Source organism: Pholcus phalangioides, unplaced genomic scaffold (genome assembly GCF_987345545.1).
Source record: "Pholcus phalangioides strain wild (caught in Gottingen) unplaced genomic scaffold, Ppha-v1.0 ptg000014l_1, whole genome shotgun sequence".
In the NCBI taxonomy this organism is placed as follows: domain Eukaryota; kingdom Metazoa; phylum Arthropoda; class Arachnida; order Araneae; family Pholcidae; genus Pholcus; species Pholcus phalangioides.
Genome location: NW_028301607.1, coordinates 24542212 through 24664107, shown reverse-complemented (window position 1 = coordinate 24664107; position 121896 = coordinate 24542212). Strand labels below are relative to the sequence as shown.

The 121896-nt window shown below is 38.0% G+C and overlaps 4 protein-coding genes and 1 long non-coding RNA gene across 6 annotated transcripts in view; 2 read left to right on the top strand and 3 right to left on the bottom strand.

Moving 5' to 3' along the window:
* Positions 1–6901: 6901 nt before the first annotated feature.
* Positions 6902–16571, bottom strand: LOC149078318 (eIF-2-alpha kinase GCN2-like). Of its 2 annotated transcripts, none has more exons than XM_089241964.1 (3): positions 16367–16571; positions 15951–16084; positions 6902–12063 (listed from the first exon to the last, which is right to left on the bottom strand). In XM_089241964.1, exon 3 carries the CDS (start codon positions 12016–12018, stop codon positions 7264–7266), a length of 4755 nt encoding a protein of 1584 aa, XP_089098090.1. In that variant the 5' UTR covers positions 12019–12063; positions 15951–16084; positions 16367–16571; the 3' UTR covers positions 6902–7263. The 2 variants fall into 2 exon arrangements, with proteins under 2 accessions (XP_089098090.1, XP_089098089.1); XM_089241963.1 differs by having other exon boundaries at positions 16351–16567.
* Positions 16572–21873: 5302 nt separating this feature from the next.
* LOC149078317 (uncharacterized) lies at positions 21874–49598 on the top strand. Its single transcript, XM_089241962.1, has 3 exons — positions 21874–22049; positions 28640–28704; positions 47576–49598. The coding sequence occupies exons 1-3, from the start codon at positions 22004–22006 to the stop codon at positions 48968–48970; spliced, it is 1506 nt and encodes a 501-aa protein (XP_089098088.1). The 5' UTR covers positions 21874–22003; the 3' UTR covers positions 48971–49598.
* Positions 49599–54583: 4985 nt separating this feature from the next.
* Positions 54584–75943, bottom strand: LOC149078316 (uncharacterized). Its single transcript, XM_089241961.1, has 3 exons — positions 74995–75943; positions 63884–63984; positions 54584–57938 (listed from the first exon to the last, which is right to left on the bottom strand). The coding sequence occupies exons 1-3, from the start codon at positions 75263–75265 to the stop codon at positions 56436–56438; spliced, it is 1875 nt and encodes a 624-aa protein (XP_089098087.1). The 5' UTR covers positions 75266–75943; the 3' UTR covers positions 54584–56435.
* Positions 75944–99415: 23472 nt separating this feature from the next.
* Positions 99416–108579, top strand: LOC149078315 (uncharacterized). Its single transcript, XR_016193924.1, has 5 exons — positions 99416–99698; positions 102874–102974; positions 103324–103377; positions 106654–106710; positions 107929–108579. It is a non-coding gene; the product is annotated as an uncharacterized LOC149078315 (long non-coding RNA).
* A 12634-nt stretch (positions 108580–121213) lies between these two features.
* The window catches only part of LOC149078313 (uncharacterized), a 23014-nt gene continuing 22331 nt past the window's right edge, over positions 121214–121896 (bottom strand). The window contains exon 5 of the mRNA XM_089241960.1: positions 121214–121896. This exon is cut by the window's right edge and continues 2446 nt beyond it. The gene's annotated coding sequence lies outside the window, so the exon portion shown is untranslated.

The following is a 121896-nucleotide window of genomic DNA, read 5'->3' as shown; positions in this document are numbered from 1 at the left end:
ATGTAGGAAATTTCAATGTCTGAATTAATTCAGTGGCTGCTCAGACCCATGCCATAGATTATGATAGCTCAATCACTGCTTCTAACGCCACTGCTTTTGGTGAACATGTCATGCAAAACACTAATAAATTTTGTTGAGTGGAATGGTACTCCTTATTGCAATAGTTATTACTCGGTTTTTCAAAACTACCTATTAAAATTTCAGAGGGGGGAGTGAAATTATTCTTCAAAAATTTTTTTTGGATAACTCTGCCTTGGAACAACAAAAGTGATAAAAAAAAAAGTGATCGAAATAAAAAAAATCATTGTAGCCATCTTAAAGATAGAGGGATTTATTGTAAAGGATATTATTATATCCAAAGAAGTTAACATTATACTATGGGTAATTCCAAATAAGATCTGAAAAAAATATTGTAGACAAATTTATTGTTGTATCGAGGTTTCACTGCATTATTTTCGGTTGCTGCTCTCTCCCTCCATTCATTCGAATCAAGCACAACTCTGGTCTATCGCCATAGGCAATTTACTACTGGTTGAGTTGTGCCGGAAGTAGGATTGTTTTCCCCTAGGCCACGGAAAAGATTATATACAAAGTATACATTACACATAATACATAAAGCTGCCTCGCGACATTTGGCCAGTCATGGCCCAGCCGCCTTGCGACCAGTTGTCTAATTGGCACTGTTTTCAGTACGCTGCCTCACGAAAGTTGCCTATATGGCACGGCCTTGACCTCACTCTTAATGTTCTTGGAGTGTAGACAGGGCCTTTGAGTCATGGGCTCCCAAGTGAGAGATCAGTACTCAGTGGAGCCCTTGCTGACTTGCCATTGTTGCCCTGCAGACTCTCTCTCTCCCTCCAAGAGGCACTTGAGGAATGTCACCTAAAAATATTTTGGATCATTCTCTCAAAAAAATTTGGCTTCTAAGAGAAATTTGGCGGGCATCTAAGTTTTTCTTTTTTAAAAATTTGTCACGTCTTGCAATAAGTAAATGCTGAAAACCTGTAACCGAAATATCAAACTTGTTATGTCGTTCATGCAGCTTTCAAGGATGAGGATTTACACATAAAAATGAACGTGATGCAATAACTCTATAGCAAGGGGACTCTTAACCTTCGGTGCTCCATGGACCCTTTATGACAATGAGATGAAACAAACCCATTCAGGGGGGACAAAAAAAACAATAAGTTGATTGTTTTCACATTATTATGTAGGGGGTATAGACCTGTTGGGAGTTCTTGCTGAGATTTCAGGGTGTTAGCGAATTTCAACAAGAAAACAGTAAACTTATTGTTTTTATTATCCTTCACTAACTCCCCTGAAATCCCTCCAAAACACACAACAGGCCTTGTGAAATCTCTCCACCACCACCACCCCCTCCTGCATTGAGTCTTATTCAAGCTCATGAACTCCCTAAAATTTCAAGAATACCAAGTCAACTGACCCTCTGAAATCTGTTGAAGACCCCACATGTGGTCTTATCCAAGCTCACTGACCCCCCCCCCTGAAATTCTTCCAAGAACCACCCCAATGAGCTTTATTTAAGCTCACCAAACCTCTGAAAGCTTTCGAACAAGTCTGTGGACCTCTGGTTAAGAACCCCTGTCCTGTAGAGGTAGTTTTTTTACATGATAGACGTAAAAAATGCATAAGAGGTTCAAACCAACAATTCTCATGAGGTAGAATCGCATCTCCTTTCTGAAAAAAATTATCGAGACCTTTTCGAACAACTTTATTGATTAATGCAACTATGCTTCAAAAAATTGTCTTTAATTTGCAAATTTTGTGGCTACCGTTAATGATTGTGATGAGTTTATAGAAGTTTTGACCAACAAACGCATATTTCTTTACTATGTGAAGATTATTTTACCTTTTTTTTGCCGGCTTAGAAAAACTTAGTCATTGATTTGTTACCTCGTTTGTTCATTATGATTATGTATATAGATTATTATATAGCCTGTTGAATCCCTCGTAAAAAAAAAATGTTACTTGTAAATAGGTTGAGCTTGTATAAAAAAAAAACAAATAAAAAAAAAGCAGAGCCTAACGTAGATTTAGCCGTCGTAGTTGAATGTTGCATCGTGATCACTGCTTGAAAAAAATTGTTTCTTTTTTTTTATTTGTAGTTTAATTTATTTCTGGATTGTTTTTATCGTTGAAAAAAAAGGGTTGTTTCGATTCCTTTTCTTTCATTTGGCGAATTGTTGTTGAAAAGAGAAAAAAAAAGTTATAATTTTGAATAATTAGTTTTTTTTGCCTTTATTCGATGTGTAATGAATTTTGTGAGCCAATTAAATATTTTATTTTGTATGTGGTGCCTCTGTGATTGTTCATCTTTTAATGATCATCAGTGTTAGTTTTGAGGTCCTTCGTTGAGTCCAACTCAACATAGAACATATGGAAACAATGGTACTTCATTGTTATAACAGCGCTTCACAAGGAAAGGGTCGTGGATAGACAAGGCTCCAGCCCTGAAGCATGGGATGATTTTCATCATTTTTTGTTTGTTTTGTCACGCTACAAATTCATCATAAAGGGGTCCCGTAAAAGATCCCAGCCTAGGGCCCTGCTTCAGGATGTGGGGCCATGGAAAGGGTTCCAAGGTGACATCTTCAAAAAGTTTTGAAAAAATTATCACTGATTCTACTCACTTATGAAAACATCTTGCAGAATTATCACAGGCCACTCAAAAAAAAAATTATTAATAGTTTGAACGTTAATGGAGGCTAAAAATGAATTTAAAAACTCCAGAGCAGGCATCTTTAACCTGTTACTCGAAAGCACCACAGTACTCCTTGATGCGCCCAGAGAGCTCGATGTTAATGTCAGATTTCATGCTCACGAGCACTTCACCCATCCCAATTAAACACTTACTAAAAATTGCATTTAAGGATTAAAATCATCCCAATTTCATGCATATGTATGTCAAACTTGCCATAAGGGTGTGCTTCTGTTGATGATGGGTACAGGCAGTGCTCGCACACTTCCTGGACTGGAACCCCCTGGTGTTCATTCAGGCAGTGCTCGCAACTAAGAAAAGGTTGAAGACCTCTGCCCTAGATTCATTCAGACATCATTCAAGCAACACATGATCAGGTACAGCAAAAAGAGAAAAGCTGTTCAAGGTTAGATAAGAGAAGGATCCAGAAAAAAAAGACTGAGTGTTTCCCCCCCCCCCTCTTTCTTTCACCAGTGTAAAGAAATGTGTGTGCTCAGTATAAATGATACAAAAAGGTTTTTTTTTTTTCCAAAAAATAAGTATTTCTCTTCCTAGAAAGCCACACATATCATGTCAGGTGTTTTTGCATCATAGTGAGGGAAATAAAAGCGATGGGCGGGGTAAACATTCTTATTTGGGGAGGGGGGGGGGAGGAAAGCAGTTATCAGCTCGCAATCAGGAGAAAATAGGTGGCAATTTGTGAAGGTTTCGCAATTTCAAACATGGCAGTTATAATGTGGATCAGGAAAATTTTAAAAACTGCTCAAAGGAAATTAAAACCTCGCTTTTCTCGACATACCAAGAATGAACTCGAACATTCAAAAAGATGAATTCCCTCGATTTTCACGAGTGGCCCAGCACCTGGGCTGGCAACACCAGAGACACCTGCGCTGACTAAACTACGCCCGAAAGTACGTGTCACGTGGTAGCACCATAAACTGTTTCAAAACCACGCCCAACAGAGGCAACTGCCGCGCCGCACAGCGGTAATAAGTATGATAAGGTGCTTACTAATTATAAAATCCTGTGAACTTATTCGATATTGATAAAACATCCAGGGGAATGGCGTCTGCTTGGGTTTGTGGGCCCCCTCTTAGGCTTGCCCCTGGGTGAGGGGGGCTACAAGTTACTTCGGATGATGGAGGTAGGATGCCCCAATCATGGGGGGGGGGGTCTCGGCATCCAGGCCTTCTGGCCCGGCGCACTCAACTCTCTCCAGCGTGGCCCAACCCAGGGTTTAAGCTACGGTTGCATTTTTCGCAAAAATGCGTACAGGAGGTACGAAACGAGAAGACATCCAACCATAAATCATTAGCATTGTAGCATTTCGCTAAAGCTCCCCCCCCCCATTTTCGCTTTTTTGCTAAAGGAATTTTTTATCTAGTGTAAACCCTGCCCCAACCCCTCGTGGTAAAGGGCTTATATCTCTCATGGGGCAGAGCCTGGGCCACGTCTGGTCTTAGGCCCTCCTCACACGGGGAAACTAAAATCGAGCTCGAGTTGCTTCAACTTGAGAGTTGAGTTGACTAGAACGAGTCGAGTTGCTCGTTCTCCCTCACACGGCGCTACTAAAAAAATATCCAAAGCCCGGGAAACTGAGTAAAAACAGCAGTCTATTAGTTTTCCTTCTTATCTTCCGGTACTATCTTGTTAACCGGGTTAGGAAAAATCGAAGCAAATAAATAAGAAAAATAATTTCTATTATATGTGAAATTGCTACAGAATTTCACAGCTCACAGGTAAATACAAAATTTCATTATTTAAATTGATATCATTTTGAAATGACAATAAAATGGTAAAAATTAGATAATTTTTTAGTATAATTTCATTTCGAAAAAAAATCGTCTGTTTTTCCCTCTATAAATGTGCCTTTCAGAACCCAGATATGTTGGATTTAATATATTTTTATTGTTTATTAGTTAAAATATTGTCACGCAGAATTTTAAGTAGTTTCATGAGATGAAACGACGAAAACTGGTTCCCAGAGGCAAAAAATAAACTATAGGCAAAACTAGAGACAAACAGCACATGAATTGTTGTTTATGTTTAAGGGAATGATTATCCCCGAATACTCCCACACACACACATGTGCGTGTACGTGACCTAGATTACAGACATTCCAAGCAAGGGGGAAAATCAGGAACCATCCCTATGGAACACGTGCTTGTTTAGGTACATGTAAAAGTAGACAGTATTTTGAAATTTTCTGCAGGTTCTTATCCAGGGCCGTCTTAAGAGCAACATGGGGGCTCCCAGCCATGTATTTTTTCTTTCTGAGATCCTACTTGGCAAATTCATTTCGTTATTCCTGAAATTTTTTACCAGATATAATTTTTGTGATGCTCCATCTTCTTTCGAAATGGCCCCCGCGGGGGAGTGCCCGGGTGGACCCATGTGTTTACCACGGACCCGTCATCTAGGGGATCAGGGGGCTATTGCCCCCGGCTTTCAAAAATACACTATAAATAGTATATATACGTACTTACAGTGAGTATATGTTCTTTGCCCCCCCCCCTCCGGAAAAAGTTGAAATGGGTTTACCATTTCATTCAGTGGCGTCAGAGCCAGGGGTGCAAGCTCAAGCACCCACGGTAATTTGTGGCATGGATCCGAGCACCCCAGAATTGATTAAGAAATTAAACTTTCCTATATAAAACTAAAGACGAGCACCCACAGTTTCGAAACAATTCCGACGCCCCTGATTTCATTATAATTTCAAAATAATATCAGTTTAAATAAAGAAATCGTGCATTTACCTGTGAACTGAAATTCTGAAGAAATTTCATTATATCCTTTCAACTGATAATTTATTATATATATACTCTGGATTGTTTTTCAATGAGTCCAAACTCGCATGACGAAAATATGAAGGAATGCTAAAGGCAGTTTCTCTAGTTTCTTCAACAAAAGTTGGCGGCGACTAGCATGTCAGTCGCCAAGTGACCGAGTCGCGTTCGATATTTTGTCGCCAAGACGCTAATTTCCTCGTGTGAGGGCGTCTAGAGCGATATACGTACTGGTCTTCGGGAGACGGTTTCTCTTATCAGTTGCCGAACTTGAGTTTCCCCGTGTGAGGAGGGCCTTACAGTTGCTTCCGGGCGTGATGCCAGTCGTATAAGGACTGCCAGAACAACAGGTTGGAAGACAAGATTTCCCCAGGTTACATTTGCATGCAGTAGTCAATGCTTTGCAAGTCTGTGCTTTGCAGTAGTCAAACTATTTTCCAACAAGGATCTTTACTTTTTATGGTCACGAAACAGTGTGACTATGGAAGACGAGCGGAGGGGAAGTGGTGCTGAAGTACGGAGGAATTAAACGCTCTCGTTTCACGGCACGCCGGAACAAAATTTTTTGGCGTCCTTTTCCGGACTTCCGCGCACACTGGGACAAAATTGCCTATTTTGGCTATTTGGAGACGTAAAATACAAAAACACACCATTGGAGCAAGATGGTCCAAGATTAGGCTGACCATATTTCCTCGAGAAAAATACGGGAAATTGGGATTCCAAATACGGGAAAATACAGGACATTGAAAATTATGACGCCAAAAGTGCACAAAGTTGCCAAATATTGCTGAAATTACGGGAAACGAAGCGTTACTGCAAATTCAGTGGATTAAAATGGATTCCACGAAATAAAACGTTCAACAAGACAAATGTGGGAGATTAATGTTCTTATTTATAGTTGTAATTATATAATTTATGAGTTCAAAAATAATTTCAATCTTTGACTTCAATGAAGAATAAAAATCCAAGCAGGCGTCATGTAAAAAACGGGAAAAACTGGGACACTTGCCAAAAAGTCGGGACGGCCAGAAAAAGAAATACGGGACGCATGATCACCATATCCAGGATGCTAATTTTGGCGTATAGTTCCCATCCCTGTATTATTGAACGTGACTTTGAAGGGCTAGCTCATGAACAGGAGCCACCATTTGTCATAGGGATTGAGTCCTTGGGCATGACATAGGACTGGAGGTGAATGAGAACGACATTCAAGGACCAGTGGAGGAACATTGCTAAAAGAGTGTTGCACAATTTCGGAAAAATTCTAAAAAGGAGGCAAAAGCAAGTGTCATTGGGGAATCGTATTATTTATTTTATTATTATTACGTTGTATTATTGATTGAAGACGTTTCTTTTCCAGTCATTTTTACGTGAATGAATAATCGTGGAACGAATTATACGAGTTTTTATTATTTCCCATAGTGAAGTTTGATTCGAATAGCGAGTGATTTGGATAACGAGCACGTTCGCGGAACGAATTAAGCTCGTTAACTGAGAAGCTCCACTGTATTCCAATTCCAGTATCCGCTTCCTCAGAACGATCGTAACGTAGATCTGTATTCGGCTGCACTCATCAATAAATGGAGACAACAATATTCAAAATCATGCTGACGACACATAAGAAAAATTCGGAAAAGATTAAGATTGGCAGTGTCTAACGACTAAATCAAAATTTGTACAAAATATTGGGAACATTTTGGTGAAGGAAAAAGTTTGCAAATCACACAAAATCGCTAAAACACAAACCGTTCCCCATAATCACAGAATTACCCTGAAATTACTGTCCGGCAGGCTGTAGAGAACAACTGACGAAGGCTGTTTTCTGGCTTTGATATCACATATCTCCTCCTGCAGTTGCAGCAAGTACTTCTTGCTCTTGGAATGCAAGTCACAAACAATGGAGAACGCCTGCTGTACAGAGTACTCACTACCACTAATATCACAGAAAGAAACGATGGAGCTGATCACGTTCAGCTTCAGATCTAGCGCTATAATGTCATACGTACGAGTAGCAGAGGGTTGCAAGATGGACATGACGTGGCTCCTTATGTTCGGCTCCCGCTTCCTGTTGTTGTGGATCTTATCCTGGGACAGGAACCTCACGCTCATGATCGGCGCCGACCCGCTGCAGTTGTACGCGGAGAAACTCCTCTGTATCTCCGAGGATTTGACGGGCTGCGGGAATTCGATAGACGACTTGAACGAGTTCCCGTACTTACACAGATGCTCTTTCAACTCTGAATAGCATATTTTCTTCTCGCTGACCCTCTCCTTTTCGAAAGAACGTATTTTGATGATGCCCGGTTCTGCCGCGTGCAATATTAACAGGTGTGCGATAGAATTGTTCCTACAGTAGTCAACGGCATCGTCGAGATTCAATTGCTTATCGTAAAACACGGAAGCTGCAAAGCCGAGAGACCAGAGTTCTTTTAGCAGGGCGCTTCTTTCCACAGACATTTCGGAATCGATCGAATAGATGAGGAAATCAATGGTTCCACTGGTCTGGTGCTCTGGATTGTAATCCATCTCTGCTGCTACGATTTTTTCGACCGCTATGCTTACTCCAACAGCGGCCTGACTGATGCCTCTTCCTTCCGACAATGACTTTAGTTTGAAGGATTGTATCAGCTTATCGTATCTTCCGCCAGCAGCCAGGACGTCGAGAACGGGCCTTTTTTTCTTTAGCTTCAGATTACAGACAAATTGGAAGAAGATCCCGGAATAAAACTTGATTTCATGGGCAAGACATGGGCATACATACAATGGCAGTTTGATTCCGAAAGATTCAGCAAGCGCGACGACGCTCTTGAGTTCCTTCAACGCCTTCTTGGCTAACGTTCCGACTTCCCCTTTAGTTTGCGTCAGGATTTGGAACGAGCTGGCGAATTTGCTGATTGGATCAGACACATCTATGAACTGCGACAGCTTATTTACAACCTTCTCTGGAATTTTACTCTCGAGCAACAGATGCTGCAGTTGAAGTTTCGAAAAATTCCGATTCTTCTGATCTCCCAGAATTTCACAGACCATATTTTCGGTCGATTCTTGCACTCCGCAAAAGAGCAATACCGATCTCAGAAGACAGGTGTGGTTTAAGCAGATGAAATAATTCCTCTCTTCCAATGAGGGAAATTCGGCGATAATTTCACACACGGCAGATAGAACTTCGGCATCCGGCATGTGGAAGTACGAGTTAGGCGTGACAATATCAAACGCATACTCGAACTGCTCCCTCGGATGGCAGCCGAAAACCTTCTGCTCTCGGTACACTTTCTCCAGAGTGAACCTTTTCAGCTGATTGATCTCCTTTCTGGCTATATGGCGAGCGAACGGGACTCTGAGATCATAAGGCAGGCTTATCATCCCACCTCCGTGGTCCATAACGGTAACGCACATATCATTCTGATACAGCAACGATTTGGGCATCAGGGTCGGCACGGAGTAACTCACTGCGCCGTGTTTGCGCAAAACTCGGTTCAGAGTATCGATGATGTCTGTGAAGAGTTGGGTAGGCTTATTTCTTATCGATAACCCTTTGTAAATATCCATGTCGTACGTGAAGTCGAATTCGGTACTGACGTCTTGATTAAACAGGCAATTGATCATGTATTTGTAGGTCCTGCTCTGAGGGTTCGAGACAGTGTTACGCAGTATGTTGTTAAGTTCAGTCTCCTCAATCAGAAGCGGAGGTATGTAATCGGAGGAGATGAGCTGATTGGATGTGGGTCTTTTATTGACGTCGTGCTGCAGCAGCCAATTGAGAATACTTATCATGTCGGGGGTCAGATGCTCGTCCACGTCGGATGGCAGCAATATGTCAGATTCCCTCAAATTCATGATAAGTTTGACCCTTTCCATGGCGGTGGTGGGAGGTGGGTAGCACATCTCGAAAAAGATGATGCCCAGACTGTAAATGTCGACCTTTTGATTGTAGGTTACCTTAGACGTCGGAATCGCGATCTCGGGAGCAACGTATAAAGCTGTGCCGACGTTTCCCGTGCGGAAACCATCTTCGGCTGCGTCGGACAGAGACTGCTGGAAGTGATCGTCTCTGCCTCCTCCAGTGGCTACGACGTCGAAAGAAATAGTTTTGGATATCACGTCGGTAGCGAGACCGAAATCTCCGATCTTCACATGATCTTTCGAATCTATAAATATGTTCACAGGTTTGAGATCTCTATGGATGACGCCCTGCTGGTGTATATGATTCAACCCTTCGATTATCTCGCGAAAAAGTCGCCAAACGAGAGAGATGTCTTTATGCAAACTGTGGTCGATAGCAGTGCGCAGCGTACTCTTTTCGCAGAATTCCATCTGGATGTACATGTACCTTTGGATTTTTTGTTTGACTAGGGCAACGCATTCCATCTCGTCGAAAGAACTATCATCATAATTTTCGTCATTGTAGTTGGTCTTGGTCACGCCGTTTTCCTCTTCGAAACAGATATAGTCAGACGAGCTGTTATCGGGCCGGAAAACCAGAGACGTATCGTAATCTTCGCCGTCATCTTCATCGGAGGAGAATCCGTCTTCTTTGTTATTGTTGCACATTTCCCACTGTATCGAAGAACTGGTGGCCGCAACAGTTCCATCGGTTCCCTTGACGGGTTGCGTTTCAGATTTCGTCATGTTCTTCTGATCGACTGGAACTAGCGTTTCTTCGATCCATGAATTGTAATACCGGACGATATTTTCGTGATTCAGACGAGATAAGAGTTTCACCTCGCGCTTGATTTTCCTATCCAGCTGCTTATTTGATGGATTCAAGGGAATTTTTTTGATGGCATAAACTCTGGAGTCTAATTTATTTTTCACCTTGAGTACATGACCGAATCCTCCTTTACCAAGACAGTCAATTATTTCGAATTCGCTTATCAGTCTCGATCCGTATTTGGATTCATCTGTTTTGTCAGGGACGTTCACAGATTCGTTCTCTTTCCCGGGGATTTTCAATTCTAGTTCTTTCGGCAAAATGCTCTGCAGCGACGAGAACGCGATGAAAGGATGGATGAGTAATTTCTCTGCGGTCCACCGCTCCTGCTCGTCGTGCGTCAGACACTTCTTCAAGAAATCCTGAAAACTTGGATTGAGAGTCTGCGGTATTTCCACCTGCAGGTCCTCCTTCGATAGGTGTCCCGTACTGAGAGCGAGCAGGACTAAACCAAACCGATAAATGTCAGATTTCTTCCCTCCTCTGCCTATACTCGGCGGGTAGAAATCAATTTCCGAGTCGCCGGTGAATGTCCTATACATATCGTACATCCTCTTGTCCAAGCTGTAATCGGCGAGCTTCACGACGCCGTCGCTGCATATGAAGACGCTGGTGTCCCTGATATTTCTGTGAACGACAGAATTTTCGTGTAGGTAGTGTATCGCTTGGAGGATACCCCTGGCATAAAACTGAAGTTGCTGGATGCTGAACGGCATACCCCTGGACATGTGGGCCAAGGAACAGCCGGTCACATACTCCTGCAACAGGAAAATCATTATCTTGTCTTTCTTCTGGACGTAGGACATTCCGAGATATTTAACTATGCTCTCGTGTTGGAGCTGGCGTAAAGTCTTGAATTCCTGCTCTATACTGGCCAACTGTTTTATATACGTCATCTGCTCACTCTTCAGAGTTTCATAATCGTCTGTTTTGCATTTATTCGGAAGTTTCCACTGCAGCGTCCACTTTATAACGATGACAGGATCCCCGGAAACAGTATCCATGCCATAATATATGACGCAACCTTTCTTATTGTGATTCAAGCACTGCCCGCAGAAAACACTGAGCTCTTTCCTTCCGCTGAACTTCAGTGTCGTACGGACAGTGCCGACGCAAATTTCTCTACAATTTGATTCGCTGTGACTTCTCGGTCTTGTGCGTTCCAGTGACTGTTCGTCGACCAATTCACTGCAAGAAGTGGTTTTCAGTCTGGGTTTTCTGTGTGCGTCTCGCAAAGCCATTAGCTTACGGTTTTTCTCCTGCTCGATGGCCAGAAGTTTCTTCTCTTCCTCGATTTCTTGCGCCAACTTCATCTTCTCTCGTTCTTCTTCCATTTCCATTTGTTGTTTCAATTTGTTGTGAACCATTTCTTCGTAGAACGACTTATAATGGGGCTTTTTATTGTCCTCCAAAAACGTCACGGTGTAGTGGATGAGTTCGAGAAGCATCTCTTGTCCTATGCTTTGCTCCGCGAGCGACCGAAGACCTCTCTTCAATTCCGACGTGTCGTTTAAAGACAGACCTTTGCTGTTCCGTACATCTATGAAAGGCACAGAATTAGGATAATCATCGGAGCACCTGACGTACAAATCAGCCTGGGTCGTGATTTCTTCTTTTGATTTTGCGTCGTTGTCCGGAGTGAGGGTGATGACGACTTCCAGAGGTTTCCATGTTTTCCACGGCTTATTCTTTCTCAAGTCCTTCACTTCTTTAGGGTAGATGGCGGTGATCGCGGACAGTTCGTCATCTTGACGTTGTTGAAACGAATCTTCATGATTCGAGAAAGATTGGTTGCAACTCATTATTCATATCTTCCGGTAGAGCAGCAATGCTGCTTTTTATTAAGTCTGGAAGAGTGAAAGAAAAAAACAAATATAAATTTAGAAAACACTATTTGTCGTCAGATTCAAATGAATGAGCTAATTAAAAAAATACAAATAGTAACATATAAGAGCATTAACAAATTGAATGGTATCACGGTTGGAAGATTTTGGGACGAAATAGCTATGGTCCAGGTGAGTTACTACCAAACCACTTATCTCCTACCTTCCGCTAGCACTGTCTTTAGAGTATCATGGGCACCTCAGCAAAGTGGTATTCTGAGGCCCCTATCTGGATGGAATTACCCCCTACAAATTCATACTCTCAAAAATCATAGTGCTAGATCATTACAGAGCACTATAATACACAGGCACTGTGATTACCATTGCACGATTCAGGGGGTCCTTCTCCGCCCGAGTCATGCAGTAGTAAGATGCTTTTCTTCCGCCATGTCAGGGTCCACGGGTTCGACCCGGGGGAAGAAAATTGAATATAAGTTCTTTACCCACCGAGCCTAGGGCAACCACCAATATATATAGATGACGCCTTCATTCCCCACCCAACTTCATTGGTTGGAAATTGCTGTATGGAGATTTGACTGGAGTTGGTGTGCGATAAAGTTGATTATTACAGAGGCTCTTTATGCAATATCGTGATTGAGGTCCCTCTCCTTCAGGTGAACAGATGAATTAAGATGGTCCCAACGTTTTCTAGGGCTCAATCAAAGCTACCATACTTTCCATTGCAGGTTTTCTGTGGTTCCCAACTTTGAGGAGCGAATGGGAGCTGATCTCACTGTTAAAAAGTCTCACCACAGAGAGTAACAAGCCTACAAAAGGTATAAATATTCAATCATTATACTTCACCCACTTAACTTCTGAAATATAGATGGCAGCACTGAAAAATCAGACACAACACTAAATATGCACTCAGACTGTTAGGCACTCACTCACTGTTTACTCACTCAGTAGTAAATTGCTTATGACGATAGACCAGAGTTGTGCTCGTTTTGAAAAGAAGAAAGACAGACAAGAGCACAATACACCTAAAACAAAGGCAGCTTTTCCTCAAATGCAAGCACAACTCCTGTAGCACCCAGACAGTTGAGAAGATCTCAACTCCATGCCTCCACTATTGTGGCAGTTAGTCACATCCATTTGGATGATGACTTTTTCCCTTCTGGAATCTTCTAATACATTAAAATAAACATAGCAAAAATAAAAAACAAAATTGAAAATATGGCTACACACACATGGACTGTAGTACAAATAGTAACCAACAACAGTATTCAACTGACCCAGGGAGTTTCAATTACACGTGACTTGTAAAATCGCTCACTAGATGAGCGATTATTCTTGACCTCCCAAAATATCTTCCTGCTTAGATATGTGTATTGATATAAACCATATGCCCCCCTGTACCCTTTATAAAAGTTCATTTACACCATATATGTAAACAAGATTTCTGTTATCAAATTATCTAGATAATCACTGATACTTAAAACAATACCCTTATTGTGCATAAAATTGAAATATATCTGGCAAGAAAAATACCAAATCATAGGGCTAAATGTCTTTTAATTTGGTAGTGCTGATTGTATATGATGGTTAAGAAATTCCTGAAACTTATTCAAAATTACTTCGTTAAGAGGTGTTTAATAATTCATCCTCGTTTCATTTCCTCAGTAGGCTAATCAATTTGAATAGGCATTGGATGTTTTCTGTTACATGTGTACCTGAAATTCCATTATCGTTAAATATATGAATGCATATAAAGACTGGAAAGAGCTATAGCATAAGTTCTCATAGACAGGGCCGTCTTAACACATGGGCCCACCCAGACACGGCCCGTGGGCCTCAAGAGAAGAAGGGCCTCAGAAAAACGAGAAGTAGTTGAATTTTTCGAAAATTTTCTAGGTAAGGCCTCAGAAAAATCACTTGGCCCGGGGGCCCATGATGTTCTTAAGACAGCCCTGCTTATAGAGTCAGAGTTTTTATTATTTTCAATCTTGTATCGGGTCTAGGATGTTACACATTTAAAATTTCTATCCCTTATTCAGTCTAAGAATGTTTTGTTATTGCTTTTGTCATTAGATTTTTATCATCATTTTTCATTTTGACAGCCATAATATTATCTCCCTTTCGACGATTTTTTCCTTTGGAAAGAAAGACATCAGAAAGAATGACTCCATTTCACTCTTGGCAACTTCTTGCTTGTCATGCTTTTGGTCGTTTTTCTCATCAAAATTTGTAGAAAGAGATCTGATAGTGAAAGTCACACATCTAACTTCATGATTGCGTCATTATGCTGGACAGATGTAACATAGTCTTACATCATGAGGACCTGGGTTCAAGCGCCATACCAAGCACTGCACAGAAAAAAACTTCAACAACACGGATTCACAACACGTACATGCACATTCCAACATGCACCAATTTGTTATAAGTTCCACAGAGGAATAAGGACGAGGTGCATGTGCGGTTTAGTAGTAGATGCAAGATGGTAAGATATGCATTACCTACTGTCATTATACTTAAAGGTTTCGCAACTCTCCTGAACTCACACAATTATCAATTAAAACGATTCATACATTAAACTTCATATGATATTGATTATCAAGATTCTTAAACGTGGACTGAGTGCAACATGCAATATCATTGCATCATTTCTCAGCTATTTTGTACTGGTGAATTCAACAGTAGAAATCAAAACAATAAACAGCTTACTGCTATGTCTGAGCGATAAAACAAAATTTAAATAATCTTTCTGTGTCATATTTAACCAATAAGTATGGATAATTTAGTTGGTGGGAAGATTAATGCAATTATAAGGTAGCCACAAATAGCAATACTGAATTTTCAAGACATGATGAAAAATGTGAACCCGCTTTGTTCTGGTTCTGTTTCACTGGCCACCATATAGTTTCTTTCAGAATAAAATCATAGAGATACAAAATTTTGAGGTTTTGAAACTCCATGAACCCAATAACAGCGGAAAAGTGACCCATAAACACAAGCACGTGTAAACTAGCCGATTTTCTTCTATTGGTAGCTTGTGAGCTTGGAAAAAAACAATCTTTCCACCCTGTCTTGTTCAATTTATCGGTTACTACTGGATAAAGAAAAATGCTCATCAGACTCATTTTTTACAAATAAAATCAACATTCCGCTGATAACTTCTTGTTGTGCTTTCAGACATTTTTCTCGCCAAAGAAAAAAATATCGCCAAGACATTGCCAAAAAGAGACAATGCTACTCAGCTGTTCCCATTATTATTACATAGAACAACTTTAGTAGCAGCGAGTAAAACCAAGACTGAGTAGCTTTTGACCTTTGAAGACCGGACACACCCCGCTTCCCATCTCATAGAGATATCGAAGCGTTCCCGAAGGGTGGGTGTATCCGGAAAGTTTTATTATAAAAAGACTGAGTAGCTACTTAACTTGCCCAATGTAGCTGAGAATTTAAAATGGGACTATACTACAGTTGTTCCTTGGGGTGAACGGCAGTGCCATTCTAACTATTCTAATACTACGGTTACCAGATTCGAAAAATGAGAAAGAAGGTTGCCTGTGCACGCACCCTTGATGACGTAACTTATCCGAATTTTCAGAAAAGATGGCGCCACTATTCAGATCAATAAAACCGGTCACAACAATAATTTTTCCCATCTCTAAAACAGAAAAAATTCTGGGAATTTCGACAGCTATTGGTGAATGGGAAGAAAATACACAAAAATACTCATATCTATGAAGAAATACATCTGGTATAAAGTGAAGAAAAAAATAATTCTGGAAACCTGAAAAAGGAGGACAAAAGGATGAATTTTCCAAAACGTAGGAAGACGTTTGAAATTACGTAAAAAAAGGAGGACATATCCTCCCAAACGAGGTACTAATACTGAAGATACTCACATATTGAACCAGGAGAAACTTGACGCCTGGGTACAAAAGTACTTCGCTAGGAGGCGTTCAATGATTCATCCTCGTTCATCTCCCAAGTACATTCAATCAGAATAGTCATTGGATGTTTTCTGTCACATGGGCACCTGAAATTCCATTATAATGAAACATATAAATGCTTATAAAGATTACCATATAAAATTGAGTTTCTCATGAAAAATTGTTGACCTACACGGGGAAGGGAACGAAATATTTCATACTCATGAGAAGAAAAATAAAATCACATATATTTATTTATCATGCTATGTATAAGAATACTGAAATACCACTGAATATTTATAATACTGTGATGCAATCAATGAATTCTCATGAAATAAAATATTGGAAATAATTAACATTAAAAGATCTATACCTTGTAAATTTAATACCGAGTTCAATTTCCAATTATTTTGAAACAATTTCCAAGGAAATTTTTCAATCGAGAGCCCATTTTCAACCACGTGCTCACGGAAATTTCGCAAAGCACAGGCTGTCAGTTAAATATTATATCATTAAATAGCAATTCAGTTTTAAAAAAATTTGTAACGTGTTATGTTTACACATCTATAAACAAAATACGAGCTTCAATTAATTGGTTGGTAGTGATGATGATGGGTCAACATTGCTGCTGATTATGTAGGTGAAAGCCCCAGTAGATGACGCTAAAATGAAGTTGATCCTAAGCTCTGAGGATTTTTTAAATAAGTAGCGTGACCATATTACCCGTATTAACAGGGACATCCAGAAGGCGTTTCCAACGAAAATTTTCTCGCGGAACTCTTGATTGTCGTTGGGCTGTTCTGCGGAACCCTTGATGATGATGAGACTGTTTTATAGAACCCAAACAAATTTTTGAATATTTATCCAAAAAAGAAGTGTATGTTTACTCAGGGCCGTCTTAAGAGCATCATGGTGCCCCCGGCTCAAGAGATTTTTCAAGGCACTACTTGAGAAATTCTAACTACTTCTTATTTTTTGTGAGCCTCCTTTTTTCTTGAGGCGTCCAAGCCGTGCCTGAGTAAACCCATGAATTAAGACGGCACTGTCCCCCATAGGCGGAGATAGACTTGGAAGTCTGGGGGGGGGGGCACGATGATGATGTCAATTCATATATACGTATATACATTAGATCAGTTGACTCCACCTTTGACGCTGGGGGAGGGGGCATCCACGCCCCCCCCCGTATCTCCGAACATGCTGTCCCCACTGCCTTCTCAACTGCATCATAATAGCCCTAGGGCAAAATGGTAGAGGACTTCATCAAGGCGAGATAGACATGAATGACAGGAAGGGGGGGGGTGTGATGATGATGATGATGCCGGAAATTCATATACATCAGATCAGTCGGCTCCGTCATTGACGATGGGGTGGGGTGCCCTCCCCCCATGCCCTCCCGTACCTCCGCCCATGGCTCCATCACCACTTCTTAATCATTGTATCATTGTGCTTGATCTTATCTGGAAGCCCCTATTCAATTGTGAGTTCCCAGCATGACACCCACAAGGGCCTGGGGCTGGCAGGACTCGAGATGAAAAATCGAGATGAAAAATCATTTCGATGATGAAAAATCTCTTTGATGATCTCATCATTTTTTGTTTTTCACACAAAAAAATTCACAATAGTAAATTTGAGTTGCCCGTGAAGAGTCTGATCTGGGGTACACCAAACATCTTAAACTAGGAGCCCTACTGCGGGATGTGAATCCTTGGGTCTCCGTGCCATGGTCGGTTGAACTCACGGTTGGGACCTAGAGGCGCAACTAGATGTTTAGTCGGTTGGGGCAAGAATGCATTTTACCATCTCTTTATAACGTTGAAGGAGAGGTTAAAAGGTAAAATTTGCGCCCACTCTGGTAAAGCGCCCGGGGCACTCATATCATATTGTTTTTTTTTCATGAACCCATAAATTAAAAATCGGTCACCAATTTCAATCGTGTATTTGATTGGTAAAAATAAATAAGGCTTATTTTTGATGATAAAATTTTATTTTTCCCGCTTATTGGTTACGGGAGAAAAGTAATTAAGGCACCATTTGTTTCATGGTGAATAAGTTTACGAAATATGGAAGTTTAGAGTTTGAGAATGTTTCCGTGTGTACAGAGTTTTTTGCTGCGCAGAAAAAAATTCTCCATATTGTGTGTATAAGGTAGCATGATATTTTGCATCCCATACGCATCGAAATTCTGTGCGCAGAGAAACAACAGGCCTGTCTCTCTCTCACCCTTAAGGTAATTATTTTCGTCCCTAGCTCACCAGGTCAATCTTTTGGTTGGTCAGTCACATACTTGCATACTATTTTGGTCACTCACATGCTTGCACACTCTGTAGGTCAGGTGTTGCCACCTTAAATCTTTTCGCGAAACCCTTGATGATAATGACGTTGTTCCACAGAATCGAAACAAATTTTATAATATTTATCAAAAAAAAATTGCGTCCTTATACTGCCATTTTATAGCCCCGTGCCAAAATAAAAGGTTTATAGGTGGCACCTAATTCACATATACATATTGTCATAAATCATTGTGCCAGATCGTATTGTGGAAGCTCCTATGCAAATGAGGTTGCCGTGCCTGGGTGGGACTCATACGTTAAGATGGCCCTGGGTGTCTCGAAAAGTACAGGTGATCCTCAATCCCAAGAATATCACTAGTGAATAAAAAATTTCCCGAAAAAGCAGTTTTTTTTGCAACTTGTAATTTTCTGATGAAACGGAAAACGACATTCGTGAACTCCTGGGGGTTCTGGTTCGAAAATTCTAAGTGAAAAAAACTGTAATGTTATTGTTTCCTAGGTTGTTGAGTTAACCGAGAGTGGTCTGATTTTTTTTTTAAAAACGCTATGTCGTTAAAATTCAAAATAAAGAACAGCTTTGCGAGTATTAGTAACAAGGAAGTTTCCTTCTTTGACAGCTCTACGGATTCCGGGATTTTTGAGTGTTCCGTGTCGTTTTATCATACGAAACCCCCTCCTCCCCAAAAAAAAGCTTTTACGGAACCCGGAAGTTCCGCGGAAAACCGCGGATGCTGATGTCAAACCTATGCTCTAGGTCACTACGTTCCTCGTTTACATCCATCGCTCACCAGTTTATTCTTTCGGTCTCTCACATACTTGCACACTGTTTGGGGTCATTCAAGTATTACGTCAGCATCGAGGGAGGGGGGCGAGGGGGTTTCGGATTTGCTGACTTTTGATGACAAGGGGGGAGAGGGGAGAGGGGGGGGTTTGAAGGTTGCTTACGTCATCAACCACCCCTTTTTGAAGATATGAAATATTCTAAGCTGCTGACGAAATTTTGCTGACAAGTGGAGGGGGGAAGGTCAAAAATGGCTGAAAATGTGCTTACGTAATACTTGAATGGCCCCTTTTGGTCATTCACATTGCTTGCACGCTGATTTTTTCACTTACATGCATTGCTTGCACACTTTCTAAATTAGTCCTCCAAGTGGTCTGGATTTTTTTTAAACGACACATCATCTCGTTAAAATTCGAAACAGGGAACAGCTTTGCGAGTATTAGTAACAAGAAAGTTTTCATCTTTGAGAAGCTCTCCGGGTTCCGGGGTTTTCAAGGGTTCCGTTAATCATTCAGAACCGCAGAAAAGCTGTCACTGAACCCCAGTTGGAAACCCGTGATCGGGGAAAGGGGATTAATTATTTTTAATTTTTTTCCCGTTTATACTGTTTGTATTCATGTACGTCTATATTCGTAAGCGGACAAACGAATGTTGGGACTTGCAGCCACTTCCTCGTGGTGAGTCCTGAGAATCCTGAGAAATTTTGAGCAAAAACTTGCAGAGAGCTGCAAAAATAGTCCATCTAACTCTGTGGTTCCAAACCTTTTTTTTGCCTTGATTTCGTAAAATCCCGATGCTCTTCCTTCCTCCTTCAAGAAACAAACGGGGGGGGGGGCGACAAGATAGAAAATGGAAAAAACCTTGTGAAACTAAAATATTGAAAAAAAAATTTCTTTAAATGCTGTTTCTAATCAATTCCTGTGAGTTTTGAAACGCTTTTGAAGGTTAAAATCTGAGAATTTCGCTGGAGAGATTCTCTTCTCTGTGATCCCCTCAAATCTCAAAATAGCATATATGCTTCCCTCCCAAAAAAAGTAGGTCCTACTCATACCCCCCTATCCCACTTTCCATGACGTTGTGTACACCTCTCGATAACGGACATCCTTTGGGACAGAAAATTTTGCCCGCTGACAAAGACTGTCTGTTGGATAGATAGCAAAATACATGGAAGCCCCATCGACGTAAATTGCAAAAAAAAAGAAAAAAAAGAAGAAAAATTGTCCGTTATTTGGAGAATTCCCGCTAAAGAGGAGTGCCCGTTATAGGAGGTCTAAAAAGTAGGGGTTCCAACTTTTCAGACAGTGCGTGGGCCAAAAAACAAAATTTTCATGAAGCCCAATGTCCGGAGCAAGTCATACTGTGATATCTCTATTCACACGGTTCAACGGGTGGATGCAACAGGGCCACAGGGCTTCGAGATAAATAGGGAGCCGTACATTATTAGGGAATTTTATTTATTTTGAGATAATTTTTTTTTTCATTATACATGAGTTTTCATTAATTCTTAAATTATTTCTTTATCAAATATGAATTTCATTAATTCTGAAAAATTATTTTTTCATTAAATATAGATTTTTATAAATCTTGCCCACCCTCGAGTAAAAATCAAATTACCCCCCTTTAAAAATCATATTGCTCCCCCCCCCCCTGTGGGGCCGGATCCTAGGTTGGAAAACAGGAATCTAACTTTAAAAATTGCAAGTGGGGGGGAAATAAAGGCAAATCGCGGTAAATAAGAGATGTCTAAAATTATTTCTTTCTCATTAATTCTGAAATTATTTTTCTCATTATTTCTGAAATGCTTTCTAATTTCTTTTTTCGGCATTTCTATGAATTCTATAACTATGTAAGCCCTTTCGTCGGCGGGCCACACAGAAAACCTCTGCTACAAATAATTGGAGTAACAAAATCTTGCGATGGCAGATCTTCTTTTTATAGAAAATCTATTTATTACCGAAAATAATAATATATCATTGTCCACATAATATTTAGGAAGTGTTTCCAGATAAACATCTTTCAATCAGCCAATTTAAATTTTTCGAGACAATAAACAGAAAACCCAATTGACCATTTTTCAGCTCCGGTAACCTTTGCACCACGGACACAACAACTGAATGGTACGAAACCGGAAGAATTTTTCAACATACAGAACGTTCCATTTCGACGAATCTCACCCATCATTGAATCAGCTGGTGGTACATGCTTATTCTACTTCTCTCTTTTTTTTTTTGAGTTGATCGGAGGACCAAAATGGAAGCACGAAGAATACATCAATTGAAAAGAATAATAATAAAAAAAGGAAAGCACGTAGCACCTCATTATATTCAGTTCATTAAATAACTTTCACTACAGCAACAAAAAAAAAATAAAGATTCATTTCCCATCTTCTTCCAGGATGTGTCTTTTTGGACAACCATTTTCTTTTTGACGTTGGTAGAGCAGCAGCTTTTTCTTTTCTTCCACCAGCCGGACAAAAGCTGTTATGGTAAAATACTTGCACAAAAACATATTGCTATGTTAGTTATTTTTAGCAAAAACACTCGCAGGAACAGGCTTTTTTCCTTCACTGGTAGAAAAAACAACATATAGAAGGCGGAGAATAATAATAAATGTAATACACGAAGTCGAGTTTCTTTCTCAAAAAAGAAAAAAAAGGCAACTGCAAGAAGCTGCTGGTGCTGCTGCTCCTCTGCCAAACTTGACATACTTCTCGAATGTACCACGTTGGGTTTCTTTTTCGAATATGGGACAGAGCCTCGGGGGGTTTTTCACTATAAGGGGGCCGATGTACTTACACACTTATGGGACCCGATCTCAGTCACTCACTCGAATCTAAAAGATGCAACCGGTATGAAGTTGATGACTCTTGCTGTCTCGTCTTAATCTTCGAGAGTAAAAAAACATAAGTTTCGATCGCTTTTGCTTTCTTTAGATATTTTTCCAAGTGATTAGACATGACTTTTTACGTTCGCTGGATTTTATTGTTAGCCGTTGTTGCGGGTGAGTTAATTAATTAATTAATTTTTTGTTGTTTGTCACTCAGATTGGAATTTCAAAATGGGACATTTATGATTTTTCGGTATGGGATTGCTATGTGCAAAAAGCCCGAGCCGCACACAGTGGTGGCGACAGGTGCAGTCACACCGGGCCCCGCACTCCCATTAGTAGAACGAATTTTTTTTTTTGTGTGTAACAATTAGGTCTGGGAATCAATTAAAATTTTTCACTGACTAATCAAAATTTTTAATCGATTAATTGACTGATTAATTGAATTTTAATCGTGTATTTTTCGTAAATATATCTGTGGTGTTTGGTCAGAACATATCTCCAAAAAATGGCTTTTTGATCTAGTAGTAAGTCTTACTAATTATAACTAATTAGAAATGAGATAAATGCACAGATACGTGCGTACAGCTAAAGAACATGCTAATGTATGATATTTTCATTTGTAATTTGTTTTGTGTATGCTTTTATTTTTGATTTTTTAATGACAATGAAATGCTTATACGTATCTCAAAAATGTGATTTTAGAGTTATCATGTTCTGACCAAACACCACAGATATAATAGTAACTGATGCTATAAAAATATGTTTCATTCATTTCATGCACCTATTCGTCAGTTGTAAACAAATATAAGAATAATTAAGAGAGAAATTAAGACTGCCCACTTGAAGTAATTCAATATGCTGAACATATTTTGTTAAAATCTGGAATTTCTTCACTTGGAGATCTTGTCATTTAAAAAAAAAAAAAAAATCTTGGTTATTTTAGGCTAAGCACTGACTTCGAAACTACTTCCGATCATACTGTTGCTTGTTTTCATACATAGAAACTCCTCCCAAATAGTACATGTGAGGGGAGAGGAACTGATTCTTCCAAGAACACCGAGAACCCACTGTACATGGTGGAAACAATAAATTTTGGTCTTGTTTTCTAAAACTCCCATCAAACTCAATGAAACTAAAATCACTAATTTTCGTTGAATCGACGTGCATTTTCCCATGCCGAAAAATTTGATGAAAATATTGATTCAAACAATTTTAAATATGATCCCTTATCCAGAATTTAATATATAGGCACGTAACAATTATTAACTGATCGATTAACCAACCCGAATAATCGATTAATCGGACCAGCCCTAGTAACAATAATAAAAAGAAGTTCCACGGTGGGGCTGCATTTTCGACAATGAAAATGCTTATGAAAAGTTAAATGATAGCTCGAGTTATTCGTATTATATTCGAGTTATTCGAGGGGTATTGACGATTTCGGTGTCTCGGGATCCTAACTTTTTTAAAAGCCCCCCCCCCCCTGCCCTTGAGCCTAATTTTACACGCTTTGGGGGAGGGGGAGGAGTAGTCTGCATCCAGAAATAATTATTATATAAAGAATATGCATTATTATAGAATGCACAGGGATAATAGAAAGTAGCTCTAAAAATATGAGCTCATAGATAGATGCTAGTTACACCCAAAGATTTAAATCAATACAAAAATTAATGAAAGTTTAAAACAAAGAAATAATTCCTGAACTAATGAAATAAAGCTCCTGAACTAATGAAATAAAGCTCCTGAACTAATGAAATAAAGCTCCTGAACTACTAATGAAAATTTGGAATTAATGAAAGAGATAATTCGAGAATGAATGAAAAGTCAGATTTGAGGTGAAAATTCGATTAATGAAAGAAACAATTCAAAATTAAGGAGAGAAACAATCTAGAATTAACGAAAATTCGAAATTGCTGAAAATTCAAAGTTAATGAAGGAAATAATATTCCAAACTTGAGATGCTACAGCAGTTGGTAAGGGTGGCTCTGCAAAAAAAGCACGTGTACGTAGTGATATCTACCTTAAAGCAATCATTTCAGATGATTAAAAATTTCCAGAGATGTTCCGATTTTTCGGTAAAAAGATATTCATTTTAAAGAATTTTAAACAAATAATTTATAAGTGAAACTTCGAACATAGGTTCTACGGATAAAGAAAAGCGACGGATGAGAAACTTTTACATTCAATTCGTAACGTAACAAGTGGATATGATAATGAGGGATTTTTTTATATGTAGTACTTAATTCTTTGTTATAAAATACGTATTATTTTTATTCAAATATTTTTCAATTGATTGTATTTCACTTTCATGACACTGCATTTCCATGGAACCGATTCAATCTACCACGGCTAAAGAAGTTTCACTTCGTAATATACTTGTCACAAAATTAATTAATTAAGTTCTTTTTAATATGTACATATATACAGATCCTAATGTTTTTCTGATGTTAAATTTCCTTTCATTAGAAGGGCAACTGTATTTGGCTCCCTTCACCAAGAACCATTTTTTTGCTAAGAGGAAATGATTTAATTTTCTTTTTAGACTTGACTTTATATACATTGGTTCAGCAAACACAGGAGAATGTAAATCCTTTCATACAGCCACTACGTTCAGTGGAGTCGCTTTGCATCTATGAAATACAGCTGTTATATTTTTAAATTAAGTTATTCAGCAATAAAATAAGGCAGTTGAAGTGTCTGTAAGCACACTCAAACCACATGAACATGAGAATACTTTTTCATAACAGCAATTACAGTAATTCTTTAGAATAATTTTTCAGTTTACGCTAAACAAATTTTTGTACATTTTTTGTGGTCTGAAGTACTTTTTTTTTTTCATTCACATATATTCAGAAGCCTTTATCTCTGAATTGCTCATTTACAGAGAAATAGAGGGTGCACTCTACCATCATAGTTTTTGTTTCTCGTTAGTTTTATGGCCACTTGATATGTCTCTTGATATAAACTAATTTTTCCACGTATGTTATTCGAAAAACTTCATTAAGACATTTAATTTGTTACAAAAGAAATCAATTTAATAATTCTTTTTTAAAAGAAACGATATTTGTATTCTCACGATTTTTTTTCATCAATGGTAAATATCTGCATAGAAAGGAACATTAATAAGATATAGCACCTTGCTAATTCTTACTTATTAGTTCTATTAATTTATGGCAATAAATTTAAATGAGGGAGTTCGTCTCCTTTGAAATCAATGAAATTAAAATTACCCCCAAATCACAGGAAACATAATTATGTGCTCTTAAACGTTTCTTTGACAAAATCGGTTGAAACTTCATTATTTCACCTCTGTGAAGAAGAAAATATATTTCTATGTTATACGAAATAGAAATAGCAAAAATAAAATGCAGGGTGTTCTGTTAATGGACCGACAAACTCAGAGGGTTGTCAGTAGGCATCAAGAAGAACAAAAATTGCAATGTAACATGGTGGCGCCAACCACGTTGAGAGGGTGAAAATTTCGAAAAACGTATGAAGCCAGCTTTACGAGAGAAGGCATTGCCAATACACGTAATACACACATGTAGGCGATGGGTAATCCCCATGTCAGTGTACAGTGGAAATCTCAACAGAGGTTTAGTGTCAACGTGTGGGCAGGAATTATCTCTTGGGGCCGTACTTGCTGTCAGAACACCTGCATGGAGAAACTTACCTTGTTTTTCTGCAACTCGTCCTCCCGGAATTGCTGCAAAGTGTGCCGGCCGTAGTGTATGTGATTCAAGCACGATGGTGGCCCTGCACATTTTTCCCGCGAGGTGCGTAATCACCTCGATGTTACATACCCAAGGAGGTGGATTGGACTCGCGGGACCCGTTGCTTTGCCTCCACGTTCGCCGGATCTCAATCCGTGTGACTTTTTCCTATGGGGGTTCACCTTAAATCACTCGTTTATGCGACGCCTGTGGACACACCGGAGGATCTCGTAGCGCGGATTGTCGTCGCTGCGACAGACATCAAAACAATACCTAGTATCTTCGAACACGTCCGGGAATCGTTTTTACATCGTTGTAGACTGTGCAATGACGTCAGCGGCCGCCACCTCCAACAACTCTCGTAATAATTAATCAAATAAATCTTTCTGTAGTTATTATTGTACTTTCTGTCGTTTCAGCGTGACATTGAAACCTGCATGAGTTTTTCGTGATTTTCACCCTCTCAATGTGGTTTGCGACACCATGTTCCATTGCAATTTTTGTTCCTCTTGATGTCTACTAACAACCCTCTGAGTTTGTCGGTCCATTAACAGAACACCCTGTATATATTATAGAGACAGCAAGAATTTGAATTGAATAAGCAATTTGAAAAGCATTTAAAATTTGAACTATGAAGTGTTTTTCGAGCTAGAGGGCTGTCATGACTTCAGGGGGTTTCACTCGAAGTTTCTCCAGCTCAAATAATTAACGCCATAAGATGTTTGCGTGATTTCCTGATGCCAATAACTGTAGTTGAAGAAACTTCGAGTATAGACGTGAACTAAGTAGAGCCTTTAAAAAAAAAATCTTTTCAGCGAGTACTGTTCAAAATATGGTTTCATATGTTTCTGATTATACATTGAAACATAAAAAGAGAATTCTGTTCTTATCAAAAAATAAATTACTTTTCCTTCTTCCTTCGCTTGTCCGTATCAAACAAATAAATTTTATTGCCTTTCAGTAGTTTCCTTTCCCGAACGTTTCCAGACTCCTACTTATAAAATGGTAGAAGTTTCGACCTTAATCAACCTTAACCTTCTTTACTTGTAGTTCTGCCTTACTTTCAAATAATAAGGCCGTTGACCAATGTCTGTGTCTTTTCCCTATTCTGCTATTTCTATTTCCGTAGGAGATTTTCTGTACTTTCTATGCGTAAATGAGAGAAGGTTCATATACGGATTCGTGTTTTTTTCGTTTCTTCTTAATGGGAAACGCTGCACCAAAGGGATAATATATTTCCCGTATGTTTTTACGTTCTTTTTCTGTGTTTTTCTGTTGAGAATGATGAAGTCAGATCACAAAGGCACCAAAATGAAAGTAATATTGCAACTATTTTTGAAGTTTTTCAATTTTTGAATCATTTAATAAGGGTGACTCGTTGGAAAAACGATTATTTTACTATTTATCCCGAGAGGGAAAGTCTTTTAGAATAGAACAGAGAAATATCCCTACCAGACGCGGGACCAGGAGAAGAAAAAAAAAGAAAATAATAATCGCGGGACTTCTTCGCGGATCAATAATTCATTTTATCATTCAGATAATTCATAATATTTTCATGGTTGTAGCGAAGTCACTTTATTTTACACAATAACAAAATTATTTTTCTATTAATATTGTGTATTATTATGATGAGTGCGAGCACTCCCGGAAGCGTGGGGCCTGGTGCAACCGCACCCATCGAACACCCCCAAAGGTGTCTCTGGGATAGCCGTAAGAATTCTATTAGGTTTTTATCGTTTACTCTGGCAACAAATTTCGTTCGAAGAAGGGTTGTAACTGCAACCGGGCAATGGGTCCCCGAGCTTCTTGTGGAGCTCCCACCCCAGGTGAGTAATTCGGAAAGTACCAAGCCCCCCCCCCCCCCCCCTGCATCTCGTGTTACTATTCTGATCCAAAATGGATGGAATTCTTGGAGATATTTGGAATGCATGCCATTTTTTAAATGCATATCTTGTTTGGAGTGGTGTATCAATTGAAATTTTTTATGTGTTTGTATTTGAGCAAAGTTCTACGATTAGTCATTTTTCCTTTCGATGTATATGATGCATAATATTTCAAGTGTTTCGTTAAAGTTCCGGAACCGTGCTATATAAATTAATCAAGTGACTCATACCCGTCAATACAGGTTCGTATTTCTTGTTGTAAAACGTTGACGTCAGTGTGGTATTTATAGTCGGTAACTCAGATTACACATCCGCAAAGATCATGCAGTAAATGTTCACAGTTTGGTTCTTTCGATACAGTTCAGTTTCCTCATAGAAACAGGATGTAGCGTGGTTTTCTAATTTTCTCAAACCGATAGTAATCAAATACACCAGTTTCCACAAAAAAAAGAGAAGGAAATTTACAGGTTTTGCTATTGGACATCTCTGTGTATATCAGTGATGTATGTGACTAATATACTACTGTATTTATAAAATAGAGTATTTAGGATATCAGATAAAAACAAGTTCCACATGTTTCTTATGAAAAAATAAAGTTCTAATCATGACTTTCGATTTCGAGGAAAATATAGCATTTTCTATTTGAATAGGAAGAATGGCTCAAAAAAAAAAAGAAATGTAATGTATTAAATTGGAATGGGATATTCACACGAATACTCATGTTTATTAACCTGTCAACCAGCAGCATAGTAGAAATCACTTCCCCCTTCCCCCCAGTATAAAATACCATATATATATATTTTTTTTTTTATTATAAAGTAAGCTTGAAATAGGTGCAAAGAAAGATGGGAAAAGAATTGTTCTCTCTCTATTGAGAAATCAGCTTTACAAAATATCTGCGTTTGTCATCACTAAAATAAGAAGCTTTTAAGAAGGCGAGATATCTCGTCAACGCCGGTGAGAGGGTTAAGAAATTAATTCGAAATTCGGTTTTTCAAGTGTTAATTTGTCAAGAGTTAGTGTTAAGTCCAGGTTTCGTTTCCACTGGAACCTGGTTGCCGTAGATTTAAGCTCTGTCTAGCTGAATCTTATACGTTCATGATTAAGAATCATAGCAATCTGATTATTATTGCCTATTTCTAAGTAATAAAAATGATTTTTCTAGGTGTGTTTCAAGTGTCTTCTACCGAAACAACTATAGGAAATAATGGAGATGATACAACGGAAGACGTAAGTTAGACATTTCCATGCCTTACTCATTCAAAATATCAATAACAAACCCGTTTATATTTATTACTGTAATAAAAAATTCAAGTATGTATTTTTGAAAGAAGAAAATTTCACATTATTTTTAATATGAAAGCTCTTTGTATCAATAGACAAATAACATATTCTTATTTTGTTAAATTTGAAAGTATATAAACAATCAGAAATAATAAAAGAGAACAACACAAAAATGAATCTCACGCGTTCTTTGATGCGTGAATAAACTGGAGATGTCTTATTACACGCTAGGATTGCTTCGGCAAATCATGTGTGTAGTTTAGTGCATGGAGAAATGCAATGTTTTGTGAATGAGAGCCAAGATTAATTTTTTTTCTGCAGATTATCGTAATTCTCGAAAAACTTATTGCAGTTATGAGAGAGAATATAAACGATAATTTTTTAGTGAAAATTCGGTTTTCTTGTATCAGTGCGTAATCCTACAACTCTTCACATTTGTATGAAAAATCACGTATAAGTCAAAATTTCAGGAGGAGACTAAAATTACAACGTCGTAAATAATTTTAGTATGGGGATGTAATTGTAGAATGGTAAAGAATTTTAGTATGTGGATGCAATTGTAGAATGGTAAAGAATTTTAGGATGAGACTGTGATTGCAAAATGGTAAAATAATTTAAGAATGAGACTGTGATATTGCGGAATGGCGAAGAATTTTAGGATGCGATGGGATTGCAGAATGGTAAAGAATTTAAGGATGAGAATGTAATTGCAGGATGGTAAAAAGAATTTAAGGATGAGACTGATTGCAGAACGTTGAAGAATTTCAGGATGAGAGATTGCAATCGCAATATGATAAATAATTTTGGAATTAGGATGTCATTTTAGAAAGTAGGCTTTAATTGCAGGACCGAAAATAATTTCAGGATGAGGCTTTAATTCCAAAAGTGTAAAGCTTTAAGATGATTACACCTAGGGCAATAACCCATTTCTTATTAGTGCTTTGAATTTAAAATCATCCTAATTTTATCGTAGCATGCTATATATATATACAAGTATATATACACTATTAACGTGATGATCACATATTCCCATGAGATCATTACGATTTGTCCAGGGAATGTGTTAGTGCTAGTAAACATCTATGCCTGAATCCAGACCTGCACAGTCGGAGGCTAGCTCTTTAACCACTCGACGGCAGGCGATTCAGTTCATTGATAATCACGCTCAACGGAATTTCCGATAATATCTTTAGCTTACAATACTCATATGGGTTACAATGATACGGAGCAAGGGGTAATAACTTCTTAACGAAAGCTCAGGTAGCTGCTATTTTGAGATCGAGAGATTTCTGTAATGAGATCTCTATATATAAGAGATGACGTTCAGTGATTCGTGTCTATCAACAACGGTGGCATGCCACATCATGGTCATCTATGTCATCTTAGTCACCACGTAATTAGCTGGACGGTCAACGGGATTCTATTGCAGCTAATGAGACACTTGAAAAAATAATGAGAAGATGGCGCGTTATATATATATATATCTATACTTTCTCCTATCTAGTGAATGCCACGATAGTCTCTAATAGATAAGAATGCTGTCAATGACATCGTAAATAGATTATTGTCCTTATTCTTTTCTGAATGGAGGAAAAAGTTTTTCAACCTCACAAATTTTGGAATTTTTTTAATCTGTTGCGGTACGGGCGCATAAACTTTCGCACTCGCGGGCTATTTTTCGCCCTGGGGTTACTTTTGCGGTCCGTAGAAGAGCTAAATCTCTTCTTCGCGAGTCAAACACTGGTAAAATTAATTTGAACACATTTAATTGGGGCTAAGGAACTTTCTGCATGGTTTATCATTGCAGCAAAATCAATAAGAAATTATATAAATTTCGTAAGCGTATTCCAAAGCATCGCAGTTACTAAAGCGTATTTTGAAATAATGATACGAATATTTTCGAGTTCCATGGAGGTCGGAAAAAAATTCTTGAATGCTCTAGAACGGCCCACAGGGGCTTAAGAGGGAGTGTTTGTGCTATTTTAAGGACCCTCGTCATCCTAGGGAAGTCCTAGTATTCTAGAGAAAAGGCACCATTTTTTTTTACCACGGTTAATTTTCACGGTTCTATTTTCCTACTAACTACTTAAATGTTACGGTCATCATTCAAAAATATTTTTTGGATCTCATCTGAAATCTCTACATGGTTTGTATCCTAATGTTCCCCACCTTTTTTTAATATCGCAGCCTCATCCTAAAATTCTTCATTCTTTTGAACTCACCTCATCCTAAAAATGTTTACTCTTTGAATCACAACTTCGTTCCAAAAAATCTTTACCCTTTTGGAACCCCAGCGTCATCCTAAAATTGTTTACCATTTTGGAATAACTGCCTCATCCCAAAATGGTTTTTAATGATGGAATTGCACCCCTTATCTTGAAATTCTTACTTATTTACTATTCTGGAATTACAACCCTCGTCCTAAGGGTCTTTTGAGTCCTGAAATTAAAGCCTACTTCCTGGTGTTGCTTATGATGGTGTAAATACAGTCTCATCCTAAAATTGTTTATGATCATGAAATTACAGTTTCATCCCAAAATTCTTCACAATTCGGGAATTGTTGCCTAATTCTATAATTCTTTTCCATTCTGGATTCACAACCTCATCTAAAACGTTTTTACCATTCTGAAACTACAGCATCATCATAAAGTTATTTTCGGTCCGGAAATTAAAGCCTACTTCCTAAAATATTATTCATGACGATGTAATTATAGTCTTATATTTTGCAAGTCTAACTTTTGTGCAAATACTTATCATCTTGAATTGCAGTCTCATGTTGAAATTCCTGACCATTCTGAAATTAAAAAAATGCCCCCATCCTTCACAATTCTGGAATTACGGTATCATAAAATTCTTTAACATTTTAGAATTACAGCCTCATCTCAAAGCCTTCAGCCTCAGCCAACTACCTAAAATTGTTTATGATCTGAAATTAATTTCACCTTAAAATTCTTTACGACCATAAAATTACCGCCTCATCCTAAAATTCTTTACGACCATAAAATTACAGCCTCATCCTAAAATTCTTTACGACCATAAAATTACAGCCTCATCCTAAAATTCTTTACGACCATAAAATTACCGCCTCATCCTAAAATTCTTTACGACCATAAAATTACAACCTCATCCTAAAATTCTTTACGACCATAAAATTACCGCCTCATCCTAAAATTCTTTACGACCATAAAATTACCGCCTCATCCTAAAATTCTTTACGACCATAAAATTACAGCCTCATCCTAAAATTCTTTACGACCATAAAATTACAGCCTCATCCTAAAATTCTTTACGACCATAAAATTACAGCCTCATCCTAAAATTCTTTACGACCATAAAATTACAACCTCATCCTAAAATTCTTTACGACCATAAAATTACAACCTCATCCTAAAATTCTTTACGACCATAAAATTACAGCCTCATCCTAAAATTCTTTACGACCATAAAATTACAGCCTCATCCTAAAATTCTTTACGACCACAAAATTACATCCTCATCCAAAAAAATTCTACTTAATTAGTTTTGAACAAATTTCCAATTGGAAGTTAGAGAACAGGGAGGACCGTATGAAAATTTAGATTTTTTTATTTTATTACACACTATATTTTCACTCCCAAAACTGGTATAGGTTTATTTTTGAACTCTTTTTGAGCATTTTTTAAATTGTAACTATACCTCTACGACGGACGGTTGATGAGACAAAAGCCGCATTAGCACTTACAGGACACCCTGTACATAGAGGTGAAATCCGGTTCATGTCTGGAGAAGAATCATTCTCTTGCGGTTTTACATTATAATAAGGCGCGATGTGGCTTCTTTTAAAATAATTTTTTTATCTCTTCAAACAAGAAGCTATAAAAGTGATATGACGTCATCACGCACGGCAAAAGAAAGATGAACGTAATAATAGAAAAGAAGAATATAATAATAGTCAAAGATACATATTATCATTATAATTCCTTCGGGGCTTCCTCGATAGTCGAAATTTCCCACCTCCACCAGGGATGACTATAAACTCTCCATGATATTATAAGAAACCTTGCTTATCCTTCGGCACAGTTCACTGCCCTTGAGCTTCCTCCATGGATTGTCCTACGCCCGTTTTTGTTGATGGCGTAGCTAGGCTAGGCTGTTAAGATGCTACTTTCAAGCAAGTTATGAGGTCACTCGTGTTGACAGTCCATGAGACTGATTAGCATTCACGAAGTCTTTCGTTTATCCCGTGATTGCCACGCTGTTATAAAAATAATGATAGTCATTATCCTTATTCTTGGACTGAAAAGAATTTAAATTAAAAGTAAAAACATCAATTGGTCAAACTTGGTTATAATGACATCAAAGATTCCATGAAATTCTGTCGAGATTGACCGAGATGCAATCAAATACTATACACGGAGTTTAAATTACATTACAAATAGGCTGACCATATTTCATCGGGGAAAATGTGGGAAATTCGATCATCTAATTAGCCAAAATGTTGCCGATTGTCATAGAAATTGCCAACTCCTATTCATAAACAGCCCCTGCTGGGTAATAAAATTCTACAGTAAGTCTGCAGTGAATTGAAATACGTATATTCACAAAAAAAAACATTGAACACATGGCACATGCTCAACATGTGCGATGAATACTTATATTGATACGGTCATATGCATTATTATAAATTTTTTAAATTATGCAAATTATCTTCAAATTTTATTAATCCTGAAAACATTTCTTTCAATAATCTTGAAACTACTTCCTTCAATAATTCTGCAAATATTTCTTTCAGTAATTGGACTGAAAAGATTCCAAGAATTCTGCAAATATTTCTTTCAATAATTCTGAAAATATTTCTTTTAATAATTCTGAAAATATTTCTTTCAATAATTCTGAAAATATTTCTTTCAATAATTCTGAAAATATTTCTTTCAATAATTCTGAAAATATTTCTTTCAATAATTCTGAAAATATTTCTTTCAATAATTCTGAAAATATTTCTTTTAATAATTCTGAAAATATTTCTTTCAATTATTCTGAAAATATTTCTTTTAATAATTCTGAAAATATTTCTTTCAATTATTCTGAAAATATTTCTTTTAATAATTCTGAAAATATTTCTTTCAATAATTCTGAAAATATTTCTTTTAATAATTCTGAAAATATTTCTTTCAATTATTCTGAAAATATTTCTTTTAATAATTCTGAAAATATTTCTTTCAATAGAGAGAGATAGACGGCTTTTTTTTTCAGCCCAGATATTAAGGAAACAGATATTTTCTGGATATTATGCCGAGGCGAACTCAGAAAGAAAAGTAATCTGGTTTCCGCAGAGACTCGAACAAAGGCCCTCTTGCAATCCTCCTTTCAATAAATGTGGAAAAAATAATTTTCATTAATTATGAATTTTTTTGAATCGCGAAATAGTTTTTTCCACGAATTCTGAAATTGTTTCATTTTTGAGGTTTCTCCCCCCTCCCCAGAATTTCTATTAATTCTTCAAGTATGCATGCCTTTCTGTCGGCGGGCCACTGCGAAAAGCTTTGAGAGGGGCCACGCGTGGCTCGCGGGCCATGCGTTGAAGAATTGTGCATCAGAGCCGCCTATTATTGACGTTATAGCAAAGGCATCGTTACAAACTTGGTCCTCAGGTTGACCGTATACAAAATGTACATTTATATTTATAATATTATTTTTCCGAAATGTCAAGCTGTGAATTCTGAATGCCGCTCCTCCAAATGTCAAGTTGAATTTATGTAAATTTAAAGTGCCATCAACGTGTCAAGATTTTCTGTGATATGGAAGAAAGCGCTGTCTAAATGTTCTTCATGTAAATCCATCGTATTATATGAATATTTAAAAAAAGAAAACATTTTCAAAAGAAGAGGCTAAAATTAAATAAAATTAACAAATGTGGTGTTTTGTGTAAAAAAGGAAGAGTGACAGGCTGCAAGTGGGTGGCTTTCGTTTAAGGATAGATTTGGGTCAGTGCTCTTATTATTTATTCTTCCAAAGGAAGCAGCAAAATAATAATAATATGTGGACAAGCGAAGAACGAGTTCGTTGGCTTATTCCCAAATACTGCCGAAATGTTGGTAATATATTAGATAAAAAAGCGTTAGTTGTGAAGCGTTACCCGAGGCCACACACATTAACGATTGCGCATTCCGCTAATTGCCTGAAATAGAAAGCTTTGACTCTCAGCTGTTTAATAATACGTTTGTAGAAAAATTATTTGATGGAATGTGTGTGTATATATAATCTTTTTTATACGTGTGATGGAATATATTTATATTTAACTCATTCCAACTAACTCTCTAACCTCTATTTAATTCATCTGTCTACATGTAAGTAAATCTAGAACTTAACCGATTTCACACTCTTTAGAAGTAATCTCCACAAATTGCACTGAATAAACATTATTTGCGGCTCTGGAATTTTGGGTCTTCATTCTATAATTTCTTACTGCTTTAATGTCAAAGCTAAAATTTTGACTCTCATCCTAAAATTACGGTTGCCGTCCTGAAATCCCTTGTGGCTCTAATTTTTGGTTTTCACCATAAAGATGTTTACGGATCTTATAGCTCTCTACACCAAGTTTGAAAATTACTGTTATCTCTAAAGTTACTATTGTTATCTAGTTATCTAAATAAAGAATCCTAACAGTCTGAAAAATCTGAAAAAAAAGAAAAAAAAGAAATCTTGAAAAGATTCCAGCAGTTCTAAAAATCTCAAGGTTTTAGTTTTATAACTCGAAATACAAACGAAAATGATGGTCCTCATCCAAAAAAAGTTTCGAAGTCCCAACTCAAATCCAACACGTTTCTTATCCTAGAGCTTCCTGCTTGCTCTACAATAGTTAAGGTTTCATTCCTAAAAAATGTTTAAGGTTACAATTAGGGATGGGACAAACACTCAGTTCGTATTCGCAGAGCCGCCCTCAGGGATGTGCTACACGTGCTGTCACATCGCGTCCCACGTTTTGCGGGACCCCTCGCGTTTATTACGGTAATGATAATTTCTTTCCTAAATTCCGAATTTTTATCAAATATTGAATTATTTCTCTTTCATAAATTCTAAATTTTCATTCATTCTAGATTTCTGAATTTCTATCATTTATGGAAATCTGCATTTTCATCAAGAAAAAAAAAAATTCTTGAATTGTTTCCTTTAATAAATTCAGAATTTTCATGAATTCTGGAAATCTGAATTTTCGTCAATTCTGGAATTATTTCTTAAAAAAAAAATCCTTAACGTCCTCAACCCAAATCTCACACGTTTTTTATCCTAAAGCTTCATACTCTCTACAGTAGTCGAGGTTTCATTATTAAAAAAAATGTTTAAGGTTGCAATTCGGGATGGGACAAATATTCAATATTCAGTTGGTATTCCGTATCCGGCCTGTTCCGCCCTCTTGCCGAATATTTGTGCTTTAATAAATTGCCAAATCCTGACAATAAAAATTTTATTGGTACCTGAAATTTTCTATGTACGATTTACAATTAAGAAACTGAGAAGTACACTGAATTTATATCAGCATGTCTAACAACATACCTAAGGTGTCAATAAATTCTGGAAAAACATATTGGGGGGAAGGGAATCGTTTTGAAGCTTTTTCTAAGGAATTAAAAAACAATTTTGGTTTTTTTCCTGATTTGTTAAGCCCTAGTATAAGAACGAAATTACTTCATAGACTAAACGATAGACCATACATTATAGCTGTTGAAAATACTGATAATATTAGTTTGAACATATACAATTGGTGTCTAGGTACGTTCTGCATAACGTAGTTATCATTGCACTAAAATCAATAATGTATTATATTGATAGTGTAATTGGTTCACGAGCCAGAGTTTGCGCATCCATGGTTTGAAAGGATGAAAAAATATTGATTTTCCAATTAATTTGTTCCAGGGAAAGATAAAATGGATAAAATAAACGTACTTAAATTTTTTATATGCATATCGCAAAAAAGAATGGGACAAATATGTAAATACTGTGTATGGTTAATAATACATTTGGCTTGAAATAGTGTTCTTAATTTGCCTTAAAATTATTATCAAGTGTTTTTTAAGAAAATGCTATACCGTACAATTTGTTTAATTTGATTATAGATATCATAGCATTTTAAAAATCGGTTTATTTTTCAAATATTGGTCTGAAAATTAAATTGTTTATAAAAGAACAATTTCAGCTGTTTAAAATTATTCTCAATACTATTTTGAATTTAAAACTAAAAGCCCTAATTTGATGTGTAGCTGTAATATATTTTTAAGAAAAGCTGATATTCGGATACTGAATATTTAGTAGATCGATATCTGATAATTGAATGTGTAAATTTTTTATGTTAGACCAATTTCATTCATTTAAAATTATCCTTAATTTAATTTTCAATCTAAAACCAAACACTACTAATTTCATTCGTTCATTGTAATGATTTTTTTTAAAGGAAAACTGATATTCGGTATTCGACCACAAAATTTACCGAGCCAAATAATTTTTTGTTGTCCCATCTCTAGTTATAATCTTACACAGTTTACATTCAAATCTTGAAGTTATTTAAGGTCTCGAAAATAAGACAGAGTCACCTTAAATTTCTTACGATAGTGAAATAACTGCCTGATTCTGAAATTCTTGAAGATAATGAAATTGCAGCCCCATCCTATTTTATCTTTATGGTCATGAAATAAAAGTTTCAGCCTATTTTATCTATATTGTTGTAAAATTAGTCTTATCTTTAAATTCTTCATTGTTCTATAATATATATAATTACATGTCTGCCTGAAATTCTCAGTCTATTCCCACAGTATCGCAGTCCATGAAACTACAGCCTCACCCTTAAAATTCTTTTCTGTTCTGGAAGTATAACCTCATTCTATAACTGTTTATTTCTTGGAATTACAGCCCAACCCCAGAATTCTCCATCATCCTGAAAAATGAAAAGGCTCAAAATTCTTTAATAGGGTTCTTAAATTACAGCCCCATCCTATTATAACCCATGTGGCGTGATGGTAAGATGCTGTTACGGTCCCAGGTTCAAACCCGAGAGAAGGTATAAGTAAGCTATTTTCCCTAACGAGCTTGATATACGACCACCAAATAGATAGCGCCTTCATTTCCAACCCATCTCATTAATGGCAGTAAATTGCGATGTGGCCAGAGTTGGTGTTTGATGAAGTAGTAGAAAGAAAGCCCCATCCTAAAATTCTTACTACACAAAAAATTCAACGACAAAATATTTATAAATTTATCCATCAATCTAAAACCCTAAAAAAAAAGCAAACTTTTCATATTTTTGTCACCTATTATCTAAGATTGTTACTTAGGTAATAGCTGTATTTTTGAAATATATGACATCCATCTTTTTCTCAGCCACCTCGTTGGGCATTTTGCCTGTTGTGGCGTTGTATTTGTATTCATTAATACTACGTTTTTATCGATTATTACGAGCTTTTTAAATCGTTTCAAGAAAATCGCAATAGCATTCAATTTTTATGAAATCAAGTAAGAAAATTACTTCTTACGAAGGTGTTTAACAGCTAGCTGATGTGAAGATGTATTTAGGAAAGAGAGAAAATTCAACTACCTTTGTGCGGGGAATCGAACCCACGTCCTGTCACTTTCCGGGTGAACGCCCTAGACCAGTTGAATTTTCCCTCTTTCCTTAATGTATCTTCGCATCAGCTAGCTGTTAAAAACCTTCGTATGGATAGAGGGGTGGCATCATCCTCGGATATTATTTCTTACTTGAATATTTCATTTTATTTGGGGGGGGGGGGTAATGTTCCCCAGAAATCGTTAAGGTGTCCTAGACCCTCGGGTACCGGGTATTCTTCTAAAGGACAATGATGAGGTTTTGTCCTTCGACTGTCTATAAACAGACGGTTTTCGTGACTCAAAAAAAAGGTTGAAGACCCTTGGTATAATGTCCTTTGAATAATGTACCCTTGGTATTACTACTCTATTGCAGTGACTCAAATGCTTTCTTTGAGTAAATATCCGGAATATCGCAACCACACACGGCGCTTGAAATTCTACAATACAGCAGTAATAAATTTCACATTTCCTCACACACCTTTTACATTTTGACGAATGTATTAAAATCCCACAAAATTTATGTCAGTGCACTGAATTAACTTGACAAGGTTTCTAAATGCCCTCCCTCACTCATTCTCAAGTAGTATAACATCGCAGATTCTCATGTTTTCCTCGTGAGGAGGTCCATATACCTGCCAATGGAAATGTCGACATGAGGCCACGCAGTTTTCCAATCCGGACGGAATGGTCTTAATGGCTTTCTTCTTCGTATTTTTTGATCGATCGCATAACAAAGAATCTCCATCGACGATCTATTTTGAACCTTGATTCAGGTCATTGAGATTTCATAGAAAGATATAAACGAGTCTCTATTTCAACTTTTTTTTCCCCTGAGATTGTTTTGTTGTATGGCATGTGCATGTTGCGGAAGGATACTTTATGAGCATGATGAGCACTCGTTTTTTTTGATGCCGATGGAAAATGAATTGGTTAATAGTGATTGATCTTTGAAGACACTGGAGGAAACACTTTATTTGAAACGAAAAACCTTTACCGGAGTTTCCTCATTGGGTGCCAGTTAAAATACAAGACACATACTCCCCCCACCCCCGTCCAAAAACAACATGTCTACCAACCATGACATGTTGGAAAATGCGGAAACGTTTAAAAATAATGCATTTTTGTGTCATGAAAAGGCGTTTTGATGTATTTCCATCACGTTATGTCGACTTGAAAGAAATTCGGTTAACAAAATAAATCGGAGGAATGTTTGAATATGTGCGAGTATGTTATTACCGGAGAAATAATAATAAAAGAACCTGTTTTCAACTTTGGACAGCTTTCAATATTTTTCTTATGTTACTAATAAGAATCTATTTTTAGGTAATAAACGCTTTCGTCCATTAGCACCCATCACTCTCAGCTGAAATAATAATAATAATAATAGTTATTACTATATTATGTGAAAATATTTTTTTAAATATTTTGTATTGAACAAATCAATGGAAATTTCGAAGAAGGTTCACTCATTCAAATTTTAGGCAGTTTTTTTAATTGTGTTATATTTCTCACTGATACTCCCTCGTTTTACAAAAATGCCCCTTTAAAACTTTGGAGAAGAGTGAAATTAATCTCTCCAAAATTATATTTTTGGATAACACTGGTAAGTATCATAGCGAAGGTCTGTCTGCTCCCTTCAGAGAGACTCCCATCTAATGCGGGACGTACGATTAACAGCTCATTTCTGAATTTTCCTATTACAGGCGCTCACATAAGGTTTTCATTGTGATGTTAACATTGGTGGATAGGATATTATAGGTGAAGTTATATTTTATTTACCTCAGCCACGAATCGCCGGATAAAGCTTTACGAACGTTTCGGACACAGAAGAGATTGAAGAAATGTCCAGGTTCAATGTCCCGATTTGCTTTCGTGCAGCATCCTCTATCGACAAAAATTTGAACTAAACTTTTTTTTTTCTTTACAAAAAAAAAAAACCTCCTCTCTTCGTGAGAATTTTTTTTCGAAAACCGCATTCAAATGTATTCATTCCTTCATTCTTTATTAATTTTTGAACTACTTACAAATTTATGTGACACCTGATTTTATTTTTAGATTTTCTGATTTTTAAAATTCCAACAAAATTATTCGTCAAACACGAGAAAAAGACGAATATCTTCAATTGGAAAAAAAAAAAGTTGATAAAAATCAGAATGATTTTATCACGAGACGTGCATAGAAATGGTACGAACAGTACGAAAATAAACGTGACCCCTTACGGTAGCAACCAAACAGGCTTGGAAGAAGATTCAACAGAGCAAGTTATCTATGACTTATCTCGATCGATGACATCCCGAATCGATAAAGATTATTGAAGGAAAAATGGGGTGATTTTCTTGGTTATTCAAATGATTTTGTGCAGAATTTTCTAGTGTCCTTATACTTTTTTCCCAGGTTTTCACCTTTACGACAAATTCAACAATTTTTTTTCTCAGAGAGACACAGTGCGGAACTCATCTATTTTTTTTTTTCTTCACTGGAAAACGTTTAGTTCTACTTGTAATTATCACTCTAAAATTTTCATGTATTTTTACATCAACAGGTTATCGAAATACATGGTAATTTTTTGGTTGTCCTTAAACTTTTTTTCCAGCACCTTAGGAAATCCGGCACCAGAGTCCTCTTGTATGTTTCTCTGAGGCGGAGCATTTTCGCAATCTCAAAAACCGAGGTATTAAATACTGTGCCAGAATTATAGATACAGTGTATCGGAGAGCAATAGATACTTCGAGGATAAAATGTAATTACAATTTGGAGGTAGGGTGGTGATTCCCAATCAGTTAGTCACAACAACTTCGAATTGCGGCGAAGGTCTTGGGTATGAAAAGTGGGTATTCATAGATGATGAAAATTCAGAATCAATGAAACAAATATCTTCGGAATGAATGGTAGAAATATCTTCGGAATGAATGGTAGAAATATCTTCGGAATGAATGGTAGAAACATGTTCGGAATGAATGGTAGAAATATCTTCGGAATGAATGGTAGAAATATCTTCGGAATGAATGCCGGATAATATACACTCAGAGTTAATGAAAACACAGAGTTAATGAAATACAGTCGAATCCCGCGTTTTAACGAATATCATTATAGCGATAATCTCGTTTTAACGAACACTTTACTAATCCCTAGATAAGTTTACATAGGAACAATGTAAAAATCTGGCATTCCTTTGTAACGAAACTTCATTATAACGAAGTGATTTCTCGGGTCTCTTGGAGTTCGTTATAACGGGATTCGACTGTAATTTCAGATTGAATTATAGAAATAATTCCAGATTGAATTGTAGATATAGTTTCATATTCAATTGTATTCAATTGTAGATACAGTTTCATATTCAATTGTATTCAATTGTAGATACAGTTTCATATTCAATTGTATTCAATTGTAGATACAGTTTCATATTCAATTGTATTCAATTGTAGATACAGTTTCATATTCAATTGTATTCAATTGTAGATACAGTTTCATATTCAATTGTATTCAATTGTAGATACAGTTTCATATTCAATTGTATTCAATTGTAGATACAGTTTCATATTCAATTGTATTCAATTGTAGATACAGTTTCATATTCAATTGTATTCAATTGTAGATACAGTTTCATATTCAATTGTATTCAATTGTAGATACAGTTTCATATTCAATTGTATTCAATTGTAGATACAGTTTCATATTCAATTGTATTCAATTGTAGATACAGTTTCATATTCAATTGTATTCAATTGTAGATACAGTTTCATATTCATTTGTAGATACAGTTTCATATTCATTTGTAGATATAATTTTCAGATTGAAGACTAGAAAAAAATTTAGATTGAATGCCAGAAATAATTTTAGGTTGAAGTGGAAATAATTTCAGAGTTAATGGAAATTCATAATGAAGACAAAAAATAGTTTCAGAATTAATACGAGAAATAATTTCAAAATTATGCAAATTCAGAGTTTTTTCATAATTTTGAAGAAATTTCTTGAAGAAATGATTTATTTTACAAGAAATCATTTTTGAATCAATAAAACTTAAAAATGGTAATTTAAACAATGGAACTTAAAAATAATGCAGGAAAGGGTTTCAGAATAATGAAAATTAAAGAACTAATTTCAGGTTGAAAGCTAGAATTTATTTCAGACCTAATTCCGAATGAATGCAAGAAATAATCTCAGGATAAATGAAAATTCAGAAGCGATGAAAAAAATAATTTCAGACTTGGTGACAATCCACAATTATACAGAGCCTGCACACGATTTTAAAAATTAAAATTTTCAAGCTGTTTTACTTAATATAATCTGTGATACATAAAAGTAAAGAGAAACATTCAACGTTTCTTTTTCAGCATCACGCAATAGATGGCAGGACTTCCATAGAACGCAGTGACTGAAATTGACTGACCCAGTGTTACCAGATTCGAAAACTGAGAAAAGAGGACTCCTGCGCACGCACCCTAAATAACGTCACTTTTCCCAATTTCCACAACAGACGGCGCCGCTATACTGACCAATAAAACCGGCCACACAACAATCATTTTTCCCAACTAAAAAAAAGCGAAAAGCGAATTCTGGGAAATGCGACGGTGTTAACGCGTGTGGGAAAACACTCATATCTATGAAGAGATATATCTTTGAGAGTTGAAAAAAAAACTTTTCCTCAGAAAACAATTGCGAAAATCGATAAAGGAGAAGAAAATGGTGAATTTGGCGAAACTTAGGAGGACGCTTGAAACGACGTAAAAAGGGATGACGTCTGGTAAGTCTAGCGGTTCTCAACCGGTGCTCCGCGGGGCTCTTAGGGCTCCTTGTGCACTCTCCAGGGGCTTCGCGGCCACTCTAGGGAAAACAAAAAAAAAACATTAAAATTAAAAAAATAATAATTATAAATATTTTTAAACAGTAAAAATAAATCAATAACTTTAATGAATAATTAAAAATGGGCCTACGGGGCTCCGCCATAGAATTTTTTTACTAAAAAGGGCTCCGCGAGTCAAAAAAGGTTGAGAACCGCTGCTCTAGACTGAACCATTCTTTTGTTATGACATGAATGTCGCTCTCCACTTGTTAATACAAGATATACAGAAGACTGGATGTTGTGAAGATATTTATTATTTGAGATGTTAATTTTTTAAGGAAGGAAAAAACTCATCTCTGCCTCTACCGGGAGTCGAACCCGGGTCCCTCGATTGCCGGACGAGTGCTCTGACCACTAAGCTACAGAGGAGATAGAGATTTTCCTTCGCTAGAGCGTATATGTGCCGAACGGAACCGTGCGATGGACGGTGAACCGATCAGCTAATAGCTCATGGACGACGAGCCACCAGAGGGCTATATATATGACATGAATGTCGCTCTCCACTTGTTAATACAAGATATACAGAAGACTGGATGTTGTGAAGATATTTATTATTTGATATGTTAATTTTTTAAGTTTTTTCCTTCCTTAAAAAATTAACATCTCAAATAATAAATATCTTCACAACATCCAGTCTTCTGTATATCTTGCATTCTTTTGTTGTTGATTTTTTTTGTCAGTTACACATTTCTAAATGCACGCGGCACAGAAGTAGCGGAAGCAATACCCTTGCCCATATTATAACACACAGAAACTTTTTCTCTCTCATTGCCACCATTTTTAATTTCAGATACTGCGCTTTAAGGAAGTACTGCCATCTATTAAGAAATGTCGTTAAAAAAACTTTGAATGTTTCTCTCTTTATTTTTATGTATCACAGATTATATTATGTGCAATAGTTTTGAAAATATAAATTTTTAAAACCATGTCATTCATTTGCACAAACCCTGTATATTCAAAGTCTAGAATTGATTGAAGTTTTCGATAATACACGAGCCTTCGATTCTCACTACTTAAGATGCGACTGCTTATGCTTACAAATTCATTTACTCGTTCTGAGGGAACAAAACCAAAGGCTGTTGTCTCAATTGCCCCATAGAGGGAGAGAGAGTAGCCTCATTTAACCTGATTGTTGCGCGTGATCTAGATTTCTCTCGAATTTTTCTTCTTTTTTTTTCCATTATTAAAAAGAAAATCTGGTTCTATCTTTACTTTTTCTGTGTAAAATGGCCTTTGCCTTTCTACATTTCTCTGTCTTTCAGAGAAATACCTCGAGGGGGGTCCAGAAGCTTTTAAAGTGAGAGTCTGTCTCGTGTCTGTGACCTCTCTCTCTCGCTCAATATCATGTGTTGTTCTAAATTTTCTCGTAATCCGGTTATAAGCGATGTGTTATACCAAATTATGAAATTTACTTGTTTTTTATTTATCAAAAAAAATCGACTATTTTTAAATATATTTTTTTTTTCTCCACATTCATCAGGAAGTTGTGTCCGAACATTATTTAATCGATTTATGACAATGGTTAATACATTTTCGGCCTGGTTCCGGCAAGGGAAAGTGGGACATTTGATTTGCACTTCCCCTCACGACGAATTTGTATACAACGTGCACTACTTAACAAAATTTTCCGGGGACACCTATACATATATATGTAAATACATATATTGATAATCAGTAGCTTCTGTTTGGGGATATTCTCTATTGGGACGGTAGTGGACGAATGTTCGTGTGTACCACGAAGGAAGAATTATTACATTGACATTCTTGAATAGAGCTGGACAAATATCCAAACATTCACATACCCGGTCGGGCATGTAACTTAGAATAATAGACGCCCGAATCATAATATTTTTCTTGCCCGAAAAAAAATTATGACTGAATTTACTTGAAAAAAAAAAAAAAAAAAAATCAGAAACAAATTGGTTTATGTGCTTAAAAAATATAGAAAGTGATATAACAATTTTTAAATCGAAATTTCTCAAGAGAAATATGAAAATTCAAAGGGAATATGGTCAGCTATTACAAATCTAAAATTGCAAACCGCTAATTATAATTTTCCGCGCTGTTGGTATTGGAAAAGAAGTCACCAAATTGCAATGCACTTCGCTTATACAATCATAGCCGATTTATGGTAATAAAAGCCTGGGCTTCACTGGTACTGGTTTTTTTTGTGCAGTTAAGTGTTAGCACTTCAAACTTTTTCTACTTGGAGACCTCTGAAATTAGGGGGAATATTTTTCACGAATCAGTATAAATGAGAGAAATAATTCGCGATACAGTGAAAAAAAATATCTAGTATAAAACTTCTATATTTTTTATTTTTATGCCGCATACCAATGCAAATTTTTAGTGCTTATTTCTCTAATTGCAAAATATTATTAGTGACAAACATAAAAACATATTAACCGGTATTTTGTCAATCAAATTTTACCGCGGTATGTTAGCATAAAATTAAAAGAATTATAATTTCTAACCCTACGTTGCTTATTTTTAAGTCGCAGATTGGTTCAAACCAACAACCATTTTATTTTAATAATTATAACCGATAGTTTTGCTTTTATTTTATAGATGGCAGCACAAACTATTAAGCAAAACTTTCCTATTTCAAGCAATATTCGTGCGTATTTCTCTCTTAGATACAGAAATTATTGGAAAAAGTTAATATAGAATACGAGCTACCCATTAATATTTTTCTGCGTGTGTTTGCATCATGGCTGCAGATGGAAGTATTTCTGCGGAATTTCGCTTATGTTGTGCGCAGGAACACTTGCATCATCGTCGATGAAAAAATTAATAAAACGAGTGTTTAAATTTTTTGATTTTTACATGCCCGCGCGTTGGGCATGTAGTCGAAAAAATACATGCCCGGCCAAATTTTTACATTCCCAGAGCATATAGGGCGATAGATTTGTAAAGCTCTGGTGCGCGACCTTTTCAGTCCGCGGGCCAGGTATTCGGTATTTCTGTCGCTCGCGGGCCTGAAAATGTCGAGCCCGGATTAAAATGCGTAAATTAAGAGTTTCGCTTATGTTGCGCATATACATGGTGACCCAGAACTCTCTCGCCAAAATGAGACAAAGTGACAGTTTTTCGGTTTTTCACTGAATGTTAACATGGAATTTAAACAACCGGCGTGGAGGCAGCAAGAATAAAAGGTCCAAAAGTAGTTTTGAGAATGAGGGGGAAAAAATATTGCCTGTGATACAGAAGAAGGAATTTTCCTGTCACTACTCATGATGTGAGAATGGTGTGACATTCTGGCAACTTATGAAATGTGGCAATGCACGTATCCCTCGAATGAGTGGGTTGTGGCCCTGGGTTCTACTACTACCTCCGTCAGATGTAAGAGATGAAAGGGACGATATTTTTTTTGCTCCGTAAAAAAAAGTGAAGAAAGAAGTGAAGCTCCTGTGAAGAAAGAAGAAATTTTTCTGTTGTTATTCGTGATGGGAAGGAGATTGCCATATTTTGGCGACTTTTGAAGTGGGGGGGGGGGAGTGATGCATACATTCGTCTAATAACGCAGGGGGAGGGGTCAATAGAAAAAAATAATTTTCCTTGAGGTGCAATATCATCCTTTCATTTTGGCGGTAGAGTTCTTAGGCACCTTGCTATGTAAATAAAAGTCTCATCCAATTTTATCTTTATGATCATGTGAAATCGGTCTCATCCTATTTTATCTTAATTGTCATTAACGTACATCCTCATCCTATATTTATCATTATTGTCATGAAATTACAGTCTTGTCCCGTACTTCATCTTTATCGTCATGAAGTTATAGCCTTATCTTGAAATTCTTCGTTGCTCTGTCTTCACCCCTAAAATTATTTTCTGGAAGTATGGCGTCATTCCATAATTGTTTATTTCTTGGAAGTACAGCCTCATTCCATAATTATATATTTCTTGGAGAAGTACAGCCTCATTCCATAATTGTTTATTTCTTGGAAGTACAGCCTCATTCCATAATTGTTTATTTCTTGGAGAAGTACAGCCTCATTATATAATTGTTTATTTCTTGGAGAAGTACAGCCTCATTATATAATTGTTTATTTCTTGGAGAAGTACAGTCTCATTCCATAATTGTTTATTTCTTGGAAGTACAGTCTCTCATCCCATCCCGGAATTTTTGATCGTCCTAAAACGAAAGGATCTGAAGTTCTTTACCATCCTGTAATAATCGCGTCGTCCTCAAACTGAATATGATCCCCAAATTACAGTCCCATCCTGAAATTCTTACTGAGCAACTTCAACTAAAAAATATTTATGAATTTATATATTAATCTAAACCTTTAAAAGCAAAAACTTTACACAAGAGTTAGTGTAATTAAACTCTATTTTTTTTCATGATCGTTAGTATAATATTACATGATCTAAAATGGTATTTTTTAATTTGTGTAGCTTGTGGACGAGTTGCAAGGAAGACGGTTGAGTTCCGTAGATTCTCGCAACGATCTTCCTGATCTCAGCGACGAGGTACTGCGCAAGTTCTTCGATTTCGTCGACGAAGACGACGAATCCTCGAAGAAAAAGCCACTGAAAAATTCACTCGGCAAGCATAAGTATCCGGTGAAGAAACCTCTGCGTAATTCGCATTACAGTCATTCACACGGGTCAACCTCGCAGCAATCCCATCTGGTCACGCCCGGATCTCACTACAAGGAAGACATACACAAGCCGAGGAACGACGGTACTCCACGAGAAAACACCTCAAACGACGGCAAACCAGTCACGATCGGTAACTACCAAGTCTCGGTGGTCGACGCGACCAGTCCGTTACTGTCGTCCCTGGGGCTGAAACGACATCACCTGGAGCAGATTGCCGGATCACCGATACCTGCGTCACCACCTAATCCGACCCCGGATCTGACAAGCTCAGAGTCGTCGCATTCGGCATCGTACGCGGAGCACCCCAGGACGTACCAGGCAGCTCCTAGCTACGCATCCTACCAGAAGGCGCCACCGAACTACGGTCCACCTCACCACGACAGCAACCATCAGTATTCCCATCATCAGCCTGTGCCATACTCTGGAAGCAGCGCTCCGGATCCCCACGGTCCTCCTCGGTCTCAATCGGAACATCACCCACCTGCGCACAGGATCGGATACGCCCCAGACTCTAGCTACAAGTACCCAAACAGCTATCCCCCACCTCCAGCAGATTCCCATTACAACAGCCGGTACGGTCCACCCGACTCGTGGAAACCCACTGGGTCCAGCGATTACAGCCCAAAGATCCATTATGATCAAAACGAGGGCCAAAGACACAATCCGAACTACAACCGGGCATTGTGGAAACAGCCGGAACAGCTGTATCCACCTCATCCAGCACCACTTCCGTATAAGAATCCACCGGAGACTCACGATCTGAGCCCAACCTACAAGGCTCCCACGAAGCCCGCCCTGGGTGCCGTGTCACCTTACCACAAAACCGAAAGCTCCTATTCCAAGCCTAGTTACGCTTCGTCGTCCGACCACTATTCTTCTTCTTCCTCCTCGTACTCAAGCGGTAGGCCGTCGTCATCGTCGTCCTACAAGACGCCTGCAAGAGCCGGATCCATATCCCACGAGTCCTACCATACGCATTCCGCGCCCTCTAAGCCGGGGATAAGCATCAGCTTCAAAGCCAAGACACCTGGACACGGAGTGAGCATTCCTATAAATTTCAACCCGCTAGATGTCGTCAAGAAGATAGCCCTGCCACTGTCAGCGTTGAACCCACTTGCGAACAAGAAAGTGACCATAGGGATTACGATAGAGAACAAGGACACTCACCATCAAGTTCCTCATTACTAGTTCCGATTACTGTGCGGTAGTATTATAAATCAAGTTCTGGACTGTGATCTTTTCCGAGAACCAAGCTTATATTGGTTCTCACGAGTCTAGGAGGGTTATCGAACTAAAAATGGTATTCAAATACGAACTGGTGAATGTGTAGTCATTCGGAAACACAGGGTGTCTGTTCATTTCACCCAGTGTGTGGGACGCTTTCTAAAACTTTATCAAAACCCACCTTCAAGTCGAAATCATTATTCAAGGGATTACGATCCATGCAGGTGCCTAAAACAATTTTATAGTCCTCGAAGGACGAAAATGGATGTTACGTTACGTCACGTGACATCAGACACGCCTTTTCTTCTTCAGAAAAAGCAACTGCACGTCAGATTTTTCTTATTTGGCAGCTTCAGCGCTATTTTGGCATTCTTGTCCTGTAGCGTCGAAGGAGAACGAAATTGCAGACAAGGCAGGAATAATTCGTAATAGAGAAATAGATTTGCACCGAAACAACATACTAAAAACTTTTTCTGTTTCCCCCCCAGAAGCATAGCCCCCCCCCTTCCTGCAGTAGACCCTAGGGATGGAATCTTTGGAGAACCCCAGGCCAAATTTAAACCCCCCCCCCCCATAGTGAATTTGTAGTTTGAAAAACCAAAAAAAAAAAAAAAAAAAGATAAGAACCATCCCGGGGCCACATGGACTACTACTTTACCGCATACCAACTCCGGTGATACCCCCCCCCCCGCCATAATAATTAATTCGGCAGTTTACATCGGTAATTTCTTACCGATGGAGTTGGGTGGGGAAATAAAGCCGTCATCTATACCGGTGGTCGTCCGCGGCACGGTAGGTAAAGAACTTGGTTTCGATGATCTTTCCCCAGATCGAACCCGTGGACCCTGGTGGTAACCTTTACGGTGGAAGACGAGCATCTTACTACTACAATGCTCGGGATCTCGTCGGACTGGAGTCCCGTCAATCCTACCCTCGTAGGAGCTGAAGCCCGATCTGGTTGTTGCAGAACTATATATTCCATTCAGGAGTTTTTACATTAAGATTACGTACGGATTATCTGAAATTTATCTAGACTACATTTTTAAATAAGGAAACACTTTGCTTTTTTCTAAATCTCTTTGTAAATATACGAATTCAGCGATGCCAATAAGCATTACAGGATTCTTGTATGAAAGTTACGTACTGAAATTTACACGACTAACTGTTCGTGATATCATGCATATGCAAATTTTTAAACTGGTTTTGAGAAGGGGAGGGGGCACTAGAAAACAAAAATTGAAATCCTGTATAGGATTACGCTTTTCTCTGCTAGGTGAACTTCAGAAGCACAGCCGTTGGTTACCAACAGTGGCCAGTGCCGTCTTAATACATGGGCGCCCACCCGGGCACGGCCCGGGGGGCCTCACAAAAATGAGAACTGGTTCAAATTTTTGAGAATTTGCCAGGTAAGGCCTCAGAAAAATCACTTTGCCATGATGCTCTTAAGACGGCCCTGACAGTGGCGGCGGAACCAATGATATCGTGGGTGCTCGGAAACCCCAGAAATATTTTCATAAATCAGTATTTTCCGCATGAAGCTCAAGCTAAGGACTCTTCCCCCCCCACTCGCGTGTCTAAAATATTTCCGACGCCAATGAATATCGACTTATAAAATTATGCACCGTTCTGGGCATTTGTCGAAATATGCTTGTCTCTATTTGCAACATACAGCACCATTGTAGTCCTTCATTTCCCACCCTTCGGCAATCGGCCGTTTTTGTAAGGGACAATTGGCGATGTCCTACCTTTCCTCGAGTTGAAAATATCAATCTCCCGTATTTTCTCCTGTCGATAATCTCATTGTGCCGTATCTTACTCGATGAAATATGCCCATCCTAAAATTTTCTCTTTTTTTCACGCTTACTGGGATTTTTTTTTCATTGTCTTTTAACATGTTTGACATTTTTAATCACGATTAGCGATGATTAGGTTAAGGTCGTTAAGGTCGTTTAAGGTCATCAGTTAAGGTCGTCTCATATTTCCCCGTACTTATGATCCCAATCAACAGCAGGCGGACTTTCAACATGATACATTACATGAAAATTCAAGCATTTCCCATCATCTGCACTTCCAACATGAAAGCCAGATGGGAGCACCCCAGCAGAACACGAAACAAGTACGACTCTGACAACATGAATACGCTAGGACTACGCACGCGCACACACGTTCCTGCTTGCACCAGTTGGTGGAAAATTCCGCCCAAGAAAGGTCCGCTCATGAGGTGCATGTACGGTTACGTAATAGTAGTATTTTTCCGGATCCATCTGTACTGCGAATACTAACGTCTGCTAGGGTTGTCAGACGTCAAGTATTTCAAAGAAATATCGTAGTGTCTCAAAAACTCTTCCGATACGTTTATTTATCTTGTATTTTCAGCCTCAGAGAAATTATTAAATAACATTGTCTCCTCAAACACACAACTCCTGGTACTAGAAGTGTATGCGTATTGCTAGCCAACACAGAACGACGGCCCAGTTCATCCCGTATAAACTTATAGCTAGCTGCTGAAGAACTAGAACCATTTGTTGCAAACAAGTGCAAGCAACTTTCGGCAAACTTCCCGACTCGATGCGCTTGATTATGTACGTATGTGGGTAGCTTTATCGGTATGTATGTGCTGCCATCTATCTTGTACGTAAACAATTCCATGAAAAAAAGGCGTCCCGTATTTAATTTTTTTGAATATGGACACCCCCCTCCCCAGGAATCACCAAAATAATATAGACGGGTTGTAAGTGGAGTTTTATATTGATGTGGTGAGCGATAGTTCCCAAAAGAAGAAAAGGACTTGGGAAAAAAAGTGTCATTATATATATATTTTTTTGTATTATTCATTAAAATGGTCATCAGTTACTGTTTCTCGACGTTATCGTAAGCTGATCAGATTTTTTGCGTTTATTATTTGTGTTTCTTGTGTTAGATTTATTTTGAAAAATAAAACGTATGTGTTTTGCAGAGAGATTTGTGTGTGAATTTTTTCCCTTGTATTTTCATACTGAAAAAAGTGATATGAAAAACTAAATTTCACTAATTAACTATATTAATCGCTAATTAATTACATTAATCACTAAATTAATCACTAAATAATTTAAATATACAAATAATAAACAATAATTTTTTTATCGAAGGAAGTGGCTTATCAATCAATTCAGAATATTTCTTAGGCCGGGATTGCACTATAAAAGTTTGATAAAGGTTCTTTTATAAAACTTGAAAAATGCCACCAATAAGCGCATTGGTTATATTGGAGCGAATGTAACTGATACGATTATTGGTTTTTTTTTCTAAGTTTTCTAAAAGGGTTTTTATTGAACATTTATAGTGTAATCCCGGCCTTACATATATTAATGTGCATAAACATTTTCTAAAAATGCATAGTAAATTAATGACTGTATTAAATATGAGCCTACGCTGCATACGATAACGATTTAATGTATTTTTAATTGACTTCCATCAAAAGAATTATTGTTCATGGTGAGGACTTGAGGAGAGGATCAGGGGGGTTCCCGGGCACCGAGCCAAATAAAGGTCCTTGAATTATCGGTGACTCTCAATAATTCTGAATTTTCAATAATAATATCATGAATTCTGAAATTATTTCTTTAATTTCACTCCGAAATTATTTCCTCAATTCCATTTTCAAATTATTTCCTCAATTCCATTTTCAAATTATTTCCTCAATTTTATCCTGAAATTATTTTATTTATTTAGTCTGAAACGATTTCTGTCAGTTATTCTGAGAAATCAATTCTTTCTGAATTCCCCCCCCCCCTCATTACTTCTGAAATCATTTCTTTCATTACATATAAGGGCCATTATGGTTTTTTTCAGCGGCCTCCTGAAACTATTTCTTCCACAAATTCTGAAATTATATTTTTTTATTGATTTTAAAATTATTTCTTTTATTAATTTCGAAAAAAATCATTTCTTTTATTAATTTCGAAAAAAATCATTTCTTTCTTTAGTTTTGAAATAAAATCCTTTATAAATGCTAAGACCTTTTCGGAAATTTTTGTCTTTTTCGATGTTGACTCCTCTTCCCCAAACTTTTTTTTGTTGAAGCTGAAGAGGGTCTCTAAATATGTTCCCGCTGGAGGGGACATTTGAACTTGCTTTGACGGCCTTGATTGATCAAGGAAAAGGAGCTCTCAAAATTCAAGAGAAAAATCAATAATAATAAAAAAGAAACCTTACGAATATATGGTGGCGACATCTGTCGTGGGCGTGTATAAACAAAAATTGAGCAGGTTTCTATTGTATTTTTTTAGCTTTAGTTTTGTGATGCCAGCGCTTGCGATACGCTAAAAAAGTGGCGCTCATATTTTGTTAAATATGGTACGCCTACGGTAAAATCCCGAAAACACGGAACGTCTGAAATCCTGAATAAGATCAATGATAAAGAATAAGTTTCACGCTGAAACAAATTGTATGCTGGAGAGGCGTGAGAATTCTGATTTTGAGATATTTAGCCTCCCAGCTGGAGAAATTCTTTCCCACCATTGGTGCACTGTACATTCGTAGAAAGATTCACAAACAACGTTCATCTTTTCAACAAGGACTTTTGGGACGTGTTTAAAGTGCCGTTCCTAAACAAAGGATTTTCGGGATGTTCTTGGTGTTTACCAATATTTATTTTTCCTACAAAGACTTGGAGACGTTTACCACGCCGTTCGAGAACAATAAGGATTTCCGGGATGTTCAGCATACTCATTCCTGATTATTGATTATCAACTTTTCAACGAGAATTTTCCGTATGTTTACCATACAGTCAGGGACCCAATTTCCACATGGGCGAGTGGGGCATCTGCTCAGGGTGACGCTATTTCTTCCCCTCATTCCGGTTTTGCTCAGGTTTTCCTCGTGGCAAAGTCGGGTCCTGTATACCGTTCCTGAGAGCAATTATTTTAAAAATAAGGATTTTTGGGTATGTTACCAATACCATTCCTGTAAAATGTTTATTTTTCAATAAGGACTTTCGAGATTTTTACCCTTACCGTTCCTGAACAGCGTTTATTTTTCCAACAATGCTTTCGGGATTTTTACAGTACTGTTCCTAAACAATGTTTTTTTTTATTAGGACTTTCGATATGTTTCCCATACCGTTTCTGAACATTGATGTTTATAATTCCCAACAATGCTTTTAGGATTTTTATCACAAATGCGTTCCTGAACAATATTTTCCCAACAATGCTTTTAGGATTTTTATCCCAAATGCGTTCCTGAACAATATTTTCCCAACAATGCTTTTAGGATTTTTATCACAAATGCGTTCCTGAACAATATTTTCCCAACAATGCTTTTAGGATTTTTATCACAAATGCGTTCCTGAACAATGCTTATTTTCCCAACGATGCTTTTAGAATTTTTAATCACAAATGCGTTCCTGAACAATGTTTATTTTCCCAACAATGCTTTTAGGATTTTTATAACAAATGTTCCTAAACAATGTTAATTTTTTCCACAATTCTTTCGTGATATTTACTGTAGCATTTTCAGAAAAAAAAAACTTATCCTTTCGATAAATGCATTTTCTGGATGTTTGTTAATTTTGAAACTAAAGTATAAGGCAATAGAAAAGACAAATTGATAGAAGCTTTATTGCATCGATTATTATTACACAGAAAATTCCACGACGGCATCGCAATAATATTTATTTTGGCGAATTCCAGAAAATTTATGTGTTTTTTTCCCATCGAAAATTTCTGTAAATTCACCTGAAATTGATTGAACAAAATTTCGAACAAACATGATAATTAATATGTACATATCTGAGGGACGAATGACAACAATGGTTCCATATTTATATCAGAAATTTCTCATATACATACACAAAACAAGAAATACGAAATTATATCTGTTGTTCAAAAGAAACATAAATAGCGATGCTAACAACTTTCACATTTGACGGGGCTGATCAAGAGGTGGCGGCAGGGTATGGTTTGATATTTGTAGCAACACTTGGTCAGTTAAAGGCATGGCTCCCACAGCCTGGAGCGGAGCCCCTAGGCTGGGATCGTTTGCGGGCCCCCCGTCAGACTTTTCACGGGGCCCTTGTATAGTTAATTTATATCGTGAAAAAGCAAAAAATTATGAGAACTGTCAGCCCCCCCCCCCTTGTGGTGGGCCGTGGTTAGAGAAACATCAGTTGAGCATAGGGTTAAACAGATTCCGAAACTTTGAAATGAGGACGCATGAACGCGCACCCTTGGCAACATCACTCACGCGTGTTTCCAGCAGATGGCGTCACTATACCAGCAAAGTAGAACTTCTTTTCCAACCAAGACATAACCGCTTTTTAATACTGTGTGCATAGAGCATTTTTTTTTCAGGGACTGGAAGATATAAGTCCGGTGACAGAGGTCTGACGTACGTTCGGAAATTTTTTAGGTGAATGGGGGTGTTTTTTTTACGTAGGGTAATTATCAATTAATAAGGGAAGTGTCGTTTCACTAATTTCCGAATGGAAGAAGGAAGAGGTAACTCCAGAGAGAGCTGTCTTAACGGATTGGCCCACTCGGATCCGAGGGTGCATAGTGGGACTCACGATAATGAAATTTGGTGCAAGGACTTTGAAACGTATGTAAGTTGGTAATTCCAGTATGGTAAAAGGGGCCCTATAATATTATTACTTTGCTCGAGGGACCATGATGCTGTTTTAGATGGGTCCTGGGTATTAGTTTTAGACGGCCCCCCAGGGCCGTCTTAAGAGCATCACAGACCCCCCGGGCCAAGTGATTTTTCTGAGGCCCTACTTGGCAAATTCTCGAAAAATTCTACTAATTGTCATTTTTCTGAGGCCCCCTCTTCTCTTGAGGCTCCGGGCCGTGCCCGGGTAAACCCGTGCGTTAAGACGGCACTGCCCCCCCTGCTAGACACGGCATTAATTGTTGCTAAGTGAATATTGTGCAAGGTCATGTTGGATGTCACACTCCATAGAAGCCAAGAAAAATGTCACAAAATGCGCTCAAGTTCTAAGACAGTGCTTGGCCCACACACGGGAAACGCAGCAAAAGTTAATCTGCACCGAATTAATTGATATTTTATGGATTTGAACACCAAGATAACAGTCAGGTGACACCTCCCCCTTGTGACTATCATGTCTTTGGTCTATTGAAAAGACACTGACGGATAAGCGTTTCATCTCCGACTGAGCAGCAGTTCGCGATGCTCTGGAAGAATGACTTAACTAGCAACCCGCATGTAGACACTTTGGAAATGTAATTGGACTTTTTGTCATCCTTGGATACTTTAATCTCGCATATCACATATGTCCTCCTTTATTTCGACAAGACTATTCGGGCACCTGTCCCGTTAACTGTTCCTTTCGCCTTTTGAATTTGGTTTGACATCACAGATGAAAAGATATGTATCACAAATTAGTGTTCCAAATACTGCAGATCTCTTCAAGAGTATCTGAAAGGTTGAAGGTCTAGCCCAGCCCTACCGAGAAACCACCTCCCCTACCAACTTCGAGACCGACGAAGACTTTGCTCTTAAGTCCCGTGTTTTGTCTTGGCAGTAGAGAAGCAAGGACGCCCCTCGCGACACCCAGGGCGCCAATTGGAAGCAGGCCGGTCAGTCCGCCGCCGCCTCCACCACCACCGATCTGTAGGGTGATACCTTTGGGCGCGGCACCACCTCCGAAGCTCACTGTGCCGAACCTGTCGGCGTCGTTCGTCGGTGGGCCGTTGACAAGGCCCGGATCTTCGAACCCGTCGTTTATGTTGTTATTATTGTTGTTATGGTGGTGATGGTGATGATGGTGGTGGTGAGTCTCGAACGGTGAGTCGGAGTTCACGGATGACTGTGCGATGTTCTCGTAGGCACTGAGAGGAGGGGGCTGTGCACCGCCGCTGTACGAGGCTTTGGTGTGGAAGTTCTGTGGCGGTGGAGCGAAATATTGAGGCTCGCCGGGCAGTGGCAAAGTTTGGTCAATGTGAGATGTATGATAGTCCTGTTGACTGGATACTCTACTGCTCTGATGAATTGGTGGTTTTGACAGAATAGCAGCCGTGTGAGCGTCACCAAGCTGTTCAGCTACATGAGAGCTAAACCTTTGATCGAGTTGAAGCTCTTGATGAATCGACTCTGGTCTTTGGAATTGCTTTGAAGGATACCCTGGTGGAAGACCGTGAACTTTCGTTCTTAGATCCGGACCAAGAACTGGTTGGTTCTTTGGTAAATGCGTATGGATCAAAGGCCCTTTGAACAGTGAACCCCCAGGCTTTTCCAAAATCGGCAAGTGTGGTGAACTCGGGTAAGGAGACCGAGCTGTTTGGAAACTCTTCTCCTTGAAATTCAAGCCGCTGCTAGAATACCTATCGACGTCGACTTCTTCGATGCTCCTAGGACTAGTGAAATGGAATTTCATTGGTGACTTAGACCTTTTCTGACTCGATACTTTACCAGCTCGTTCTTGGCTAGTCATTGAGGACATGTCCTGGGAGTTTAAGCTACCGGAATAGGTCGACACGATTTCTTGTGACAGTTCCTCAGAGTTGATACTCTCTTCAGCAACCAGATCCATGTGGTCGTCTATCAGAGTCTTCTCTTCGTGGAGTTTGCTTTTCTTCATGGAGTCAGGCTTCTTCTTCTTGTTGGAACCGAGTATGTCGTGATCTGGTATTGGCGCGAAGACCACGAACTCTGCCGTCTTCTTCTTCTGCATGCCGGTCTCAGACACGAGCCTCCTCAGGAAATCGGAAGCGAGTATGGGAACCACGCTGGTACTGGGTACAGTCGCCATTGTTGTGGTTGTTTCCGGTGACGCGCGAGTTGTCATCATTGTCTTCGTATGGGACGTCACGTCTCTCGTCGACGTCGGCTGCCGGAAACGGTTGTCGGGCAGAGGTGTGCTGCGCGAGGTGCCAGCCCTCGTCAGAGAGAAGACGTCTACTCCGGCGTCGCTCCTCTGTTGTAGACCGTCATTACCCTGGGGAAGAGAGAAAAGATATTCACGCATAAATGCAAAACGAATTATTGTATACACGTCACGTCACGTTACGTGTTGTCATCTGTTTGTTGCAAAACCAACCTTTTTTCCCTTTCGTATGCCTCATTTGTTTTTTGAACTAGAACAGCTTTCACAACCTAGAAAAATAAACATTTTATTACACTGTTTCTTTTTTTCCCACGAAGTTTCCACTTTCGCACGTACTTTATAGCGAAGTTGTTTGATGCATACGTAGCGGCCATTGTTTTCAAGACGTAAAAGAATTTCTTCATTTCGATTTAATTTCAAGCAGATGCGATTCACAATTTTTGAGGAAGTTCGCACGCTACACCCACGAGCAAACCCTTCATTAAGAAAAATAATCACCACAATCGTCAGTTTCTCCATTACGATTTGAAAGATAGACCGCGGCACCTGGACACATAACATGCAAAACGCGTAAATTTAGCGTTAAGCTTCATTTAAAGTAATTTTAACATAGAAAGGGCTGCAACTAGGGGGGAACAGGCAGGTCTCGTGCCCCGGGCGCTGGATCCGAGGGGAGCGCAAATTTCATTCTGAAACCTCTCCTTCAACATTGCAGGGGGGGGGGGGGCGTCAAAACGCGCGCTTGCCCCGGGTGACCAAGCATCTAGTTGCGGCCCTGAACACAGCCACCTCTTTGGAGGTAAGATGGCAATAAACTTAACAAGGTCATAGACCACCTCCTAAGCAGATCATGGCCCACCGCTCTGTCTCAATGAAAAGATATAAGCGGAGGTTGTCGAAGAATACCTGGGCCTATGCTGGAAGCTGTGCGTATATGTGTTGTGAACCTAGCGGGAAATTTATTTCTGTATAATGCTTGTTATGTGCAATTCAGTCATCTGCCATCATTTTTTCCAACTATGAGTGGAGTGTCATGATTGTATTGTTGTAGGCCTGTTGCTCTTTGTGGCGGATGGAGGAAGAGTCGCTCACGTTTTCAGCATACTTTCATTTGAAGGGTTGATTGCCTTAAAGCGGCACGCTTTCGTTTACCCTTTACACACCTCAGCCAAAACTGACTGCTAAAAAAAATGTCTTTTTACTGATTTGCGTTTATTGTATGTAACCATTTGAGTTAGGTTAGTTAGTTTAACCCTTACTCGTACCGAAAGCCTTAGTTGAAGAAAGAATCATTAAAACCCCATTTCAAACCATTACAATTGAGTACAATTACTCATTACTAAGAGAACACATGAATACCCAACAAAATGTATTATTCAACTTCGTTGAACGAAACTGCTGCTAGAAATCGCGAAAAAAATTCAAAAACTGAGACATTAACAAACATAAACAAGAACATTAGTGGATAATGAGTTTGATTACGGTAACGTATAAATAGAGCCTCCTCCAAATTTTGAGTCACGCTTTTATAGTGTTTTTATGTCTCCTATAGAAAGACTATTTTTATGCTTAGCCATTACAAGAAACAATTTATTTGTTTAACCGATAGGAAAAGAAACCCGGACAGCCATGATTTCAATTGACTGTCCGATACGATCTTATCATCGATACGACCTCATTCTTTGTATAATGTCCAAGTCCGTTAATTACGTTGTCAATCAAATTAACCTTGTTCCGTATTGGTTTCATAATTACACACACACATGGCGATCGAAAGTGACCCGATGGAAGTCAGAAGGAGTGTTGCGGTCACATCTGCAGGTTGTTGAGCGTTAATCATCGTCGTACAACAGTTACAGTGACATTTTTTGGCTTTTTTTTTTACCGTTTTGGTATCTTGTGAAATGAATCGTGGGAGATTGGTGGTGGAGTTCATGATGGTAACATAGCGATACCGTTATGGTACTCGTTGCCATTCATTGGGCTAATTAAAAATTTTCAATTCTTGCGCGTAAGGGGTCATTCAAGTATTACGTCAGCAATGAGGGGGGGGGGGTTTCGGAAATGCTGACTTTTGATGACAAGTGGGGGAGGGGGGTTTGAAGGTTGCTTACGTCATCAACCACCTCTTTTTGAAGATATGAAATATTCTATGCCACTGACGAAATTTTGCTGACGGGGCGGAGGGGGGGCTGGCAGGAGGGGGGGGGGTCAAAAATGGCTGAAAATCTGCTTAATAATGCCTTGTAATACTTGAATGGCCCCTGAGGGTTTTTTTTAATATATAAAACCGAGTTACTTCTATTTTTTTACATTTTTTTGCACGATTTTAACGTTGAGATATAGTTGAAGTAAAATACTAAAAACCACTTTCCATCTCCAGTGACATCTTAAATAGTGGGTCAACAGGGCCCGGAGCCCCAAATCGAACAAGGACCCCTTTTCCAAACTTTTTCACAGTTTCATTAATTCTCAATTCTGGTATTAATTCTATCATAAATTCTGGTATTAATTTTTTCATGAGTTCTGGTATTATTTTTTCATTACTTATCAATTTTCATTAATTCTGAAATTATTTCTTTCATTAAATATCAATTTTAATTAATTCTGTGAAACTACTCATTTCATTAAATAAACATTTTTTATTAGTTCTGAAATCTTTTTTCGTCTATTCGAAAATGATTTTCTTTCTCAATTGAAAAATTATTTCTTTCATTAAATATTAACTTTTCTATCAATTATGAAATTTGCTCTTTCATTGAATACCGGTATTAATTTTTATATCAGTTTGGAAATCATTTCTTTTGTGAATTTTTAAATTTTTCTTTAATGTGAATTCTTGAATGTTTCTTTCATGAATTCTTAAATACTTCTTTTCACGAATTCTTAAATCCTTCTTTTTCATGAATTCTTAAATCTGTCTTTCCCGAATTCTTAATTTTTTCTTTCATGAATTTTAGAAATCATTTTCTTTCATGAATTTTAGAAATCATTTTCTTTCATGAATTTTAGAAATCATTTTCTTTCATGAATTTTAGAAATCATTTTCTTTCATGAATTTTAGAAATCATTTTCTTTCATGAATTTTAGAAATCATTTTCTTTCATGAATTTTAGAAATCATTTTCTTTCCTTTATTTTAGTGTTTTTATTGGATCGGAAATTCCGAAATTATTTCTTCCATGAATTCTGAAATTACTTCTTTCACTGCATATGGATTTTTATTTATTTCTGTTTTAAGAGCACATACTTTTTCTGCCTTTCTTTACATACTGCAATCTTACATAACTTTTTTGGATTCGACGTCAGCCCATCCCCAAACATTTAAAATCGGGGCTGAAGGAGGCACCCCCCCCCCTCCCAAAAAAAAGAAAATGTTTGGGTTCAGACTCCAAACACGTTAAGGTCTCCTAGTCTTTCTCTCAAGACATGATAATCAGGTTCCAGTGGTCCACTAGACTTCACTAATTTGCATATAAAAATGTCACCAAAAGGGCCTAATTTTTTGTATCTTTGTCTGGGCGAGTGTATTATAGTTCGCAATTACTCTCAGGCCAATTCTTATTCACGGCAGACATATTTGCGGTGGGAAATTAATCAGTTTCTCGTACAGCGTGAAATATTTCGCTCGAAGGGAATCGCGTCTCGATTCGTTGGGCACCCATCGGTGTAACGCGGATGCCCTTTTATGGGACAGACAGAAATAACAGAAACATGTGGTTATGTATGTATGTATGTCTTATTACCCACACACAGCACCTTCCAGTCATCCATGCGTTTGAAGCCGGAATAAACGCGTGCAAATTGGAAACTCATTCCAGACCAACCTGGTTCGAGATTAGAATCAAAAAAGACTAAAAAAATTGGTTCTAAAACCCCCGCAGCCGATGAGATTCTTTTTCTTTGCATATATTACGAGAAATTATGGCCTCGAATTTGTCCACCGTTTTGACAGATCGGTCAGTTAGAACAGCGGTAATTCACAAGAGACGTGCTACACCGTCTGGGATCGTGAGATTGGTGTGGCAATGGTCTGGTTCTAATGGTTATTATGAGCAGTTTACGTACACAATTAGCATTGTAATGAATGATTATAAACATTGTACTCCAGACTATGCCAGGCTTATTTGGCTCTTACTAGGGTGACCATATGTCCAGGGCCGTCTTAAGAGCATCGGGGGCCCCTGGGCCAAGTGGTTTTTCTGAGGCCCTTACTGGTAAATTCTAGAAATTTTTTACCGGATCTTATTTTTGTGAGGCTCCTTTTCTCTTGAGGCCCCCGGGCCGTGCCCGGGTGGACTCATGCGTTAAGATGGCACTGCATATGTCCCGTATTTCCCGGGAGTGCCCCGGTATTTTTTGTTTTTTTGCCCGCCCCGACTTTTTGGCAAAAGTGCTCCGGTTTTTCCCGTATTTTACACGAAGCCTACTTGAATTTTTATTCTTTATTGTAGTCAAAGATTGTCATTATTTTTCAACTAATAAATTATTTTATGATAATTACAACTATAAATGAGAATATTAATCTCCCACATTTTTGTCTTGGTGAACGTTTTTCTTCGTGGAATACATTTTAATCCACTGCAATTTGCAGTAACGCATCATTGCTCGCCATTGTAATTTTTCCGTAATTTCAACAATATTTGGCAACTTTGTTTGGTTTTGGCGTCATTTTTGGCGATAATTGGCTATGTCCCGTATTTTCCTGTATTTAGAATCCCAATTTCCCGTATCTCGCGAGGAAATATGGTCAGCCTAGCTCTTACTGCCCTTTCCATTCTCGTTTATTTTTCAGCGCCTCGATCGTAAATGTGACTCTATAGAGGTCAAACATCTTCAATATGTTTGCTCGATGCTTTTGTCTGGTTTAGTACTCTCGAGGTATCGACCAACTTCTCAAGTAAATATCCTATTCAAGAATTAGCAATATCCTTTTAATCATATGGGTGCTCTTCATCTGATGATTGGTACTGTCTGTGCTCACGACTAGAGTAATGATGAAGATACCTAATTTTTAAGCGAACGTATACATCAGATTTTCAAACTTTCCGTGTTTGCTGCATCCTTAGGAATTTCAAATAACTCAAGGTATGCCCGATCTCAAAATACTTTGGTGGTACACCTTAATGCCGCGACACACTGGCTGGGACTTTCACGTCCTTATTACTTCGTTCAATATAATTTTATGTCTGAAATATCTCGTGAGATCCCCATGGGAGGCAACGGCATACCACTTGGGAATCACTGTTCTAGCTTGTCTACTACATTTACAGCTATTACTGGCTCTAATAATTTTTTCCCATCCCCGTAGGATGATGTCACCTGCTTAGGGTAGAGTTTCTAAAATTTATTTTCATAACACAACCCCCCCCCCTCCCTTCTCCGAAGATTTTTGTGCCATTGTCCTTCCCCTGCCCCCCGATGTTATATCTGTAGCCTCAACCCTCTCCCAAAGGCTGATATTACCCACTTTGGGAAATGCTGGTGTTTGGCAAGGGTAATCCCATTGCCAAAACTTGCCTTGAATGGGAGAGGCTGGGGCAGAACAATATTCTTGAGGACGGCATGAATCTTGTTGTGTTTTGTCCTTTTAATTTTTTTGGAAGGCCTGTAGAAATCCTTGGCAGGAGGAGGGGCTTCCACATACCCTGGCAAAAAGTTCTTTCTCTCCAGAAGGCGGGGACGGGGGCCCCCCAAAGGTAACGCGGCCTTAGAGGTTTATATGCAAATCAGTTGATGAAGATGAACACTTACTTATTATTTAGTTTCATGTCTTGGAGTAGGTAGTGAATGGGACAGAAATAATTGGATCAGTACACCAAGCAATGAATGTAAGGGGACAGTTGAGCAGAAAAGGATCTAAAGTAGATTGCAATGTAAACATGTGTGTGGTGCTTCAGTGACATTTTCGCGTCGGTTTTTAATACGCAAAGTGATATCCAAAGTACGGATGTGATGAAATCTTCAACGCTACAATTCAAGGGGATGATGTGGAAGTCTTAAAACTTGCGAATGCATACAAATGATAAATCGATACATTAAATGTCTAAAACTTACTTTGGTTCGACTTCTGGATCCGAACACCCCGTTAGATGGCCCGTTGTTTCTCGCAGGGGTTATCCTCAAGACATCCGTCGTCACTGCCCACGCCGTTATGCCTGTACGAATCACACGAAAAGATATATGCCTTAATAACATATGATTGGACTTAAAAATTGAACTTACACTGCGTACATAAAACCAGAAATTGGAAAATATTTCAGTAAATGAACTACCACACTGTTGTCTTGAAGTAATGGAAAATGAATAAAGCATTCAAGATAAAACTTAACGTCTGGGAGATTGCAGTTGTGCTCTAGAGGTCGAGTTCAAATCTCGCCAATGGTATGGAAATCAACTGGACTGGTCTCATTCTGTAGGCCTCGGCTTAATTTGCGTGAAATGAAGGCATAGGAGATTCTGGGAAGTTCGTCAATTTCAGATACACTTATACAGGAGTGCATAGGAAAGACTCTTCATCCTGAAACACCGTATTCCCCCGCATTAGCCGACATGACCAGAAACATCGAGGGAGACCAGCATGCCGGCAAATTAGAATCACAAGATTCTGAATTCACTTCTTTATTATAAATATCCATTGAATTAGCGAATGCACACTATGATTCTTTTTAAACCTCGTTTTTCCCGGCATGTCACTTTTGATGTAATTCGCCTATAAAGGAGAGCGGAATGGTTCACCTCCATCTCTAACAAAAGAGCTGGTTTGCCACTCCATTTGACTCCTAATCGTCGGAAAAAAGAGCAGGATACGGAACAGCGTTTGGCTATAGCAGGAATTCTTTAGCTGTGGGGTCACGACCTAAACCTCTAATCCACAGGGCTTTCGAGATGGGTAGTTCAAATACACTAATAGTCACGGGATCTTGAGCTATGGGTCACGATTCAAACTACACTGCTCAAAACAATTAGGGGAGCACATGGTTTTAACAAAATTACGCAAAGATGTATACCGATAAGTAACATAAAATGAATCATCCCTAATTTAAAGCCTAGCAGGAAACGGAAGAAGAAAACTTCATATGCAAATCAAAGTTCATGACGTCAAAAACCAGAAAAAGGGCAGAAATCAGGATGTTGCAGAAACGTGTTTTACTGCCATAACTGTGAAATTCGATTGCGCAGTATTTTTTTTGAGACAAGGTGACTTGAGGATGTCTCAACAACGTGATCTACCGGAATCCATGGCATGGCGTGTTATAGGCAGACTGGAATCCGGGCAAACACAACGTAGTGTCGCTGTTGGAGTCGCCAGAAGTGTTGTTGCAAGGCTGTGGAATCGATTCCAAGAAACAGGAAATGTTAGACGTCGACCAGGGCAAGGTCGGCCACGCGCCACATCCCCCATTGGGGCGTGAAGCTGACAGTGTTGTTGATTATCTGTCACGACGGAATAAAAGTTAAGAACCCTTGGACCAGCGGTTCTCAACCGGTGCTCCGCGGAGTCCTAAGGGCTCCGTGTGAACTCCCAGAGGCTTCGCGGCCGCTCGAGGGAAATTAAAAAAAAAACAGTAAATTTGAAAAAAATAATTATTAATATTTTTGAATAATAAAAATAAGTCAGTAACTTTGATGAATAAATAAAAAATAGGCCTACGGGGCTCCGCTATAGTAATTATATAATGGAAAGGGCTCCGTGGGTCAAAAAAAAAAAAAGAACCGCTGTCTTGGACTATAGCGATAATACTGACGACACATTTTCGCTCAAAAATTGCGAATGGCATGGTATTTCAAAGGAGCTCTATTACGTGGCAAATGCTCGTGACTGTGAAAATATTCTCGTGACTGTGAAAATATTCTCGTGACTCTCTAGCATATTTTCTTGAATCATCTTTTCTTCTCTCAAATTGAAGACTAGCATATTTTCTTAGTAGGCATTATAATAGGGAATCTTCGCAACGTGAAAGAAGGTGTGAAAATTCCGATTAGTGAGCTTAACAAACCGTTACAGCGACAGCAGAGGCCGCTCTGCTCTCAACGCGTGGCCACTCATTCGTGAGGTGACAAATAGCTGACGACAGGTAATGACGCATGCAGGCCAACATTGACTTAATATGCCTAACTGGCATATGAGTGTCAAAAGCCTAGAGATTACATGCATTTTTTCTTTTTTTAATCACTTATTCGTCAAGCCATCGAGGATAGCGAAACTCAATTTCATCTCCTTCTAAACACACAGAGATATTTTCGGTTTATTTTCCTACAAGACAAATCGTTAATATCGAATGATCATTACATCGTACCAACATGATCCATCTTCATCACTTGATGATTATCATTCACGTAGTGGTAGCCGATAATTGTGCTTGTAAATGGCCGTGATGGCTGCTGTCCCTTCATTTCCGGATTTTCCTCGCGGGGAAATCCAGACATTGCTTGAGTTTCGGATGCAAACCGTCGAAGGTTTCTTCAATCTCTGGATTATCTCATTAATAATGATTATTAGCATGATAACTCCGACATGCATAGTCGAGCCACAGATACAAATAAAAACAGGTGTCGTGAGCTGGCTTGGTGAGAAAATATGAGGTAAAATTCTGAAAAACATCTGTTTTCCAGCAATGATGTGTCCAGGTTGGCAACTTATTGTGTAGTAACAGTCACTATGTCCCGTTATTAACGGGAGATAGTTTTGCCGTCTTAACGCATGGGCCCACCCGGGTATGGCCGGGGGAGGGGGGCTCATGAGAAGAGTATATTTCGAATTCTTTCACCCCCCCCCCTTCTGTCCTGAATAACAACATTTGTCTACATAAGTCAAATTCTTCTTTTTAATGTGTCTTATCACAGTGTTTGAACCAAAGCCTTTCTTAATGAAATTACACATTAGATCAGTCCTCTTCATTCTGTTACTAATGAACACCAGTGCTGTCCTAACACATGGACCCACCCGGGCACAGTTCGGGGGCCACCTCAAGAGGGGCCTCACAAAAATTAGAACTGGTTGAAATGCTTAAGAATTCGCCAGGTAGGGCCTCAGAGAAATCAGCGGGCCCCACGATGCTCTTAAGACGGTCTTGATGGGAGAGACCAGTTCTTCACATATTATCGGGTCTCACTATATATTTTTTTTTTTTAGGTAGTAAATCCCCCATAAATGGTGATATACCTGAGGTTGAGCTGTGCTTGGTTTGAAAAAAAAAATATTATCTGGTTTTTTAAGGAAATGACGATCATCTCTAGGCCCGTCTTAACTCGCGAGCCTATACAGGCATTGTCTGGCTCCATGATAATTATATTTGGTACAGTGGATCCTCGTTTATACATCGCTCAGTTATACGACTTTGACATTCATACGACGTTTGGTTTCGGTTGCCATTGGTTTCTACACATTTTAATGTTGGAATAATTCATTTATTCGACGCAAAAACCACAATTATTCGCGTTTTCCCACTTCGACTCGAACACTACATCTTTTTGAAAAACGTCATTTTATATCCATAAAATGAGCGCAATTTTTGTAGACAATGAAAACGCGTTGTTGAAACAGTTCTTGCATATTGCCGCCGCAAAAGCCATACGCTTTAAAGGTGATTATTTTACGTATACGAAAATAGTCATTGAGCTGACCGATGACTATTTAGAGTTGATACTTAATTGATTTATTTATGGCTTGTTTTTGCAGAGGTGGTGAGACTCAAAGAAACGGGTTTTAATTGTTTGAAAGACGGCCATCCTTTCAAAAATTTTTTTTTTGTTCCAATGATTCCAGCCTTATCCCCAGAGAGCGGGAAAATGACGAATGCTTACAATGGGAAAGTTCATTGTAAGCATTCTGAGGGGTACAGGTCTGCCAATAACAGACATTCAATGACCGAGCTGCTGGTTGCAGATCATCTGCTGCCAGAAACATGAGAGTGCGAGATGGGAAATTTTCCAAAGCAAAGGCAATGTTTTACCAATTTTATGTCTCTAAGCCAGCATTTCTCAACCTTTTTAAACCCAAGGACCCCTAAACTGTCTGAAACATTTCTACGGACCACTATGAATAGTGCGAGCTTATGTCCCGTATTTTACGGGCAAATCATGCGCTTTTGGTTGGACCGACTTTTGCATACAATTGTCCCGTTCTTTCAACGAAGCTCTCTCTTTCTCTCCCTCATTTTAATATTATATTCATTAAAATTATGAATGCAGATAATTTTCACATAACTTTATATGCACCGTTATGATAATTATGACTATAAATATAAATATTTATCATACTTTTTTTGGAGGAACTGCATTTCAACTGCAATTTCCATACTCTCTCACTATTGGTGATTTTTCAATAATTTCAGCAATAGCTGGTGATTTTGTAACGTATTTTGCCGCATTCGAGTGTGATCTCAATTTTCCTTTTTTTTCTTAATGAAATGTAATCACTAGATTTTAAGGCTTTTTTCGTGAAGTATTTTTTTACTGCGATTTGCAATAATATCCTTAATTTCAGTTACCTCAGCGGTAATTAATTGGCAATTTCATTGAGAATTGCGTGTTTTTGCAACAATTAACGATATTCCTGTGAATATGATCGCAATTCCCCGTATTTTTCTTGATGAAATATCGTCACCCCAAGATTGAGTCTGGTTTTTGATTTCTCAATCCAAGAAGATATTACCAATATCAGTTTCACAATCGATAATTTTTTATTCAATTATAACAAAAATTATCAAGTCTGCCTACCACTACTTAGGGGTCATTCAAGTATCACGTCAGCATCGAGGGGGGAGGGGGTTTCGGATTTGCTGACTTTTGATGACGGAGGGGGAGGGGGGTTTGAAGGTTGCTTACGCCATCAACCACCCCTTTTTGAAGATATGAAATATTCTAAGCTACTGATGAAATTTTGCTGACGGGGAAGGGAGGGGTGGGGGGGTCAAAATGGCTGAAAATCTGCTTACGTAATATTTGAATGGCCCATGCACCTCTCGTACACATTCCTCTTCGGAATCTCTAACGAATCGGCACATGCCGGAATGTGTGTTCTGAGTGTGGACCTAACGTATTTATGTTATAAAGTTGCGCTTGTTTCGTGTTCATGCTGCCATCTGCCTTCCATTTTCTGAAGTAAATATGGAAACGCTTGCATTTTCATGTTATGCCATCATCGTGTTGTAGGTCTGCCTGCTCTTTGCGGAGAAACTTTCTGAATGGGTAACGGGCTCGCATTCGCGCAAAGCTGCATTAAGAGTACCTACTTGCGGCTTTGCATTCGCGCCTCGAAGCCGGAAAACCGCAGAAAAACAACTTCAGCCGACCACCACTGTGCCGTCAACGGGGAGTCCAGCCCGATGCCCACATATCAAGTCTGCCTGCGGACCACCTGCACAATCGTCACGGACCACTTCTGGTCCACGGACCATAGGTTGAGAAACGCTGCTCTAAGCAATTTGAAATGCGATTTTAAAAGAATTGAATTTTTTTTTCTTTCCCTTGAGTATGATTGAAATAATATTTTGTAACAGAATTTGAGATGCATTTAAACACATTCAATTGCATAATATTTATATATGTCTGTTGGAGGAGGGGGGGAGTCATTTTTTTGTAAAGAAGTCTCTGTTGTGCGACCGACGAATTTATACACGACGTTTTGACCCGACCTCTTACACATCGTATGAACGAGGTTCCACCGTACTATAATTTTCGAAAATAAGTACCACCCCTGGGCCTGTACATGGCGGTTCGAGCTGACCCGCCGCCCGGGTGCAAAGCCTCATGTGCTGTCCCTTAAGACGACCGTGGCGGGAGGTTGACAAGGGGATCTTGGGATAAACCTATTAAACCTATTTTGTTTGTAGAAGAAAGCTTCACGCCACTGTTTACCGAGAAAATAAACATGGCCATACGTCCTGCTTTTAAGGAAAATGTTTCGTTTTCAAAGCAAAGTTGTCTAATTTCTTTTTTTCCCCCGCCCGGAATTATTTTGCCATTTCTGATTGTGCCACAAAAGAGCATTTTTGATGAGCCAGCCATCATTACTTAAAATGCATATCTGTCTTGAATTGTAACTCACGCAACTGTATTTCAAAGACGTTTCTGGCGCTCCAAGGACCGGGCAAGCGAGAAGCCGAATTATTTCCTTTGCGTTTGTTTGACTGTTCTGGAAAAATCACTGTTTGGGAGCACCAAAATGCCCACCACCTGCCCCTTATGATAGAACACGTTATTGTTTCTGGTATTACTGTCTGAGGCCCTGTCTTTTTTCTCAAGTTTGCTCAACACCTCCGTTGTCAAAGTATGGCTCGAAAGCGTGATGCCATGTGGACGGCCCGGGGGCTTCAAAATAAGAGGGCCCTCACAAAAATGAGATCTCGTTGAAATTTTCAAGAATTTGACTGGTAGGGCCTTAGAAAAATCACTTAGCCCGGGGGGCCCATGATGCTCTTAAGACGGCCCTGGTACCCAATAAAAGCCCAAGCTGCTGCTCCTAACAACCTGTCGCCCGGGTGCACCGCTCCCTCGCTCAAGCCGCCTTTGTACAGGCTCCATAATATCATTTTGCTTGAGGGGGCCATGATGCTGCCTTAAGACCATTTCAAGGGTGAAACGAGCGTTTTATCAGATTTTCTTTAAAAGGAATGATTGTGACTTTCCAGCCAAGGATGTCAATATCTCTGGAGCTGGGCAGTTTGTGAAAATGTTCGAATGGTGATGTCGCCGAAGTACCATTTGTAAACGCTTTCGAACACCATGTGAACTCACATCAACGGGACTCGACTGTGTAGAAAATGATTTCGATTCGTGTCGCAAGGGTAGTTAAAGAAGATTTATACGAGTTAACCGCATTCATTACACGCGGCAATATCAATACCATTGTTCGCCGAATCATTTCAGCGGATAATCCGGCAATAATTGGTCCAACTATAGACATTCATAACTTGTCTTAAAAGGAAGAAAATAGTCAATTAAGATAACAAAACAAGACAGAAAAGACAATGAGGGTCAATACAATTCGAAATCCTTCACGAGGAAGCTCTTATAGTCTTAATATTAATTGTTTTTTCCCCTTGAAAAATACATTTTTCCCTCTTTCCCTATCGCCTTAGGTCAGCAAGGAAACGACGGTAATTACCGTTTCGACATCCTAAAGACAATAGACCGCTAAAATGACGGTAAATCGAGAAAAACTCGCGAAAAAAAGCAGCAAAACAGGGCCGTTTTTGCGACAAGGTGTGTAACTTGACCGCGCCATGTTTATCTACACAACACGTGGTTATATTTGAGATACGTGATACGTCTTTTTTTTTTCTGCAGTTGTGGTTAGGACACGAAGACGATGACCTCATTGGTCAACGGCCGGAAACCAGCTTCACTGTGTTTTTAATTTTTTTTTTTTTTTCGTTGATTTATTCGTAGCGCGTGAACTAGATCATCATCCACCCACCATTTTTGCGCGAGATTATACTACTAAAAATATTCCTAATTCCACATTTTCACACTTTTCACCCTCCAAAATCGTCTCTTGGCTCTGTTTCTTCTGCGTTATTTATCGATGTGAGTGTTTTAATAGATCCATTCGAGAGGAAAAGACACGCGATTTGAGGAAATCTTGAAATAATTTTGATGATTCATGTTTTGCAGGTGGGAATACCCTGACTTGCAGTGAGTTTTCTCTATACTAGAAAGAAATGCAGAAGAAGAAATTTAGTTACAGCAGCATGAAAAGATCAACATTGTTGGGAGATTTGTTGTTTGAGAGCATTTGTAAAGAAAGTAAAAGTCTTTAAAACCATTGTTGAAGTCAAGAAACCATTTTTCTTTTCAAGTTCTTTGACTTTGGGCTGATTTAAAACTTTATCAACGCTTGACAAAAGTCCGAAATTTCCGGCGACAATGGTTTCTTTATCTTCTCAACAATGATTTTTAGAATGCTTACTCTCGTTACCATTCTTACCCCATTAATGCATTTCACAATAATAATGCAGAAGAGTGTTTTTTTTTCCTTTTCGTTTTATTACTTTTTTAGTTTCAAGTTTAAAGCTTATGCAGTAGAGCAGTGGTTCCTAATCGGTGGTCCGTGAAGCCCTTTAGACCCTCGTGGCATTTCCCAGGGACTCCGCGGCCACTGCAGCAAAATGAAGAAAGAGCTTTGCAAGGCCTTCCACATACAACGATAAATAAATAAATCAATTTAGTAAAGTAATGAAAAATGCAATGGATCGGCAGTACGGGACCTGACGATTCAGTTAAACACCACTGGCCTCCAAGATCGCCGGAACTCACAGTGCGCGATTTCTTCTTGTGGGGGTTTATAAAAGACTACGTTTATATGCCTCTCCTTCCAGCTACATTAGTCGAACTGAAAATACGCATAACAACAGCAGTGGATGCAAACATGCTCGCAAAAGTTTGGGACGAATTTGACTACCGCATAGACATATGCCGTGCATTCCCAGGTGGATATATTGAGCACCTTTAATGGTTTGTATAATAACTTTATGATTACCCATGTAATATAAAATTAATCTTAAGTGTCTATGTGTTCATTATATTTCGTAATATGCGCATTTCAAATCGGTTGATTCTTTTTGAAACACCCTGCATTTTTTTTTCCTTTTTTCAGGGTTGATAGGTAAGGCGATTCTTCCCCCCCCCGCCCACCTTGGACTTCAAGGTACCCATCTGATTGTTTCAGCTTCCAAAAATACTTAGTTAAAGCTGTGGAATTTCTTCGATGTACTTTACGGGCCCATAATTAATTTTAAAACATCCTAAACTATATGAATTTATGCAGTTGAATATTAAAAGACAATATGGAGAAATTAATTTCCATGCTTGAGAAGATATAAATAAAAAGTTGAAATCAATGTTATTGTATGGATATCCAATTCAAAAGAAGTAGGTCCGGCTAATTACTTCATATTTAATTTTCTGGGCTTCGTATCTCTAAGTGAACTCAATACTTGAAAAATCGAGAATTCAATACCATTTGCCTGACCCTCAAAGTGATGCTGATGATGATTATTACGTCTATTCAAAAAAGCACTCATTACAGGGAGGATTAAAAAAGTGGCAAAACATTATAAAGGCATATACCTGTCTGAAACGCATTGCTAGGGAACCACGGAAACTAAAATAAACATTCCGAAAGTGATTGTTGAGGCCCAGAAACCATTGTTGCCCGACAATTTTTCGCCCATTTCGGGCATTTGCCCTGCTCTGACGAACCTTTAAAGTAGCCTATCGTTCAAGTCGGGTCCCGTTTGGTGTATATACAAAATTTGGTGGCGATCGATCTAAAATTGTAGATATGTATAGAGAACACACACACGCACGCGCACGTACACAGAAAATTTTATATTATTTTAAGATTATGATTGAAGCCCGGAAGTTCGGGCAAAATGTCATAAATTCCTTTTTTGTAAATTTTCAGTTTTTTTTAAAAAAAATGCCTTTTTTGTGCCTTGAATATTTCTGAATTCCCATTTCCATATCGTTTTATGTTTATTATTGAATTTTAGAGGCCACATTCAGTATAACTTAGATGTTTTTAGCATTAAGAACTCCAAAAGGGAATTTTTGTAAATATTCAACTTTTTGTGTTAAGGGGCTCGATCGATTGCCTTCCAGATGGAAATGTTTGCATTTTAAACGCGTTTTCCTTCTCACTCTCTCCCGAAACAAATCGATTACCTACGTCTGATTTTCTTCATCGTAGGTGGGGAGAGTGGGTAAATGTGGGTAATGCACACTTTCACCGTGGGTAAATAAGGAGAATTTCGAAACTTCTCAAACATATGTTATTCAAGTAATCAGTAATCATGGCCCCTCTCTCTCTCTCCAGCAATGGCGGGATAATTACCATCATTTTTTGTTTTTTCATGCTACACATTCACTATAGAAGGGTCTCCGTGAGAAGTCACAGGCTTAGAAGCCCGCCAAAGATCCCAGCCTGGGCAACCCTTCTCCAGGATATGGGGGCCCATGCCAGTAATCATGCGTAAAAATTATGAGCAATTTGGTTAAGAAATCGAAAGAGCGATCAAAAATATGTTGATTCGCTGCCAGAAAAAAAATTAGTTTTACTAGCACTCTCTGTCGTTGACTTAAAACATTAAATTCTGAATTAATGAATATTATAGAAATATGTTTGCCTCTTTTTGGAGAAAGTACGTATTATGTTATTGCTTTTGATCAAATTCATCGCAGTTGAATTCAATTATAGAGAAGTTTGGTGCAGTCAAATATCGGTTAATATAATTTTTAATTTTTATTTTGATCAATAAACAAATTTTGTTTCACTTCGAGTCAATTTAAGTTTCGATTTTGCATGCGCCTAAATAAATTTGTTTTGTTTGTTAGCGTCATCTATCTTCGACTTTGAATATTACTTTCTAATTTTACGCGTATAAAAAAGTTCGATCATATTTTTTCACATTCTACCTTTCTTTTTTATCCGAGGAATAAATTTCTCAATAATTTAAGGAATAATTGATAATTTTGATAACTTGCGCCCACTCATAAAATAATCGGATACAGTGAAATATCGGTTAATACGATGTTTCTTCCGCTTTAATGCGCGTGAACCATTAAAACAGGAGGGGATATTCAATTCGCGGGTCAAATGTGACCCTCGGAGCTTTTCGACGTGGCTCTCCGACCATTTTGAGAAAATAGCTATTTAAGATTAAAAAAAGCTATTAAATTATACAAAAAAACATCGTTATAGAGAGAGAGAGAGAGTACTGTATTTAGAACTGTGGGATATACCTTCCAGATTCAATAGCAATAGTCTCAAAATATTAGCGCCGTCGTAACAATTTCGGAGGACCCAGAGCCAAAGCGCTTTTTGAGACCTATGATTTCAAATAACTATTTTAGAATACAGAATTCGGAATCTAAAATGAGATTTGGAGGACTACAGTTTTTTACTACTGTAACTACTGTTTACTACAGTAACTACAGTTAGATTTGTACTACATTTATAACTACAGAATTTACAGAAATGCTGAAAAACACACCTTAAACACCTTTTTCTGTTTACCAACGATGCTTATAATCTCCGTTAAAAGTGATAAATTCGGGAAAATTTATCAAACTTACCAAAAGGGTCGGCGATTATGCATAATAATAACCGGATTAACATAAACATACAAATTAACTGTAATACATGCAACAAAAGTACTCACCTATTATACAAGCAAGAACAGGTAACGTGACACCCAAGGCGACGATAAGCTTCGTCTTCCTTTTCGAAGGTGCAACATCAGGTTCCTCGACGAAAGAAGACATCGACCTCGTCTTCGAGTGGAGGCGACTCGGCAAAGTCCTCGACCCGCCATCAGGGTCCAGAGTCCTCGTAGACACCAGGGACCTCTCTGAAGATGACCGGCCGTGCGCCGATATACCACGCCCAATCGTGTTCGAATGGCGATTGTTATAGTGCGGCGAATCCCTCATGTCTCCAGTGCTTATCCAACCAAACCAAACTACTTCCAATGGGAAATAATCACGGCGAATTTTTCAGAGATTCACAACAGAACTTGTGCTCAAAGTTATCCCCCGGAGAACTTGATCAACATTTTCGGTAAAAGTGATTCGATTAAACCGTGGAAACTCTGGCGCTTCACCGACGTTTTCTTCATGTTCTCGGGAGGACGTCGATCATGTCGGCATGTTGTTCAGCTGCTTCAAAATATAATCCACTTGGAAAAAATTTTCTAATGTCCATCCACAACAGCTTGCTTGCTCTATATATGTTATCTTTCGATTTTCGTGGTAGATACCGGACTTGGCGTGACAAGTTTCGGTTTCGGTGTAGTCGTTTATTTAGTTGGAAACGCGAATCCGAGCATTAAAAGTGGGTTATGCGAAGTTCTCTGGTCGTTTCGCTGATGGTGGAAAAAAAAACGCAAATGATCTCGAAAATTGGTGAGGTTGGTTTTATAGTAGGTCCTGAAACGACCGACTATTGCCTCGATGCGTTCCAATGATCACGAGATTCATGCTTCTCCACCTCGTTTTTCAATTTTTTTCCAATAGAAATGCCGGTAAAAATGATGTGAAAAATGTCGGTCCATATCCCTTTTTTTGATACAAGCAGAGAGAGAGAGAGAGGAAAAGAAAACCTTGTCTGTCCTCTTTGGGCACTGGTTGCATTTTGCTTGCCATTTGCAACCAGTTTTGTTCTCTTAGCACGTTTTACCTTCTTTTTTTTCCTTAGCTTCTTTCCATATTCATTTCGATTTCTTTTTTTGTTTGTTTCCATTTCTCTCTGTTTTGAGTAGAATAAAAACTGGATTATAAAGAAGGTTTTTTTTTTTGAAAGGATTGTCTGCGTTAATTAATTCTAATAACTGTCCGTGTCTTAGCGCTTTTGATTCCGTGATCGGATGTTAATTAACATGCTGGTCAGGTGCCGTGACTTTCACTGATGTTTTTGATACGTTTTTATTATATCTGAGAGAATTGGCTTTTGTGTTGACTACAGAATGGATGATTATCATTTGAATAAAGAAATGGTTTTTTTTATTAATTTTTGTTCAATGTTTCTAATTTAATTATTATTTTTTGAGGTTTTTATCTCTCTTAAAAACATGGTTTTTTTTTAGATATGATAGTTTTGAATTAAAAAGTCTAAGTAAAATATCTCAACTATAAGGTATGTTGAACTGGAAAATTGTTGAATGTTCATTATCTTTTAAATTAAATTTGTTAAATACATCATCTTTACATGAACATTTTTGAATACTCTTTTAAATAAACATTGTTGAATAATCTTTTAAATAAACATTGTTGAATAATCCTTTAAATAAACATTGTTGAATACTCTTATAAATTAACATTATTGAATGCCCCACCTTTTAAATTAACATTATTGAATGCCCCACCTTTTAAATCACAGTTTCCTCAAACTTTTTGCTCCATCGCCCTCTTCTTCAAAAATTTCTTGTTCTCATCGCCCTTAAACTCAAGTCAATCCGTAGGATCCTATACTAAACCCACAGCTTCTATCGCCCCCTTGAACCATTTCATAGCCACCCAGAGGGTGATATTGCCCACTGCGGGAAACATTGTTTTAAATGAGCATTGTTGAATTCGTTCTTTTCAAGGAACGTTGTTGAATAAGGCTTCTTTTGAACGAACATTGTTGAATTCATCATCTTTTTAAATGCACATTGTCGAATTCATCATCTTCTTAAATGAACATCATCGAATTCATCATCTTAAATGAACATCGTTGAATGCCCCATCTTTTGAATGAATGTTGAACATTTAAAATAAACATTGTGGAATTCATCACAGTTGACTTGGAATCGTTTCGAAGTCAAGCATTGTTTGTTAACCAAACGTTTAGCTAAGCATTGTTTAAAAGCCATTGTTGAATTTATCGAGAAAAAAAAATGACATTTTAGAAGCCATTTCAAGTTATTCAGCAAAGTTGTATGTGATGAAATTAAAATAATTTTATAATCATGACTTTCACTGATGTTTTGATCAATTTTAACTAATCTAAGAGAATTGCTCTCATATACTGAACACCGAATTATCGGTGTTCAACATTATTTGGTGTTATTGGATTATCATTTAAATAAAGAAATGATTTTTTTCTCTCATTAATATTTCTAGTCTTTTTATTTCATTAAAATATACTTTTCACTATGAAACCATGCTCTTTTTTTTGAGATACAATATAGTTTTGAAATATGTAGCATTATCAAAAATTTTAAGAATTATCTCAATTACTAATTATCTAATACATTTATTTCCCATTAATCCTGAACGTCAACATTGATAAAAAAAATTAATTCAAGAATTATCCGAAATTCAAAAAATGTTGAAATCTATTTTTATTGTTTACAAGAAAGATAATTTTCGAACCCGTATTCCTTGTTATTTTCAATTATCTAAGAAACCGCTATTGAAATCCAAATGAATTACATAGAAATAGATTATTAATTTGATTACACTAATAGAAGTAACTGTACTCCATTGAAATTTCTGCCTAGAGTATATTGTTTGAAATCAAGTTACGAAAATTGAATCGAGCTAGTTCTTAGTTGAATTATTGTTTGGATAGTCATTGCTGGCTTCGACATCATTTGGTTTCAAATAATCATTTGAGTCGTTGTTCAAAGCATATTAAAATTCAAGATATACAGAAGACTGGATGTTGTGAAGATATTTATTATTTGAGATGTTAATTTTTTAAGGAAGGAAAAAACTCATCTCTGCCTCTACCGGGAGTCGAACCCGGGTCCCTCGATTGCCGGACGAGTGCTCTGACCACTAAGCTACAGAGGAGATAGAGATTTTCCTTCGCTAGAGCGTATATGTTTTTTTTCCTTCCTTAAAAAATTAACATCTCAAATAATAAATATCTTCACAACATCCAGTCTTCTGTATATCTTGTATTAACAAGCGGAGAACGACATTCATGTCATATTAAAATTCCGTATTAGATGCATAACTTACTCTTTTGGTTGTTTAAAAAGAAATTTCTAGATTCATTGTTTGAAATTTCATTGTCGACTTCATTACCATTTGAAATGCATTGTTCACTTCATCATCATTTAAAATGCATTTTTTACTTCATTGTTTTACATGTTATTGCTGAAGTCACTGTCATTTGAAATGGCATTGCTGACTGTATTATCGTTTGAAAGTTTCAAATGGCATTGCTCACTTCATCATTGTTTTGAAAATTGATTTCATCATCATTTAAAATGGCATCGCTGACTTCATCATTGCTTTAAATGTGACTGATTGATTTCATCATCGTTTGAAATGCGTTGTTGACTTTATCGTAATTTGAAATGCATTGTTGGCTTCATCATCGTTTGAAATGCATTGTTGATTTCATCGTCGTTTGAAATTACATTGTTGATTTTTATCATTGTTTTAAATGTGTGACTTCCTTTCAGTTTAAAAATTTATATTTGTCATCATCCAATTTTTGAAAACCATTGTTGACTATCATGTTTCAGTTGGACATTTTAAAAAGTCATTGTTTACTTTTTCATCATATGGTTTGATAAGTTGAAAAATCATCGTTTTTAAATATTCTTATATATCGTTGAATAGTTATTCTTAAATACATCACGAGATGAATTGAATGGACATTGTTAAATCCATCGTTTTTCAAATGGTCTTTGTTTTTTCCCCATCACAGTTGATTTCCTCGTTTAAAAAAAGTGAATTGACTTCATTTTTGTTATGACATTCTTTTGTTTCGATTTTGTTATGAAATCGTTGTTGACTTCCTCCTTGTTTGGAAAGTTATTGTTAGTTAAATTTTTTCATATAGTTATTTTTTAGCTTAATTAGTTAAAAAAACCGATGTTGACTTATTCATCTTTTAAAATGAAATTGTTTATAAGTAGCTAATTATATTTTCGCAGGCGTTGTTCAATTGTTTAAGTTCAATAGGCATTGTTTGAAAGTAGATAAAAATTAGAGAGTAATTTCAAAGTTTTACAAATAATTGTCTACTCGATGGAGTTTTAGAACCTATCCCTGCATTCAACGATTCGTAAAAAAAAAAACATTGTTGACTTCAGAAACAAATGCATTTCTCAGAAACAAACATTACGTTGGTATGCAGCCGCATTCTGGCATGCACCCTTCTCGAGGTAAATGTTAGGTTTAGCAATATGTTGCCTAAATTAGGATTTTTTTCAGTCCTCCGTATTGATTATATTTACAAAATTGCGTATAAGGACAATCCCTGAGCGTAAAAGTGGTCAAGTTAATTGCGTAATGTGCGTGAAAGTGATCAAGTTAATTGAATTTGCAGCACCAGTCCGTTAGCTAATTTATTAACCAATCAGAGAAGATGGATGCGAGTTCTTGGTCAGATGCTAATAAAGCTTAAAAATGATTGAGAAATTTTTCGTAAATAAACTTACCTTATAGACTTGAGATTCACCCGAACGTGAAGAAGCCATTTTGATTAATTGCCGAAATGCCATCAAGATTATCACGATTCCCGAAGAAACACGCAATAAATATTTAAAACTCGAGTTTCGGGCTAAAATATTTTCTCATTAGGAACTAATGAATGAATACCACGCTGAAATCTTATTTTTAGACTGTCCCCGAATATTAGAGATTGGAATATTTGCATAAATATTAAGGTCGGCATTTAACTTACGTCAAACGTGAAAATTTTTATTGGGAATGAGGTGAAAAATGAATTTTGTGACTCTTTCTAGCCAATTAACCTCATTTAATACATGAAAAATCCAGACTCTAATCATGAGCTTGGTTATTTCGGATATTTTTGCTCTATCACACACATAAGACTGATTAATCCGAATCATTCTCTTGAGCAACGTTTATCGAATGGGGTTCCACTGAACCATGAGGTTCCAAGAGATATAACTGAGGCTCCTAGAGAAATATATTTATGAATAGCAGCATTGCAATGTATATATAGTTCAAGTAATGCTATAGATCAGGGGTGTTCAACATTTCAGACATTGCGGGCCACATCACAACTTTCCGTGAAACCCACGGGCCACCAATTTATACTGCGGTATTTAAAATTGGAAGATAGTGTCCACAGACTCTGAAGGATTTAATGTCGTAATTTACAGTGACGTCGTAACGGTGGGCCAATTGTGTGGCCCATACTTTTATTTATTCTGATTATCCTTTTCATAAAATATGAATTTTCATCAATCAGAAATTACTTTTTTCATAAGTTCTGAAAAAAAAATTGTTTGTTCTATTTATTCTGAAACTAATTTTCTTCTGGAATTATTTTTGTATTAGTTATGAATTTTCATCAACCATGAAAAAATTTCTTCTAATAATTCCGAAATTGTTTCCTTCACTAATTCGTGAAAATAATTTGGGCATTTTTGTGAATTCTAAAACGTCTATGTTGTTTGTTTTTTTTTTAATTTTTATTATCGTTTTTCGCGATTTTCAGTAATTATTTTCTCAAAATGCTCGGCGGGACACGGAAAACCACTCCGAGTGCCCCCTGTGGTCTGCGGGCCATGCGTTAAAGACCCCCGCTATATATATATATATATATATACCATTTTTAGTGTATTTTCAAAAGCCGGGGGGGAGGGCAACGGCCTCCCCTGACCCCCCCCCCCCTAAATGACGGGCCTGATAATATGGATAGAATTTCAAGGGTTCTCTATCTCTGTCTTCAACTTTTTTACAAATGCGGACCAGCAAAAATATTTGAAAAATTTCGCGAACTGATTTAAATGGGAGAAATAGTTTGCGAACCGGCAAGAAAAAAAATAGGAGAAATATTTGTAGGACTGACAAAAAAAAAAAAAAAATAGATAGGAGAAATTATTTGTGGATCCCCTGTGACAAAATACATATATACGAAAAATAATTTGAGGACCGATCAAAAGTAAATGAATTGGTAGGAGCAATTTATGGACCCCCACGAGAAATGCATAAATAGAACCAATAATTTGCGGATCGCCAAAAAAAAAAAAATAAATAAATGGGATAAATAATTTGTGGACCAACAACAAAAATACGTAAATAAGAGAAATAATTTTAGGACCAGAAAAAGAGGTAAATGAATTGATAGAAATAATCTGGGACCATCTAAAAATGCATAAATCTGAGAAATAATTAGCAGATCGATAAAAAAAAATACATGGGAGAAATAAATTAAGGACCTGCAAAAAATGCAAATAAATTAGTAGAAATAATTTGTGGAAAAAAAACTAGGAATATGTATAAATAGGAAAACTATTTTGCGGACTGGCAAAAAATACGGAAACAAAAAGAATAACTTAAGGACCTGCAAAAAATGCTCATAAACGGGAAATGGAATTTAGGGACCGGCAAAAACAAAACACGTAAATACTGAATAGGAGAAATAATTCGCAAACTTGCTCACGTCTAAGACAGAAATAAAAAGCAATATAGAGACGATATAATGTTTATTGAATCTAAAATTATGTAGCGGCCTTAATCGATTGGGAGAAATGTTTTGCGGACCGGTAGGAAATTCCTACGGTCGGCGGACTACCAGTTGAGAAAGCCCGAATGGTGCAGTGGTAAGATGCTCTCTCGTCTAATCACCATGATGACTACCGTCAGTTTCGGGAGAAAACATAAGATGGAAAGTTTTTCTTTTCCCTACCAAAACTGAAACGACCACCGATAGATGGCACCTTCATTTCCAATCCAAAACCAATCTGTAGTGAATTGCTGTATGTCGATATGACCGGAGTTGGTGTGTGGTAAAGTAGTAAAACAGCAGTTGTGAGAAACACTTCTCTAAAGTTTAGAGAACCCTTAAATACTACGTATATATCCACGTTCTGTATACTGTGTATATACGTTATATACGTTACGGTAAATGTGATAAATCTGGCCGCTGTGGTGGTCGAGTGGTTATAGTGCCGGACTCGTGATGCGAGGATCCGGGTTCGAACCCCACAGTGGTGGTCGGCTGAAGTTGGTTTTCTGTGGTTCCCAACTTCAAGGCGCAAATGCGAGCCGATCTCCCCGTTAAAAAGTCTCGCCACAGAGAGCAACAGTCCTACAACGGTAAATCATTCAACCATAACACTTCACTCATAGTTAGTAAAACTGGGGGCAGATGACAGCGCTACACATAACAAGCATTACACAGAAACAAACTTTACGTTAGGTTGCACTACACGTACACGCACATTCCCGCATGTACCGATTCGTTGGGGGGGTTCCGCGGGGGGGTGCATGTGTGGTGTAGCAGTAGTAGGTAGGGGCTCGGGGATCCATGATGTTCTTAAGTCAGCCACCTCGTTGGGCAATTTGCCTGTTGTGGCGTTGTATTTGTATTTGTTATTGTGCATAATCGCCAAGCATTTTGGTAAGTATGACAAATTTCCCTAAATTTATCACTTTTACCGGTGATTATGCATAATATCCATCCAAGCTTCGCGTCATCGGTAAACATGATAAGTCGTGCTATATGATATACTATACATCAGAGCCGGACAAATCCCAGGCGCCAGGTTGCCCTGGCGACTAAAAAATTGGTATTGGTGCCTAAAATTTTCTTTGTGTAGTTACTAAATTGCAGGCTGAGAGCGACACAAAATACATAGCAAAATGCATATCTGTCAATATGAAAGAGGGTCACTATGCCCTGAAAAGATCAAGAGAAGCGCTATTTTTTACTTTTTTCTTCGGGTAAAATTTTTTTGGAGCCTAAACAATTGTTCTGGAGTCCAGTTTTTTGTGTGATTTGTCCAGCTCTGCTATACTATGCATGATAATTCATACATGTATTGCATCATTATAATCGGGGTACAATCGTAGAATTGTTGTTATCATTATATCGGCGTCCGAGTTTTTTTCATGTTTATCAAATTCACCAATTACATCAGGGTATTACGCATAATCACAGATAAAGGTGATAGATTTCAAGTATATATCATGTTTACCAACGACGCTTGGGTATTACTCATAATTTCCGGTATAAAAGTGATAATTTTATTTAGTATTCATCAAAAGCACTAAGAAGAATGGTAAGTATGCATAATAACCAATTTATCGTAGCATATATAGTGTATATAGGAGAGTTTCCACCTCTCACTTGAGAATAGACATTTTATATTACACAGTCTATGGAACATGATAAAAATTGAATGTGATTTGTCATTGACTTTTATTGAATTACAGAGCCCCCCCCCCTCTCCCCCTTCTTTTCAAAGATCAAGGAAAGTCTCTTTATTGATTATTATTCGTACATGAAATAATTTCCAAGGGTCATATTGATAAACATTGAAACCACAAGATACGCTCTAATATTTACTTTAGTATAACACTAGTCTTCTCAGAATATGGGGCATACATTTCGAGTAGGATATTGTCTATTTTGTTTTTGAATTTACGCTATCGTTTATCGAAAACATGCGTAGAATTAAACAGATACTTTTTTTGCGTAACTCCATTCGGACCAATTTTCTTCGCTTTAAGCCATAATAGTGAATATACATACATATAAGACAGATGAGGCATCTTTAGTTGTCTTCTTCTATATGAATTTGGCTTTTTAGTGTATTAGACCAGAACTAATCCTCCGTCATCATTTGTGGATACTAACCTTCTTCGATAATATTTGTACGAACGAGATGCTTTATTCTTTCGAATTATTTGCGGAAATTGATTCCACTCGCTCTTCTGGGTTTAACCCCCCCCCCCCACTTATCTGGAAGTTGAAGCCCCGCATTTTACCTGGCTACTCTGAAAAAATCACCAGATCTCATCACCATTGGGTCCCTCTTATGCGCCTGAGGCCCCGTCTGTTCTTGGGTAAGCCCCTAAATTATGACGGCCTCGTTCTATACTCAAACTATGACGTAAGGTTAACCGAGGTAAGTGGAACCGCTAATTTCATTAGAGCAAGTTCAATCTAGCACAACATTGGAAAAATCAACGGAACTTGAAAAATATAGAAGCAAGTTTGTGTTGAATAAAAAAAAAATGTTAACCCTTATTTCATTCAGTGTTCCTAATTAACATGATTAATTTTTTTGTTTCAGTTGGTCACGTGTTCCATTGCCTTGATGAATGGGGGCAAGTGGAACCTATGGTAGATCGTGCTTTAAAATCATTCGTAAATGATGATCACGTATTGAAGGGTGAAAGTGGTAAATACTGTTAAGTTCCAAAATGGAGAATATCGAGAAATCGCAGAAAACTGTTTTTGCAGCCCGTAGGGGCGTCCACATTTGCTACCTCTTTACATACTCTTTTGAACACCTTATTATGAACACGTGATTCTCGTTAAAATGTGATAGTTTCATGTGATGCAAATTGTTATAAATATTAATATGTGCTGTTTGCATTGCATTTTATGTGTAATGCAGAGTTTTTTGTTTTTCAGTGCCATCTGTGAGTGAAATTTTGAACATTTCTTCAAAATTAAAAAAAAAAAAAAAACTCTAGGCCATGATAAGTATTTCAGTGTCAACCGCATGTTTTTTTGTCAACAGATTGATTTTTCATTAATTTTTAAAATGTGTCCAGGACTTCTGTATACCCTGTATAATCTGTGTCCACCCTGTATAAGCACAAGAGGAAAAATGCATTTGTATCCCAAAAAAAACTCCAAAAATTTTTATTTTCAAAATATAAAGCTAATTCACCCTTACAATGTTTCTAACGTAATATCACGTCGGAAGTTCTATGGAAGAAATACGAACACCATTCTTTCGCTTTCCAAATGTATGCCCCGATTCGAGATAAGTTTCGTAACCTTAAGAATTTGTGTTGCGTGATTCGATATAAATACGTTTTTCTCAATGGAAATTTTTCTCCCCCCCCCCCTTTTTGCTATGCTTGTCTTTGCTTGAGGGGGTTGTATATTAGAATAATTTCGTTGAGAGAATTTGAAACTGACTAGTGCATTATCAAACCATAAATAGTGTCTAGTACAGTATGCAAAAGTATGGTGACGTTATTAAAAATGTTGGGAGGGGGCTCTCAAACTCAATATTTCTATATATATACTATAAAGAGGAGTGGTCTCGGGCTTATGAACCGGATACAAGCATAACATCTATGAGCCACTGTGGTGGTTGAGTGATCATAGTCGTAGGCACCGGAACCTAGGGACTGAGGATATTTGAACCCTCCAATAAATTTTGTGAGGGGGGCTGAACCCCAAAATCATTTCGGAAAAACAATGCAATGCACATTCCCTTTCCTGCCTACGCGCTTGAGTCCCGTACGCTGGACAATCAGCAACTATGCCCCCCCCCCCACCAATGTTTCCTTCATGTCGGCGCCTCTGGTCATAGTGGGCTCAACCCCCACCGTCACCCACAGTGGTGGTCGGCCGACGTTAGTTTTCTGTGGCTCCCAACTTCGAGGCACAAATGCGAGCCAATCTACTCGTAGCCAATCGTCTCGCCGCAGAGAGCAATAGGCCTATAACGGTAAAATCTTCAACCAAATATTCAACAATCTTCAAACAAGAACAATGCAGAGGAGGTTAACTTCAGTTTGAATCAAACGAACATCTTTACAGACTTTTTGTTCGTGAGTTTGACCTGAACACAGTTACCAGATCTCTTCAGTCTTCCCGCAGACCTTCAACACGATACTTACAGAACATGAAAATTAGGGGATTTCCCTATTTTCACTTCAAAACGGTGAAAACACATGGCAGAACCAGTATATTATCAAGTATAACTCTGAAACATAAATACATTAGGGCCACACACACATACACAACACGTTTCTGCATGCAATCAATTTGTTAGAAATACCCCAGAGGAATGTTTGTTTACGGGGGGGGGGGCAGTGCCGTCTTAACGTATGGGCCCACCCGGGTACGGCCCGGGGGCCTGACAAAAATGAGATCCGGTTGAAATTTTCTAGAATTTACCAGATAGGGCCTCCGAAAAAACACTTGGCCAGGGGGGACCCATTATACTCTTAAGACGGCCCTGGGGGGTGAGGGGGGGGGTTAAATGTACTTCTGAAATGGTTTTTGACACCATGCCTGTGAGGCTTCGTCCTTCCTGTTTCTCGACGCTGTTTTCACTGTTATAGGTCTATAGAAGATGGAATCTTTCATTGCATCCAGGGCCTGAATCGGCTCCGGATGTAACGACGTGGATGGAGCAGCGAAAATCTGCCAGTATATCGGGAGAAGCGCCAAAGCCTAAACTAGATACTTTTTCAGCCGGGGCAAGAACGCATTTTGGCACCCACATGTAATATAGAAAAAGCAGTTAAAGGGTGCATTCGGTGCCCCTTTCCGTCCAGCGTCTGTGGCACAAGATCCGCCTGTTTCCCTCCCCCCCCCCCAGTTGCGGCCCTGAGAAGAACTTCCACCTATCTACACAGAAACAGCCGTCCTAAGAGCAGCATATAGGCCCTAGGGCAGAATAATTTCTTCGGAGACGCTCCAGACTGGCAAAAAATACTTGCTCATAAATTTTCATGCTTACTCTCCAAAATTTCAACTAGTTCCCGATATCATGAGCCCCCCCCTCTCGCCCTCTGATCCATGGCCCCCACATCCTGAAACAGGGCCCCTAGGCTGGGATCTTTTACGCCCCCCCCCCGACCAGACTTTCACGGGGCCCTTTTATGATGAATTTATAGCTTGAAAAAACAAAAAAATGATTAAAATCCCATCGGGCCCCACCCCTTGTGGAGGCCATGCTCTGGGCCCCCTGGCCGTGACCAGGTGGGCCCATGCGTTATGACGGCAATGCAGGAAATGTATTGCCTGTTGTGGCGTTGTATTTGTATTTGTATTTGTATTTGTATAATATGAGTCTGACACGTGTAATCGAGAATCGAATCTAGTTTGTTTTTACTCTGTATATACGTACACAGTAATTATACAATGTTTGAAGTAAACAAACAATCAATGTCTCGAGGCAATCGCATTTGGAGCATTGAATTTTTACACCGGGGGAAAATTGGAATTGTGAACACGTTTCTGGGACATTTAAGTGAAATAATATTATAACTACCAAAAAGAAAAACCTCATTTCAACTGGAGCATCCGGTCCCGACACGTTTTCGAAATTTCGGTTTCGCTTCTATGTTATACATTATTCTTACCGGATTCATGTCACGTAGGAAGACGCGAGTTTTTACCCCTCCTCATATTGATATCATGTGGACAGATACCAGACGATATTTTTGATATTCAAATAATGTTTGTGGTTTATCCACCGACTCTTAATGATATTTTTCTGGTGAGACATGATTTTCTTGACAATATTTGTCTTTTTCCCCTCCCCTTCTCGATCCTTGGATTCATTAAATATTTATAATATTCACATAAATTAGGCTTTCGTGTCCTATTGACGAATGACAGCGTCTGACAAACACTGACACATTTCTTTTGTTTTGATGTTTCCACCGCTTCGAGTTCGGTTTTGGCGAGATAGGAGGGATAAGCATTTCCATCATGATGAAAATACTGTCGGCACCGCTTATTTAAATCACGGATAATATTATCATTCGGGTATTGTTATCACTTTCGCCTTGTACGGGACAAACCAATGTTATTGCATGGGAAAAAAATTCGTCAGTTATCGAGACTTCGGTTTATGTTATCATTTTGTTTTCTTTGTTTTTGTAAATTTTTAAGCTAAAGCTCTCACAATTTGGTATATATTATGACTGAATGGCAGCACTAATTCACGCAGAGCACCACATACGCACTCAGACTGCTAGGTATGCACACCCACACTTCCAACACAACTCAATCGGTAGTAAGTTGCCCGTGAGGATAGACCGGAGTTGTGCTCGGTTTGAACGAAAGAAATGGAAAAAAAACAAAAAAAAAACTAAAGATAATCCAGATTCTTTTTTTCTTGTAAGTTATTATTATCAATCTGTAGGAGGTCAAAAGGCTCCCTGATAACAATAATTTCTGTAATCAGTTCAATACAATCTCCGTACAATTTCCTAATTGAGTTGTAATAGCCGCTATGATCCATGTACATACAGCGCTGCTTTTGAAATGGCTCTCTTATCGTGAAGACATTTTTTTAAGGTGAAACAAAATGTCCCTTTCTTCAGTTCTTGGTCAGTTTCTTTCTACTGGCCACACTGACAATTCCTCGGGAGAAAGACTTTTATAAGGGATCCGTGGAGCATTATAGAAAATGTCGTAATTCGTGATACACATAGCAATTCAATTCTATTTCCTCACAGTGTCTGAATTTGAAGAGAAAAAACAAACATATTTTTAGCTTGAAGGAAAAAAAATGGCACGATTCAACATTTTGAAATTAGGTATATAGAAAGGAAAAACTGCGTTTCCGTATATCCCATTCGATGAAACGGGGATGCATGGTTGTCATAATTAGTAAAACATTTTCGCATAGAGTTATCAATTGGTTATTGTTATCAGAAACCTTGAGTCTCGATGTGATCACAACATCAGTGGTGTGCACTGTACATTGCAATGCTCCAGATAGCATTAGATGTTTTCCTTTCCACAGATTGATATACTGTTTAGAAAACTGGGTTACCACACAGATTTTCAATTAAGACAGTACGGACGAATTCGGTCTCACCATAATTAGTCATGGCAAAACGGGATTCATGACTTTACGGGAAATCTTTGAAGCACATCAAACTGAAAACCATTACGGATAGGGGACGCTGTTCACAAGCACTGCGGTGGCAATTGGAAATGTCAGAGACCCTCAAAGCTCTCACATACTCCTAATCTATTTTCCGAATAGTTAAAATCTACTACAGTGGAACACCCCATAACGGACACCCCCGTTTAGCAGACACCTTCAATTAACTGATACCCCTCAGAATTTCTCATATAAAACTCAAGACGAGCACCAACAGGTCGAAAACACTTCCGAGACTCCTGGGGAGAACGCATTGTTCTTAGAGAAACTTTGATCTACTAACCTTAAATTATTTTCAACTTTTCGATCACTTTGGAGGAGGCCCTATGCCCCCCCCCCCGTTCTGTGCCTCCTTCTGCCTTTATCGAAACAAATTCCTCAAATTGAACACCAGCAACGACTGATGTCACCTCCAGTTGACATTCCCGGCCACGTTTTCCGTAAAATGTCTTTAATATTAGGGTTGCTCTCTTTACCCCCTTCCCCCCCCCCCCTACTAAAGTTTGAAACACCATGAATATTAGGTACATTTAAAAAAAAATAGTATGGCCTTTACCCGGATATAAGCTTTTGGCCTATTTAATTTATAACTGAAAAAAAAAACAACAACAACAAATTTTTACGACTTTTCTGTTTAGAAAAATAGATAAAATATTGTTGAAGAGTGAACACACACATAATTTTAAGGAATTATGGAAGAAGTCGTGAGTGTCGAAATACAAACAAAGACTTCTTCAAGATATATGGGAATAAGAGAAAAGAAGTTGACTCAGTCTGTAGGCCTCGAGGCCAAAAATAAGAAGAATCATTCCAAGATTTTGCGTTTCAAAAAAAAAATTTGCTTTTTGACCTCATTCGAGCGGAATGGTAATGACGGCAGCGGCGGCAAACGCCAAGAAAGATCAAATACTCGTTTATCCGATGATGTAGACAAGCGTCTCATTCAATTTTATTTTTTTTGTTCTGAATGGTAAATAATAACAACACTTTAAAGCTCTCGTATGTCTTCTAGAGACCGTTTTTGCTTTTAAGGAACTGATAGGCCACAACAAAGAAAATGACTTTTATATGGCGACGAGGAAATTCATTCGAGAGAAAAAAAAAACCACCTATATAGAAAATTGTTAGTTACATGCTGACATCCAGGTTAAGATATCGTTGCCATCTCTTGTCAGGAAATAGAATAATTCAAAAAAAAAAAAAAAAAAAATTAAAGTTAATTTTGATGGAAATTTCTATACTTTCGGATTTCGTTTTCCTTTTCAACCCAGGAAATTTCGATTTTCGTTGTCCTCATTAATTTGTAATCGATATCCGGAAGTTTCGTTTTCATAATTGAGGTGGTTTCTTTTTTTCAAGGAATTTAATTAATTTCTTAATTTGTTATTGCAGTCGGACTCGTCCATAACGAAGTCGGGGAAAAAAAAACAGCAGAACCATTATATCCTATATCCATACCGGGTTGAAAAATGATACGTGTAAGTAAAATAAAACATTTTATAGGCACGATATGCATTTTTCAGTAATCTGAGCCTTCTTAAAATGAATATATTAAAATGATGTATTTTAATAAGGGGTCATTCAAGTATTACGTCAGCAGATTTTTAGCCATTTTTTGCCCCCCCCCCCCCCGTCAGCAAAATTTCGTCAGCAGCTTAGAATATTTCACATCTTCAAAAAGGGTGGTTGATGACGTAAGCAACCTTCAAACTCTCCTGCCCACCTTGTCATCAAAAGTCAGCAAATCCGAAACCCCCTCCCTCCTCGATGCTGATGTAATACTTGATTGACCACTAAGGATTATAAATTTTATTAAAATATTGTGTTATTGGATACATCAACAAAAGTATGTGTCGCTCACTCGGTTAATCATGTGGTCGCTCGATTGGTATTCATACGGTCACTCACTTGAGCATTCATATTAGTTCTTTTGCAATCTCTTGGGTTCATACGGTCACTCACTCATACAGCCAATTACACATTCATGCATACGATCACTCAGTCATTTATTCCGTCACTCACTCACTCACTTATACAGTTAATTTCACACTCATTCATATACAGTTTATTTCACACTCATTCATATACAGTTTATTTCACACTCACTCATACAGTTAATTTCATACACACACGGTCACTCATTCATACAGTTAATTTCATACACACACGGTCACTCATTCATACAGTTAATTTCATACACACACGGTCACTCATTCATACAGTTAATTTCATACACACACGGTCACTCATTCATACAGTTAATTTCATACACACACGGTCACTCATTCATACAGTTAATTTCACACACACACACGGTCACTCATTCATACAGTTAATTTCACACACACACGGTCACTCATTCATACAGTTAATTTCACACACACACACGGTCACTCATTCATGCAGTTAATTTCACACACACACGGTCACTCACCCACTTGTATGGTCACTCACCTAATCACTTGCTCACTCGCACAGTCAGTCACTCATACGTTCCGAGCAGGCGAAATGTCAGGTGCGAAATTTCCGGATCCCAGAGAGGACACCGGAAAATTTTTTCGAATCATTTGAAGAGGCAATAACAAACTTCGGGTAATCCTGAGAGAATTTCTTTTTTATTTATTTATTTATTATTATTTTTCCCCCAAACGTTCATTTTTCCATTTGTGGCTTTCAAATAACTAAATAGATACAATTTTTGAAGCAATGAGAGTAGCATTTTTCACTTGGACATCCTAAAAATTTACACACGATGGAACCACCACAATCAACGTCCGAATCTACACTAAAGGTGGTTTGGAGGTTAGATTCTTGGGAATAAATAACCTCAATACCCTATTTCTTCCTAATAAGGTTTTTTTGCAAAAAAAAAAAAAAGGAAAAGCAAAATACAGTCATACAGTCAAACCTCATTAGTGCGTCTCCCGCTTAACACGTTACTCTGCTTACCGGGTCACTTTTTGGAAATCCCAATTGTCCTCAGGCTGGAATTGGCACAGCTATGGCTTACTCCGTTTAACGAGTCACTCCGCTTACTAAGTCATATTTTTGCTCTCCCAAGAGTGACTCACTAACGAGGTTTGACTGTATATAGGATTTTACAGTACCCAAAACAGCCCGAAAAACGTCTTCCAAGGAAAGAAAGGAGATATTTTATCAGTTGCAGAGAGGTAAGAAGATTCAGATAAGATTACGAAGAAATTCGTGATAATTCGTGTTAGAAAATCGATCGAAAATTCGTTATAGGCGTATTTAATCGTCCTTAAATCGGTAGTCATTGTAAGCAGTCAAAATAGCATAGATAAGCAATACGAAAGTCACGGGACACGGAAAAATTTCGTTATGTATAAAAATTCGCAACATCCGTGTTCGTTATAATCGAGTCCGATATGACAATATCCAAACATTTGCTGGTTTTGTGCGCAATACAAAACAAACGGGGCTGCCGCAACAAATTTGGGGCCGGGACAAGCTTCTTCGTGGTCTAATTTTTGCAATAAAAAATTTTCTGACAAATAAGAGAATTTTAAATAATTTAGGGTCCCCTATTTGACTTGGGACCCTATTCATGCTCTCCATAACTCAATCTTCTTCCAATATAAAACACGGTTGTAATGCTTCTATGACGATAGACCGGGGTTGAGCACTTTAGGATTAACCCCCACAACTGGATCGAAAATAATATACTTGGTTAGAGTCAGTGATTACATGTCGATTCAAGATTTCCAGCCACCTTCCTAATTAAGGGACGCTCGGCAAAAGCTCCATTTGCCTGTATCGACTCGAGACGAAATTTTGAATCATAATATTAATAAAGATGAATAATGTTTTAAAATTATCGAATATCGAAAGTATTGCTGTGTAGCCTTTAATATTAGTCATGCATTGTACAAAAAAAATAGTAAAGTATTTTATATAATAAATTTCTAGTTTTGCAAAACAGTTGTTTTCACTGAACCTCCGTTATTTTGTCACTTATTCTGTCTGTTCTCTCCTGGATTTGGTGCATCTATTACAGTGGCATTAGAGTACGGGCCGCCCATGCATAAATCAGGCCCAAAATATCCTTTTTTTTTTCCATGGGTGTATCGAATGGTCATTGTACTCATGTATTAAGATATAAAAGATATTAAGATTAATAAATAAGTTGAACAAAACACGGTTCTTTGTAGTGCGGTTATAGAGCTCTTTTTATAGATTATTCAATCATATTTGACGAATGCGCGGAATGCAAAACTACTACTATTTAACCGTACATGTACCTCGTATACATTCCTCTACGGAATTTCTAACAAATCGTCACATGCCGGAATATGTGTTCTGGGTGTATGCGTGGCACTAACGTATTTACGAGTTGCACTCGTTTCGTGTTCGTCTTACATTTATGGAAGTGAAGATGTAAATGCTTGAATTTTCCATGTTACGTCAGTATCGTGTTGTAGGCCTGCCTGCTCTCTGAGGAGAGACTGTTTCGAATGGGGGACGGGGGGTCTCGCATTCACGCCTCGAAACTGGAAGCGTGCATAAGTGCAAAGAATAATGCAAAACTGCATTCCCTCTACTCTGGTAAAAATAATGCATAATAATTTCAATAATAAAGAACAAACAGAAAGCCATAATCTTGTAGTAACTACCTCAAAAAAATCTCAACGTCTCAACATTAATACGTCTAGAATGTTTTGAATATACGAAAGATTACTACATACGAACAATCGAAATCGCTCTCCTCGCCATGCGTCGTCCATAATCACTCATGAACTCGTGAATTCTTGTTAATGATCTGAAATTCTTTGAAGGATGATACGGATAATAAGCATGTTGGTAGAAAAGACAACATGCGCCTTTTTCTAAAGCTTCTATTTTAATGAGGCCTAAGTAGGCCTATGCTGTAATGCAACTCGTAATAGGCGATTAGCGAACTTGAAGCATTTGGTTTCTTCTTTATGACGAGAAACAAAAAACAATATGTCCGTCGGTTTCATTTGTTTTCTACGAAGCAGATTTCGAACATTCCGAGTCAATAGTTCGAACCGGTGCCTGTGACTGCCATAGTACTCGGGAACGACCAACAAGTTCTATGTCTAACCCCTCCTCCTCCTCCCAAGTACGCTTCTGACAACTACCATTCGTCACTGCGACCTCCCGTTTTAACGACCGGCAAGGGGAGTCGGAAGTGTTTGGAACTTGTGGGTGCTCACATTGATCTTTAATTAGGAAATTTTGATTTTTTATGAATGAATTTAGTGGGTGCTTATAGTTCCATGCCATAAATTACCGTCGGCTCCGATGCTACTGCATGGAACACACACAACAGCTTTCCTAGAATATAATTCCTTGACCACGAATCTCTTCTACTTTGATCACCGTTCCTGTGATCGTGGTCGACTTCATTACTAATTGGTTTAATCCTCTAGCTGCGGGCAACGCGAATATCGCGTTTCCCGTGTTCTATAAAATTTCGCGGGGTACGCTATTATCGCGTTGCGTATACATATAGCTGATAAAAAATACTCCGCGATTTTGTACAGAAAAATTCAAAACCCCTCGCGGCTGGAGAGTTGATACTTTTAACGTTACTTGACTGAAGCCACTTGATGGTTGACTACTACTACTACTACTTAACCGTACATACACCTCGTACACATTCCTATACGGAATTTCTTCGTATTGGTACATACCGGAATGTACGTGTTGTGAACCTAACGTGAAGTTTGTTTCTGCGCAATGCTTGTTTTGTGTAGTGCTGCCACTTGCCATCAATTCTTCTATGATGGAAGTGTAATGATTGAATAATTGTACTATTGTAGGCCTAGTTGTACCAGTGATGCTTGACTACAGCTGTAACATGTATGCAGCTTTAACCAAACAAAACAAAATTTTATATTTTTAGTTTATAGATTGGAATCGCATGTAACCGGCCGTGGATCCATTCGCGTAATGATTAACAATTTCTATTTTGTGAAAGGATTCGCAATAAGTTAATCCCGACATATTCATTACACCTTTTATTTTTTCCAAACATATCTGAAAGCCCTATGATACGAAACCCCACGGGAACCCAAATAGTGTTTTGCAGCAGTGATCCATTTTTTTTTTATTCTGATTTCCGTGGGGTTTTGTAATTACAATAAAAAGTAAATGTTCTCTTAAAACTTGTCGACAGTCAAGCGGACATTATGGTGTTTATTGCTCTATAGTGTTTATTAGTTGGCTCAAAACATTTTTCTGGTTCACGCGGTACTTCTTGAAACAAAAATGTAAAGCGTAATTTCAAAGAAACGAAGCCCCCGCGGTAACCAATAATTTCAAACCACAACGAGGTTTTTTTTTTTTTTTTTGCACCACAGCATGCTAATTAGAAGCGCCTGCACAGACACTTCCGCTCTTGTTCAAAGCTTTGGACGGTTATTGCCGTTCCGAAGCTTACAGTTACTTTCGTACTTGTTTGCGGGCCTGAGCTCGCAGTTGGTTCTCAGGCCTGGACCGCCACTTTCCTTTCGATTTTTAGAAGTGTTGGGTTAGCACTTCAGCACGCACATTGTTAGCGCAAGCAAGTTAGTAGCGTCTGCTGTTTCACTACCATGACAACTTGGCATCACGTGCTTTCTTGCACTTCTTGTTAATGACATTCTGCCCCCATAACTAGTTTCGAAGTTCGTATCATGATCCATTCTGATTCTCTGTCCCTCCTCCACCATCCCCCCTCCTCCATAACTTGCCGAGAAACAAAAACATAAGGCGGTATATTCGTTTAAATTCAAAGAAACGAAGCCCCACGGTAATCAATAAAATTCGCACCAACAGCTGAGTTCTAGTTTGTTTGCGGGTTTGGCATACCGCATGCTAGTTTGAAGGGTCTTGACGGCCACATTCGTTCTTATTTCGGATCTGGACGGGCATGTCCTGTCTTGTTTGCGGCCAATTGCTCTTGTTTTCGTTCCGAATCTTAGAAGTGTTGGGCTTGCACTTCAGTACACGCATTGTTAACGCGTCTAACAGCGGCCACTTACTGTCTCGACATAGAAAACTTAAAATCGCATAGCGCGATTCCAACCGCTTTCTTGCCCTAATCTTTAATAACATTCTGCCCCCATAACTAGTATCGAAGTTCGCATCACTATCCATTCTGATTATCTGTCTCTCCTCAACCACCACCCCTCCTTAGTTGCCGAGAAGGCAACTTTAGATCAATATTTTGTGGGGGGGGGGGGGGGCTTCTCGAAGCATATTCGTAAAAATTTAAAGAAAAGAAACTCACGGTAATCAATAATTTGTCGCAACACCGGAATTCCAGTTGGTTTGTGGTTCTTGGAACGTATTTGCTTGGACCATGCAGTTTTGTTAGTTTGAAGGGCCTGAACTACCACTTTCTGTCTTGTTTGCGGGTCTAGACGGCCACTTTCGTTCTTATTCCCAGAAGCTTGCACTCTAAGTTCAGTACGCAAATTGTTAGCGCAAGTTTAACAGCGGCAACTAGTCTACTGCCATGATTACTTCAAATCGGTTAGTGCAATTTCATGAGCTCCCTACCGACCTTCTTATTAACATTCGGCCCCCGTAACTAGTTTCGAGTTCGCCCGGTTTGTTTTTGATGCCATCTTACCACTCTGTGAAATTTACCGTCAAGGTGCATAGGTTCGAATACGGGCGAAGAACACACGAAACAAAGTTCTTTACCTACTGACCTGGGGCGACCACCGGTAGATGGCGCCATCATTTCCACCCCAACTCCACTGGTTGGAAATCGCCATTCGGCAATGCATGAACGATGTTGGTGTGCAGTGGTTTGTTTTTAACGAAGAATCTAGTTGAAAAATCTTTTGACTATTGGCAACACTGTCGGGGGCGTCGGAAGTGTTTCGAACTTGCGGGTGCTCTTTTAAATCTTTACGTAAGAAATTTAGATTTCTGAATCAATTCAGGGCTGCTCAGACCTATGCCATAAATAACCGCGGATGCTCGAGCAACCCGGGTCCGAAGCTGGCATGATTGATCCTAAATTTTTCCTATACATCCTATGTTATTTTTCATCTAGTATAACGACTCACAAAGACCATTCTACACAAAACAACATCCGAATTCAGTTCTGTTCAGTTCTGCTCTGCCTCTTTTTTGCAGAGATGTACTACAAATCTGTGTTTTTCTTTTCCCGAAATTGTGTTTGACTTCGTTAATTGATAATAGAGAATTCGGTACATACATACATACATATAAATCATGATGCCCACAAGGTTGGGGCTGACAGGGCTCCAGCTCTGGGGGCCCCGGGACAATTAGCATAATTTTTTTTTTTTTTTTGTCATGCTATAAATTCACTATAGAAGGGCCCGTGAAAAGTCTGGCTTGAGGGCCCGATAAATATATAGCCTGGGGGTTTCTCCAGGATGTGGGCCCATGCACATAATTAATTATAACAATTTCATTATTTGTGACATGAATGCCGCTCTCCACTTGTTAATACAAGATATACAGAAGACTGGATGTTGTGAAGATATTTATTATTTCAGATGTAAATTTTTGAAGGAAGGAAAAAACTCATCTCTGCCTCTACCGGGAGTCGAACCCGGGTCCCTCGATTGCCGGACGAGTGCTCTGAACACTAAGCTACAGAGGAGATAGAGATTTTCCTTCGCTAGAGCGTATATGTGCCGAACGGAACCGTGCAATGGACGGTGAAACCGATCAGCTAATAGCTCATGGACGACGAGCTACCAGAGGGCTATATATATGACATGAATGCCGCTCTCCACTTGTTAATACAAGATATACAGAAGACAGTGTTCAGAGCACTCGTCCGGCAATCGAGGGACCCGGGTTCGACTCCCGGTAGAGGCAGAGATGAGTTTTTTCCTTCCTTAAAAAATTTACATCTGAAATAATAAATATCTTCACAACATCCAGTCTTCTGTATATCTTGAATTTCATTATTATTTTCTAACTTGATGCATTTTCACTGCAAATGCTTATGTTGTAAAATAACGAATAATATATATATATTTTTTATAATGCAAAGAAACCTCGATATAATGATACTCTGCTGACCAAGAAAAAAATATCGTTGTACAGGGATTATCGTTATAACGAGAGGTAGTAGTTTAATATTAGAGTATAGACATTTCCAAGCAAGACTCGAAAACCATCGTTGTATAGGGATTTATCTCGAGAATCGTTGTAGCGAGGTTTCACTGTAGTCTAAATAATAATTCTCTTAAGAAAGTAATTTTTTAAGTATTTCGATATACGTGTAGCGCAACCTGACGTAAAGTTTTGTTTCTGTGTAATGCTTGTTATGTGTAGTGCTGTCATCTGCCCCCAGTTTTTCAAACTATGAGTGAAGTGTTATGGTTGAATGATTTACCGTTGTAGGACTGTTGCTCTCTGTGGCGAGACTTTTTAACGGGAGATCGGCTCGCATTTGCGCCTTGAAGTTGGGAACCACAGAAAACCAACTTCAGCCGACCACCACTGTGGGGTTCGAACCCGGATCCTCGCATCACGAGTCCGCACTATAACCACTCGACCACCACAGCGGCACTTTATTTAGGTTACTTATTTTCGCAACAAAACCTCTAAATAACGGACACCCTTGAGACTGAAGGTTTTGTCCGCTAACGGGTACTATCCGTTATGGAAGTTTCCACTGTGATACGAGAGGTTTGATTTTCTAAGAACGACTAAGTACGTAACACTTCAATGACACCTTTTGTTCAACTCAGTGCCGTCTAAACGCATGGCCCGGGGACATAGGCGGGGATAGACTTGGAAATCTGGGGGGGGGGGAACGGTCATTATTGCTGGGAGTCATGATGATGATGATGATGTCAATTCATATATACATTTATACATTCCACTCCACCTTTGACGCGGGGGGGGGGGACAATGCCCTCACGCACCCCCCGTATCCCCACCCATGCCCGGAGACCTCAAGAGAAGGAGGGCCTCACAAAAATGAGAATTAGTTGAAATTTTCGTGAATTTGCCTAGTAGGGCATTAGGACTTGACTTGACTTGGATGATTAATGCCCTCTATATCTGTAGGGCCTCAAGAAAAATCACTTTGCCCGGGGGCCTACGCTGTTAAGACCAGGGCCGTCTTAAGAGCGTCATGGGCCCCCGGGCCACTTGATTTTTCTGAGGCCCTACCTGGAAAATTCTCGAAAATTTCAATGAGTTTCCATTTTTGTTCCATTTCCTCTTCTCTTGAGGCCCCATTCGTTAAGACGGCCCTGGTTCAACTTTTTTTTTTTCAGTGAAATAATGTTTATTAACAGCAAATTTTTTTGCGGTATCCCAAATTTTTCCCACCTAATGGAAATTTTTCAATAATTTTAGCCGTAACTGGCAATTTTTTTACACATTTTAACAATTTTTTTGGCATATGCCTGTAATTTCTGCCATAAAATATGGTCACAACAGCTTGATCTTCAGTCTTACACCTGGCGACAAGTTTCATCATTCAAAGAAGAAAAAAAAAAAAACCTAGTTGTGTTTAGTAGTTGTTGGTGGCAACGAAACGACTGTTTTGTAAACTAAGCGTTTAAAATACTAATGTTAGGAATCGTATTGTTTTTGTGGTCGTCTGCGTAGATTTGTTTATAGTGTAATTGGACATCGAATGAATACAAAATCCCGAAGTAGGAGGACGTCATTCTCTTTGAGCGCGTTATCACGATGTTTATATGCTCGAGGGAGATTTCGCTCATCCGCTGCTGATCATCCTCCCATTAGCCTTGTTTTTTTCATACAAAGACTTAATTAATCCCAACTACGATTATTTTATGAATCATGAGGTGAGTATTCATTTTTAATGCTAATCAATGGGCAATATGTACAAATTTTTAATCAGAGGCGGATTTATGGTTTTTTTCCGCCTGTGGGCTACACAAATTTTGCCGCCCTTCTCTCTTATTCTAGCTCAGTTGTCTTTGATCACTCATTCTTCAAATTTTCCGCCGTGGGCTATTGCCCGCTTAGTCCTCCCCCTCCTGTAAATACTCACATGCCCCCGCCTCCCACAAGGGTGGGGTTGACAAGGCTCTAGCTCTGGGTCCCTCTCCCGGACAATTATTTTAATTTTTTTATGCTACAAATTCACTGTAGAAGAGCTCGCAAAAAGTCTGACTTGGAGGGTCTGCCAAAGGTCCCTGCTCGGGGAGTGCATGAATGCGCCTATCTATGAATCACTTGCACTTTCTTGGTCACTTTTCATAGTCAATCTTTATGTCTTCCACTGACCTGGTCCTGTAGGCACTCCTATACTTTTTTATACACTCAAGGTCACTCTTTTTGTCTCTTCCCATTCTCGCACACTCTCTAGGTCACTCTTTTATTGTACACCGATTTGGTCTCTATTGGTCACTCAATGTTCTAGGTCATTGTTTCCCAAAGTGGGCGATGGAATGGTCCTGGGTAGTGATAGAAGCTCTGAATATTACAGGATCCTATGGGATTGTTTGAGTTGGTGATGATGAGAGAAAAATTTTCTGAAGGGGGGGGGGGGGCGATGGAACTAAAAGCTTTGGGAAACTATGAGCTAGGTGCTTGCTTAAAGGACACTCTTTTGGCCATTCACATTCTTACATGCAGTTTTGATTACTCACATGCTTTTACATACTCAATGTCACTTTTGGTCCCTCCAATGCTCACACACTCTCTGAGTCACTATTTTGTCACAGACTTGTTCCACTGTTCTCTATGCTACATAGCTATGGTCACATATATGATATATGTGCCTGCTCTCTAGGTCATTGACATGCTTGCACATGAGATAAGCCACTCTTTTGGTCTTACACATGTGCGCTTACACATGAAAGTGTGAAGTCACACTTTCAGCTCTTTTGGTCACACACACACACACACACACTCGTGCTTGTACACAGTTTTGGTTGCTCACATGCTTACACACACCCCGAGTCACTCTTACAATCACTCACTGACCAGTTCTCATACTGTCTCGGTCATTTCCTCAGCTGATCCCATTCTCTCTAGGTCACTCGTTTGGTCTTCGCGTGCTTACAGACTGGTTTGGTTACTCACGTGCTTACAAACTTTTTTGGCCACTCACATGCTTGCATACTTTTGTCACAACCTCTCTAGGTCACTCTTTTGGCTGCTCACAAACATGCAGAGCCACAACTAGAAGCTTGGTCAGCCTGGGCAAGCATGCATTTTGGCACCCCCTTGTAATGTTGAAAGAGAGGTAAAAGTGTGAAATCTGCACCCCTTCTGGTCCAGTGCCCAGGGTGGTAGACCCACCTGCTCTCCCCCCCCCCCCAGTTGTGGCCCTGCAAACATAGTCCCTTGCTCTCTGGGTCACTTTTTTTGGTCACCCAAATGCTTGCAAATTCTCTGGGTAACTTGTTTGAATCATTCGCTGACATAGTCAGCTCTCTAGCAGAGTCAGATTTATGATTTTACCACCCATGAGCAAAGCAAAACGCGCCACCCTGGTCTATAGCTTTTTAAGGTCCCATTCCCCCCCCCCATAAATAAACGTTTCTTTTTTTAATAGAAGAGTAGTAAACCACTCTTTTTTTAAATATACTCTCTCTTAAAATTCCTCATTGAAATCTTAATTAAATGATATGTTTAATTTAGTTAATTAGTCACAGAGGTTGATGAACTGTAAATAAAGGGACAATATATATAGCCTATACCATGATTTCAGTGTCCCTGTCCCCCGACATGATTATTTCAAAGCATGGGTATCTTATATGTGTAAAATCATGGCTTTGAAATACTGCTAGCAGGGGCTTTCGGAAGTGTATTAGACCTGTGTATACTTGTTGTTGGGCTTTCTGAAGGAGATTATAATTTCTGAATTAATTTTGGGAGTGCTCGAGCACCTGCTGCACCCCCCCCCCCCCCCCCCCGTTCAAATGTCTTGAACCTGAGTGTTGTACGAGGGTCGAAAATGACAGCATAGTTCTCAGTAATTTCATGCAAGTGCTTGTGAACAGGGAAGCCGAATCTTAATGATTTCTCAAATGAAACTATTAAACTTTATTTGATAAAGATATGCTAGAGAAGAGAGCGCTCTTTGGAAGTGACTTGAAAATACTCAAATTTTTAATCAGTTATTTGATGCACATGCATAAGGTAATATACTTCTGCGTTCAAAAAATTCTGAGACTTATTTTATTATGGAAGAATGAATACAGATGGAATGTGTTTATTTAGTGTTTCCTTCGAAGTAACTACCCTGTACAATTGTGCATTTTTACCATTATTCATACAAAGACTAAATGCAAGTTTTTTTTCTCTCACATCTCCCAGTGACTTTGTTGCTGCTCGCCTCACTTCTTCAGAACCTGAGAATCATTGCCGAGGAAAAAATCACATGGGGCAAGATCAGGAGGAATAAGCTGGTGGTGAACGCATCGAAATGTGATTTTTTGACAGGTAATCTAACACTAGGAGGGATCTGTGAGTCCTTAAATGTCTGCATGATTCAGTGAGACAAACGACCAGATCTTTGAAAGGCCAAGTTGTGAGTGCCCCATCATGACAACACAGGCACTGGCTCACAGGTCCCTCCTGGTGTCAGATTACCGGTCAAAACATCACATTCCAATAATTTTACAATGATCTTATTCCCCTCCCCTCATCTTGCCTATGTGACTTTTTCCTCTGATAAAATGTTTGCTTAAGGTGCAATGATTCTCAATTTCAAAGAAGTGCAGCGACGAAGGCACTGGAAGGTGTGACAAAAACAAAAAGCTTTCACTACACATTTACGTCTGTATGACAATGTCAAAAATACATAATTGCACAGGGTAGTTACTTCGAAGGAAACACCAAATAAACAGGTTCTATCTGTATTCATTCTTTTGCAATAAAATAAGTCTTGGAACTTTTTGAACATATACTCACACTAGATATGTTGGAATATTTCTCTTGCCACATGTTGGAATCATTCCATAGTTCTATATTCATAATTCTCTGTTTTTTTTTATCTTTAAACAGTGCCCAAGCTCCGCCTAATCATCAAATAAATGGAGGAAGGCTAAATAATCAAGGCAACACTATGGCGACTGATGAGAGAGTAGTAAAGTTTATTCGAGATTGTGAGTCATTCTTTCGAAACATTTATTTTTTATCTTAGTTATTGCGTAGGCCTAGCACTTTTGTTTCAGTTTCTGGCAATGTAAAAATCATTTAAAAGTTTTCTTCACAGTATCATGCATTTCAATCTGTGCTTTTATTGGGTAATGGCTTTTTGAGCAGATTAGGTTTTCACTCACTATTTTTATGAAACCATAGTGGTAGATCCATGTGACAACTCAGCTCGGGTGAAGCCGAGAAGTTGTAGTTATACATTGCATAGTGTACCTCAATTTGCAGAGAGAGCATGTTAATAACTTCATGTGTTTGGCGCATGAATTTATTGATCAGCTGATGATTTTTTTTTTACAGCGTGGGAGAAAGTGTGCAAGACTGAAATCACCAAAGTGCTTCCAGATGGAAAAGGTATATTTCGAATTCTTTCACCTTCTCTCCTGAATAACAAAATTTGTTCGAAGTTGCATAAGTCAAATTCTTCTTTTTATTGTGTCTTATTACAGTGTTTAGACCAAAGCCTTTCTTAACGCAATTACACATTAGATCGGCCCTTTTCAACCTGTTACTCATGAGCACCATTGCTGTCTTAATACATGGACCCACCCGGGCACCCTCAAGACAAGAGGGGCCTCCCAAAAATGAGATCTGGTTGAAATTTTCGAGAGTAAGCATTTAAACTTTCCTGGGAAGGCCTCAGAAAAATACACTTGGTCTGGGGTGATGATACTCTTTAGACAACCCTGGGCCAGCCTCAGGTGCAGGTGGGGCCTCATGATAATTAGATCTGATTAAGGTTTTTGAGATTAATCATACAAATTGGTAAGCATGCATTTCTAATCAGTTAGAGGGCCTCAGAAAACTCCTTTTTCCCTAGGACCCAGCATATTTTTAAGTTGCGCCTGGTGAGCACCATTCTGCTCCCCTAAAGCAACAAGATTGCTCAATACTCGTGTCTCATTTTGTTTTCTCAAGGACTTGGTCAATGCTGCAATTAAACACCCTTTAAAAATTGTATTCAAGAATTACAATTATGCAGATTTCAGTCATAAGTCTGTCAATGCTGCTGGCTGTAAAGGTGCTCTTCGTTTGATGATGAGCATAGGCAGTGCTCGCAACTCAAGATAGCTTGAAGAGCCCTGCATTAGATGATGGAAAATGCTTGTTTAGGTGCATTATGATCATCCCTTAAAGTGCAGTCAAATCCCTGGTTTAATGGCACCATTCATTTTGCAGAATTCTAGCAGTATAGCAAGTTTGGCATATTATACCAAATCATTGTTGATTGAATACATTCACTGAAATTTTCTGGCCCTGAGTGGGGTTGATTCGGGGGGGGGGGTGTACTGTACAAATATCCAAAAATTTGCATGCCTGAATCAATATTTTGTATGCTAATGTCTGGCATGTGGTTGAATAAAATCTGTAGCCAGTCAAAATTTTACAAGGCCCCTAAGACATGTAAAACCTTGTCTAGTACTAGCAGAGGTGTTATCTACAGGGTTTAACTGTATCTACTAAGGGTGTTGAATAACCTTGCATGTGCTAGTTAGTACTTTAAGGTGCCAGAGTGATGCAGTGGTAAGATGCTCATCTTTCACTCAAAGTTACCATCAAGGTCCATGAGTTCAAATCCGGGCAGACAACATCAGAAACAAGTTCTTTACCTACTGAGTCTGGGGCAACCATAGATAGATGGCGCCTTCAGTTCCCACCCATCTCCACTGGTGGGAAATAACCATATGGCAATATGTGACTGAAGTTGGTGTGCGGTAAAGTAATTGGTACTTTAAATGGTTTTTACAAAGTTGGTGGGCAATAAGATAAAAGTAAAGGCCCCTCTGAACTACTAATAACTTAGCTGCAATTATTTTTATCAATGTTTTTGGAGTTTCCTGGGCCGATTGTTTTGATTATGAAAATGAGGAATCCCTTGATTCCTTTGTTAACAGTTCTTCTGTGAAGGTAAAATTTTGTTGAAGTTGTTTTGTGAAATCATTTCAGTGAAGTACCATTTGGAGCGCTAATGGAATAATGCATTCAATTTTGTTGCAATTGCACATTTTTTTTTAAAAAACTCAAGCTTTTCCAATTTTAACTTAAACGCTGTGAATCTAGATATTTTAGCATCAGCATTTCATACAAACGGGGTGGCCCCTTACCTGGTTTGAAAATGATTGTGGGGGAGGAGGCAAAAGCGTCTTAAGGATTTTGGGGGCCCCCCTTTAGTCCCAATTCCATATATTTTGTGGTAGAGGCATTCCAAAAATATTCATGCAAAAAGTATATGCACACAAATGGAAATTCAGAATTAATGAAGGGAATAATTCCAGAATTGATGAAAATTCAGAGTTTATATAAGAAATGATTAGAGAACACTCACAAAAGTTATTCCAGTACTCAGAAAAATTCATAATTAATGAGAGAAGCTACTCCAGAACTCATGAAAATACAGAATTGATGAAAGAAGTAACTCCAAAAGTCACATATAAATTTTAAAATTAATGGCAGAGGTAATTCCAGAATTCATGAAAATTTAGAGTTATCGTGGTTGAAGCTCAGAGGTATCTTTATTCACTTTCTGCAAAAAAAATTAATACAGTCGACTCTTGTTATAACAACCCCAGGTTATAGCGACCATTCCATTACAATGACTGGTAGGATCAGTCCCAAATCATTTCGTATAGTGACTATCATATATATTTTACTTTCGATGTAACATCCATTTTCAGTGGGACAATTCGGGTTGCCATAAAGAGCGTCGACTGTATATATATATATATTTATTTATTCCATTTCTGTTATCATGACTGCTGGGCGCCACAGGGCAGTGTGACTGTACTTTTTGCACATGCAAGGTTGACTCTACATTCAAACATTTATTAGCTTTAAACATTGAGAAAACAGTTTCTATTTATTTTTCAACTTTTGCTCTGTCAGAGCTTTTTAAAATCACCCTCCTACACTATCTATTAAAACGGGGAGGAGGGGGGGGGATTTCATTTCAAGAGAAAAATAAGTTCTCATTAAAAGAAGCGTAAATGTGGACTTTGTTTTAATATAAGAATAAAACTTAATATTAGTTCTATCGAAACTGACTTCACTCCAGTTAATTACCACAGAAAAGCTCCACCCTGTTGTTATAAACCGGGCGTCTTCAACCCATTGCTTGAGAGCACCATGGTGCTCCCTGAAACACCTACAGTGCTCGATGCTCATGTCCGATTGCATGCTCATGAGCACTTGATCAATGTTACAATTAAATTCCTTGTACGAATTGCATTGAAGCATTCCTGATTTCATAAATTTGTATGTCTAACTTGCCATAAGGGTACTCCCCACCTTTTGTATGGTGGCTAAAGGCAGTGCTCGAGACTAAACAAAAAGTTTGATTGGATTTTGGGTTTATTGGTGCAATGACCAATTAGGTCAAACTGGGCCAAAACAATTGACCAATTACAAATAAGATGAAACTTATTCTTGTCGCGTCCAAAAAGTAGAGAAAGGTTGAAGACTTATGTTGTGCATAAATGCTGACAGTTTTTGTCTGCTTCAAGCACTCAGTGCATGTGAAAGTTTATTGCAAAAAAAAAAGAAAAAATGCTATCAAGTAGAATGAATAGTAAATTAATGTTAATAGAGCGTTTTAAAACAATTATTCAATATTTCCTTTTTTTTCTTTTCCAGCTTCTGCAGATCCGTTCTACAAAGATGGTTTGGCAGATGATTATGCACCTCGTCCCGGTAAATTATTTTTCTCCTTGAAACGCTACTTAAAAATTTTCAAACATTGTTCTTTTGTCATGCTGTCATTCTTCCTTATATTTTTGCTATTTCTTTTCATTGGGCGATTCAATTTTAATTTTTTTTCTAGAAGCTAAACAAGCTTAAATTGGAGAAAAACTCTGTGACACAACAACCTAGAATTATTCCTAACTGATCGAAACTGGTGTCCCCCAGTCAAAGTATTTGAAAGACAACGTCAGAATATTTCATGATCCATCATATCGATTCCCCTTGAAAATTTTAAATACTTCAATCATATCACTAATGCCGACATTGTTCCAAAAAAAAAACATATTCAACAAATCAAGCTCTCTCTCTTCATAGCTCAAGCCTTGCCAGTGCTCTAGTGGCTTTTCTTTGCACCCCTTCAACCAAGTCTATATCTTTCTGTAGATAGGGTCTCTAAAACTGTATGACACACTCTAGGGGTCAGGACGTAAAAGAAAAAATCAGAAGGATGACTTTGGAAGAATGCGAAGAAACCTTTTTAAGAATCAAACTCTCTTAGTATTCTAATGATTTTTTTACCACCGCGGAACAATATCCAGGAAACCTAAGCCGCTCGTCTGTGAGAATTCCCAAATTGGTGAGCCTAGTTGCATCCAGAATATAGTTCAATAAGTTAGCCCCAATCTTGAGGAAATGTTTCACCAGCGGTAGTTTGAGACAGTTCCCTACTACCTTTTTTAAATATAGGAACTATGTTAGCAAGTTTCCAATCCCATGGGACAATACCCTCAACAACACTACTCATGAAGATCTGTGCAATTGGTAAAGGCAGCTCATTAGTGCATTCCCTAAGGACCCTTAGATAAATAGCATCCGCTCGTGATGCCTTTGCAAGCTGATAAATTTCTAAGAAGCTGGAGGACTTCCTCATCATCAACTTGAATTCCATTAAGTTTCTCATCAATCTAAGGTTCACTCCCCTACTTGAAACATCGCTGTCTGTTTAAAACTCTCTGACACGAAAAACATCATTAAATACCTTAAATATTTTTGTTGCCCTCTACCCTGGACCCTTTAATGACTAATGGACCAACAGATATCTAAATATTTTTATATTACCAACTAGTAATTTTATTGTTACCCTAATTTTGCAAGTTATATTAAATAATTTTTTTCAAAATACATGAAATATATATTTAGTTGAAATTGTATCATGTTTTTCCTCAGGTTTCAAGCCATTCGACTTGAATTCCCTCGCCGAAAAACGCAAGTATCTACACAGCAATAAGAAATCCACAGCACAGTGAAGCAAAGAATCTTGTTCATCTATGCAATAAGAAGAGAAATCTCAAGCGGCTGTGCCTGTTCAAATAAAATAAAAAAAATCACACATATATATGTTATAATATATATATCGGATCTTTTAGATCTGTGTCCAAATATCTGCGCCGCAGACTGCCAATGTTATAGTTTTTAAAAAAAATGAATAAACCTTTTCTTTAATATATTTAAAAAAAAAAAACAAAATGAAATGAAGCAGGTGATGACGAATACATGATTTATTGCATGTAATGATATTTATTTATTCTTAAACTCTATATTTTACGAAATGGCACGAGTTTCCAGATGCGCCTTTTCATGGATTTATTACCTGGAAATATATTTTGTACTCAGTACTCTTTTTTATATGTACAGCCACCACTTTCTTTTTTCCTTTTCCTTCTTTCTCGGAATTTTTTTTTTTATTTGCCAAAACTGTTTTATGTGTTTTTAACCAATAATGGTTGGTGCCAGATATTTTATATTATGTGACCGAAAACAGTGAAAATGTTATATTGTGGAAATGAAGAGAAGTAAAAAGAATCACATTTGTTTTGAGATATTGTGTCCTCTGTGGATTTATTTGGTGTGAAATGCCATTTATAGCATTCATATTTATATTACAGAATACTAGAAAGGATGAGTGTGGGGGGGGGGATTATATGGGGTGAAAAAGACCGTAGAAAGTAAAAAATTATAAAAACCGGAAAAATATAACCGAAATAAAGAACGGTTTGCAGGGTTAGCATCGCTAGGTCACGGGAATTTTTTTGACAGAAAAAAATAAAAAAAACAGCCGATAGATGGCTCTGGCACGAGCGACTTTGGTGGGAATAAGCAAATGAGACGGTTATAAGAACTTGCGCTCCTAAGGGGCCGTTTAAGAATTACATCAGCAAATTTCTGTTAATTTCAATGCTACTTGAAGGATAAGAACTCAAAATTTCTCTAAGAAATTCATTGTGACTCATCCTGTACGCCATATATGGTAAACCCTTGACCCGCGAACCAAATGTGGCCCTGAAGGTTATCTGATGTGGCTTGCCACCTCAAATTCAATTTTGTAAAAATGAACAAAGGGGCCGTTCAAGTATTACGTAAGCATATTTTTAGCCATTTTTGACCCCCCTTGTCAGCAAAATTTTGTCATCAGCTCTGCCCCTCTGAATCCTAACTTATATTGGTGGGATCAGGGACGTACAAGGACAGGGGGGGGCATAGGGGGGTTCTCTCGTGGCCCCTTTCCATGATCAAAAATATATTTTTTTAATGCAAAAAAAAAAAATTTTTTTTTAATTGAAATTTCGGAAGAAAATAGCTTTATATGTTATTATAATCAATTTCTGTTAATTTCAATGTTATTTGAAGGCTATGTGAAGGAAAAATTTATGTTTAATAAATTCATCGCGACCCACCCTCTAAGCCAGCGGTTCTCAACCTTTTCTGATTCGCGGAGCCCTTTTCAGTGAATAATTTCTCTGGCGGAGCCCTGTTTAACTCGAAGAGCCCTTTTTAGTATATCATTTATATGGCGGTATCTTCTTTGTTTGTTTATCGAATTTATTGATTTATTTTATTATTCTTGAGTGGCCGCGGAGCCCCTGGGAAGTGTACACGGAGCACCGGTTGAGAACCGCTGCTCTAGAATACTTTAAGACATTCATTTTTAAAAATATTGTTGGTGCTGCTATCTACTTTCAAAATCAGAAGTGGCTTATGTGATGATGACGAAGCTCAGGTATAAAAAAACTAAATTCTTCATTCAGCTTTGCTCCTTATAAACTGACCTGAAAGATCAAACTTCCAGTTCAGTAATTTTTTCAACACCCAAAGAGACATCGAAAACAAAGGGCCTCCACATAAGCACACGACAGGTAAGATCGTAAAAAGTGAATTTTTCCACACTCTACTTTAAAGTAATGTGCTGCCATCTAATCTCAAATTTAAAAGCGACTCATGTGGTGATAATGAAGTTCAAAGAAAAAACTATATCCTTTATTCCCCTCAGTTCCTTACAAACAAAGCTCATAAACTGAACTGGAAATTCAAACTGAAAGTTCGGTTATTTTATTTGAGCATAAGGAGACGTCCAAAACAAATAAAATCTTAATGAGCAGACGACAGACGGTTTGTTCGGTTCCCTACAAACTAAGCTCACAAACAGAACTGGAAGTTCAAACTTTCAGTTCAATAAATGTTTCAGGGCACAAGGAGACGTCTAAAACAAGTTACCTGGAGAGAAGCAGACGACAGAGATTCACAGACTTGGCATCGAGCTTATATTACTGGAACGACCATCGAGCCGCAGCGACATCAAATGCAAGGAAATCACGTGAGTCAGTGAAAACAAAGTTCCCGCCTGGCAATTTGCACATTGAAATGTACAGTTCGGTCTCTAAATATTAGATTTTAAAGATTAAAAAAAAGGATAAAGAACTCATATAAAGGTGAAAAAAGATAAAATTATTTATTTCATTAATACTGGAATCATTTCCTTCATTATTTCTTGGATTTTCCTCCATTAATTCTGGAATTTTTTCCTTTATTAATTATTTCTTTTATTACTTCTGGAGTAATCGCTTTCATCAATTGTGGATTTGTTTCTTTCATTAATGCTGAAATTATATCTCATTAATTCTGGAATTGTCTCTTTCATTAAATTTGGAATTATCTCTTTTTCATTAATTCTGGAATTGTCTCTTTCATTAAATTTGGAATTATCTCTTTTTCATTAATTTTGGAATTATCCCTTTCCTTCATTCTGGAATTATCTTTCATAAATTTTATTATTCATTAATTCTTTCATTAATTTTGGAATTATCACTTTTTATCAATGCTGAAATTATCTCTTACATTAACTCTGGAATATTTTCTTTCATTATTGCTGAAATTATCTCTTTCATTAATTTTGGAGTTATCTCATCTATGCTGAAATTATTTTTTCATTTATTTTTTTAAACTCCTATTTATGCCATAAGAAAATAACGGGGGATCGTGTTTGTTTTCACCGAGTCACATGATGTTACGACGAAAGATGTTGGGGGACAGTTCTCAGTATAGCCACTATATAAGGGCCCTATCCTTCTACAGTCGCTTTAGTTCTCAGCACTGCCAAGGCGGACACCGCTGATGTCATACTCTCTCCAGTAATATAAGCTCGATGGAGGCTTGATTTATATACTGTTGGTGCTGCCATCTAATCTCGAAATTTCAGGCAACTCGTGCGATGATGAAAAGAGAGAGAGAGAGAGAGAAAGAGGGAGGGAGGGAGGGAGAGAGAGAGAGTTCTTTTTGTTATTTTTTGGCATAAAATTTTTTTATGAGACGAAAATTTCGGTAACACAAAATTCGTACATTTGCAACAATCGATTTTATGTAGAAAAAAATAATTATTTCTTTCCACAAAAACATTCGGAGAATATGGATGATCGAACAAATAAGTGAAAATACTGATTATGTGGTCTTGAGATAGGGTCACCAGATTCAAAACTGAAAAAAGAGGACGCCTGGTGCGAACCTTATGCAGTGCCGTCTTAACGCATGCTTCCCCTACCCCGGGCTGCGCCCGAAGGTCCTCAAGAGAAGAGATGCCTCAGAAAAACGAGATGTAGTTGAATTTTTCAGGTAGGTCCTCCAAAAAAATCCCTTGGCTCGGGGCCCATGATGCTCCTAAGACGATCCTGCCTGTCAGCCCCATCCTGGTGGGGGGGGGGTCATGGAATTCCAGTACTTGATGCCTTTACTTCTATTAATTTACATTAATTAAACAAAAATAGCAATAAAAAATTCGAAAAATGATCAAAGTTATCGAATTGCAACGTATATTTGATAAAGGGATGACGAAGCGCTTTAAAAGTATGACAAAAATTTATGTCTGTTCAATATGGTTCCAGCCACGATGAAGTGTCAGCAGGTAGACCACGCGCTAATTATTATTAATAATTTATGAATTTTGTAAAATTAATTTAAATGCCATTCCCTCTCAATGGATCGTGTTCGATTACGATCTAGACCAGCGGTTCTCAACCTTTTTTTGACTCGCGGAGCCCTTTTCAGTACAAATTTTTACATCGTAGGTCTATTTGACTCGAGGAGCCTTTTCCGTATACAATTTTCATGGCGGAACTCCGTAGGCCTCTTTTTTTTATTTATCTGTCAAATTTACATGTTTATTTTCCTTGAGTCGCCGCGGAGCCCCTGGGAAGTGCACACGGAGCACCGGTTGAGAACCGCTGCTCTAAGCCATATAATGATAAATCACATAAAGTTCCTTGGTCCAAATATGGCTCTGGTGGTTACTTTGTGCGGCCTGCCCTCTTCAAACCTAATTTTGTAAAAATAAACTAAACGGCACATTTTCAGATCACTTAAATGACCCGAGACACAGTTCCAGAACACTTAAGCGATCCGTGACACATTTAGAGATCCCTTGAGTGACTTGTGACGTAGTTTTAGGGCTCTTAAGTGGCCCCCAGTGCGGTTCTACATCACTCAAATTACCCGCGGCACATTCTCAGATTATTTAAGTGACGCGTGGTGCAGTTCCAGAGCACTTAAGCGGCTCGGGCACATTTCCAGAGCACTTAGGCGGCTCGGACACACACATTTCCAGATCACTAAAGTGTCTCTGTACGGCACTTATCAATAGAAGGGATGTTACTTCAATTGCCCACAAGCTATCGAAACGGGTTTCTCGTTTTTGGCGCACCGAGTAAGATGCCATTAAAAATATTTCATATTTTCATAAAGGGTAGTTGATGACGTAAGCATCATCCAAACCCCCTTCCCCCCCCCCCGTCATGAAAAGTCAGCAACTCGGAAACTCCTCCCCCATCGATGCTGACATAATACTTGAATGACATCTAATCCACAACGGCCCCTTTCACACGCAACGATTTTGTCGTGTCGTCCATTCGTGCCTTTCACACTCGCCGATTTGTTTGTTTGTAGGAAAAAGAAATTTGTTATTTTTCTTAATTAGTTTTACGCGTTCCACCATGGTTCTATCAATCTTATATGATTTATGAATATAATTTTTTTTATATCAATTTGATGACTCGGAAGTATATTCCAATTGTTTCTTTTTTTAAAGAATATTCAGTAGAACACATTTAAAATTGGAAATTACTCACCAATTTTATTTTGAATCTGATCTATGACAGGGGTCTTCAATCTTTCATGCACGGTGAGACTAACTGAAACTTCCCACAAAGCCCGTGGGCAACCAACTGATGTAATTTAGTGTAATCTTAACAGAAGGAATGTCTATAGAGCCCCGAGTCAATTAGAGAGAAAAATAATTGAAGCCTTTTATTGATTACGAAATTATTTCTTTCATTAACTGTTAATTTTGAAACTATTTGATTAATTAATTCTGAGATCATTTTTAATCTGAAGTTACTTTGAATGTTTCTTCCTTAACTACTTATTTTTCGGTGATTCCGAAATTATTTTCTTTTTCAATATATATATCTTGAAATCATTTTTTTCAATAGCAATTCAATTATTCTTTTATGTATCGTGAAATAAAATTTCTATCAGAAATTAGGAAATTATATCTCTCGTTGATTTGTAAGTTATTTTCCTCTCACTTATTTCTGAAATTATTTCTTCTATAGTTCTTGAGTTTTCGTCAATTTCTTCCAGAATTATTTTTCATTTCTTCTAGAATAATTTTTTCTCTTTCACTTATTCTAGAATTATTTCTTGCATCAATTTAAAAATTATTTCTTTCATTAATTGTAAAACTAACCATTTTTCAATGTTTTCAACCATCTCCTGAAAATGATCGGCGGGTCACATTAATGGCTCGGAGGGCCAAATGTGGCCCGCGGTCCGTGCGTTGAAAACCCGTTCTATAGTATTGAAATCCTATTTCAGTTCCGCACAAACTTATGGAAGCCTTTTTTTCCTTATGGCATTTCGGTCCTTATAAATACCTAGGGATTTATTCCATAAGACTGGTGTATAACTTCCATCGGAGAAATCATGAATTCCACACATCGATATGTTCATTTTTCATGTGCAATTTGATCTTGAAAAAAAAAACAAAAAAAAAAAACAAGTACTATGGACGACAGTAAGTCATGGCGTGTGAATGCATATACTGAGTCACGTACTCGACCATCAATACGGCGACGATTATTGGACGTCGTCCATTGTCAGTTGTTGGGACGACTGCATCCAAAGGACCCACTTTCTTCACTAGACTGCTCCCCTACCGCGACAAAATGGCTGCCGATACTTTCGTTGCGTGTGAAAGGGACCGTTGTAAACCCAGGGCCGCAACTAGATGCTTGGTCACCCGGGGCAAATGCGCATCCCCTTATAATTTCCAAAATGTTAAAGGAGGGGTTTGGGAATAAAATTTGCCCCCCCCCCCCCCCACAATTGCGGCCCTGTGTAAACCGTGTATGTGAACAAGGATGCTGAGTGCGAAGGATAAAGCTTTGCTGAAGTTGTTTTACGTGAACCAGGAATCACCGACCATTGCCTTGCGTAAATTTCGAGTTCAGAAGAATGTGAAAAAGGGCCTTTTTAACAGCGACATGCCTCATAAAGCTTGTTCAGCGGTTCGAGGAAACTAGAACGATGGAGGATCGTGTAAGAGCAGGACGACCATGTTTAAGGAAGGCACGTTCGCCGCGTGTTGCAGCCGGAATGGAAGCGTTAGCGCCCGAATCAGATGCAGGGACCAACAGCGCTTGTGAAGCTGCCAAACGCTAGGGCTTACTAGTACCATCCTCGGTACGCAATATTCTTCATGGAATCCTTGATCTGTACCCGTACAGATTGCAGTCGTGTCATGACTTTTACCAGCGGATACTTTACAGAGAGAAGCATTTGCGACGTTGGTTTTCTCCAAGGATAATGAAGAGGAGTGAAATTTACTCTTCCAAGTTATATTTTCGGAAAACACTAGATGGGACGAATAGTAATTTGGCCGAATAACCGAATATCAATTTCCTTAAAATTCGTCACAATTATAAATAACATTAGTGTTTTTAATTGAATAATTTTAATTGGTAATTTCAAATGGTTGATATTGAATTTTAATTGTGCAAAAAAATATATCATCTAAGTAAATATTAAACAACTGGTAATTGAAAGATTTTTTTTTATTGCCAATCAAATTTAACGAGGACATATTTTAATATCACTTACAGAATCAATTTTTTTTTTAACATTAGTTACAATTTTACATCTATTTAAAGAAATGTCAACCATTATTCACCCTAAACTAGTAATATGGATCAGAAAATTTACGACTTACTTTCTTCCATTTTAGGGGGGTGGAGAACGAAAATTTGATTTTTGTAGCACTTCAAAATTTTGGCAGTAAATAAAATACAGCATTTTCATATACAGGGGGGGGGGGGGCAAAAAGTACGCAGAAACTTTAAAAATTACCGAAATGAAAACGGTTTGCGGGGTTAGCATCGTCATTCTTAGAATATTTATTAGAAATTTAATAGTGATTAAAAACTATATATATATATATATATGTAAACTTAAACTATTAAGTTAAACTATAGTAATTTAAACTGTAGAATTAAATTATTTTTAATCTAAACTACAGAATAATGATTAAACTATTAGGAATTTAATTTAATGATTCTATTTTCACAAAGAATTCAATTCGAGTACATCTGTTTTCACTCCCTATTTTTACTTATTTCGTGACCTTTTTCCTCATTTCGTCACTTTTCCATGATCGTAGACACCCTGAATTTACCGACGGGTTTTGCGTCGCAACTCCTGATGGCGAAGACGGATTCGTCATTGCTGTTTTTCCAGTGCGATAATACGTTCTTTCGCGAACTTTTCCATTCTATTAAAGGATACATGAATGTTTCGTCAATTACAGGCATTCAGGCAAAATCAACGCAATTTAAAAAATAATTAACGTAAGGAACGCATAAATCAAAGGAATCGACTTTTCGTAAAAAAATAGCTGGAAACAGCAATTGAAGGGGTTTTTTTTTCGTTGTTCTGCGGATGAGCGGGAATTCGCAGTGTGACCACATTTTATACTTTGCCAGAAGCCTGAGCGGCGAATCCTGGAGAAGTGGCCCCAAGAAATAGAAGGATGTCATCGAAAAATCCGTTTCTATTGTGACGCAACTTAAGGGGGAATTTTGTTTTTTGCGCAAGATGGCGAAAAATCGAAGAGTTTAGCCGTTTTTGTAGCAAAAAGCCAGAAATTGAAGCAAAATGTGGCATGCGTCGGAGATTGCAGCAGCTTGTAACAGATTTTCGACCCCTACCATTTTGCTTGCCCCCTTTTAGGAGCTCAGCATTTATATGGTTCAATTAGTCAACCTGCAGACCTAGGAATTTTCATCTTTTCAACGAGGATCTAAGACACATCAAAAACATAGCAAGAGACAAAAAAAAAACAGACATATTTTTAAATAGAAACAATTTATTACTTTCATACAGACCTGACAATATCAAACCAAAGCTAAACAAACTAAAGGAGGAGGACACGTGAAATACAGGATCATCATCATTATCTTTCTGACGACATTTTCCATCGTTTTTTTTTTCTTAACCACGTTGAAGTCAACAGAAATAAATATGCCTAACTACCAAAAAAATATATATAAGAGAACAATCCAGAACATTAAAAAAAGGAAGGAGGGAGGGAGGGGGAATTATTTTTAACGTTCCAAAAAACGTACACATTTCTAATCATTTTTTTTACTAGAACAAGAAAAATACAAAATAACACTAAAACACGACAAATTGCATCTCAAACTTTACAAATATTGATTTTTTTTTCCTTCGATCGTTTAATATCAATGAGGTATTCATTAGAAAGGCGTTTTTTTTCCCACAATGGAATTCCATCGTTATTCACATATGTATATATATAAAAAAAAGGCATTCCATTATTTTATTATTAAGGGCACTGTTAAGACCCGTCAGCTCTGACACATCAGGCTTATGCATTTATTTTTATTTTCAACGTAAATAAATTCGAAGCACGAAACCTTTTTTCGTAACCGTAGAAAACTATAGAATTATGTAAGAAATGTTTTACATGGTTTTTTTTTTTTTCGTTTGTTAATACTGCAAACATCCAGGGATATAATATACATAAATATGCAATTGAAGTAATCCTGAACGCCCTGAAAATAACTGTCGAAATTGTCATACATGTTATACATGCACAACGCACCTCCGAAATCATTCAACCTAAAGGAGGATCGACGCCAACGGTGTGGAGTAGCAATGTTGGGTTAGACCAGAATGATGCTGTGCAAGGATTGGTGTTTATGGCAGAGAAGTTTGAGGGAGGATCAAGTGTAGAAAATACAATCCATATAATGTCAATAAAAAAGGCATACAGCAGACATCACATACTTTTAGAGTTCTCTTAGGCCAAGCTTAAGAAATCTGAGGTTGGCATGGCGCCTAAAAACCTTGGCATCTGAAATTTTCTACACATAATCCGAGTTGGAGAAAACAAATTTTTTGGAATTTATACCAGGATATCTATCAACATGGAGGTCATAGAGTCACTAGTAATGCATCAGTAGAGATAGACTTGATAGTTGGAGGGGGGAACACGATGATTATGTCAGTTCATATATACGCATATACATTAGATCAGTCGGACTCCGTCTTTGACGCTGGGAGGATGCAATGCTTCCTTGGCCCTCCGTATCTCCGCTCATGTAGTGATGGTGATGTCAAGAAAAAAAAAATTTTTTTTTGAGTAAATCCCTCCCTTACAAATTCAGAAAAAAGTTCTGCCATCTGTTGTAAAAAAAAACTAGTATTATCAAGTAGATAACACTAAGAAAAACATTGCAATGTTTGATGAACTCTCAAGATCTCCTGCAAATGCCAAGAAACTTCCCATGAGAACCACTTTCAGCCAATTTTTTCCCTCAAACAGGAAATTTCTCACGAGTTACCATCATGGGGGGAGGGGTCAATATTTTTTTGAAAAGTGGAAAGAAAAATTATACCTGGTATATTTTTTCCCGAAAATGAAAAAATTATCTTCTAAAAACTATTCCTCTCTGGCACCTAGATTATTATAATTATTCTTTTTAGAGATTTGTCAAGCCCTGTTATAAGGACCCATCAGCATAATGCCTCTACAGCGGTAAACACTAGAGACTAACACGAGAAATGTTTCTAGATCCCTTGCGGCAAATCTGCCTCATTTTGTAATTTTTCCCCCATGAAGGTGATCATCGTCCAGGCAGTGAAAGAGTTGAACTGTCTGCCAGGGATTGACAGATTCCAGGTACTAGGTCGCCATGGCGACTTATCCTTCAGGAATGGCTTCAATATCTCTGAGACGTGAAACAGTGTTTCTGATCCTTCAATATTCACTGTACACACAAGGCCCAAAAGAAAGGCCCTGCCATACCCTGTTGCCAAGGTCTTTCACTACCTGAGCATCCATTCCATGAGAAATCATTCACTAATGAAACAGATTTGAGGCAGATGGCAACAAAAAATCCCTAAAGATCCGATATTGCCAGATATTTATTGTATTATAATGTATTGCACTGCTGGAGATGCATCAGTGAAAAGGTGCTCTATACAAAGCCAGCAGCATTCACCATATACCTTCAACTCGGGTGATTGAGGATGAAAAGAACTTTCTCAGTTACCTAGCAAGACGCATATCAAACTAATATCTACAAATGATACAGATGACATGACAGATCGCTCACATGGCTAATGCTTCACTATATACTCCCCTGTTTGGCAAATCACTATCAGTGTGGAACCTCCTTTAGATTTCGCATTTGTTCAATTTAAACCAATGATAAAATTTTTTTAAATCTTTATCAAGCGATACATATCAAAATATTCGAGAGCAATCAAATAAAACAACACAAATGAACGAGTAAAAACATATATATAATAGAGAGATAGACACATCTGAAACCTAGTTATTTCTCGCTAATGCTACATAAAGAACTAACCTGGGTAAAAATTATAAACAAAGTCACATCGACATGCCAAAAAATAGAGAAGAAACGCCTTAAAACTTAAAAACGAGGGGGAAAAAAATTAATGGGTATAGTATAGGGTCTTAAAAAAAAAGCTTAAACTTACGGCAAAGAGTGGAATGTGCATATTAACTGAAGTACCTCAATGGAATGCATTATATTGTGACAAAAAGAAAACAAACCTGCATGTATAATAACCCTACATACTCGTCATAACCCTTGAAGCATTAAAAAATAGCCTTTTTTATGAACTACGGAAAATACACTATACAAAAAAAAGCGAAAAGAAAGAGAAACATCTACATTACTCACATGGGCAGTGGTTCGTGTACCTGGCTGTTTGGATCCATCTAAAGATCTACATAAGCGAAGTGTGTGTGCAAATAATAATAATACGCAAGATGTGCATGAGTGCCCTCCCACCAAGAAAAAAGGTGCGATGAAGTAAAAAAAAACCCTGAATCGTTGCTGAAAAAAAATGATAAATCTTTCGCCATGAATAACACTTAAATAATCAATTAATTGATAGCATTTTGTATCTCCATATACAACCACATTTCTCGGAATAAGCACTTCATTCACCCTGCGTTACAGCAGGGGTCGAGCTAGATAACTGTCTATTCCCATCATCAAACGAAGAGCACCCTTACAGCCTTGACATATGCACGCCTGAAATCTGCATAATTATAATTTTTGAACGCAATTTCTACAGGGTGTTTAATTAAAGAGTAGATCACGTAGATCATGCGAGCACAAAACCGAGCATGAGCATTGAGCACTCTTGATGCTTTGGGGGAGCAACAGGTTGAAGATGGCTGTGCCACGGTATCACTCGACAAATGCCAGGTTTCCACGGTGACTAAAAATTTGGTATTAAAATCTTCTATGTATTACTATTAGGTCAAGGAAAAAATAGGCTTGGCACCTAGATATTTGCTCTGTCAAGCCCTGTATTACACAGTGGAGAAAAAGAAAGATACAACCGTAGCGAAAAATGTGCAATGTTGGAAAAAAAATTGATATAGGTTACTGTCCAATGTCCAGTTGGGCATGTGAACGAGAAATATTTAACTATGGGTCTGGTTACACCCCTTTCCAGACCGGGGTGTTAAAACTTGATGGGAAAATACTCACTGAATATATATCAATACATTCAAAAATACAAAATTTATTATGTTGAGAATTTCCTCATGGAACTAACTTTTTGACAAATGAATTTCATGAATGGTGCAAGAAATGAATGCTGTGGTACTTATCTCGAGAAATATGGTTGTTGGAATCATGTGAAATCTATATTGAGGTTATTACCAAATTAACAAAGAAAAAAAAAATCAATCGAACATATCATAGCGTCATCTACCATTACAAAAATCAAATAAATCGAGTGAATCACACACAATAAAAAAGAGGCTCGAATGAAATATGAAGAGATACATACACTGAATTTGGTTCATGAGTAATGCACGGGAGGGTATGTTGGGTCCCCGCTCCAGATTGCCATTTGCACCAAATCATGATGAGTAAATAAAAGATCAAATGTGTAAAATTTGATTCACCAAATGTCAATTTGACATTTTTTGTCCTGATTTGCCTACAATCGATAATAGAATGAAACTTATCGATAATTACAAAAAAAAAAACCCCTCTATATTTCATTGGTTTCAATTAAAATTAAAATTGGTTCAAAAAAATTTCATTTTGAAATCTCCAAAATAACTATAAACTCGCCAACACGATTCATTCGCAGTCTCCGCTGTCACGAACATGTCAAAATAAAGTTATGATTTGTCATTAGTTAATCGATCTGAAAGTGACTCATATCTCAAGATGTTTCGCATGTGTTTCACTAAAACCATAATCTGGGGGGTATGTCAAATCCCAAGCACCAGGTCGACACAGTGACTAAAAAATCTGCGTTGGCATCTAAAATTTAACTATAAATTCTGTATTGGTGTCTAAATTTATTTTTTTTTGTGGTTGGACTCTCTTTTAACACAGGAAAAGGATATAAAGTCCCGAAAAATTAATAAAAAACATTATTTCGGCCATTTTTCTTGAGATTAAGGTTATCCTTGGCCCCAAAGAAATTTGGTTGGTACCTAATCTTTTTTTTTTTTTTTTGTGATTTGTCAAGCTCTGCCAAAATCTATTTTTTACCCACAAAATTTCTGATGGGACAAACGAGACCAAACTTCTCAGTACTCTAAATATTTTCTTTTCATTCCAAATATTTTTGGTTAGGTCCCAACAATCCACACACACACTCCAATACATATCTTTTCTAAAACAAACAAAAAATACCCCGAGATTACAATCTAGCAGCAGAAAAATTATTTGACCTGAGCATATGCTGCTTTCGCCCTAGTTCATCGAAATAAAAATCCATGAGAATATAAATCGGAAAGCAGACAAAAAAAAAATTAACCAGGTATATCAGCATCAACACGCACATACATAATTGAAGTCTAGTCATCCATTTGTCGCAAGGATATTCCGCCCGTGACAAAATTATGGTATGGTTATTCAAATAAAGAAATAGAATCAATCAAATCACCTTGCTTGCGTTATACCGCAATTCATTAAGTACAGTTCGTTTGGACTCAATTGTAAAATAGTCGCACATTTTTTTGGATAATTTAACCATTAATCTCAATTGCACGCCATAATCTCACTTTGAGCCTTGAAAGAAGTCAAGGCAGTTCCTGAATTGGGTAAAATATTATAGCATCAGTAGAAGCTTCTGTAACAGTGACGGTAACCTTGTCCAGTGAAATTTCCCTCAAAATTTTCACCACATTCTATGTCCTGCCATCTATCAGTAAAAATATGCAATCAAGTATTTAACATTAAGAAAAGCATTGCACTACATTCATTAAAAAAAAAAACAATTTTA

Excerpts from the sequence above, each read along its gene's own strand:
- LOC149078316 (XM_089241961.1), bottom strand. The coding sequence starts at position 75,265 with ATGAGGGATTCGCCGCACTATAACAATCGCCATTCGAACACGATTGGG. Across the intron at positions 63,985-74,994 it reads TGTTCTTGCTTGTATAATAG|GCATAACGGCGTGGGCAGTG; the intron begins GTGAGTACTTTT and ends TGATTCGTACAG. Across the intron at positions 57,939-63,883 it reads GATCCAGAAGTCGAACCAAA|GGTAATGACGGTCTACAACA; the intron begins GTAAGTTTTAGA and ends TCTCTTCCCCAG.
- LOC149078317 (XM_089241962.1), top strand. The coding sequence starts at position 22,004 with ATGACTTTTTACGTTCGCTGGATTTTATTGTTAGCCGTTGTTGCGG. Across the intron at positions 22,050-28,639 it reads ATTGTTAGCCGTTGTTGCGG|GTGTGTTTCAAGTGTCTTCT; the intron begins GTGAGTTAATTA and ends TGATTTTTCTAG. Across the intron at positions 28,705-47,575 it reads GAGATGATACAACGGAAGAC|CTTGTGGACGAGTTGCAAGG; the intron begins GTAAGTTAGACA and ends TAATTTGTGTAG.
- LOC149078318 (XM_089241964.1), bottom strand. The coding sequence starts at position 12,018 with ATGAGTTGCAACCAATCTTTCTCGAATCATGAAGATTCGTTTCAACAA.